This window comes from Panthera leo, chromosome C1, assembly GCF_018350215.1.
Source record: "Panthera leo isolate Ple1 chromosome C1, P.leo_Ple1_pat1.1, whole genome shotgun sequence".
In the NCBI taxonomy this organism is placed as follows: domain Eukaryota; kingdom Metazoa; phylum Chordata; class Mammalia; order Carnivora; family Felidae; genus Panthera; species Panthera leo.
In genome coordinates, this window is record NC_056686.1 from 183,869,663 (window position 1) to 184,013,841 (window position 144,179).

The following is a 144,179-nucleotide window of genomic DNA, read 5'->3' on the forward strand; positions in this document are numbered from 1 at the left end:
GGTGGAGTGGCCTCGTTTCTTATCGAGTTGTCTTACTAGTAGTTTAGTCATACTATTGGAAATGGGTTTATTTGAGATGGTTGTCTTTGAAATGGATGCACCGGCAATCAAAAGCTTAATGTCAGGCATTTACACTACATGTTTTTTTGTCTTCTATGGAGAAATGTCTGTTTGAGAACTTTGTTTCTTAAATTGGGTAGTTTGTGGGGTTTTTTTGTTGTTGAGTTGATGGTTTCTTAGATATGATACTAAAAGCATAAATAACAAAATAAAAATAGATAAATTGTACTACGAGAAAATTTAAAACTTGTGTTTCAAAACACAGCCCTGAGGAAGTGAAAATTCAACCCACAGAATAACTGAAAAAATATTTTTAAAATGTAATTTATAATTATAATAATAATATATATACACACAATGTATTTGATAAGGGATTTGTATCTAGAATAAAGAACTCTTACAACTCAATAATAAAAGGACAAATTTTTCAATTACAAAATGGGAAAACTATCTAAATAGGGTTTTCTCCAAATGATATACAAATGGTCAGCAAGCACACGACAAGATGTCCACCATCATCAGCCATCAGGGAATGAAAATCAAAACGACAATGAGATACCACATCTACTGTATGGTAGATACCATATCTAAAAGAGTATAGTCACTTTGGAAAGCAGTCTAGTAGTTCTTCAGATGGTAAGACACAGAGTGATCTTAGACTTAGAAATTCCATTCCTAGGTAAATTCTCCATACAAAAACTTGTACACCAATGTTTATAGGAGCACTAGTCATAACAGACAAAAGATGGAAACTCAAGTGCCAACTAATGAATGGATAAGTAAAATGCACTTTATCCTTACAATGGAATATAAATCAGTCACAAAAAGGAATGAAATAGTGATATATGCTATAACACATAAACCTTAAAAACATTATTCTACATGAAATAAGCCGATTACAAAGGACTACATATTGTATGGTTCCATTTATATGAAATTCCAGAAGAGGCATCTATGGAAAGAGTACATCAATGGTCGCTTAGGCCCGGAGGGAGTGGGAGGAAAGTCAGTGACTGCTAAAGGGTATGAACTTGCTTTCTGGTGTCATGTTCTAAAATTGATTGTGGTAGATGCACAACTCTATGAAATACATACGAAAACCATTGAATTGTACACTTTAAATATAGGTACAGTTGACTCCCGAACAATGTGGAGAGGGATGCTGACCCTGTGCACAGTCAGAAGTCTGCGTATAGCTTTTGACTCCCCAAAACTTTACTGACCACAAACATTACCATTAACATGGAACAGTCAATGCAGATTTTGCATGTTTTATGTATTCTATATTGTATTCTTACAATAAATTAAGCTAGAGAAAAGAAAATGTTATTTAAAAAACCAAAAGGAAGAAAAACCACATCTACAGTCTTCCAGGACAGCACTGTAAAAACTCCACTTGGAAATGGACCTGCATATAGTTCCAACCCATGTTGTTCCGGGGTGAACTGCAACGTATAGTACATTAAATATAGCTCAATAAGGCTTTGAAAAGATGTTACAGTAGAAAAAATAAAATATGACTATGATGTATGTGTCAGTAATAAGATGACCATTAATCTTACAAGCATTTCCACTAATGTCAAAAAAAAAAACAGATTTTTTAAAAAATTTCTATACCATTATTACTTAACCATATTCTGGAGGCACAAGCCAAAAATTAGGTAAGTTAAATAAAATAAAACCAGTAGATAATATTGTTTACCAAATAAATACAAAAAAAATTACAAACGAGAACTCACTAAGTTGTTGGGCCTGTAATTAATACATGAGAATGAATAACTTTAATTTATACAAACACCAATCAGAAAATACAGTGGAAGTAAAAAAACACTTATAACTGCAACAAAAACAATGACATATGTAGGAATAAGCAAGTTTTACAAGAAAAAGAAGATACAGACTTAAATGGAGAGCACGTATAATTTTTACTTAGAACAATGTAACATCATACATGTATCAATTATCCTTAAATTAATACATAACTTAATGGATTCTAATAAAATGGAAACAGGATTGTTTTGAAACCAAGGAAGCTGATTCTGAAGTTCATGCAAATTCAAAGTGCATATGAATATTTCACATTTAGGAATTTATCCTACAGATATATTTCATATGTGTGAAATGGCATGATGCTGGGTTATTTATTGTCACATCATAATTGCAAAGGAGTGTATATAGTCTAAATAACTATCAAAAGAACTGGTTAGCTGTTTTCTGGTATATTTATATAATTAAATGCTATGCAACCATAAAAAAGGAAGCATACTGATATAGAACACTCTCCCAAATATACTGTTGAATCTAAAACTCAAAGTGCAAGCAGAATGAGTAAAGTATGTTACCTATGTGTTGAAAATAAAGAAATATGTATATTCTGTTAGAGGCACAGAATATCTCTGGAAGAATTTGTAAAACCCTAGCAATAAAAGTTGCTTCTGGTGGTAGGGAACAAGGGTTTGTGGGAGTCATAATTTTACTTATCTACCCACTTACTCTATATTCACTTGTGCCTTTGTAGTTTTCACCATGTATGTGTTTTCACAAAATAAAATAGTTTTAAGAGGAGATTATATATAAAAGGTAAGGAACCGTTTCAACTTCCATCCCAACAGGTTAAGGGGAGACACATTTTCTACTTTGGGGTAAAAAGGGAGGAAATAATGTAGCTAAACTTCAACAAATGGTATTAAAAATGTACAAATACATTTCTATGGGAAAAGAGCAAAGGATAAAATTAATTCTGCCCTGGATTTGAGCAAAGCTTCTTGACCTGGGCCTCAAAATTTGGAAAGATGTTGGTAGGGGACTCTGGGTAACAGGAAGAATGAAATCAAGGTGACAAAGGTACCTTGTGTTTGGAAGAGGAAAATAGTTTATTCAAGCTGTAGCACATGGAAAGCGAGGAGAAATGGTTTGAAGAAAAAAGCAAAGGTGATTTTCAACCAGGTCATGTAGAACCTTGCATGCTATTCTTGGAAGAGTCTAGACTCATTTTCTTGGTTTCAAGTGAGTCTTTGAAAGTCTATGAGCAAATTTTCTGGATGAAAGTCATGCTTTAGGAGGATTATCAGGGTTACTTTAGGACACAGAATTAACTAGCTCTCATTCATTCATTTATCCACTCATTGTACAAATATTTGTTCAGTGTCTACTATGAGTCAGGTAGGCCTTGTATAAAATCGGCTATATTTTGAAACTTTTATGCATTAATTTGGTTTTTTGATGCTAAAAGTAATATACATTTCTTATCGACAATTTTAGAAATATGCAGAATTACAAAGAAGAATGACTCATAATTCTACTGCCTAAAATAAACACTGTTAAGATTCTGATGTGTGCATATGCGCATGCATGTGTGAGGTTATTTTATACACACACCGACACATCAGTGTACTCTATTTTCTTTGATTTTATATCATGAATATTTCTTATTTTCTCAAATATAATAACTACTTTTAAAATTTATAGAGGCCTTAATCTGTGTCAGATGCTGAGAGAAGCACTTTTTACACATATCACTTTGTTCTTAAAAAAAAAAAACAAACCCTGAGGGTTGATGGGGGGTGGGAGGGAGGGAAGGGTGGGTGATGGGTATTGAGGAGGGCACCTGTTGGGATGAGCACTGGGTGTTGTATGGAAACCAATTTGACAATAAATTTCATATTAAAAAAAAGCTATGACATCATTTGCTTTTAATCTCTATTTGACAGATGAGGACAGTGTACCAAGGATGCCTGGTTCGGTGAGTAATGGGCAGAGGAGTCAATCCCAGGGATTACTGCAGAGAGTAGGCTCTTAATAATCAAACGCAACTATCTCACCAGCAACATGACATCGGTCACCATAATGCTGCATCGTGTGGATGCACCATAGGTTCCTTCATTGGTTTCAGATTTTGGGCCAATTATACTGTTTCTAATTATATACCAATATATCCCATGACTCATCCAGCAGGCAGAGAGCATAAGAAGGAAAAAATGTTTTCCTTCCATTTTTCAAGCTAGATGGGGCTGCTCCATAATAAAAAGCTCTTGTAAATCCCTGGTTTATCCCTAGTCCAGCATCATTGGCTTTAGGTTGATGAAAATCTCTTCAAAATTATTTCCCTAGCTTAGCTGTAAGTCTTCATTTTTGGTGCTGATGTCACTATTTCTGTGTCTTCAGAGGCATTTAAATAGGATTTAGAGAGAAACTGATTAAGGGGCTGCTTGCTACCAGATGAGTGGACACTGATATTATGCTACAATTTGGATAATCATTCCAAATTCTTTATCCTTTAATTGAAATGTGCTTGTGTTTATTTTGTCACTCTTAATATAATTTTCTATTAAATTACCATATTCTACCGGTTTCCATTACTTAAATTATTTCAATTAATGAGAAGAAAATTAATTTTTCATGGGGATTATAATGCTCAAACATTTTATTTAATTATAAAAAAACTGAGAGGAGAAGGTAAATGAAACATTTACTTAGTATCTGCTACGGGCTGTCTACTGTTATTTAATTCACACTATTAGCCTCATTTTACAGTATATAAATCAAAGAATATGTAATTTTTTAAGGTAAGTAATGATAAAAAATGTAGCCAGAGCTTGAATCCAGGTTTTACTGATTTTAAAATCCCGATTTTTTCATCACATCATGTAGCTGTCTCAAAAATGTAAGAAAAGAAAAAAGAGTGTCTTGCCTAATCACATAATAAATAAAAGCTTTAAAAGAAGAACTTTACAGAACGACTCTGGGTGTTCAATGAAGTGATTGCTAAAGGCTTTGTGTGTGTTGTTTTGTTTTTTAGTTTTATAAAGTAAATTCTGACTTATAGAAGGTTCTGGGTTTTATCATTTGATAATGTCACTGTAGGCAGTTGAGACAGCTTACAGAATTCACTAAAAGTGGGATTTTGTTTGTTTTATTAAAAAAAAAAATACTGAAAGTTCTCCTTACCAAATCAATGGCAATGTCAAGGATAAAACAACAACTGTGAGTTTAATGCATAAAATAAAGACTTGAAAGCCATACATTCAAAGACAGGATCATTATTTAAGTGCCAATGAGGTTACACATCAGGACTGAAATAAATAAGCCATCAGCAGTGACTTGAGCAGCAAAGTTTGTTTTCTCTGGGGAGAAAGACTGCTTGCTGCTACAGTCCTCCAAACACAGTTTAAAAGAGAATTTGAAGAGAAAAAAAGTAACATGTTAAGCTTCCCATCATAAAAACATAAAGACTTTAGGGAAATAAAATAACTTTGGGCTTCACTTAGAAATCAGTCTATGTATTATCTTAAGCCAGTATATGTGAAAACATGCTTTCGGTTTAGATTACTTTTGAGCATGCACAAGAATTGTATAGACATATAACTCATAGCATTGACTGTAAATTAGCACAAGGAAGTAGACTTACCCTCTGACATTCGATAACAATTGAACTTGCCACGTTTTAGAATAATCTGCAAGCCAAAACAAATCGAATCTCTTGGTGAATTTCTTTTCTAACACTGAGGTCCTGTTTGTGTATTTTTTACTAAATTATGATTTTTATCTAAATGCTCTGGTATGGTCTCAGTAAAAGTATATATATGCTCTCAGTGGAAACACTCAGCATATATGTTGTGAAAAGTTAAATCTCCCTTTGGGGAATATCTAGATCATGGAGTAATTTTGAAATGTGAGGAACTATGGACTCCTGCTTTGCACTGTTAGCCCGAAGGAATGATAAGATAATGTACTAAAATATTAATTTATTAATTTCTCTTTTTTCAGTGCTCTAGAATAGGCTTAGAGAAGAAAAGAATGTGTTTTTTTTCTTCCTTCATCAGATCAGAGAACTCTCACCCAAGATGTCAGAAGTATAGACTAAAACCTCCCCTTTGGGAACACTGCTAACACTGCTCCCCCTACCCCTTTCGGCCTCTGCTCAAAACCTTTTGCTTCTAGGAATTAGACCATTCTACTATCATGTGCGATTTCTTTGTAGCTACTGACACCAGTTCAGTAACTTTTGATGCTGGTGCTTTTGCTATTCATGCATCAGCAGGCAATGGCATCCATTTCACTGTTGTCCCTGGCCAGTAGTGACTGTCAGACATCAATTATAAGATGAATCCTAATTTCAGATACATTCAGATGGGAACACATGTACATTCTGGAATCGATGAAATCCAATACATTGCTGCTCCCTAGAAGTGTCTGGTTTTGGAGGGTAAGAACTTTTGCTTTCCATAAGTAGGGCAGTATATATGACACATAGGGGAATTCTAATAAATAGTTCTTAAAGCAATTAATGAAATTTGTCCCAAAGAATTAATGAAAATTGTCCCAGTGCATACAAGCCTTAAGGCTAAAAAATGACAACAGAAATGTAGTCACTTAGAACACAAAATATTTTGCAACTTACAATACAAGAAAATAAAACTAAAAGTCAGTCAAATTATCTATTAATGTGATCCTCTTACTACTGGTTCATAGTGACAGAATAAAGAATCAGAATTCACATTGAAAAGAAATGCAGAATACTTTCATAATACTGGGAAATATCTTGTTCAAATGAACACATATATTTCAGAGTATAGACATATTTGCCACTTCAAGATAATAGTATATAGCTCTTATTCTTTAAATGCTCTATTCTTTGTTCTTTTGACATTATGAATGAAAAAGGCCTTTAAATTCTTAACACACGTGATTAGGGAGAATTGGTAATATATCCTACAGACTAATTTAAATACGGGAATGGGGCTACTAATTGAGAGATCTAAGTGGTTATACTTGATTTATAAATAGGCTGTCCTAGATAAAAAGGAGCCAGGAACCAATGTGCCAGATAAAAGAGACCAGATGCTAAGAAAAGTAGACCTATTTTCTAGAAAGGTCCTTCAATGGAGAGATACTGTGGAGGAAATGTAATTGTGCCTTATGAGCCATATTTTTAATCACTTCCTCGGAAACTGTTACAAGTCAAATGCACGACACACTCATTTTGGTATTGGCGAATATTTAAATCTATCCATGAATAAATGAGAAAGCCCCTATATTTCCTTCATATATCTGTAACTCTTTTTTTAGAAGAAGAAAAAGTACTTCACTAGAGGTGTAGGATCACATACTAGCTGGAAGAAAACATTTGCAAAAATAAATCTCTGCGAATAGACAGAAAATTGCTTTTAAAATCTAGTTCAAGTTACATGTTACAAATTACATTAGAAAACTTATTCTTTTCCTTATGGTAGTCAGTCTCTTGATTATTAGGGACCATGAGCCCGAGCTTGGAAATAGAAACTTAAATCAGTGACTTTATTTTTATTGCCAAACACAGATCTGAATTCATATAATAAGAGAGCAGTAGAGATGAGATATGACAGAATTCATTAATGTGCCAAGGACGTGGCCAACTTGTCTACAACTAGTTAAAAGGCAAATACACAGATTGATCATTTTTCTTTCCAGGACTGTACGTCACAATACACATGGCCTGTTTCCTAAAACCTTCTGTCTAATGTTTAATAGATTGATGGAGCTTCAAAATCAACACTCTCTCCAATCCTGCTAGACAGAGGGGACATGAAGATACTGTAGGTTAGGAGAGAGACTATTTGCAGTCTGAGCTGGGAAGAATTGGACACTTTTTGCTTCCTATTTTGCCCCTTTATTATTTTTTTTAGAAATTTTATTTTTAAGTAATCTCTACACCCAACATGGGGCTTGAACTCACAACCCTGAGACCAAGAACCGCATGCTCCACCTAACAAGCCAGTCAGGGACCCTTTACCTGCCCCCTTTAAACTAAAACTTTCCTTTGTCTTCAAAGGGGTTGTAGCTTGAATCTGAGATAAAAAATAACTGAAAAACCATTCTGACTTGGTTTTTGCTCTAAAATATTTTACCTTCAGCTTGCAACCCACAAAGTAGTTACTAGATTTGTCAATATGACCTCCGTGTCAAAGATGCAAAGGGCAGTTTTAAACTTCATTTCTTAAAAAGCAGCATGGAATAGTTGTTAGGAGTCAAAATTATCAAGCTCTGATACCTTCCACCTGTACACTATTAGGCAGAACACACGGCCTCTCTGAATCCCAACATCTTGGTGTTATAATGGTGCCACCTGCCTGGCCTGCTTACCAAGGGAAAAAAGAGATTAATGTTTGGTAAACCTTTGAAATAAGAGTTATTCTAAGTCAGGATGTTATCCACAAAGCTCAAGATTAGTGTCTGGGCACTTCATAGTACATCATCTTCCTAGACCTATATGTTCTTTTAAAGAAACAATGCATGATTCATTAAACTGAAAGTTTATAAACTATGCTTTAGTCCTTAATTGTCCAATCTTCTCTAGATGTTCGTCTTTAATTGCCCCATGTTCCATCCTTGGTCAAATCACTTAACCTTACCTCCTCTATATTTGTTTCTCCATTGTCTCCTGTTTTCAGAATTGTTAAGATTCTGACAAAAATAAATTAGCTAAATTAACTACTCTTTGAAGATCCACATTAATAACAATTAGATGCACTGATGAGAAGACTTTTTACTCTTTATTTGCACAAATGCACCAAAACTGTTATAGGCCTGGAAAACCCAGATTGCTCCCCTCAAACTAGAATTTCAGCCTAATACATTCTTTGTATTAGACAAAGAATGGGGGTTGTCTAATGGAAGCTAGGTATCTTAACTTCTGGGGATGTCCTAAGCCACCAGAGAGAGTACCTTCATCACCTGTTGTCTGGTAACCAAACTGGGCTTGACCTGGGCAGCAGCCAGCCACAGGCTTTTGGCCCAGCGAAGACTAATTGGTTTGGCACACATCATTTCCCTGAATGGCTTACATTGTAAAGTTTACTGCATTTTATGTGTGCTTGGACTATGTACTCTTAAATGCACACTACTAGGCCATCTTAAACAGTTTACATTTTAAAATGTTCCATGATTTGCAAAGTAATTTTTAAATATATTACCTCAAGTTTTGTAGCAGCTCTCTAAGGCAGGAAGCTTACCATGACTAGCATTACAGAAATGGGAGAATCGGAGTCACAAAGAAGTTACATGACATGCTTAAGGTCACATAGATGATAAAAGAACAGCGTGAAAGCCGAATTTCCTGGCTCCTGGTTTAGTGCTTTATTTACTATATGCCTCCCATCATCATACTCTGTCTACCCATTCATTCGGTCACTCAGTCCCTGTAGTGTGCTTCTAGTTATCCAGTGGCAGCAAAGTAGAAAATGCTCTCAGAGCCCCAGCTTCTGGTTATGTCATGATAGCAATCTGTACCTCAGTTTCTTCATATGTAAACATGAAAGGTTTGAACTAGATGATTTCCAAATCAAATCCATAGGTACCTTGATACGATGAAAAGAGCAGAGCATGGGCCATGTATCAAAACAATTCAAGAATTGTTTGAATTTGAATCTTGGTCCTCCTTCCTACTTCCTGGCTATATGACGTGGAAAAAATTACATAACCTTTCTGGTTATTAGTTTCCTCATATATAAAGCCACAAATGCTAACATTAACTTTGAAACAATCTTATGAAAAGTAAGTATAGTAATATGTAAGAGAATTTGCCAAATGGCAAGCACTCAATAAATATCAATTATTCCATTTAGTGTTAACACTTGTCATATTCTCAAGGCATTCATATTATTAATAGCAGTTTTATCATTACTTATAAAGGCATTGCCAGCTTTACTAGCTTCAAAGAGAAACCATTAAATATACTAAACATTTATATGATCAAAAGTAGCTCTATGAAACAATGCTTTTATTAAGCAGTTAATCTGTAGGACCGTAGCATTGATTATTTTCCTGAGGATCAACTCAGAAAAAGACCTGAGTTTCAATGCTAAGAAATTTGAGCCAATTTTAGTGTGACTCTCATCTTTTGTTTCTAACAGGAATATGAAAATTAAGCAAATGAATTTCTGCATAAGGGAGGAGATAAAATCTTATTGCATAGGCTTATCCTTTAAAACAGTCAATAAAAAGCAGATCCATAGGAAAAAAATAATTATGGTCTTCAAAAAATGGAACATGAGTAGTGGGTTTGAATAATTCTGCTTGCTCAGATGTTTCATTAAAACTGGGAAATAAAAATATGTAATTTATTTAAAAAATTATTTAGGCTTACCATTAAATACTAACATCTTTAGGAAAATTAAATCACAGTTGTTGTCAGAGAAAGTGTAAGAAACCACATAGCTACATCACCAAAAAAGAACAACTCACCAGTTACAATGAATGTGAAGGTTTTAATGTAGTTCTGGCAGGGCTGAGTCAGATTAGAGATGAAAATCACACAGACATATAAGGATCTTTCTCTTTTTGTCTCGCTTATTATGAAGTAAGAACCATTTGGGTAACTTTTTTAAATTTACAATTTTTATTTTTAACATGTATTAATTTGAAGCACCATTTCAGGTCCAGGTGCCGTGTGGAAAGTGATTGATGTTCCTGGGATGGAAAAAGGGTGACTACTGGGAGACATCCAAGTTATAAACATTTAAAAATCCTGGAAAAATACACATTTCCTCTAAGAATAGATCCGCACAAAGAATCTAATTTTATTTTTGTTTGTTTGTTGCTTCATACATCCAAAGTAATATTATAAGCAGTTTTCAAATAAACATAATTAATCTTTGGCCCTATCAAAATAACTACCCATTTAGCTTATCTATATTTTTGTTTACTAAAAATATCAACACCATATTTTAATGTATGTGGTTCAATACCATTTATACTTTAAATATGTCTCACTTTCAATATAAAAGAAATTTTTTTAATTTTAATTTTTGTTTCATTTTATAAAAATAAAAACATATTATTTTAGAAAATATTAGAAAGTGAGCTTAGAAGGCAATGAAACTCAGTGTTTACAAAATTCACCTTTAATTTCAAAATTTAGTGTATATATATCTTGGTATACAGACTTGAAAATAGTATCTGAGCTCTGTAGTGTAACCTAATAAAATACAACATAACTGATAACACATGACTGAAGATATCAAGTTAATCATTGGGTTTCATATTCAGAAAAACATTTTTTAAAGCTTTAATTGTAACACCAATTTTTAGATGTTCAGATACAGTACAGGTTCACTGAGGAAAGCCATTATCAAGATACTGCATTTCTGCTCTCCACCCTGCATATATATTTTTTCACATAAGGTTTGTACTATAAAAAAGTGGTCAACCTTGCCAAGATCTATTACAAATCTCCAATTGTAAGATGCTGCAATTTTCAAAGGTAATATATGCCTACTTTCTGGTAAAAGATACGCTTCTGTGAGACTCCATTTTAGATCAAGCTTGAGATGGATTCTACTTTTGGACCTAAAGTTGCTAACCTTTATGACAATAGCAATAATAAAACCCCATAGAGCTTCAAAAAACAGGAGAAAAAAGCTAATAAAAAAGCACTAGAAATGCCCAACTCCTAAGAGTCATCGTGTTTAGTTTGGTTTTTCTTCTTAATATAATTTCTCAAGAGATAAACCCAGGAACTCATCAGGCTTTATAGTCAGGGTCCCGATATCAGGGAAGAATAATAAAAGCCCAGCTATTTGAAACAAGAACTTAAAGAATCTAATTAAGTCTAATGAACTTCACTTACAAGCCTAAAGTCAGAAATAAGAATAAAGGTATGAGTAAACTGAATTTCATAATAAAAAAAAATTAAGTGATGACTTAATTCCTTAAAACTTCTAGTAACTATCTTGATGGTCAATTACTTCTATGAAGATAAGCAATATTATGGTCATGTCAGTATTTAAAGGAGGAAAAAGTTACACAAGTCATAAACTTATAGATTCCATGATTCTTTCATTATTCATTTATTTTTGGTTCAGGTTTATACAACCTAAAGAAGATTAGCTTGATTGATTAGGGAATGATGCCAATGAGGCCAGAGGATCATTTTGATCTTTGGAGACAGCAATTAGCTGTATTCTGTGCTTTGGCATAGCACAGAATAAAGTTAATTCTCTTAAGGCATCTACAAAAGATATGCCTTTGGTCCCAAAGGGAAGAAGGTCAAAGCAACATATATGGATTATCACTATCTATAACCACTTACAGAAAAATAATTCCCATGCCTTCATGGTAGTGGGTCAATGGTATTATCTTTGGCCCCATTCAGTACATATTTAGGTAATCTATAGTTGAGCAACTACAAATGTGAATTTAAAATGTAGCATTATATTGTTTATTTTATCTAGCTCTATTATATCAATTTGCTATAATTTATTGTTTTTAAAACAAGCTAGTTTATACACCTTGTTTTAGTAAACTATATTTCAAAAATATATCTCTATATGCAAATTACTTTGTCTTACATAGTACCTTGTAGAGACATTTTCCATTTCAAGTACTGAATTCAGCACTCTTATGATTCAATGATAACCAAAGCCCATGGTATTAAATGATTCAAAAGAGCTTTAGAATTTTTTCATGGAATTCTGTTAAATAAAATTATTTTTATTTTTCATCCATCCATCCATTCATCCATCCACCCATTCACTATTTACTGAATGCCTACTATGTGCCAGGCTTTGTCTTACACAGTGGTAAAAAGAGGAAGTTCTGACACTCATACCAGACTCATAAACACATCTACTTCCTATTCACCTTAAACAAACACAATGCTATTATATTACAAATCACAAATAAAAGAAAACTTTCCTTGAGCCTAATCATGCCTTTCTCAAGTTATGTTATTTTAGGAAAAGGTTTGAACCTTACGTGTTATACCCAGAGCTAACAATAGCTGTTAAAAAGAAAAAGCCTCTAGTTGCACAGCTCTGGCTTCTGTTCATTTTGTGATTATTATTATAAGTCAAAAGTCTATAGCAATAAAAATGACATCAACAGGAACAACAATAACCATAATATGCACCAAATATTGTCTATGGCTATATTAACAGTGCATATTCATTGCATGAGGGTAGGTAAAAAGTCCTAGGGACTAGCTGACTCAATAAAAGGCCAATAAGGAACAAATCATGGTAGCCTTTCAACTTCCATCAGGTCACAAGGCACTCAGAGTGGAAATTAAAATCTGGTTTACAACTTGAAAAAATGAACTTCAAGTCATGGTAAGAAGATCAGTCAACATCATGTTGAAAAAAGACTTAAAAAACTGCTTAGGCATCAAGAGTTCATGACACTTTATCACTGCAAACAAAGAGAAAAAATTCAACTTTCATTAAAGTAGGCAGTGTATTAAGCAGTAAAGAAGACAAAAGACAAGTCTGAATGCCTGATCAGGAAGTATTTTATTATCTTTTAGGAAATAACATTTAAAAATACATGTAACAAGTGAAAAACTGTGGAAATTTGACTACAACATCTGAAAACCCTTGTATCAATTATCCTTAAACCACTTTACATAAAATGAATATTTAAGCTGGTACCCTCAGTGGACTTCAATTTACATATTTACAAATGATAAACATATATAGTACTATACAAATGTTATATATATTAAATCTATACACAAAATAGAAAAGTTTAAAGGACTAGATAAAACTATATAAGTAGCATATCTTTTTTTTTTTTTTTTTTGTATTGCTCACAACCTGAGTTCTGGCCATTCTAGTTTGGTGATGACTTTGTAGAAAGAAAAACTGGCTGAAGACAAAGTCAGAAGAATTAGCAATTTAGCATATATTACACATGAAAACATACTTTAAGAGGGTGTGTTTTAAGCTAATAAATACAGAATAGCATTATAAATCTATGAGTGGGAAGATTCTGGTGTATTACTAGAACTGTATTAGTTGAATTCCTAAGAATCACTGGCTATCGAATAGGCCTAGCCTCAAACAAGTTCAAGAATATGATATGTCTGCTCTCAAGCAACAATAATGCTAATAATGCAGAAAATTTGAAGTTAGAATTTTCAACACTCTAAATACCTCATGTGTCACTTGATTATTGATCAGGATAGTAAAACATCATTAATGTTAATTCTTAAAACTCTAAATTCTGAACTAGGGATCATTCAGCATTGAGGCTAACATTTGCCTCCCTTAATCTTTTTTCTTGGTTAGTATAAATTGAGATTATATAGATTATGTAGATGATGTGAAGGATTAAATGAACAGATTACCTCTCAGCACTCCAGAAACCCTCATTTACATAATGAAACATTTACTAATTAAACAGACTTGTCCATTGATGAAAGCAACAATCAAGTAATTCTTTCCAGTCTAATTCCAACTATTGCATACATGTGAAATAAAATCTCATTTGTTAAAAATATTCTTTATTTTCGCCCAGCAATTTTGCCCAGCATTTTCCATTTTTTTCAAAATTAGTGAGGTTTCTCTTAAAGTGTCATGAATGCATGCATTGTGATATTACTCTGCATATTTCAGCCACTAATAATTTATTTATTTCTAAACTATTTGGCTATAGGAGAAATAGTAAAGGCTCTAAAAGACACATTTTACCTATTGACTCACTTATTAGCAATCAAGCATTACCTAGAGCCATTGTTTAAATAAATGCCTTTGTTTTATCAGGATTCTACAAGTGCGTGAAATAGAAATGATATTGTTGTATTTCTCATATTTCCCCTTGAGGTTTTTATGAAACCTTAAGGAGAAAGTATATAGGAAAGAGATTGTACATTTTACAATTATAAGTACTTGATCTAAAAAAAAAATTCGTATGGCCTAAGATTAATGCAAAAATATTATGGACTGAGATTTAAACCAAATTGGTTGTGTATGCATTTACTTATCACCCAGTAGGCATGGCAGAACTCCATCTTATTATGTTTAAAAGTATAAATCTCAAATTTGTACGTCATATGGATGGAATGTATCCAGCAATAAATATGCAGTTTAGAGGAACCTTTGCAATGCTGTAGAATAATTTGGACAGCTGGTGTTATTGGTTGATCTACAAGGTTTTTGGTGTTCTTATCAATCTGCTCTTTTACACTTAATTTAAATTTAGTATAAATATTCACTGTCAAAAAAATTAAATTGGGGGAGAATGATCTCACATTTTAACTCAGGATATAAAACCAAAATATTAGCAGATGAAGTACATGGGTAGGTGAGTTTTTGTGGTTCAAATGATGTGGAGACAAAGAAAGTGGTAATTTGTTTTTGTTTATGCAGATTTTAGATGCACTTCTAAAATGAAAAAGAAAAATCTTTCTACTTGCCAGTTCTGTAGTATACATGCTCTTTTTATTAGAAAAACTTGTTAAATTACTAATAACACATAACATTTGTTGGGGACTCTCTCAAAGCCTTTCCACACATATTACCTCGGAACAGTTTTAGGACATCAGAAGTAATTAGAGGTATATATAGCAATAGGCAGTTATGGTAGCTAATTTGGAGTGTTATAAACCAATCTTGGATTTATACAGGTAGTGGAAGAAAGACTTTATTCTTTTACCTTTCATGTTGTAGAACATGGACTCTTTGAAGCATATTAGTGTCTGTATTTAAGAATTCCTTATGCAGTGAGTGCTAAGTGGTCCGTTCTTTTTGTACTTTGGATACGTACTACTATTATTTGGGCTAGAGGTATGCTGGTCTGATTTCTGTATCCCTGATGGTCTTCATAAAACCTGAATCATACCATTTGCTCTTTTCACCCATCACAATAATGTCCACCTCTGTGGCTAAGGTCATATTAGACTTAGCCCTACACGAAACTCTAACTTAATTGTACTTATTTCTATGTAATTGTATTTAATTCCTTCTTCAAATAAGGCAGTATTTCTCAAGTGCTTTTAAAGTGGCTGCAAAATCTATGCAGGAAAACAACAAAAGAACAAGGCCTGAGCATCTTTTGGGCGCATTCTGTCAAGCTCAAAGAAAGAATCATATTTGGCCACTTGGAACATAGAGAACCCTAATACATGATTGTATCTAATGTGTAAAAGGGAAATCCAGGAGAAAATGTCTAGATATTATCTATCAAGTAACAAATGAAAAGTTTGTACAAATGAAAAGCTATGTACACAAATGCGGGCAGGTGGAAATATGGGAGACCATCTTGGGAACTCAGGAAAGCAAGGTAGCACACAAAGCCAGAAAGTATGCATAGCTTTAATTTGTTAAAAGGTAAGAGAAGTTTCAGATGATCAAATTACCAATTATTAAAACCAAGCAAGGTAAAAATTCTTTAAGCAGAGAGAGAAGAGACTAGAATAGAATGCCAGTTCTACTCATACTCATACTCTAACACAAAAATATCTGTAGTTTTTTCCTACACTTTACTAAATATATCACTGACACATCACTCAGTTCTAAATTGAGTTGATATGTCATAATAGTATAAATACTGAATATTTATCTAATGGAAATGATAATATAACTCTACTGGGAGAATGGGTGGGGAGATGTCAGGGGTACATGTGTAGTAGGCAGAGGACAGAAGGGATGCTAAATCCTTAACTGTATACTTTTCCCATAGTGAGAGATCAATAGATAATGTCTACAACAGAAAAATCAAGAATTTGAATGATATGGAGGAAAGAATCAGCACAATAATTTAGTATAACTCTTGGATTGTTCACACATATAGAATATTTATGTTTTTAATCTACTGTTTTTAAGGATTCAGAATTTTAAGAGTAGTTATAAGCAAAAATGAGTTATCCTTCTTTTTAATTCTGACAGAAATAAAGTGATATTGATCCATACACTCAATAATGAAAATTTGAAAAATAATTGAGAATAGCCAATATCTACAAGGTAGCACCTTGGTCAAGCTAACCATAAAGTCCACATGATCATTACAGAAGGATAGAGGCTTCTGGGAAAGAAAAATGATTTAACAAGTTATTGAAGAACTTGGCTTTTTTTGGAAAATATCTGCCACATTATGAACAAATAAAACAAAGGACTTTTTAGTATAGTCCCCCCCCCCCCCCCCCCCCCCCCCCCGCCAAATGAGTGTCACTTTTCGGAACCTATTTCTAATTCATATATCTTATTTTACATGATATTTTTATTCCATTCAGTTTTTTCCTATTTTGCTTTGTATAATGTATCTCTTGCTTGACCAGATGGCAGTGAATCAGCCAATAATCACGGAAGGCACATCGTAATATATTAACATCCTAATGAATTATTGCAGATCTGTTTCCAAAAGTCACAACCAATAAAAATACAGAGTTGACCTGGAAACAAGATTGCAAGATCTGAAAACATCCTGGTATGGCATTCTTATTTTTCCATCTGTAATAGATGCTTCCCTTGCTTACCCAGTTTCCATTACCAAAGTCTCCCTAAGTAGAACTTAAAATTTGTTCAGTAATCCCCTCTTCCACACATAGCCCAAGTGCCTCACGGGAAGCTGCCTGACCCTCCACTCCAGAGGTAGGACCAGTTGTTTCAACGGCAATCATTTTGCTAGTAATTAGTTTCTAAATGGGCACATGACTCATTTTTGATCAATAAAACACAAGGAGAGATTTGCTGCAAACATCAGAGAAAGTTCTTCATTGCTCTTCTGGCAGAGTAATGGGATCTCTGTTTCTTCTCTCGTGTCAAAGGTAAACAACACATCAAGTGGCCCTGACTGCTCTTGGCAGCCATCTAATCTCCAGGAAGTTAACCAGCCTTAGGACGAAGCCAAAGCAGAATAAACACATGGAAATGTGCCTTGATGGTAATGTTGGGCCACTGAATGAATCAACCTATAGCCTGCCCACATTCTGCACTTCCTTTAACATGTGCTAATACTTTCTTACAAGCCACTCTTAATTGGATTTTCTATTTTATATATATAACAGAATTCATACCGATAATTCTTAGAATCATTAAAAGTTGTAAACTCAAAAGTAACTTGAGTTTAATCTTTTTTCTCTTGTTTTATATGATTCCAGAATTTCAGGCTCAAATAAACCATGAAAAATATCATTCCTTGTGTGTGTGTATGCACAGACACATACACACACAGTGTTACAAATGTGCACGTGTGTGTGTTGTGTATGTGTGGCCGTGCAATGTACGACAGAAAAGCATCCAGAATTCAGTGGGAGTGTTGTGGTGCTTATATGGCAAACCAAGGAAGGCACAGAAAATAACAGAAGATTGTCAGGCAGGCAACAGGGATAGTGAGGAAAGAAGAGTTGGTATGAATCACAAAAGAACCTGTAAACAGAACCTCAGACACGCTATACGGCACACTATTACTATTTGGACACATAGGTATGTTTGCTCAGTGTGACGTTTCAAGCAATTTATAAACAAAAATCGTGAAAATTCACAATCTATTTACTTTTCCATTGTCAGGTTTTAAATTTATTTTCTTAGAAACTCCAACAGTTTAAAGAATCAGATAATTTTCTAAGATTTGTTGTAAAAGTTTGATATGAAAAATGAGAGTTGTCCAACCTTCCTTCCCATAGGTTATTCTTTTCTCTGAATAATTCAAATTCTGTAGTTTTCTATATTAGACATTAGCTATTGAATCCCTGGATGTGAGGGTTAAAGGTTTAGTTTCCTTTACTCCTTTGCTCCCACCACACATGTACTCCTTATCACGCCTCCACCCCATCCTCCCAATAAAGTTATATTATGATTTTAATCAGACTAACATTCAGCATTCACAACATTGAAGTGACTGTACAAGCTCAACTCAGATTTGAATCAAATACTACTGGTGTTCTGGTAAACTGATTCTCTGAAAAGAAAAAAAGTCCTGATTTGTTCAATTTGCTGATTTCAATGGTACAAATACTCCTGCCTTGGCTAATTTCAAATTACTGACCTAAGGTCTTAGAATTTGAAACAGATGAGGATATTCAGTTCTTAAGAGCTCTTTTCCTTTGGGTTAATGACTGTCATGGTTGTATTTGTTTGCTACATTTTCTATGTATTTATAAATTATGAAACAGCAAACTCCTCATGTAACTCTCTTCTCAAAATGTATAGATATATCAGATATTATATTAATTTTATGTTTTTGAAAAAGTCTCCTGGCATCTTCTGGTTGCCTTGAATGTCTGGTACACCATCACTATGGGATCTCCCTTCACTAACATCCTGAGAATTCTCTTTCTTATCTTGGATCCCTTGTTTCCTGGATCCCACGTGAGGTGGACTGAATGTTTCTATCTCCCTTAAAATCCATATGTTGAAATTCCAACCTTCAGTGTTATGGTATAAGGAGGTAGGCCTTTGGGTGGAGCCTTTATACGTGACATTAGTGACCTTGTAAAGGAGACCACAGAGAGCTCCCTCACCCCCTTCCACTATGTGAGGGGTTACAGTGAAAAGATGGCCATCTGCAAACAAGAAAGTGGGCCCTCAACTAGAACCGAATCTGTTAGCACTTTGAACTTGGACTTCCCAGCCCCTAGAACTGTGAGAAAGAAGTCTACTATTTAAGTCACCTAGTGTGGCCTGAGTTAACAAATCATGTCTTCTTGGCTTACCACCTTCTTTTGGTGGAGCACTTCCTCCAGTAGCTTCTTAAGAAGATTTTTGAGACTTTGCATATCTAAAAATGTCTTTACTCTACCTTCACACTTGATTGATAACAGGAGTGACTATATGACTCCAATTTGGAAGTAATTTTTTTTTTTTCAGAATGTTTAAGGTTCTAATTCATTTTGTTTTAGCTTTTAGTGTGGGCATTGAGAAGCCCAATGGCATTCTAATTCCTGATCCTCTGTGTTTTTCCCATGTTGAAAACTCTAAAGACTTTGTTCAAAGTACAAAGTTCTTAGGATGAGAATGCACTCAGGTATCTCTCTAGTAGCTTTAGTTTCACTTGTACAGCAATATGGTCTTATGAGTAGGAGGCAAATGCATGGAATACTCAATACCCTGGAGGCAATATGACAGACTATCATCTGAATGTGCCCACAAGGATATAACATAAATAAATATGTATGCTAATCTGGAAAAAAAATCTCCATAAGGAGTTGATAAGCAGCTTTTGTTAATTCTATATTGTGCGCATGGTGGGGGTGGGGGTGGGGGAAAGGACTAAAGGAAGGAAAGAAAAACCGCTTGGGCTGAAAAAGGGAAAAGATGACTGCTCTGCTTGTCTTGAAGAATAGGCAATTTAAAATGGATTTGTGTTACAGAAAAAAGGTAAAGAGAAAATCAAACAAATGATCCATAACTCTAGCTCACAGAGAAGTTCTCTTGATGCTTTAAATACTGCTAATAATAAAAATAATACATGACCAAGGACAGAAAATCCAAGTGGTCATAAAGGAATACTATGAAAGCAAAATTCTTCCTCCCCAATCTGCTATCTCAAACATTTCATAGGTTTTTAGTTATTTTCCTGGAATAAAGTTAATAGCATATGAAAAATATAAAAAGAAAAGTTACCAAAGTTATCATGCCAGGATAGTGTTCAGCTTTTGCTTTAATAAATAACAATGCATTCCATATCACTTTATATAGACCTACTCCATTCTCTTTAATGACTACATAGTATCCCACTGTATTGACAAAGGTTCAGGAAACTATGGCCTGCAAGCCAACTCTGACCCATGCTTGGTTTTGTATAGTCCATGAGCGAAAAATGTATTCTTATGTTTTTTAATAATTAAAGAAAGTGAAAAGAAGAATACTATTTCTGTGACATGGAAAAATTACGTGAAATTCAAATTCCAGTGTCTGTAAACAAGTTTCATTGGAACACTGCCAGACTCATTCATTTCACGTACTGTCTATGGCTGCTTTTGCACTATAGCAGAGTTAAACAGTTGTGACACAGAATGTATAGCCTACTAAGCTCCAAATATGTATTATCTGGCCCTTTACAGGAAAGTTTGCTGACCCCTGGTATAGACCATTTAATTTATTTAATTCAACATCATGAATTCAGAGAATTTCTAATTCTGTGAGGGGAAGGGTTAAAAGTGGCAGCATGAGAGAGAGGTAAAAAAAGATGCAAATATGGCAAATAATCAACTAGATGTTCAGTGTGGATGTGGGTAGGAAAGTGACGAGAGACAGAGCAAGAAAGAACTAGATTGTGGGCAGACCATGCCATCATTAGAATGCCAGGTAGAGGAAATCTGCCATTCATCTGGCAGGAAGTCAGGAACTACTGAGGATTTTGAGCAGGGGTGGGGAGTAGCATAAACAGAATCTATTTTAGGAGATTAATCTGGCTGTGCAATATGGAATTAATGTAGAGAGTACTGCTAACAGGTAAGGAAACCATTTTTAGGATTATTTTAGAAACCCGTAAAAGAGACCATGAATTCACGTGAAGATATAAATTCTAAAATGTAAATGTACCCTTGAAATACTTACTACAGTTCTGAAAATCAAAGAAAGGTGTCTGTGTGTTTCTGTAAGTAAAGTTGTTTAAAAATTACTTAGAATTATTTCTTTTTATAAAAAACCAGTAAAGTACGTCTCACCACTCAAGTTTTGGCCCACTCTGTTTCAGTACGCCCAGCTATAATTTTTAAATGTGTTTTCTGTGTAACAAACAACCCAAGAAACTAATTGAGTCATACATTAGTTGCTGAATTAAGCTGGAGTATGGTAACTGATTATTTGATCATTTCTTAATGTATCACTTACAATCTTAAGGCTCAAAATATGGCCACATAAGACATACAGTATTATCTGTTATTTCAAAGGCAAATGTGAAGTATTCATCATAATCTGGTTAAAACTCCTAAATAGCAAGAATGCTGGTCTTCTAGACGGAGTAATTCTAATTAACCTTATAAAAATAAGATTTGTACAGTATGTGGAAAATTAAGGATATAAACAACCATTAAAAGAAAAGTCTAATTACATTATAATAATTATGTTCAATGAGCACAATAGGCAATAGTCACTAGCAGTACCATATTTTAAATGCCATCATAAATAATATAAAATTGTAATGTTATATTGTGTTATTACTCAAAATAATATTTTAAATTACTCTCTTAACATCCAAATAAGTTGTTCTATTAACAAAAGGATTTGAATGTGTACTCTGTAGTTACTTTTTAAAAGAGAATAGACTGGACATCAAGCTAAATTATATTAGGAAATGAACGAATAAAGTAAAAAGTTAATATTTATAGTAAGATTTTATATGTATCAGTATGTTTGGGTTTGGAGCAGTAACAAGAAGAGAAAATAAAAAGAAAATTTGCTTCAAATCTGCTTAGAAGGTTTTTATTTTTCTTCTTTATGGTTAATAATTGACTATTCTAGCGAAAAAAGTAAGCACAGTGGTTTAGAACTTGAAATCCTGAGACAAGAAGAAATCAAATTCCAAATCGAGTGATTTGGACAAGTTCTTTAACCATGTGAAGCCTCAGATCCCTCATCTACTATAATGATAATATCTACCCTGAATTCAAAGGGTTGTTGGTAGGTTTATATGTGCTATATGTACTTGCCTTCTAAGAACACAAAGTGTTACATAAGTGACAACTACTGTTTCTAGCGAATTATTACTTCCCATGTTAAGTTTTATCCTTTGCTGACTGCATCTTAGGGTATAAGTATGATGGAAGACAGAGAGAGAATTGAAAATCGAGTAACAAAATAATTGTTACTTCCCATCCCCTCCCCACTGACCTACTCAAGTAATGGCTTAGAAGAAATGTTAACATTAAGTCCATTATTAATGTGGTTCATGGTCTTTATGGAAGTTGTTATTAGGCTCTAAAACTAAAAGATTCTTAGTGGGTCCCTAGCTAAGGGGTGTGCCTTTGAACTCACCTGAACCACTGGACTTTGAATCTCCCATCTTTGTCCTGACTAAAAATACTTGCAAGTACGACATCATTATATTTCTTACATATTTCTCTGAGACATCCTTCCCAAAGTGCTGCCATATTTAGTGGTCTATTTACAAGCTTAAGGAATTATGATGTTTCGTAAAACACAATGTCTCCATAAATATGTAATAGAGGGAGAAATAATTGTGCATACCTGAAAGGAAATTCAGATAACACTAGCCCTACCTTGCTTTTTCTGGATAATTGCTTTACATAAATGATGTTTCCCTAAAAAACTTCATTGATTAGCATGTACTATTCCTTATCTGAAATATAGTATTTTTATTTTATATTATCATATTGTAGTAGTTGTCCTCATATATATTTTTCAAATTTTAGATGATTTGGGTGGTTGGTACAAAAATTTCGCAGTCATATAAAAAATGTGCAGAGAAATGAGTACATGACCAGTTAAAATAAACACCTCAGTTAAAAATATTTGTTTAGCAGTCATATAATGACCCTGAGTGATGATTTGCTTTGCCTTAAATAATATATGCTTCACTGATTCATATGAAAGATTGAGTCATTTAACTAGTGAGCAAACCTAGCCAGTTACCTCTGCTCCGTATCGTAATGTGGCCTTGTTTCTCTGTTCTGGCATCAAGTATGGCAGAAACTGTCACGAACTGATAAAAATACGTTGTTGTTGTGGTGGTTTTTTTTTAAGCTAATTGATTGCCCAAGCCAGGTTTTAGTGCTATGATAGAAGTACGGAGAAAGCAAAATTGGAGGGGGGCAAAAGAGGGGGTTGCTTGTTTTTTTAAGGAAATGATCACTCAACTCATAAACTAATCAAAGATTAGGATCCCGAACCCCATGGCAACTCTCCAAGTTGTTACGTTCAAAATACATATACAAAAAGAAAGATTGAGTCAGGAATCTGCTTTAATGGGTACAAATGCCTTATCAAATAAGGAATAACAATTTAGGCAATGAGCAACTTCAGTTGATTGTGGCTTGAGTATATAGCACAGCATGACGGGTTCTATATGGATATGAGTCAGAAAAAAAGTCAAGCACCTGTAAATTGAAGCAATAAGAGAAGAAGTCAATGGTCTACAGAATTAGTCTTTACCACAAGTTGGTTGATAAATTTTGAGTTCATTTATTTGTTTTTTCATAAATGTGAAGTTAATAGAAGTAGCACCAGCTCACCACTTTGCTGCAGAGGGATTTTCTTGAAAACTGAAAAGTCATAGAAAAGAAAGATTAGAGAAAGCAAAATGTCTTGAAAGCAGATAAAACTGACCTATAATGCAAGAAAACGCCTTCAAGGGGATTCATATCCAAGAATGAGAAGTAGGGGTGAGAAAACAGCCGTGGGCAGACCGATGTGGATTTGATGGCAACCCAGCTAGCTTTAAGATTAAGTTATATTTATTCTACCATAAAATCTCCAGGACATTGAGGTGCAAGGAAGCGTTGTGTTGTGCAATATATATTCAATCAAATAAAAATCTAGGAGCAGAGAAAGACCAGCTGCACTGTTTCTAATAATGTTGGTGCTCTAGTGGTATTCATAAATTTGCAATGTTTCAAAGTCTCAGCCAATAGCCTTTGCAAATGTAAAGGGTCTACTATATTTACCTTTTAATATATTTGTCATATAGTGAAAAAAATCTAGGGTTTCTTTCAGATGGTACATAGCTTACATTTAATTGATTTCATTCTTGAGCTATAATATACTTAGGTAAGGCTATTTGTTACTCCCATTTGAACCAGATATATTAAGCATAGTTCTCTGAAGTAGGTACTCATTAACTTTAGCTTGAATTGAAATCTCATTTATAAATGTACAATGCTCCCAGATTCTATGATCTAAGTCAGCGGCAACGGATAAACATCTTCAGGAACATGTTTTAAAAGTTACCTAATCTTTATTTCCTAAGGGGTGCACAGAGTTATTTAAGGTGGCCACACTTTCTCCCTGATCTCTACCCAAATTGTTGTTAATTATTAGAACCTAAGGGCATAAGACAGAGAGTCCGATGTCAGGTTGAAATGAAGTCTTAGGATATGAGATCTATGGATTTAATTGTGTAATGAACATTTACTCAAAGTGTGTTGCTAGTGTTTTATATTAATAAAAAAGAATCATATGGAGTGGGATATATATCTTGAGAAACCTGATTAAATGTTTTTCATACATATTTTCAAAAAGTTGCAACTGCGTAGAGTTTTTTAGTTAAAAATAATCTGATTTATTTCATTGCTTCAGTGTGATTTTCCATAAAGTGTCTATGTAGTAGTAAATACATTGACTTAATTTTTTAAGTTCGTATTTATTTATTTTTGAGAGAGAGAGACAGAAAAAGAGAGAGAGAGAGCATGCATAAGTTGGGGAGGGGGTAGCAAAGAGAGAGGGGGAGACATAGAACCTGAAGCAGGCTCCAGGCTCTGAGCTGTCAGTGCAGAGCCTGATGTGGGGCTCAAACCCACAAACCGTGAGATCATGACCTGAGACAAAGGCAGACGCTTAATCAAATGAGCTGCCCAGGTGCCCCTACATCGACTTAACTTTTAAAAAAAATTCTTCCCCAAATGGCATAAGTGACCTAGCAATAAATACATTTTTGATGGAAAATTTGTTTCCATGGTGACATGTTAAGATGTCATTCTTTGTGATGATGTAGAATACACAAGAGAATAATTGAAAGCTACTGGAACAATTGTAAATGAATAGGGGATCATTGAAACATGGTAAGGATAGATAAAATGACTTATATTGTCAAAAGTTGATCTCTGGAAGAATGACTTCTTTGACATGTTCCCAATAGCTCTATTACTTGATGAGAGATTGCTTCAGAAACTTAATGGGTATTACATTAGTTGTGCTACCTTGCAATGGCAACATAGTTGTACTACCTTAGCAATTATCACTGAATTTTATTTCTGTTGCTTTTTTTGTCTATAGTTTTGTCTGTTGGCATAGATAGTGAGAAGGGCTTCTCACAGATTTGTTTTGCGCAGGAGTCTAAAATCATTAGAAAATTACTGATTTCACTTAACGACTAAATAGGATATTCAAAGTATACTTCATCTTCCAAAAATAATTATGGAAAATCAAATGACTGTTTTAGTGTATGTATGAATGTGCTTCGACAGCTTTTAAAATACTGCTTCTTTATATTCTATGCTTTTAGGAATAATGTTTCCCTTTTCAGTATTGCAAAATGACATCTTTTAGGTTAATCCTCATCTTTCAGTCTATGACTAGGATGGGAGCTCCATGAGCAGAGACTTTAAATACTGCAACTCCAGGGCCTAAAACAGTGCCTCGAACATAGAAGGTATTCAGTCGAATCCTAGTTGCTTCAGGGCTACATGATCATGTAGGACAGCCTTGAATATGCTACTTCCTCGTCAACTGCAAGACCCTTTAAAAATGCCTATGAAAACTGTGGAATCGACTTTGCACATGCTTTTAACGTAGTGTCAGGAGGTTATACTCTAGCTTCTACTTTCATCATTCTTTGGAAATAGCTCTTACCATTGATAGCTTTGGTCTTCATTCTAATCAAACTCATTCTCCCCATTGATAGTCTACATCATCCCTTCCATCTTAAGACTCTCCCCACCATTTTGTTTTTTAATTCTCTCTGGTCCTCCTGCTTTTGCAGATTCTTGGCCGACTCCCTCTCCTGGTGGGGCTAATTTCTAGGTATTTATTCTTTTCTTTATTCTCCCCTATTATTATAAGCTTTATCTAAAGCATTTTATTAAGTCTTATATTTTCAAGTGCCATCTCTCTGTACCTGATTCTTCACTCAATACTTCAGGTCATTTTCTCTTTCTTAAATTACAAACTGATACTTTATGCTGATTTTCTGCATTCAGCTCAAAGTTTAAGTTCAAAATAAACTCATTCTCTTCCTCTATAAACATGTTCTCACTCTTTATTTTTTATTTTAGTTGTTTGATAGATGAGTTGAGTGTTGAGTGAAAACTTTTTTGGTATATTGGGATGGATGACAGAAAAGGGATGCATCTGATGTCCATCGTGGTGTCAAGGAAAAAAATCCTTTCTAGGGTAAAAAGTTAAATTTTTCTTCCATTTTTAAAATTGAAAATGTTGGATTATTCCATACGCTAATATTGGGATATCTGGGTTAAGTGGTAGAGTGACTCACAGGATCTCACTTCCAAAGACAAACATAGTGAAAGGAAGTCAATGTAATAGCAAATAATCTATTAGCAGCAAACAACAGAAATGGCAGATGTGAGCAACATATATTTAAAAAGTGGCACCTCAGTATTAAAGAGGAGGAATACGTCATTCCAGATAAAACAGGTTTTGTCAGAGTAGCCCCTAAATTAAAAAAAAAATGCTCATCATTCACTCCTATAGTGTGTTGCAAATTAGCTGATTCCCCAGGGCAGCTCTTCTCTACAGGTTGGGTTAGCATTCCAAACTGCTTCAATCCTGTAAATCTATATATCAACATGTGTTCTCTCAATTGTTGCAGCAAGGGAGGCACAGGATAATTAACAACTAGCAATTAAGCACTTCCATCCAGAAGTGGCACACATTATTTATGCTAATATTTTATCAGTCAAATTAAGGCATTTGGCTCTAACTACAAAGAAATGAGAAATACAATCTATCAGAAGTAGAGAAGAATTGGATATAGTAAATAGTAGTAATATGTGCCACAATAACTTTCTAAGGAAGAAAGTACAATTCTACTTCTGCTTCTCCAAAAGCATTCAGGAAAGGGAAGGAAGCATTTAGAGGGAAGAAAGGAGAGGGGAAAATGCAGAGCTCAGCAAATGCTCAAAAACATTCCCACAATATTAGTTCTGGAATGCATGTCTCACCTTCTACCATGCTGAGGTAATAAATGAGGAAAAATAATATCTTACCCTGTATTTTCCCCAGCTAAAAGACAGATGAGGAAATGAAAAATAATCCTTATCCAGAACTATCAGAGAGACAAATAAGAAAATAAATATTATAAAAACTGCTAAAGATGGTGGCCTAGAGAGAAAAAGCAGAGAGGGCACCATAAATGACATAGTACCCATACAGCAGGAAGTTCCCTTGTCAAAATCTGTAAGATGTGCCTACCATTTCCACCCTTTATCTGGAAGAGGAGTGATAGAGTGTTCTGGGCAGAAACTGGAATTACTGGATGGGGAAAAATGGCCTGTAAGAATTTGTTCCAGTAAAATATCAAGTAGCAATAATGTCAGTTCAGGCACATGGAACTGGACTCAAGGGGGGCTGGAAGAGAGCCATGTTGCCTATTTTTTACCACTACCTCTTCCCAAACCCTCCAGATTTGATTGTTGTTAGAAGGCAATAGATACACCCAGAATTAGAACAATTTTATGGCAATACATTTTATAACTTACACAAAGGGGGAAAATTCCTTGAAAAACACCAATTAACCCAAAGACAAGAAGAAATTAGCCCCATACCTTTTGAAGAAACTGAATGCACTATATATATTTTTGAATCTTACAAAGAAAATTCTAAAATTAGCTGACGTCAACAGTGAATTCTATCAGGTATTTAAGGAAGAAACAATACCACTCCTACAGAAATTTGTTTCAGGAAACAGAAGTGAAGAAAATGTTTTTCTTCAAAAACAAGTGTTTTATGAGGCCAGCATAATATAAAAACTTGATGAAGGCATTGCAAAAAAAAAACGAACTTATAGGTCAATCTCCCTCATAAACATAGATCCAAAAAGTACTTTTAAAAATATTAGAAAATTAAATCCAGCAATATACAAAAAGGTTGATATAGCATGATTGAGTAGGGTTTATCCTATAAATGTCAGGTTGATTTGACACATGAAAATCATATTAAGGGAATTAAGGAGAAAAGCACTATAATCATGTCAATAGAAAGAGAAGAGCAGTTGACAAAATTCAACACCTGTTCATTAAAAACAAACAAAACTGGGGCATCTGGGTGGCTCCGTTGGTTGAGCCCCTGACTTTGGCTCAGGTAATGATCTCATGGTCCATGAGTTTGATCCCCCTGCATGGGGCTCTGTGCTGACAGCTCAGAGCTAGGAGCCTGCTTCAGATTCCGTGTCTCCTTCTCTCTCTGCCCCTCCCCAGCTCGTACTCTGTCTCTCTCTCTCTCAAACATAAATACCAAAAAAATAAAATAAAAATAAATAAATAAAACAAAACTAAGTAATAACTAGGAATAAAAAAGAATGTTCTTTTTAAAAAAAATGTTTATTTGTTTTTTAGAGAGAACAAGAGAGGTAGGGGCAGGTGGGGGTGGAGGGTGGAGGACAGAGAATCCCAAGCAGGCTCCACACTGCCAGTGCAGAGCCTAATGCTCTGAACTATGAGATCATCACCTGAGCCTAAAGCTAGAGTTGGATGCTTAACTGACTGAGCCACCCAAGTGCCCCTAAAAAAAGAATTTTCTGGGGCACCTGGCTGGCTCAGTTGGTAAAATATCTACTCTTGATCTCTGGGTTGTAAGCTCAAGCTCCACATTGAATGTAGAGATTACTTAAAAATAAAATCTTAAAAAAAAAAAAGAATTTCCTCAACCTCATAAAGGTCACCTTCAAGGAAATCTATAGGCTAGCATCATACTTAATGGTGAAATATTTTATACTTCCTCCTAAAATTTGAAATAAGTCAAGAATAGGAAAGAAATGAGTAGAACTCCTTCTGTTTTAAAAAGAGTGGTATTGTTTAAGTAGAAAATCAATTGTATTTCTATAAGCCAGCAGCAAACAATTGGAATAAGAGATAAAAATCCATTTATAATAATATCAAAAATACAAAATAGAAAAACTTTTAAAAGATGCTCAAGACCTTCTACACTAAAAACTATAAAATATTACTGATGAAATTTAAAGACAATTCAAATAAATGGAGATGTTTACCACGTTCTGGATTGGCAGATCAATATTATTCAGATGTAGATAATTAAATAGCTACCAATGTTAATTTCCTGGTTTTGATTATTGTACTATGGTGATATAAGAGGTTACCACTAGAAGAAACTGGGTTGAAAGATGTATGAGATCTCTCCCATATTTCTGTGAACTGCCTGTAATGCTAAAAGCATTTAAAAGGAAAAAAAAATAAATTTTATTATCTCAAAATTGATCTATAGATTCAACATTTTCTAATTATAATCCCAGTAGAAATATTTGTAGTAATTAATGAGCTGATTTTAAAATTTACATGAATCACAAAGGGCATATAATGTCCAAGTAATCCTGAAAAAAGGAACAGAGTTGATAATTTATACCATTTGATTTCAAACCTTGCTGCAAAACTACAGTAATCAATACAGAGTGGCAGTGCCATAAGGAGAGACAAATAGATGAATGGAGAAGAGCGAGCCAAGAAATAACTCCACATTGCTACAGTTATTTGTTTTTTGATAAAGGCAACAAAGCATTCCAAAAGAGAATAACATATTTTTAGCAAAGAGTGCTGAAATAACTGGTTACTGACACAGAAAAGAACAACCGCAAACCCCTACCTTATATCATACACAAAAATAAATTTGAGATGGACAAAGATTGAAACGTAAAAGCTAAAACCATAAAGCTTTTCAATGAAAATGTAAGAAGAGAGCTTTGTGACTTGGAGGTAGAACAATATTTCTTAGATAGCAAAAAGCAATAACCATAAAAAGAAATAATTTCTAATTCAGACTTCATCAAACTTAAAAAACCTTCTCATTATATGAAATAACCAATGCACAGACTGTAAGGAAAAATTCACAAAATATGTATCTGACAAAAAATAGTATCTAGGAAATAGAACTTCTACAAAACAAGGGACAACCCAAGGATAAATGGGCAAAACATTTGAACAGTTATACAAATTAGCCAATCAACACTTGAAAACATGCTGTACTTTGTTACCAAGGAGTTTCTAAACTACAATAAAATACCAATCAATACACACACCCAGTGATGGCTACAAAACTGAAAAGGGTGAAAACTCCAAATATAGTAAGGATGTAGAGAAATTAAAACTCATATATTACAGGTAACAATGCCAACAACCATTCTGGAGAAAAAAATCAGGCAGTTTCTTATTAAAATTAAACCTACCGATACCTGATACCGATACTGATAACTCCCAGGCACTTACCCTAGGGAAATGAAAACATTAACAAAAAACTTGTATAAGAATATTTAGGGGCACGTGGGTGGCAGTGGCTCAGTCAGTTAAGCGGCCAACTTTGGCTCAGGTCGTGATCTCGTGATTCATGGGTTCCAGCCCCACAACAGACTCTGTGCAGACAGCTCAGAGCCTGGAGCCTGCTTCGGATTCTGTGTCTCCCTCCCTCTCTGCCCCTCCTTTGCTTGTGCTTATGCTCTCTCCCTCAAAAATAAATAAATATTTTTTAAAAATTAAAAAAGGAAAAAGAGTATTTTTAGCAGCTTTATTTGTAATTGGCAAAAATTGGAGAGCACCCAGGTAACCACCAATAGGAGAATGAGTAAACTGTAACTATAACCACCAATAGGAGAATGTGGTATATTCATACAATGGAATATTACTCAGCAGAAAAAAAAAAAAAAAAGCAAAGCAGTGCCATATACAAAACATGGATAAATCTCAAAAATATTATGCTGAGTTAAGGAAAACAGACATAAATGAACATATGTCATATAAGTCCAACTATATGAAATTCTAGAACTGAAAAAGCTACTCTATGGAGGGAAAATTCAAACAGTGGTTCTCACTAGGAGTTTAACAACAGAAATTGGGAGAGACATGAGGGACCTTTCTAGGGAAATGGCAATATTATACCTTTGTTTGTTTGTTTGTTTGTTAGTAATGTCTACACCCAACATGGGTCTTGAACTCAATCCTGAGATCAAGACTCATATGCTCTTCTGACTAAGACAGGCATACCCAATATTATGTTTTGATAGTGGTTTAGGTTATACAGATGTAACATCCATTTACCAAAGTTTATAGCATATTTACATAAGATTGATGTATTTTACTGTATCTAAATTTTATATCATGAGAAAAACTGTAAATAATTAGTAAACCCTAGTTAATGATATGTACAGTGAAATATTTAGGAAAGACTAATCTGAGGTCTGTAATTTAACTGATATGCATAATTTGAAATAAGATAGGTTACCAAATGGGTAATGAATAGAAAGATGAGTATGTGATAAAGCAAATATAATAATCTGTCATTAATTGCATCTAGGAGATGAATATATGGGTGTTTACTGTAAAGTTCTTTTCAATACTGCTGCATGTTTAAAATTATCCTTTAAAAATTTGTGAACTTAGGAGCATCTTGGTGGTTCAGTTGGTTGAGCATCTGACTCTTGATTTTGGCTCAGGTCATGATCTCAAGGCTGTAGGATTGAGCCCTGGGTCAGGCTCCACACTGAGCATGGAGCCTGCTTAGGATTCTCTCTCTCCCTCTCTCTCTCTTCTTATGCCCCTCTCCTGCTTGCGAGCATGTCCAAGCATGCTCTCTCTCTCTAAAAAAAAAAAAAAAAAAAAAATTTGAAAAGAATTAACTGTCTATATTTGGCCAGTTTCAGTAACTGGTAACTCAAAATTATACTCTAATATTGTAAATCAGTGTAATTTATAAAAACACTGACCAAGAGGGAGCACATGAAGCAAGACCGGGACGCTACTGAAAGATCCCATCAATGAACACCAAGGATCATGTAGATATAGAATACCAAGATACAGTTCAAAGTGAGGTGCTGGCAAATGCCTCTCCCTTCTCCCTCTTCCTGCTCTTCCTTCACTTTCTATTTACACTGGCAAGTAGACTCCCTGTTCAGGCCAAAAGACAAATCAGGATGAGAATGCTAATTTATTTGCTAGGACAACAGTATTTGGGGGAAAAATGGATCCTGATGCCAGCAACTTTTGTCGGCATGTGTGATCGTTAAAAATACCACGTTAAAAAAGTAGGTTATGATGGTTCCCCAGAGTTAAATGATCCAGAGTGATAGGGAAAGGAAAACTCTTTGACAGCCAGTTTACCCCTCCCTCCTGACATTTACTCACTGTCTACCCTACTAACAAAACCTACTTTCCTAATTAAGCTAAAAATTTATTCCTAGGATTTTGTAAATTACTGTTGATAGTTTTAATGTATCTACCTTGCCTCAAGTATTTAACACAATTCAAAGGCTGTAGGTACAAAAAAAAGAAACACTTAGGTCTGAGTAGACAAGGTTTTTGTCTCTTTGTGGTTTTACAATTAAATTATATATATCTGGTGAACTACTCTGTGGATCAGGCTAGGGTTCAGAGAGATGTGAGGAAATTTCAAATTTGCCTTTGTTGCACATATTCCAAATTAAAAAATATATATATATGGCAAGATTTCCCCATGATTGATTGAGCAATAAACACAGGAGAGATCGTAACGGAAGCTCATAAAAAGTTGCCCTGGGAAAGAAGAGAACCAAGTTCTAGAACCAACCAGCCATTGATCTTCAGCAAATCACTGAATTCCTTGGAGTCTCTGATTTTCTGAGACCTTGAACACTTTCGGCACACATGGAATCCAGGGCTTATGCCCGGGAGGGTGGGAGCCAAAGGTGAGAGTTTATTGTAGAGAAGATGCTCCTGATAGAAACTTGAATCATTGAATGGAAGAAGTAAATAACTAAACCAATGGTCTCTTTAGAATAATACATGCTATGAAGTACTATGATATATTAACAATATGACCAATCAAGCAATGAAACAAATAGGAGCTGTATGAAAGCAGGGAACATGAGGACATTTTTTTCACTGCCCAAATTACGACCCCCCCCCCCAAAAAAAATAAAGTGGATCTGTTTAATCCACTGGATACTAGACACCTAACTTAATAACTTACTGTTGCACACTCAGGCTTGATTTTTAGCTTAGAGACCCTCTTAACCTCTTACTTTAAAAAACCCACCTCAAATTCATCTGAACCGCATAAACATTTTAGTCGGAATCACTGCCTTACCCCTTGGGGACAGATTTGATAAGTGTTCCACAAAGGCAACCATCTCAAGTCCAAGTCTGTAAAGAGTGATCATTTATTTGAGTCATGTCTGCTGGAATTTGTGATTCAGCTATGGTTAAGGGAAGCTGAGTGGTCAACCAATGTGCTTACCCTCATTAAGTCTTTGAACCAGCATCTTGATTTACTATATAAATTTACTTGAGAAGTTAGACAAATCATAAATAACTTGAATGCTTTCATTTAAAATACTTAGCAACCTAATTCAGCAATAATTTATGATACATTTTTAACTAACCATAACATAAACATGAAGGAAAGTAATTCTCTCATACCTTTGGCTTGTTAGAAAGTCATTCTATTTTCTACTCTGTCCCAAACTTGCTGTATTCGATTGATTTATGGAAACTAATCTTTAGGGTGAAAAAAAAAAGAGAAACGTAACACCAGAGGAGGATATACTAGTGGGATTATGGAACTTCCTTTTGCTTCAAAAAAGAATTCTTGCTGAAGCCTGGTCTAATGTGATGATTAATTTTACAGAGCTGTCCCTGACCGATGTCACTATAGCAATGAAAATAAACTATGAGACTAGGATGCAGCCAGAGGGGAAAAGTTCATTAAGAAATAAAAGTAGGGACAAAATTGCTCATTAAAGTGGCTAACCAGGGTTGTTTTATGAGACGATGGGTTAAAAAAAATAATAGAGGGTTGCAATGTATTTTAAAGAGATGAATTCAAATGTGACTCATAAATTCCGGTTTCAATAAAATTCTCTGGAACATAACAGTTTAGCTCCATGGAAAAAAAGGATAGTTAGTGGACCCTATTATAATATTTGAAGTATTCTAACATGAAACCTGACTTGCCCACAACTGCAAGAAATATACCATTAAATTCAGAATTGTCAGAGAGAAAGAAATGAAATAGAAAGAAAGAAAGAAAGAAAGAAAGAAAGAAAGAAAGAAAGAAAAGGAAGGAAGAAAGGAAGGAAGGAAGGAAGGAAGGAAGGAAAAGAAAAAGAGAAGAGAAAGAGACAAGGAGTATAATCATTTTCTTAGCCTTGGATCTGGTCCAAGGAGAAGAAATTCCCACTCAAAATGCTTCCATCTAAATCTGAATGCAAAGAATTTTTTTTAATTGGAAATCATTTTTAGCAGCTTCTAGCACTTCAATGAACTTTGAAGGAGCTGCTTTAAGAACTATTTGGTCCATTAGAAATTAGTCAACACACGAGAGTTGGATGTTTTTCTTAGCTACAGAGACAAAGTAATTCTAAAGTTTATCTTTAAAAATAGTGCCACATCTTCCTATGGTTTTCCCTCGTGCAAAGTTACATATGTAGGTAGATTGATATAGATATCCTAGACATGGAAGGCTAACTAGATACAAAAGCATGTATGATATGTTTGATGCTGTTTTTCAATACTTCCATTATTTTTTCTTAGAGAAAACTGTTTAGCACATTTAAAACTGGGAGTTAAAGCTCTGTATCTCGTAGTGTCTTTTAACAAGAGCAATAATACATCTAAGTACAGCAACTTTCTTCAAAAATGCAATTTGATATTTGGAGGAGTTTTAGGTAGAGAAGCCAGGAGTCTAAGAAATCAGGTATGTACAATAATGGTCCAGATTAGCCAGTCTAGCCCATTTGGAAGTAAACTGGTTATTCACACAAGTATTGCTGTTTTCCCATCTTGAGCTCAGCATTGTGCTAGGTGATAGGAAAGCTTCTGTCCCAGAGGAGGGAAAAAAATTGCCATTAAAAAATTGGCAAATATAAAAAGAAAGAACTGGCACATAAAGCAATAAAGTTTTACTTTTGCAACAGAGACACTGAGTTTGAAAAGAAATTTCAGTGTTCCTTAACACATTTGGGGAAAGTTCATGGATAAAGTAAAACTGAAATGGGACTTTTATTGTTACCTGGGCTACAGTAGGGAAGAGAACAATTCAGAAAGCTTCTGGTTTGAGGCCAGTTCTGGTCTATAGCAAGAGTTATGTTTGTTGAACAAATGTTCAATGGTAGTGAACAACCCGGACAAGGACAAACGCAGATTAGAGAGAACAGTCTAAATAAAGTGAGTTCAATATATGCAATTAATGAGATAAAAGTTAAGCAGCTAATGACAAATTCACAGTAGCAGCCATGTATTAAATATTTATTATATGCGAGAGTAGTATATTACAAATATCACAAGCACTGTATCATTTACTTTTTTAAAAAACTCTATGAAGTGGATATTATGACCCATTTTGGAGATGAGAATGTACAAGCTTAAAAAGACTAAGCAACCTTCCCAAGAACACAACTTAAAAGTGACTAAGCCACAGGGGCGCCTGGGTGGCGCAGTCGGTTAAGCGTCCGACTTCAGCCAGGTCACGATCTCGCGGTCCGTGAGTTCGAGCCCCGCGTCAGGCTCTGGGCTGATGGCTCGGAGCCTGGAGCCTGTTTCCGATTCTGTGTCTCCCTCTCTCTCTGCCCCTCCCCCGTTCATGCTCTGTCTCTCTCTGTCCCAAAAATAAATAAAAAAAGTGACTAAGCCACAGTTTAAGAGCAGGATGACCTTGGTCCTCTAGTAACAGCAGGGCTCTAATATGGAATAGAAGATAAAAGTCAGGATAGAAGAGAGACTGCCAGAAGAAAGACTAAAACTGTTCTGGGGCAAAAGAAAGGAGTTCAACACGATTTGTTTTTTTGAGAAGATCTGGGGAGAGGGAGTTAAGGACCAGGTCTAATCCCATTAGTAATACAGCTGAGCCTAGGAAAAATTTTATTTGTCAATCAGTCCATTTTATCACACTGACTTCTCCTTTTGAGTGATTTCCTTTGTTTATGTTAAGTTTTATTGTTTTCTTTGAGTTATCTTGCAAATTAATTATACTTATTTTTTCTCAGTGGAGCAGCATGGTGAAAATGACACTGGGTTTAAATCAGAAACCCTGGTTGGAAGCTTTGTTGGTCACTGGTTGCTTGTCTGGGTTTATCTTGGGCACGACTCCCTTCCTAAGTCTCCTTCCAGCTCACTACATTATTATTACATTCCATGCCAACCACAGTTGCCTAATATTAACTGATTGTGCCACTTTTGAATCACTGCCTGGGAAACAGGACCTACTGATTTTATTTCTTTTATTACCCGTGACCCCACAGAAAGGCAGATTGGCTAGGAAAAATAAATAAATAATGTGGGCTAGTAAATGCTTTTGGTGCTCATTTGCCCTCACTTTTTTTGCTCACCCCTCTTTATCCTCACAGTCTCAGTCCCAATTCCCATCTATTTTGGTTTCAGCTGATTATATTGTTCTTTTATTTAATTTTTCCCTTGCATTTTCCATTCACTGAGAATAGGATCCCACATTAAATGAGGCTCCAGGCTCACTTAAGGATGCATTTTGCAAACTAAATAAAGTAAAATCATCAGTAAATTCCAAATGCTTTATTATGCCCCTCTACATACGTACAAATTCCAGTAAGGCTTCAGTTATGAAAACAATTCTAACACAAGCATTCCAGATGCAATTAATAATTTTTTTATAACCATGCCATTTATTTTAAGTGTATTAGAAGGCTCTAATATATTCAACTTTGGGGAAAAAATATTTAGAGAGAACTTGGGCAGATGGAAGCCAAACCAGAACTTGTTATAAATTGCTCAGCATATAATAAAATGCTGAAATAAGGATAAACCAGGATCTACCAGAGAAAATAAAGGACAATAGCAAGATAAATGGTTTTGTGACTTTCAAGTCACCTGATCTGATGTTCCATCATCAAAAAGTATGCTATAGGAAAGACATTTCAACACTCATACTGTCAAATATTTTTATTTTGGATGAAAATTCAGGCTAAGCAACATTAACTAGCTGGTTAACAGCAGAACAGAGACTGTAACTCAGACTTTGAGATTTTTGTGCATGGTCATTTCTAACATTTCACAGATTTGCCTTTTCAATTCAAGAATGAGATAGTCCAGTCAATATTTCTCACTTTTTCTTGACTGTGTTAAATATTGGGCTTCTATTTGCCCTTGTTGCCTTCTAGGTTTTTTAAACTAATATTAGTTCTTAATTAAAGTACTACCTGTATTTTCAACACACAGAAAAAAGCTGAGAGAGCTGAGTAGGACAGTGTTTTTAAAAGTCAGGGAGGGGTCCACTGTAAATATCTACTTTGGAGCAGCTTCCCTGGCATTCTCAGAAAGAGGTTCCTTGTCCTGACATAGTCAGGACAGCCAGAACATGAGGGACTAGAACACTCAGCATTTGCTACTCCTTGCTAAGGAGATTGCTTCTAGACTACCATCTACCGAGATATAATTCTTTCTCTAGACTGCCAGGATCTTCTTTGGGCCAAGGGAGTATTTCTGGATTCTCACAGGAATATATAACGTGCATATTTGTATATGCATATACCTTTCTGTATATATGTGTATCTGTGTGAAATAAATTTTTTAAGGATTGGATAATTTTTTCTTCCCTATATTCTTTCTCATGCCTCAAAGTATGAAAATAAAAACAGACCTAAAAAAAGATTTTAACTCTTACAAGAAGCAATTTAACCAGACACATTCTAGATTTCACAAAAGCAGTGTTCACTATCTATTATTAGATTTCAAGACTATTGTATCCATTTATATATAAACCACTCCTCCCCAAATCTCACTCTCAAATACACACACACACACACACACACACACACACACACACACACACGTCTAGTTCATTCCTTAAAAGCTTAATTCTACTTCCACCTGTTTATAGTGGACAAAGAACCAATGTCTTATAATATTCAGTTCTGGTACCTTGGTGCCTCAAATTTCTACCATAACTGTTTTGAGTGTTTTTTAAGAACAGAGGGAATGGGATAAAAGTTTTAAAATGTATTATCCATTCATTTTACACACAGCAGGGCCTAGAAGAGCAGGACGCAGGATAGGAAAGTTATAATAAGTCTCAGATGGAGAACTGGTAGAAAGGGCAGAGTCAACTGAGAAACTATGTTGTAAGTTAGCACAATGCTGGTTGGGGATGAATCTGGAGGAAGGAGAGATTTCTAAAAGTGGGAAAGTGGCAGAATTTGTCCAATCAGATTCATTCACTATATAATTTTTTCTCAAGAAGGTGGCAGATGTACGTCCAATCAAAACTCATTCATTTCATCATCTTTCTTGATTTGGACTTAAATATCATTTCTAAAAGATGCTTCCTCAATAGGTTTAGGGGATGGGTTAAGTGACTCACTGTATAAAATTTACACTAACAACAGCATTCATAAAAATGAATCTAGATACTTAATAGCACTAACCTTGTCAAGTTAAACAAAGTTAGAGAAGATTTAAGCCATCTACACTGAATCTGAAGACCTTTGTATTGCTACTCCAGCTTTCTTTTGACATCTATTTGCATGATAAATGTTTCTCTTCCCCCTCACTTTCAATCCGCAGGGGTCTCTAGATCTAAAATGAATCTGTTGTAGGCAGCATAGAGACGGGTCTTATTTTTTTATCCACTCCATCACTGTATGTCTTTTGATTGGAGCATTTAGTCCCTTTACTTTCACACTAATTATTGATAGATATGTATTTGCTGCCATTTTATCACTTGTTTTGTCATCATTTCTGGAGATTTTCACTGATCCTTTCTTTTCTTTGTCACTTTTGGTCTCCCCTTTGTTCTCAGAGAGTCCTCTTTAATATTTCTTATAGGACTGGTTTAGTGGTCACCAACTCCTTTAGTTTAATTTTTCCTTGGAAAAGGTCTAAAACTTCAAGTTATATTATAAAGCTGTAGTGATAAAAACAGTATGATACTGGCACAAAAAACAGACACATAGATCAATGGAACAGAACAGAGTCCCAAAAACGCACCCCAAAATATATGGCCAATTTATTTTTAACAAAGAAAAGAATGTTGAATGCAAAAAAGATGGAATCTTCAACAAATAGTGCTGGGGAAATTGGACAGCAATACACAAAAGAATGAAACTGGACCATTTTCTTACACAAAACACAAAACAAATTCAAAATGGATTAAAGACCTAAATGTGAGACAAGAAACTGTCAAAATCCTAGAGAAGAACATAGGAAGTAACCTCTTTGACCTCAGCTATAGTAACTTCTTTCTAGATATGTCTCCTGAGGCAAGGGAAACAAAAGCAAAATAAACTATTGAGACTTCATCAAAATAAAGTTTCTGCACAATGAAGGAATCAATCAACAAAACTTTCCAAATAACTTATCTGATAAAGGGAGAGTATTCAAAATATATAAAGAACTTATAAAATTCAATACCAACAAATAATCCAATTACACAATGATCAGAAGACACACATTGGCATTTTTCCAAAGAAGACATACAGATAGTCAATAGACATATGCAAAGATGCTCAACATTATTCATCATCAGAGAAATACAAATCAAAATGACAATGAGGTATCACCTCATACCTGTAAGAATATCTAAAATCAACAACACAAGAAACAACAGGTGTTGGTGAGGATGTGGAGAAAGGGGAACCCTCTTGCACTGTTGTTAGGAATGGAAACTGGTGAAGCCACTGTGCAAAACAGTATGGGGGTGCCTCAGAAAGTTACAAATAGAAGCACCCTATGATCCAGCAATTGAACTACTAGGTATTTACCTAAAAAATATAAAAACACTAATTCAAAGGGATACATGCATCCTGATGTTTATAGCAGACTATCTAAAGGAGTGAAATTATGAAAACAGCCCAAGTGTTCATCAACTGATGAATGGATAAAGAAGTGGTATACACACACACACACACACACACACACACACACACACACACACTGGAATATTACTCAGCCGTAAAAAATAATGAAATCTTATCATTTGCAATGATGTGGATGGGGCTAGAGAGTATTATGCTAAGCAAAATAAGCCAGAGAAAGACAAATGCCATATGATTTCATTCATATGTGGAATTTAAGAAACAAAACAGGGCCACCTGGGTGGCTCAGTCAGTTGAGCGTCCAACTGTTGATTTGGGCTCAGGTCATGATCTCACTGTTGTGAGATCAAGCCTTGCATCAGGTGGAGAGCCTGCTTAGGATTCTCTCTCTCCTTCTCTCTCTATCCCTCCCCCTGCCTCTCTCTCTCAAGAAAAAAAAAAAAAGATGAGTGAAGAGAAAAAAGAGAGAGGCAAACCAAGTAACAGAGTGTTAACTATAGAGAACAAATTGAAGGTTACCAAAGCGGAGGTAGGTGGGGGATGAGTAAAATAGGTGATGGGGATTAAACAGTACCCTTGCTGTGATGAACTAGGTGTTGTATGGAAGTGATGAATCACTGTATTGTACACTTGAAACTATATTACACTGTGTTAACTAACTGGAATTTAAATAAAAATTTTAAAAAATAAAGATCTTTGCAAATTAGTTACGGCTTTCCCCAGGTATGTACTCCACCATGGTGATAAGTATGACAAGCAGCCAAAATGGTTTTTATGAGCTTACCTCAGTAGCAGCTTTAAGAATGACAAGATGATTTCAAAACATATTAAATAATATGGGTGTTATTATATGCATTTTCTATTTCAGCAAATGTGTAGCTATATTTTATTGTCTTAGTTGAGCTATATTACTATAAATTTAAAATACTCTTGAGGCGCCTGGGTGGCTCAGTCAGTTGAGCGTCTGACTTTGGCTCAGGTCATGATCTTGCAGTCTGTGAGTTCGAGCCCCGCATCGGGCTCTGTGCTGACAGCTCAGAGGCTGGAGCCTGCTTCACAGTCTGTGTCCCTTCTCTCTCTGCCCCTCCCCTGCTCATGCTTTGTCTCTCTCTCTCTCTCTCTCTCTCTCTCTGTCTCTGTCTCTCTCTCTCTCTCTGTCAAAAATAAATAAACATTAAAAAAATTTTTTAATTAAAAAAATAAAATAAAATATTCTCAAGCATCAACTAGATGTCATTGACCAAATGATGTTAGGTACTAAGTAATATGCCTTCAAATTTATAAGTTGCTCACATTAATTTCTCTCAGATCTCAAATTACTTTGATCTGTTCTGAGTGATTTGTCAATTCTACTGCATGATAGAGGTCAGAGAATCTTCTGTTATGCTATTCATTTAGATGCCACAAAAAAAGTATAATCTTTTAAAAGACCTTTTAAGTCATTTCTGGGAAATCAAATTTAATTGAATTTCATGAGAGCTACCAATGCAAATAATAGGATAATTGAAGAGACAGATAATTTCTACACATAGCTAAATTTCCATATAACAGAAAAACAGGAACAGTGTCAAAGTTAACTTTTCCTCCTAGGGATTAGCAAATTTCTTTTAACATTGACTACAAGCTATATTTCAATTTCAGAAACATTAAGATGTGAAAACTGTACATGTTAGTTTCAGTAAAATATAAAATAGGTAACCTCCTTTCCTTCACTTTTACATAGTTAAATTACTCCTGTGGTTTTGACACTTTTATCATCCTTCAGTCTTGCATGTCCTCAGTCTCAACTGCTCCCAATTGCTCCCACACTCCAATGCACCCAATATATCTTTACAGGTTTGCTCACCTGCCCTTCAGGAGCCCTCCATGTCCAATCACTTTTGTTTTACTACTTTTTTCCCCTTAAAAGTGTTCAGATATTTAAGCTATTCACCATTCATAGCTCTCCATCTTTTAAGCTATTCAATATCCTTTAAATTATTCACAACAGTTTTCTGCCATTTTATTGATAAACTTTTCGAAAGGATATTCCTTACCTCTGCTGCCTCACTATCCATGAGCTAGTCAAACTGCCTTTAGGCTCCATCATGCTAATGAAATCACTCTTGTTTAGGCCTTGTTCAATTCCTAATTGCCAAAACCTAATGATGGCTTCTTCATCCTTGTTCTATTATACCTCAAGCATTTGGTCTCTTTGTTCATTATTGATAACCTAATTCCCTTTCCTTCTTGGCTTTCAAGACCATATTCTCCTGGTTTTCCTTTTTCTCTTCTAACACTTTCTTCCCTTAATCTTTTACTTATTTTCCTTCTGCACACCCATCAACCCCCCATAAAAAGTAGCCATTTCTATGTATATTCTTTATCCAAATCTCATGCTTAACAACATTAGCCATTCTCATAGCTTCACAATCACCTCAGGTCAATGATTCTCAAATTGTGATGGTCACATCATAGTTCTACATTTCAAGTACTTCTGGGGTTTTTTTCCCTTTGAATGTCATGGTTCCACCTCAAATCAGAAATGTTCAACATCCAAACCCAAACCCATCACACCTCTCCCCAACTTCACTGTGTTTACTGATTGTTTTGAATGCCAGCGCCATTCCCCCAATCATCTAGACATGAAACCTTGAATTCACCATCAATCTTTTTTTTTTCTCTTACATTAAGTCACTGATTGAGGCTTCATTGTTTAAAACTGGACTGTCTCTGTGCTTGCTGTTTTATCATCCTCACTGTTCTCATACTGGTGAAATTATTTCTTGCTCAATTATATAAATAGTCCCTTACAATTGGTTCCTTCTTTGCCCTAATCAGCTTCCCAAATATAGCTCCCTGAAGCTGCATGACTCTGATCACACCCCTCTAATTAAAATTTTTATCAAACTCATTAATAACTATCTAATAATTTAGCCCTAGGCTAGCATTCAGAATATCCTATGAGTGAGCCTAACCCACCTACTTTTCCGAGTTAATCCCACATTAGTGTTTTTCTATTTAAAGCCCAGCCAAAACAGTCTTAAACATCTGGACTTTCAATTCTGCCCACAAGTCCCATGTTCTCCCAGTCTCTACTAACCTTTATTCTCTACTGCTATTATTTTAACTCATTCTCCATTCTTCTTACCCACCCCCTATAATTCCTGCCTTGCTCATAGCAGAAGACTCTCCTGCTTCATAAAGAAAATGGAGGCATCTAGCAGGAACTCAAATAGTCCCTACTCCCAACATAAATTTATCCTCTTGTTATCTACTTGTTATGTTTCTTTCCTTTTGGCTTGAATAAGAGGAGTAACTTTTTCCTGTCTGGCATCTAACTGTCCATCTTCTTCTGCATCCCATATCTTCCAATTTCTCAACTGCCTTTTCTATTTCCTATCCTATATCTTCAACTTCTCACTGTCTATTCTTCATTTGATCTTCTAATCAAATGCACCTCTTTTCTCAAAAGTGAATTCTCTCCTGCCCTTAAGCTCTTTATAGCAGTTATTTTAGCTTCTCTTTCTTAACCACACTGATTTTCTGGGGAAAGTAGTTTGTATTCATTACCTCTACCTTGTCTTGTATTCACTTTCAACTCATTGCAATATGGTTTCTGCTCCCATTACTACATTAAAATGTCATTGCCATGGTTTTTGACAATCTTGTGGCTGCTAAATCCAATGGGAGATTTCAGTCCTTATTTCAATGGACATTTTTGTGGCATTTGAAACTGCTCTTACTAAAGCTCTCGTTAAAACTTATTAAAACTCTCCCCTTCCTTGTTTTAGGTGACATTGCTCCATTAGGGCTTTTCTCCTACCCCTCAGATCATTTCTACTTAGTCTCCCTTGAAGGTTCCAATTTTTCCATCTCTCTTCTGAATGGTTATGTTCTCTGTACTCTTCTCTTCATGCTCTCTCCAGGCGATTTTATCCACTTCCACAGCTTCAACTTCCAATTTTTGGAATGACTCCCAAATTTATACTTAAGCCTATAATTCTGCTTACACACCAGAACTAAAAATCTACCTTCCCCTTGGTAATTATCATTTGGCATCTTCAATTCAATCTCATAAAAAAAAAACCTAATTTTATTTGTTCATTCCCTTGATCTCCAACCACCACCAAACCAAACATGTCCATCCTCCTTTTTCCCTACCTGGCTGTAGGGCACAACCATCTACAAAGCCATCCAAGCCAGAAGCATTATTCTTCTCATTGTGTTCATTCCATAAATTTAATAACTTGTCAACTCAAACCTCCCTGGATTGCTACTTCAATTTCCTAACTAGTCTTTGCCTCCAGTCTCACACATTTATAATGCAATACACATGATGTTTCCAGAAAAGTGTTTCTAAAATACAGATCTGGCTATGTTTCTTAAAATTATTACATGAGTCCTCATTGCCGTCAAGATACAACCCAAGATGTTTGACTCCATATCCCATATTCATGGAAATTCTTAGTGAGGTAACTGAGTATCCAGGATCAGAGACCATAAAACAGAATAAGGAAAATCTTGAGAAGACACAAACACAAGTGTTTTACAAGCTATATCTACCTTCCCTTTGCTTACCCTTCTCTTTCAATTACAGAATTTTTTTAAATGTTATTGCAATGATAGTATACAGAGAGTTCAAGTAGGTTTTTAAAAGCATTTTCACACTCACTGCTTAATTTAACCTTTATTACATTCTGGGAAGTATACTTACAAACAGATTTTGTAGATGAGAAAATTGCAGATATGTGGTTTCAAGTAAACCATCCAGGATCACTAAGCTAGTGAGGGCTAGAAGTGGATCTTGGATCTTGTTTTTGGATTCCATGTTCTTTCTCCTCTTTTCACAAGGCACTTCTTAATCTTCCTCCATGTGTCACAACCAGGGTAAGATATTAGAATCATCTGGGAAGCTTTTAAGAAATAATGATGCTTAAACTCCACCCACCAAAATTCACATTTAATTGGTCTGAGAGAGAATCTGGATCCTGTGTTTTGTAAAAATTTCTCAGGCGATTATAGTGTCCAACCACAGGTTCATCTTTAAATCTATGACTATATATACTCTGGACACAGCATGCAAAGAAACTTGTGAATTAAAAGGTATAAAATGTTTTCATTCCATGGTATATGCCAAATCCAAACCATGTTCATGAGAAACAAGGTTAAAATCAAAATTCAGATGACTGAGCTTTAAAAAACAACAACAACTAAGAAAAATGTTTGTTCACAGTCTGAGGTTTGAAATGTGACCCTAGAAAAATAAACAGCTTTTAAGTTCTGGTAGAAAGAGTTTGTGGGATGCTGTCTGTTCAATTCTCCAGTGAACTAGTCTCACTAACCTTCTAATCTTGGCACTGCCTAAATTGTGTGTTTGTAACAACTTGCATAATCTCCCCTTTTTTGTATCTTTCTTTCTCTGATGTAACTGATCTTAGAGGGTACTGACAGTGCTGAACTAAATGATGAAACAATCTCTTTTCCCTTTCTGCCAGCTGGGAAAGATGCTCTTACACACAGTCATTTTTAAAGTCCATGAACGTCTATGTTTTTAAAAAGAACAAGAGAGGGGAAATTGGTTAATAAAATAGAACTTTAATAAGTTCTGCCCCATTGTACTTGAGAAATACTAGAATAATGACAGTTATGAGCCATACTCTAAAGGGGGGGGGGGTGGAATTTGCCATGCAAATCAATTAAAGAATTCATCCCCTGCCCCTCCTCACCCTTGAGTATTTTTCCAGAAATATCTGTTGATGTTCTGAATGTCTCTGGGCAAGACAGACCTTTCCATCAATAATACGTGCAGAAATCCTGCAATTTTTGCAAAAGGAAGATCTGCCTCCGAGCTATGGCTGGTCTTGGGACCTGACTGAGATGGTGTATAGTACAGGGCACCAGATGTTTCCAAGCCACAACCAGGAAAGAGAATTCAGCATTGATTTAGAACAGCTCCTTTCAAACTCTGTTGGCCTGGGATGCTAAAACATATATTTTACATACTGACCCAGTAAATGCAGAAATGTGTGGGTATGGGTGTGGGTATATATTTGAAAATAAATTCACAAGGAAAAATTTTGCAATCCATTAGTGACACACAAAATCAATTTTGAATGTGTCAACCAGCATTCAAAAAAACAGAAAGAAAGCATCAGTTTTCATTTTACACATTAAAAGTAAGTAATGGCTTTATGACTTCAGGTACATACACTAATTTCTGAAAGGTGCAACCTCACAAGAGTTTTACTAAAGAAAACTAAATCTAAATGAACCAAATTGATGATCAATGCCCATGAAGAAGATGGGGTAAGGCTTTGCCAACCAGTTAATCTCAGGAAGTTTCAAAAACTTGATCAACAAATGTACAGTGAACACACTATATTCTAGGCACCATGCTAACCAAAAGGAAAGAAGATAGCCCCCTATTCTTGAACAGCTCTAAATACAATCTTCAGATTTCTCCTCTTACTGATTATGCCAACCTTAGCCTTACCTACACTAAGAACCATACCCAGTGCCACAGTTGAGGGAGAAGAATAAGCACATTTTTGGCGAAGGTAGACATAGCTGGAAAAATACATGTGTTGCTGTCTTATCTCTACTTTTCTTATTCTGTTTTGGGGGTCTCTGGCCCTGTATTCCCAGTACTTTCACTATGAATCTTTAATGTTTGGGGGTCCCCAGATCTGGTAACCAAATAATGGCAGTGCTGTTGAGTAGTTACTTCCTCTTCTCCCTCATCAAAATTTACCTGCCCTATAATACCATTGTTCTTGGTCTCAAAGATGAAATAAAATGCCGATGAAGCATTAATGGTCATAGTATCTGAATATGATATCTTCTCATAGAGCATCATCCTTTTGACAGGAGTGTCCTAAGAGCATGAGCACCGTAAATAATTTAGGCTAACTAAGTTCATCCTTTCAGTCAAAGGAATACTGAAGTGGGCAAGAAAGGTACCACCCCTACCCTTAATGGAACTTTGAGTCTGGCAGTAAAGACACACATTAAACAGTAAGTACAATGTAAGAATAGCATTAAAAAGGGTAAATAAGGGAGATACAGGAATTTATAACAAGATCATTTAAACACATCTAGTGAGTCAGGAAAGTCTTCTGAGACCATGACATTTAAATTGAGGCTTGTGGGTAATTATGCATTAGCTAGGTAAGGGAGGAGGGCCAGAACATGAGTCTTAGCTGTGTACCTTTGGGAGAAATTTTTAACTGTTTAAAGCCTCAGTTTTCGTGTGTAAAAAAGGAAATAAACCAACCTCAGTGGATTGCAGATAAAGCATTTAGCACAGGTTCAGTACTTAGCACTCAATATGTAGCCACCAGCAAGGGTAGTGGTGGCAATAATACTCAGCCAGTGGAATGCTGATTTCCAGGAGAAAGATGAGATTTACATGAATCTTTACAGGCTGGAATTTATGGGAGGGCTGTATACCCATAAGTTTTTCTCATCTGAAGTGGAAGCCATTTGAGGGGCATCCAGTCGCTCTATGAGGTCCCCAGAGGCAGGCAAACAACCTCAGAATAATAGTCTGGTGACTACTCCTGCCAACAACCATTGGTAGGAACAACTACAACTGAGACTAGGCACCTTCATCTGACAGTAGAAGCCAAGGAAGTCCTATAGCTATAGACAGTCCCCCTTCACAGCAGGAATGTGGGACTTCTGCTTTCATTCACTCATTATCTTCTATGTTATGGTTTACACTGAGGCTTCCTTTATTCTTTCCAAGAGAATCTAAGCATGTTTAAATAGTTCACATTGGAATTCAAGCAGACTGAAGAGAACCCTTGACTGATGCTCCTTTTTTAGTTGTCAGGTCGCAGCCTTCATATTGACCAAACAGTATGAATAGAAATTATTTTGAGAAATACTAGTAATTGTTCCATTGCATTGATCCAATGGTAAGCAGGAAATGTCTATGCAAACAAATATTTCTCAAGCATCAATGGAAACTCACACTCTAAAGACTTTTCATTCATCTTTTTTTACAAGAGAAAGGAAATTATTCTTTTGATCATTACTTCTAACAATGATAATAAACAGTCCTTCATAAACTCTTAAAGTGTTCTGGCATTAAATAAACACTGCTCAGTAAATAACAGTGTTCCAAGAATGCACCAAAGCAAAGGAGCTCAATTATATACAAATCCTACTCAAAAATCTTTCAATAGCTCTATGAAACCCTGAGTCTTCTATAATTGTTCACCTTGGCATATGGCCCTCTGATTCCAAAACAGTGTACTAAGTTCATTTGTATAGGATTCCCAGACACTCTAGCTGACCTAGATTACTCATGGTTTCCCACATACAACCCTCAATTTCTTGGCTCCCTGCTTTGTTTCCATCTGTAACAATACCATCCCCCTTTCAATATCACCAAGTTTTTCTTGGTCCTGAAAATTGACGGGACTTCCCCACTAACTATCATTATTATGTTATTTGTGTTTTAAATTTATATCTCATATTACTTTATGGATTGCAAAATTCTTGGGAATACCTGTAACATCTTACCATTCTTGTATTCCTGTACCATTTTTCATAATGCCCTATGCTAAGGCTTAGCACAGAGGTTGAGAATATGGACCTCAGGGTCAGGAAGAAATGAGATGGTGTCCTGAATCTGCCATGTACAAGCTGTGTGATTTTAATCAAATATATTAACTTTTTAAAGTTATATTTCTTTATTTCTAGAGTTCCTAGATGACTGCTTGGGTACACTTCAACATACTGAGTAGCCCCAGACACACAATATTTCTTAACCTGTTTGGGGTCATATGACATCCTCTAACAATCTAATGAAGGCTCTGGACATCTCCCTAAGAGAAATATAAAAACCTACATACACCTTCAGTGTTACAAACCTTGCCTCTATCTGTTGGTGTTCTAGAGCAAAGGATATCAAATTGTGGTCTGTGTATGCTTGGAGGTCCCCAGGACTTTCTATGATATATAATAGGTCAATCTATTTTCATAATTATACTCACACATTATTTACTATTTTCTCCATGCTGACATTTGCACTGATGGTACAAATGTAATGATGAATAAAACCACGGACCCTCAGCATGAATCAAGGCCATGGCACCAACCTGTTATGGTACTCATTGTATTCTTCATTAGGATTCTTCACTGCTACGTACTTGCAGTTTAGGACAAAAAGTCAGTTTCACTTAAGAAAGTACTCGACGAAGCAATAAAAATTATTAATTTTATTCAATTTCAAACCTGAGTCACATTCTGTGTATGAAACAGCAAGTACTGCACACTGAAGTACAATGGTTACCTTGAGGAAAGGGAGGTGTGTTTGAGCTGAACTAATAGCTTTTCTTTTTTTTTTTTTTAATTTTTTTTTTTAACGTTTATTTATTTTTGAGACAGAGAGAGACAGAGCATGAACGCGGGAGGGTCAGAGAGAGGGAGACACAGAATCTGAAACAGACTCCAGGCTCTGAGCTGTCAGCACAGAGCCCGACGCGGGGCTTGAACTCACGGACCGCGAGATCATGACTTGAGCCGAAGTCGGCCGCCTAACCGACTGAGCCACCCAGGCGCCCCTGAACTAATCACTTTTCTAAGAAGCCCGTTTTTACTTGAAAAAATGACTAACCAACAAACTAATGTTCTTCAGACCATAGTTGGGGTATGTGGCAGACATTTTCTCACAAATGAACAAAGTGAGCCTGTTGCCTCCAGGAATACAAATTGAAAGTGTTTGTTGCCAAAGGTAAAATTTGAACTTCTGAGCAAAAATAAAAATTTTAGAAAACTTATGCATGCCACTGCGAGCTCAATTAAATTCTCAGTACCTGAAGACTTTGCTGATGAAATCAAAGATGATACTAACAAATATATTTTTTCACAAAGATGACATAATGAAATATGTCAACATTTAGAAGATCTGAATAACTTAGTCAACCAATATCTTTCAAATGACCAATATATAATGACATAAAATTATGCGTGGATAAAAGATGCATTTGAAGTAAGGTAAACTAATCTATTCTAATGTAACAGAATCCTAAAAGTTGATCGGCAGTGGTTTGAATCACATACTGCCGCTACCTTTACTAAACTACCAGTTGTTCAGTTATTCTGCTATTGTAGCAAAGCAGAAGCAGAATATTCACAATTATCAGAAAAAGCTGTACAACGATATGTCTGTATAAGTCCAGCTTTTCTTCAACCCAAACCATGTACTACAACAGTCTGAACACAGAAGCAGATATAAAAATCCAGTTCACTTCTATTAAGCTGGACAATAAAGAGGCAAAAAAGTCAAACAATGCCATTCTTCTATATTCATTCTTCTACATACATGTTTGAAAAGTGGAGGATAAGTTTTTCCACAAAGCTTATTTATATGAATATCTAATGGATTTATTACTTTATTTTTAATGAATTAATACATATTCTTTAAATTTTCTGAGTAATTATCCATGGCTCTAACCCAGATAAACCAAAGCTCCTTGAGCCCTCAAGCATTTTTGAGCATGTTTAGGGCTCAGGTCCTTAACCTGAGGACAGGGAAGCTCCTAAAGGAATGGTTCTCAGCTTAAGAATCCTTGTTCTCTTAAGAAAGCCCCCAACTGCATGAAGTGAAATACAGACTTCTTCTATGCAAGTCCCAAGTTCCTAGAATCAGGTCTCTATGTGGGAGGAAACCTCTCTTTAAATGAGGTGACCAAAAAAAAAAAGTATAAAATTACAAGTATGAATACCTCCTTATCTCATGTCCTCAGAGCAAATTCCTGAAAATATAGATGAAAATTAGACTTTTAATGAATTTAATTGTATTTTTGATGCTCTGATATGAAATATTTTTAATGCTTTTTTTTAAAATAGATCTCACACCCAGTACAGAGCCCAACATGGGGCCTGAACTCAGGACCCCAAGATCAAGACCTGAGCTGAGATCAAGAGTCCCACACTTAATTGACTGAGCCATCCAGGTTTCCCTGAAATCCTTTGTATATAGAAAACATGCACCCATTTTTTCAGTGAACATTTTCATATATGAGTCAATTTCACACCTCCTCCCTTACACACATCTTTTTGCAATTGATCCATTGATTCATAAAAGTTTTGATTATTTAGTAATTAGAATAAGAAGTGGCATATAGGCAAATAACCATTTTATTATTTTTTAAGCCTTATTTATTTTTGAGAGAAAGAGAGAGAGAGAGAGAGAGAGAGAGAGTGTGTGTGTGTGTGTGTGTGTGTGTGTGTGTGTGTGTGTGAGAGAGAGAGAGCAGGGAAGCAGCAGAGAGGGAGACACAGAATCTGAAGCAGGCTCCAGGCCCCGAGCTGTCAGCACAGAGCCCGACGCAGGGCTCTAAGTCACAAACCGTGAGATCATAACCTGAGCCGAAGTTGGATGCTCAACCGACTGAGCCACCCAGGCGCCCCTAGGCAGATAACCATTTTAAAGAGACTTTCATAAGTTACAGACATGGCAGAAATATTCAGCTGGGTGAACACTTTCTAGAACCATATTAAACTTTTCTCCTGTTTTCCTGTTTAGACAGACTTCCTTTTGAAAGCAAGTAAAAACAAAATGGAAGTAGGATTTAAAAAAAAAGTTGCCTATTAGGAAGAGGAGTTTTTTAGCTATCACATGAGCAGTGAGGATTTACTGATGCACTGAGAACCCATCAGAAGTCCTTTCTGACCCTCCCATCTTGCTCTCACCTCCTAACCTCGGCCTACTGCCGCTCAGGACACGATTCTCACAAAGTAAAAACAGAGAGGGAGGGAGCCTCTTCCCTACCACTTGGCTGGACCTACAGTTAGTTTTTCTGACTATAACCCTAACACCAGGTGAATGGAAAAGGGCCTGGAGTGTTAAGAACTTTTGATTCATTGCTTCATCAGCTGGTTTCCATGAGACTTTAAGAACAAGAAGGTGTTAGAGTCCCAGAAAAGTACAATTGTCTAAGTAGAAAATTTTAGCAGAAGCTAAAGTATCTGAAAACAAGACAGGGAGAACTGAGATTCTTAATAAAATGCCAGGACATCCACAAGGCACAAAGGATATTCATTTTTCTAGAAAGAAATTTTAGAGGAGAAAAAATTCTTCAACTTTTAAGACTTTCATAATCTGTTCTCTGCCAAATAACCCTAACCAAAACGTCATGTTGTGTAAAGATGAAGGGAAAATTCTTGCTCTCCCATACCCCAACCTTAGAGATCTTCAAGGAAATTCCTTTTTAGTCTACAAACATCTAAATGAACTATGAGTGCTCACCTGCTTCTCTCCTGGTGCAGTATAACTAAGTAACAAAAATAAGGCTATAGCTTTGTGGGGGGTTCCCTTCAATACAGTCTTGATGGTGTTCTCAGATAATGCTTCGCACTTCTGGGTAATTCTAAATGATCATTTCTGATTCTTAAAATTATGCCCCATCACTTTTTCCACTCCCTCATTTCTACCTCACTGTTATTTTTACCCACATCCATTCAAATTTGATTTCAACTTCCCTCCTAACCTCTCTCATCCTTCCAAGGAATCTTTTATGAATAGCTCACCTGAACTTGTCCAGCATCTTACATATTTGACTTACTTAGTTTTCTGACTATATCATAATAATTTCACTTATTCATTAAGTATATATTGAGCAATTGCTATATATCAGGCACCAACAACACAGTAGGGATCCAGAGAGTAACAGAAGACATATGCCCATTTGTACAATACTTACAGTTATTCCAATCAAAATCCCAGTGAGTTATTTTGTGGATATGGACAAATTGATTCTTAAGTTTATAGGGAGAAGCCAAAGACTCAGAATATCCAACACAATATTGAAGGAGAAGAACAAAGTTGGAAGACTGCCACTACTCAACATCATGTCTTATCGTAAAGCTACAGTAACAAGGGAGTGCCTGGTGGCTCAGGCAGTTAAGTGTCTGATTCTTGGTTTCAGCTCAGGTCATGATCTCATGGTTCCTGAGTTTGACCCCACATCAAGCTCTGCGCTGATAGCGTGGAACCTGCTTGGGATTCTTTGTCTCTGTCTCTCTCGCTTCCCTTCCTCTACTTGCTCTCTCTCTCTCTCAAAAATAAATAATTTTTTAAAAGCTACAGTAACAAGAAAGTACAATATTTAGTGAAAGAATAAACAAGTAGAACAGAATAGAGAGCCCAAAACTAAACTCACATAAATATAATCAACTGATCTTTGACAAAGGAACAAAGGCAATACAATGGAGCAAAGACAGTCTTTTCAACAAATAGTGCTGGAATAACTGGACATCCACATGTAAAAATGAATCTAGACACAGACCTTACATTCACAAAAATCAATTCAAAATGAATCACAGACCTAAATATAAGACACAAAATTGTAAAACTCCTAAAAAATAACTTAGGGAAAACCCTAGATGACTCGACATGATGATGGCTTTTAAGATACTATACCAAAGGGTGCCTGGGTGACTCAGTCGGTTAAACATCCGACTTCGGCTCAGGTCATGATCTCATGGTCTGTGGGTTTGAGGCTCACATCAGACTCTGTGCTGACAGCTCAGAGCCTGAAGCCTGCTTCAAATTCTGTGTCTCCCTCTCTCTCTGCCCCTCTCCCATTCGTGCTCTGTCTCTGTTTCTCAAAAATAAATAAATGTTTAAAAAAAATTTTTTTAAGATACTATACCAAAGACACATTCCATTAAAGAAATAATTGGTAGGGTGAACTTCATGAAAATAAAAAACTTCTGCCCTGTGAGAAACAATGTCAAGAGAATGAGAAGATAAGTCATAGACAAGGTGAAAATATTTTCATAAGACACATCTGATAAAGGATTGTTACCAAAGTATGTTAAAAAAACCTCTTAAGATTCAACAATAAGAAAACAAACAACTAGATTGAAAAACTGGCCAAACATCTTAACAGATACTTCAAATGGCAAATAAGCATATGAAAGGATGCTCTGTACCATATGCTGTCAGTAAAATGTAAATTAAAACAGTGAGATACCAGTGCACACCTATTAGAATGACCCAAATCTGGGAGACTGACAACATCAAATGCTGGTGAGGATATGGAACAATGGGAACTCTCATTCCCATTTTGGGAATGCAAAATGGTACAGCTACTATGGGAGACACTTTGGCAGTTTCTTATAAAACCAAGCGTACTCTTACTATACAATCCAGCAACTGTACTCCTTGGTATTTACTCAAAGAAGCTGAAACTCATGTCTACACAGAAACATGCACATAGATATTTATAGCAGCTTTACTCATAATTGCCAAAACTTGGAAGCAATCGAGATGTCCTTCAGTAGGTAAATGGATAAATAAACTGTGGTCCATCCAGACAGTGGAATATTTTCAGAGCTAAAAAAAATTGCATTATCAAGCCATGAGAAGACATAGCAGAAACCTAAATATATATTACTAAGTGGAAGAAGTCTATCTGAGAAGGCTATATATTATATAATTCTAACTATATGACATTCTGGAAAAAGGAAAATTACGGAGACAATAAAAAAATCAGTTGTTCCAGGACTTGGGGTGGAGGAGATGAAGAGTCAGAAAACAGGATTTTTAGGTCAGGGAAAATACTATGATACTGTATGATACTATAATAATAAGTATATTATTATACATGCCACTATAGATTTATCCAAATCATAGAATATACAACATCAAGAGTGAATTCTAATGTAAACTATGGACTTTGGGTGATAATGATGTGTCAATGTAGGTTCATGGGATTATAACAAATGTACCACACTGATGGGAGTTGTTGATAATGGGGAAGGCTATGCATGTGTCAGGGCAGAAGGTATATGGGAATCTCTGTACTCTCCTCCTAATTTTGCTATGAACCTCAACAGCTCTAAAAAAGCCTTTAAAAACTAAACAAACACGTTTGCTGATACTTAGGGGAGACAAGGACACAATTATAACATAGTGTAGTAAGCGCTATAAACATAATTTTGTACCTATAGATTTTGTCTCATCTCAATTTTGAACTCCTTAAATGTGTGGTTATATGTCTATGTTATTATAAATCTATCAAAAACTCAGGCCAGTGACAACACTCAATAAAAATTGTAAACTAAAGAGAAGAGATAATAAGTCCTCACGTAAATGTAGTATGCCCACAACCACATCAGAGGTTTAAGCCAATCATAGTCTGTGTGTGACAGCATCTGGACCAGACGAGGTACAAGAAACTTATTTACTAATGCGATGGTAAGAATTCCAAACTGAGTGTTCCTAGAATTTGTGGAGTTGGTGTGACCCCATTCAAAATGATGGCCTATGCCAATAAACTTCACTGAAGAGTTGGCAAAGTAGATAAAACCACAGGAACCCGGGATTTACAAAACCTTAACTTCAGTTTCTACAGGGTCAACTCAATCCCTAGAAGACATTAGTAAATTGAACAATATAATGTTTTAGAAGTGTCTCCTGACAGGGTCAGACTATCCTGAAAGATAGCTGGGCCACTAATTGGATGTTTTTCCTCTTGGGCCTATTGTGATTGACTAGGCAGGGCAAAGTAGTAAGTGGAATCAGTGGGCTTTCTGCTCCTTCAACAAAAAGTCCCCATGGTGACCAGTACTAGGGCCTAGGATTCACAGCAAGGTTCCTCATCCATCTTTGCACTTTATTTCAGCATCTAATGCTAAGAGTGTGAAATAGACTATAAAGTGCTGTTATTCCCAAAGAAGTTTCATGTAATTCATCATAAACTGAATCCTTCCCATGAAGTAGAATTCAATTAGGTGGCCCGGCAATTTTATCTCAATTTCATCCATGTAAAAATTGGGGTACAGAGAAGTTAAGTAACAATGATTATGGTCACAGAGCTGGTAAACTATCACCAGTATCTCTCCAAGACTGAGAGAGACCTATACCATTCCATATTTTTATTCTTTTTTTTTTTTTGTGTGATCATATGTTTTTATTTTGCTTTCTTTTTTTTTTAATATAATGTATAGTCAAATTGGCTAACATACAATGTATACAGTGTGCTCTTGGTTTTGGGTGTAGATTCCCCCATTCCATATTTTTATTTTTTTTATTTTATTTTTTATTTATTTATTTTTAATTTTTTTTTTAACGTTTATTTATTTTTGAGACAGAGAGAGACAGAGCATGAATGGGGGAGTGTCAGAGAGAGGGAGACACAGAATCTGAAACAGGCTCCAGGCTCTGAGCTGTCAGCACAGAGCCCGACGCGGGGCTTGAACTCACTGACCGTGAGATCACGACCTGAGCTGAAGTCAGCCGCTTAACCGACTGAGCCACCCAGGTGCCCCCCCCCATTCCATATTTTTAAAAGAAGTATAAGAATAAATGTCAAAACATGTTAACAAATATGTAATATTTTTAAATGGTTTTAACAAATAAACATTATTAATATAAGACATACAATGCAAAATAATTTTGGTGTTATAAGTGAAGGAGTGTGTGTGCATAGGAGATAGAGAATGTGTGTGTGCACATATATATAACACACTCCAAATAGTATGCTTACATGTGTAAAGTTGTAGGACAGATTTTGGTGGCAAGCAAACACTTTTTTACTATGCAATAGCAATTTCCCCATTGACAGCAATGTTCCCAGTCTGAGAAAATAATGGGAATGAATTGTTATTAGACTGTAGCATCATAGTATTATTCTCCTTTATTATTGGTTTAGAGGTGATCATGGGACACAATTCTGGCCAAAGAGACCTTAAGGGAAATTAACTGAGGGCTCCTGAGAAATATTTCTCCTAAAAAAAGGAAAGCCTCACAGGAGGTGAAGGTTTTTCTACCCTTTGGTTTCTTTCCACTTTGGTTCATGTTATATAGGGATATGATGTCTGGATCTGTGACAGCCATTTTGGAATAATGAGGTGGTAATACTAAGAACAAAACCAAGTGTTAATGATGGAAGTTTTAAAAATCAGGAAAGTGTGTATCTGTCCTCAGTGACTTTATTGACCCACTAGAACTGCCATCTTGTGACTATGTTACTAATCTAATAACCGTATTTCCTAAAACCTTACTAAACACAACTTAGTTGGGTTTTCTCTTATTCATATTTGAAAGCATCTTACTTACCACTTCCTTCTTTCAATCTTGTTCATTAACATATGTAAAACTTCTTTTGGAAGAAACTCAACACAGAAATCACAGGCCCTTTGTGAATGTGAAGCTGGAGCCAGCTCCCCTCTCTAAACTCCTGCTGATAAACTTTCTCTGCATCAAGAATGTGAGAGATCAGACCAGGAGTCCTCAGCATCTAGACCCGTCACACAATCATCTGTGGAACCATCACAAGGGTTATCTGGTCTTCCTATCACTCAAAGAACCAATAATCTTGTGCCATATCTGCCTCTCCCCAATAACAACACAAATTCAATGATAAAAGTCAACCTCATCATGACAAGAATTTCTAGATGCACACAGGTGGTGTTGAGAATAATTTGAAGATCACCAGAGGAAGTTCAACAAAACGAATGACTTTTCCTTGGTGGCTGAATATGCAATAAACATAAACAACGATAAAGCACTTCAGAGGTACATAGAAATTATGCTCATTTTATGATAAGGAAGAAAAGGGATAAAATAGGCAGAGAGGGAAAGGATTAGGACGTGAGGTCCCTGGGTGGGTAAAGACATATTTTGGGACAATGCTGGGAGTGTCTGATCACAGCAAACCCCCTCAGGTTTCCTTCAGGAATTTGATAAAAGACCTGACTAAAAATAAATAGACCATAAAACTTAGGACCCACAAGGAACTGGTATGGCCATAGACCACCCCTCATACAACGGAACCGAGCCAATCAGGAATGGACAACCCAGCACCTAGAATCATTGGCTTGATAGGAACAAGGGGGAAGTGTAGGGGGAGGGCTGACCACGACCAGAACCTTATAAAACAAGGACCCTCCCCTGGAGTCCTGGGGCATTCACTTTGGAATGTCCCCTCTCTATAAAGAGAGCTTTCCTACTACTCATACTTTCTAATCTTATACTCTCATCAACTTTTGCCTGCTGCTCATTTGTGTCCACCTCTTCATTCTGCAAAGCAGCAAGACAAGGAATCATGGGTATTGTGGTAAAGAATCCTGTAACGATTTTGTGACTCCTTTCTTCTCAGGATCTCAGAATGATTATGCAAAGAACGTTGATCTTTACATCAGAGTCAGGTATTACACATGTGAACTGAAGAAAGAGAAGCTCATTCGCTGTCCTGCTCTCCATTCACTTTGTGTGTGGTGTGTGGGTGTACTTAAACGGCATGCCTATTTATATTCAGTCACATATGGACGCTATATATGAATTAGGTATCTATAATGCAGATATTTTAAATATTTGTTTACCACCAACTGCTTAACTGGGATTTCCATGAATAGAATAAAAGATGTATGCACTAAATATATGTGTAGATGTATGAGTATCTGGTACAATTTACTAGTATTTCTTTTTATGGACCAAACAGAAAAAAAGGAAAACAAGTATCTTAAATAAATTTTGCCCATTTCTATTTCCCCCACCATGAAACAACATGATTAATGCACAATAAACCTCATTTTTGAAGAAGAAGGGCAGGAAATTATCCAAGGCAAGAAGAAGCCCCAAGTTTTTAAAAAATTGTCACAGTGAGAAATTGTTGTTCATTCTTTTTGTAGAAAATATTTGCATGTTTATTTTAAGTCCAAAATAAATGTAAATATTTTAAACAAACAAAAACATGTCAGGGATAACAATAGACTATTTCTGAGCTGGGGAGAAACAAAGCTTGCCAGCAGTAGGACGTATATTTTTAAGCACACTGCTTCAAAAACCAGGATGTCGGGATGTTGCATCTTTAATTTTTCTGTTAATTATGGATTGAGCATTGTTGTGAATCTTGTCCTCAAAACCGAGCTCAGAAAATAAGAGCAGATGCTCATCCCCAGGTCTGGCTCATATGGGAATTGAACGGAACATATTGGTTTATAATTAATGTAATTTGTTGGATTATCTTTTGTGAAGGAGCGAAGGTAAACAACCTTGCAGCATTGTGGTAATATCTTTGGAGCTTGGAGCTTCAATAGTTATGGAGGGAAAAAAAGAATGAAAAAGAAAAAAGCTCTTCCTGTTAGATTACAGGGAATTTTGAAATGTCTGTCACATTCAAACATACTTTAATTAATTCAAAGGAAAGAATTAGGTGAGAGACCCTAAAGCTAATTACAAATAGTGTGTAAAATGGGAGCCATTGGTTTCCCAATGGGGAATTTTGATAAGCTGAATTCTCTTTTCTATTTGCTTTAATTTTATTGTGCAGTAGGGAAATGGAAGGGAAACATTTTCCCTTCTCTCTAAACAGGAAATTGGGCACAACACAAAATTCATTGATTTGAATATTTACCCTTTTGGGGAACTGCGTTATTCATAAGAAATATACAATGACTTTTTTCCAAGAAGGTCAGGGCACTTTGCATATCTCATCTTTGTTTTTTTTCTCCATCCCCCTCAGAGGTATAGATGTTATCTTCACTTTGAATAAACTCATTCAGGAAGAAAAGAAAGTAACCATAAGCCTTTTCCACACACAATCAAGCCAGGCAGGATAAATGCCCTTTGGTGACGTTTTTTGCTGTCGTAAAACATTTCCTTTGCTTCACACTGGTCATGGGAGCATATGTGCAACTTTCAGTCTTTGACAATCTTTGACGACCCAGTTTCGATACTGCACCATCTGAATTTTCATTTTGGTATTTTCCTCTTCATTGTATGCTATTTTAAAAATTGGGTTCCTTAGCTTCTAATACAGAGTAGTTAAGGTTGAACCTTTCTATAATTAAAAGGGTAAAACTCCATTTTAATTGACCATTCACTTTTTTTCATATTTGCTTATGATTGCTAAAATTCAATTATTCTTTTTAACATCTCTTAACTAGAAACCCAATTTAGGGTATCTCAGTTCCATAATCTGGGGGCACAGGAGGGTGGGGGGAAGAAGAGGAAAGGAGTGAAGACATTTAAAATTTTATTTCAAAGCAAATGATGTGAATTCTTTTTAAAAAGCAATTACTAAAATAATGTTAATGCTATTTTTATTGTCTGAAATGAATGCTTAGATTTCAACTTAGAAATTATTTTCTTTGGAAGCCTTTTCAGCCTACCCTCCTCACAAAGAATGATTTAACTGCATGTTCACAGTTTTCTGGACTATTTGCTAAAATTCCAGAGCAGGGCAAGGTCAAAGTCTCAGGTTAATTAACAAATATCTATTATCCATTGAAAACTGATCCATATACGAGTGCTGAGACACATATCATGGGATTGTTGGGGAGCCGGTCGACTTGTAATTAGTAAGAAACTAACACAAAACAACAGTTACTGGTAAAAGATAATGTATAATTAAATAAATTAAATAAATCGTGTAGTTTATGCTTTTCTAAACTACAGGTGGCCAGAAAAGTCACAGGGCTGGAATTGTCAAAGATCGAACATGAATGATTCACCTGGGCTAGTATTAACCCTGGCCAAATACTCTGCTAGATGCCTTCATAGAGATTCTCATTTAATCCTGTCTCTTTTCAAGTAGGGCATTTTGCCTTCATGCTATCTAGAAGAAAATAACAGACAAATTCAGCAACCTTTCCAAAGTAATATCACCCATCGATGGTGTATCTGGTTTTGAGCCCTGATTCTTTCACAGTACTACCATGGTGACTGACAGAATATATAGAAAGGAAAAGAGAAATGAATTAAAAATCATTCAATAAAAGGGCAGAAGTAAGTAAATGAAAAAGGACTAGTAGAGTGTCATTTCACTAAAGACAAAGAAGTACTGCGTTTTGAGAAGGAACATAGTGAATAGGGTCAAAAACTGCAAACAGGTCAAGGAGACTACATTTGTCATTGTGTTTGACAACAAAGATGGTGCTTTTCGAAAAAGCTTCTTCAGTGAGTGAGTGGAATATAAACCATGTTTCAGAGGTGAAGACCGAAGTGACGATGGGAAGCAGCATAGGGAGATTTCTGTGACAAAAATAAAGCAGACACTGACTGGAAGAAAGAGTGGCAGTAAGGTGAAGTGAAGACTTTCCTTAGGATGGAGGGATATGAATTAGTGAAACCAGAGGAAGGAGAAGTGGAACTGAGAAGGAAGAGACCAGCTTGGGGCAAGATACCTCATTGGAGTTCGTATCAGGGGAGGGGCTAGCACTTTGAAGAGGCTTCTTCTGAGACAGGAGAAACTCGAACAGGCTTCTATAAGTGGTAGAAGAAGACAGAACGACCTGAGGATGAGAAGCAGTGAAGGACAGCCTTGGTCTTTTTATTTGAAGAAAAAGGTGAGCTTCCTGGCTGAGGAAAGGAGCAGTGAATAAAGCGTTGAAGGCTAGAGGAGAAACAATCTGCTGCAGCAGAAATGGGAAGGATGAAATCCTCCTTCCCCAGGATCATCTACATACACCTAACTGTTTATAAAGTGTCTTCCTTTCTGATCAAATAAAAATGATGATTTGGCTCTTATAAATCCCCAAAGGACTTCACGACAATCTGGATGGCATGAAATGGCATGGTCTTCAGTGGAAAAAAAAAAAGAAGAAGAAGAAAGAAAGAAAAGTGGACAGATTGACCAATATAGAAATTCTGGCTTTTCTCCAAAATTACAGCATGTCATTGGCAAAAATTGGAAGTATGAGCCAGATCTCAATTCAATGCTATTTCTGCTACACTCCAATGTTTCTCATATAACATAGGTATTTATATATATGATTTAAAAAACAGCACTGGTTTGAAAAACTATATTATAAAAAAATGTACAGTGAGAAGCATACTTGGTTTACACAAGTTTGACTAGATGCTTTTATTCTGTTTTAGGGAGTAAATATTTTGTTTCTCCTTATCAAAAATTCTACCAGGTTATTTGCAAATAGAAATGAAGAGACAGCTACTGACCTCTTATTCCTTCAGACCCGGATACATAGTTTTAAATCACTGAATGCTATTCAGTATGAAATTCTTGGCTGAGAACCATTCATAGATGATAAAAACCAAAGAGTACACAGCAGCCAGGCAAACATATAAAATGACTCCAGTTGATTTTTGGAGATTCCCTTCTCATGATTTTGCGTATCTCAAATGGCCAGGAACTCAATTCAGTTCTCAAATTCTTAAATCATTGTCCATCTACATATCGCCCCCATGTTCCCAAGGAGTATGAGATTGCAAGCAGAATGCTCCAAGGAAATCACACTTCATTATCATTTTGGTTTGGAGCACAAATCTTATTCACAATCAATTATTTGCATGGAATGTCATAGACTGGTCTTTATTCAAACCAAAAAAAATTTTTTTAATTAAAAAAATAATAAGCAACAAAAACTCACACCATAAACAATGTTGAAAGACAAATCAAAGTCTTAGAAGAAATCTCTGCAAAATATTTATCAACAACCAATAACTACAGTGACTCTTTAAAAGTTAGTGGTCACTTGCACTAATAATAAATAAAATGCAAGTAAAAAAGCAATGAGTTATCACTTTGGGAGACCCTCAATTCTCAATACAATACTAATAATTTATACAATGATGGTAAAGATGAGGAAAATCACATTTTCATACATTGCTAGTAGGAATGTTAATTTATTAAGCCCTATAGTAGGCAATTTGGTAACATATACTAAAAATGTACATGTGTTTTACCCAGTGATTTCTCTAAGTATTCTACAGGAACAAAATCAGTCATGCACAAACATGTGGGAAAGCATAGGCTCAAGAAAATTTATCACAGTGAGGCTTATGATATGAAAATCTCAGAAGAACCTAATTATCAATCAAGAGAAATTCAGTAATTTTAGGGCATCCATTCAATGGAACTATTTTTCTCCTTTAAAAAGGATTATGTAGATGTATACACATCAATATGGAAAGTTCTTTTGATTTATTTTCAAGTGCAAAAATGTATGAGAGCAACATATTAGTATCCTCTTATGTGTATGAAGTTACATGTTTGCTTTTAAAGAAAAATCTGGAAGGCCATTTACAAAATGTTGACTGTGCTTTTGTTATTTAATTAATTTATTTATTTTGAGAGAAAAAGAGAGAGTATGAGCAGGAAAGGAGCGGAGATAAAGGAAGAGAGAGAATCCCAAGCAGGCTTCATGTTGTTAGCACAGAGCCCAACATGGGGCTCAGTCCCACTAACCGTGTAGTCACGACCTGAGCCGAAATCAAGAGTCAGATGCTTAAATTGACTGCACCACCCAGGTGCCCCTTGACTGTGCTTTCTTAAAGACAGTGGAATTTAAAGTGGATCTTTCAATATCTTGTATATACTTTCCCTACTGTTTAAATTTCTGAGTATTTGTTATCTTTATAATAAAAAAGTTAAATAACAAACACTTCAGATAGAATCTTAATATTTAGAAATAGGAGGGAATAGATATATTCTCAATTCTATCATTTTCAATTATAGCTGATAAAACAGGTCCAGAGACATGACATGTCTTAGCCAGTATTTATGTTAGTTTCCAGACTTTCTAGTATTCTTTGACCTCTCTACCATACCAACTGAACATGAGTAAAATATGCACAGCAAAATAACCTATTGAGCCATTTGGAGGTTGGTGAAGTAGAGTCTTCATTTATATTGTACTTCTAATGCAGTGTAATATATTCTCTCTATTTGAAAAAGAAAGAGTAGGCCAAAGTTATCTCAAGGAAGATGTGTTGGAATACTGAAACCACAAAAGCTATCAAAGATTCTGAAAACTCTTCAAAATTTATATTTGTTATTTTTAGGAAAGCTTCTTTTTAGGCCGTGTAGACCATATATATATTTCACAGAATCTTGAATTATGCTACAGCAACAGCACTGGGTTTTGTGACCTGAATGCTAGTCTTAAGGTCATAAATAGACTAAATTTTCAGCTCAGAGATGTGTTTTTCTAATGAATCAGCCACAAATGCAACTGCTATAATAATAGTTTCATACCATAGTCACAAGAAAACTGTTCAGTCAAAGAGAATGAGAAGCTTATCACAGATTGACGACTTTCTGATATGAGATGTTAAAATTTTCATATCCTTATAAATTAAGAAATACTAGACTGAAGTGACCAGATGTTCAGCTTCCTTTCTGGAATTTTAAATGTATATGTGTGTTCATGCACACAACAGAAACTGTTCCTCTGAAGAGTAGAGATCTCTCATCAGAAAATGCCGGTCTTCTTACGCTGTCATCGGCCTTCATTTATTATCCATAGTGCTTACATTTCAACACCTTGCATTTTATGTCTTGTTTTTCATACAAGCTACCCAAATTTCAGAAGGCATTCTGAAAGAAAAAGAACTATCTTTCTCCCACTAGAGCTTAAAATGAGTGCCTAGGAAACGCTAACTAAAATATCAAGGAAACCATCCGTGAAAACACCAAGGAGTTTGAAGATAGCTAATTTGTTGACATTTGTAGCCTAGATGTCAAAGGATTCTGCCAGGTGATGAAAGTATGACATTGGTGGCAAGGTCAATCCCTGTATTTTCTTTTTTTTTTTTTAATTTTTTTAAACTTTTTAATTTATTTTTGAGAGACAGAGAGAGACAGAGCATGAATGGGGGAGGAGCAAAGAAGGAGACACAGAATCTGCAGCAGGCTCCAGGCTCTGAGCAAGCTGTCAGCACAGAGGCTGATGCGGGGCTTGAACTCACAAACTGTGAGATAATGACCTGAGCCAAAGTCGGACGCTCGACCAACTGAGCCACCCAGGCGCCTCATCCCTGTATTTTCCTTTCATGATCTTCAGATCATGTCCTAATACCACAGTATCAGGAGAAAGAAAACATTTGCCAGAAATAAAACCATGGCAGGATTCAAATAAGAATTCTAAGAGTCAGTAGTGTAACACTTTGTGAGGCCCTTGTAAGTCTACATGAGTGTCTGAGGAAGTGTATGCGAGGAATGTTTTAATAATACTCTTATAACCTTTTTTAAGTTTAGAAATATGCTTTTCTTCAAAATTAAAAATAGCTCATATTAGTAAGTAATACTCATGGCAAACACCCCCCCAAAAGCATAATACTCATTTCTATTTTATTTCTAGTCCTCTTCTGATCCACCACCAAACTTTTATTTTTCAAATTTTGTCAGAGAGTAAATGAAAACCAAACTGTTCTTGGCTGAGGCCACGAATGCTTGGTGATTAGCATAACAAAAATAAATTCACCTTACACTGATTTACACTCTACCATAATAAGGGTACAGACTATTTTTCTTATATTGTTATTCTCTTTTGAAATGTATCTCTGGTAAGATGCAAAAGCACGTTATTTTATCTTTATTTATATAGCTATAGGATGTTTAAACTTTCTGACCCATAAAGCTGCATTCCAGGAGTAGAAGTCTGGTCTAGCTTGGTTTCCCTCTTAGGTTGATTGATTTGAGGATGAAGAAATATCTTCTCTGAAAACTATACCAAATCAGTCCCTGTTTTATGGTCCCAATTCACCTCTTACAATTTCTTAACATTCACATTAAACAGGAGGCTTCTAGGTGTACTCTTTTCAAATACAAATATCCTTAGAAAAGTTAATATATAAAACTGTTGACACCTTCGAACAGATTAGAAAAGCAAGTTATTCCTATGTGAAAGCTAGCTGAGAATAAAACCCTTAGGAGTTGTTATAGAAAAGAAAAAATTCTCCTTTCGAGGTGATGAAAAGGAATGGGCACCTAGACACTCATTAAGCAGTAAGAAAGCTCTATGGGAACCAAGTGACTAAGATCAGAGTGTGATTCTGGCAGTGTGGCTGAGCAAATATGGATCCATCTGTGAGATTTATATATACTAGGGGCTCATCCAGCCACAGCTTCTTCCAGTTCTTTGGTAGGGTATAATACTGCCCTCTTCTATCTGCTACCAAAGGTAGGAGAAAATAGAAAGGGGGTTGTCATTAGGTGCTAACTAACCAGATGGTCACAAGAGTGTTATTGATATATAACGTATGTCAAAGCACCCTAACAAAAATAATACCTTCTCCAGTGTTGGAAACAGATGTTCGATTTCTCATTTTCTCTTGTCACAACATGTAAAGACTATGTTCTCTCTCTGTTTTCCACGGGGTAAAGGGTCTAACTTGTGTCTGATTTGTTTAGGAGGAAGAATTGAGCTGTCTCTTCAATAGTAGAAGAGAAGATGAGGAAGGTACTGGGTTATTGATAAGAAGGTAAGAGAATTTTCGAGATGAGAAGATAAAGGACTGAGGGAAACAACACCCAGAGGGAAGGGAATAAAAGCAGGAGGAGAAAGGAAGAAAGAGATAAGATGAAGCCAGAACCAAGGGCCAGGGAAGATGGTGGAAGATGGTTTTAGAATTTTGCTTACATCAAGTCTCTTGACACTTTTTACATTGACTCTTTGTTTGCATTTAATCAAGTAGCATATACAAAATAAAGAAACCAGAGAGAGAGGCTTGGTAAAACAACCTGTCACAGTTATTTGGACAGAGAGAATTTAATAAAAAGAAGTGTTAACTAGTTACAAAGCTGTCAACTGAAAAAGTAAAGGAGTAAAAAGGGACCAGTAAGGTGTTATGGAGGGGACAAGTGTTGGAGGGAGCTCCCCTGCCTTAGGCTGAAGGAATACTAAAGGCAAGAGGTTAGAATGATTAAAATTTAGAAGACTGGAAGAGAGGCCCTCAGAGCTGAAATTCAGACTAAGGAAGGGGACTGCAGGGGTGATGTGATGCTGGTGCCTCTAAACGTCTAAAGGCTGGTGCTATAGGTGTAGGATAAGTTGCAAATCGTATTCACGTGCTGCTACCAGAAGGCACAGCGACTGCTGAGATGCAGAAGTGTTACCGGAGGGATGCTCACAACAACAGAGCAGAAAATTGCATAAGTGGATGTGCACTGGTAGTAATAGGATGTAAGGAGGAAGCAGCTTCCCTTCTCTGTCTAGCACCCCCTACTGACTGAGCCTAGAAGAGACCCAGCCAGGGAAGCAGAAATGTGCTTTGCAGAGTCCCTGTCCTAGTATTACAATATGGAGTACACAGGGTGGACTTAAAGAGAAGGGGCACTAACTTAAGAATTGGTACACAACCTTTAAGAAAACTTATCTTCCCATGGGTGCCTGGATGGCTCAGGTGGTTGAGTGTCCAACTCTTGATTTCAACTCAGGTCATATGATCCCAGGGTTATGGGATTGAGCCCCACGTTGGGACCCATACTGAGCTCGAAGCCTGCTTAAGATTCTCTCTCTCTCCCCCCGCCCCTCCTTCTCTCTCCCCCTCTGCCCCTCTTCCCGACATTCTGTCTCAAAATTAAAAATAAATTTAAAAAATTACCTTCCCAAATGCTTTTCATTCCTTAATTTTGAAGAGATTTGATCAAAATCAGATAATAAGAAAGGCCAATACTTAGAAGATCTTTCACTCCAGTTATAACCTCTTTTAATTAAGCCAGATTATGGAAAGCCTGGATGTACTTTGTAAATAATAACAACTATTTAATTTATAGAAAATTATTAAGGGACTCTGCTCATTCTAAATGCCTCATTCAGTAAATAGTTATTGAATATCGAAAGTGTGTCAGAAATTATTCTAGGTACTTGGAATACACCAGAAAATAAGAAAGACAACATTCTTGGCCTCAGAGAATAGAATTCTTTTTATAGAAGATTTTTATCAATAGTCAGAAAAACAAGCAATTGCAAATGTTTTATAAAGAATAGATCTGGTGTACAATGTGAGATATTTATATTGACAATTATGGCAGCAAATGGATTTAAAGATGTGCTGAGATTCTGGAAACATATCTATAGGTCTACCCATTTTTCCTACCCACTCTCAGATATATTTCCCTCAACTTCTTTCTGAATCTCTAAGTAGAAGTGGAGAAGTATTATATGTGATCCAAAGGCCTATGAATCCTTCAATTGAAATATTTCACACCCAATAGCCACATCATAAAACCCATAGAACTTTCCTCTTTTAACATCTACTGCCCCATAAAACGTAAGGATAATTTAGTGTAAATAAAGGAAGGAGGAAAAATACAGGCTTGATTTTTGAATAATATTTGACTAATATTCTTCCTTGAAATAAATAGTAATGTATGTATCTGTCTACTACTAAATAATAGTTTATAAACTCAACTTTAACTTAAGGCATTTAAAAAAATCTCTGTAACTTTATGCCAATTAAAAGAATTGCTCTGATTTATGCTGAGATCATATAATATTTCTTGGAATCACCTCTCAGAGAAATCTCTAAAGCCTCAATATAGCAAACTTGAATTGTGACACCTCTCTCCTAAAAAAAAAAGTCCAAAACTCCTTTCTCATTGACCATACAAAATCTAAGATTCAGAATCTAAAACTGTTGCCAGTTTTAATATTTTAAGAAAAGGTATGATCTTCAAGATCTTAGAAATAGTAGATTCACTGCCATGAGAAACATTCAAACTTCAACCCAAACCTTTAACAGCAACTAGCCCAGAGTTTTATTTACATAGTAGGTGCTCCATTAAGGTTTGCCAATCGTATATTTTATTTTTAATAATAAATGAACAAGGAAGTTCAGTATACCTCAGCAATTCTTCTGTTTAACTGCCCTTATCCTCAAGATGTTCTTATAGATATGCAAAATTAATCTCTCACTTTTCTAGGTCTGTCTCAACATAGGTCGGAATTATTCATTCTTTTCCTGTTCTTAAGTTACTAAGACCTGTCACCCTGTAGGAGATAAGGAGATCACCCATCCTCTTACATCCTCATTCTTTAACCATGTTTTCCAAGAAGACTGATCTCAAGTCTTCATGCTAAGACATACAGCTTAACATATCATCCAGTTTTCTATACGATGAGATAAATACTAGTCTGTATATAAAGACTTCAAAACCTAGCTCGAGCCTACTGCTCAGATCACATCTCAACACCTTCTCCCTATAACTTCTGAATGCCCATCCAGAGCTACCAAATTCTAACCTTCATCCATTTCCCTTTGGCAATGACATCTCAATACTAGCTACTGATTAGCTGTGGATCAGAACAGAGAATTTTAAAATTGGGTACATTTCCACCTGATGTGTAGTGTCGTTGGAGTGATGAAGGTCACAGCTTTTCTCGTTGTAGAAAATTCTATTTCAAGACCATCAGTGCTGACTGAGAATTTCACAAGTCCTGCCAAATCCTTTTCCTTTTTGGCTATCACTGACTTTGCTTCCTCCAGCTGCCAGGCATAGGCTATTAAATGCAAACAACTTTAAAGTAACATTTTTCCCCTGACACAGAACAACACAGGCTGGGTTTTTGAGAGAAGCATACAGCTGTAGTTTGGACTCTGCCTTTGAACCATTTTGGACTTTCATAAAGTGAAAGAGCATTAATTAGCCATTGTCTTTTTAAAGCATTTGATCTGATGTTGGTTTATCTTTCATCCTAAGATTGGATGGGAAAGACTTTACATTATAATACTAATAAGAAAAAGGATGCTTCCTGAAAATGAAGTCCTGTCAAATTTTATGTTTTGTTTTCTAGTCACAAGGGTGCACTGCCTATTCTAGGAGTAGCTGGAAAGTGGGAAGCAGAGGAACTTGAAAGAAAAACAGATTTAAAGTCCTGTTCAGTAGGCAATATTATTAAAAATAAAATCCTTTTGTAGCCTGTCATCTTGATGTTATGAAACCCAGTAGCATGTTTTTTCTCCCTTTCAAATGAATTTTGTTTTTAATAAGCTTGGCTAAAAGTATAAATGCTTTTGGCGAGGTCAACTTGAACTTGTGGCTTTTCTTAGCCATTGGGGTCTACACCTCAGAGAGTTTTCTGTTTTTATTGGAAGTTTAAATTTTGTTGACTGAACTGGCAGTTTCTTTGTGAGAGCACTTGAGTCCTTTAATGTTTTCTTTTTTGGTCTCTATTGCTGTTTAAAAGAATGACTTGAGGATAAATTTGGTGCCCTGGATAGATAAATAAATCTGACAAAATTATAAATGACTCCGTTAACTAGAGCAGGAAGAGGAAAATAAGTGAATTAATTTTAAAAAGAAAACATACCCCTCAGTAAAATGCATGAAACCCTAACAAAGACAAATGCCACTCAAAAAAGTTCAATATTTTAAGGAAAGGAAATAGTCAATTCTTCCTAGTGTAGAAAAACAACCAGAAAAAAAAAAACTAAAAAATTAATATATCTTCACAGGTAATATAGAATTGTTCACTGTGTACCTTAGGTTATGTATTTGTTAATTTTGTACCTTATTTCAAGTCTTATTTATGTAATGAGTTTATTTTAGTATGTTAATATAATAATCAAATTGTATAATTTTTATATTTTATTAGAAATTCATTATGAACAAATGAGCAAACTTATTTCTAATTTTAAAAATGATAAGTCACACTGTCAGACCAAACTTGACTGTGAACAAGAGTTGACTTTACAGGTTCAGACTGGCTGAGAAAATCAGGCACTGACTGAGTGAAAATAAGAATGATGAGAGTTCAGATGTGTATTCTTAGGGATGGTTACTTCCACAGGTTGAGAAAAAGTCATGTAGGACGCATAAAGGTTGGCTTCCTTTTGTGCCTTCCATCATGAGTAGAGGAGAATCTTTTGAAAAAGAGACAAAAGTCCCTTACTTTTGTTTAACTCACAATTTTGCCTCAAGATGATTCATTTTTTGCAAATATTATGAGGCTTGGGTATTCAGGTTATTCAGCATTTCCTGCAGGCCAGTCATAGTAACCACACTAGCTTGCTCCATTTCTACCCTCTGCATTAACAAGGAGTCACTATATACAGTATTCATGTATTATCCCTTTGTAAAGAATATCTGAATACTGTTTATAGAAAAAGCATTTTCTTGGGGCATCTGGGTGGCTTGGTCGGTTAAGCCTCCAGCTTCAGCTCAGGCCATGATCTCACACTTAGTTTGAGCCCTGCATCAGGCTCTCTGTTGATTCTATGTCTTCCTCTCTCTCTGCCCCTCCCCCCGCTAGCTCACTCGTGTGCTCTCTCTCTCTCTCTCTCTCTCTGTCTCTCTCAAAAATAAAAATAACATTAAAAAAAGAAAAAGAAAAGCATTTTCTTAATGGCTCAAAAGACATTTAAGTACTTTGGGGTGCAGGGTTATGTTGATAGTTTTTAACACATGTATTATATATATGGGAATGATTATAAAAGGGGGCCAGATATTATTAAGCTTTTGAGTTAATTATAAACTTTTAGATATACATAAGCAAGATCTAAATTGATATAGGTTTCTGATCATTAAAGTGAGAATAATAATATTTACCTCATGAGGACTTTCAGAGATATGTTAACATAAATAAAGAGCTTAGAATATCTGGTAGGTGTTCAGAAAGTATTGATTCTTTGTCCCTCCCATTCCTTTCTTCTTTCTGAGGAGACAATATATTATACAGGAACTAGCATAAGCTTTGTGGGTGTAGAGGTTGGGAGATTGGGAGGATTAATGATATTCTGTTTGGATTACATGCCCAACACCTAAAAACTCAGAAATTTGGCCCAGTTCTTAACTTCTTAAAGGTTTAGTTGCCTCATGTGTAAATTATGTTTTCTCATTCTTATAGGATATGTTTCTTTGTCCTTATAGGATATATGTGCATATAATATAAGATGGCAGTGCCTAACACAGTACCTGAGCTCAGTAATGAGCAGTTATCATTAATCTCTCATAGTTTAGTCCTGAAACAAGAATTATAAGATCAATTAAAATATTATATACATATTATATACAACAAAAAGTTGTCTGAGGTCATTGTACTCTTAATTTAGCTACTAGTCTATTGACTGTCCTGAGGGAACTTTAACATAATTACTATATCGGTTTGGGGCTTTCTGTCCATAGCTCTAAGACAAAGAGTAAGCTCTGGCATCAAGTAGCCCTGAGTTCGAATCCCCATACTGCCACCCAGTATCTCTCTTCCAGTTTTGAAGTTTTATATTTCGAGTCTTTTATAGGTTACCCTTGAAATTTTAACAAGCCTGCTAAAGTGAAAATGTAAATCTAAAATATCAACACAGCAAAAGACTCAGTGCTGGACTCCAGAGCACCGAGAGAGCTTCCTTCAGAAAGGTGGATGAAATCAGGCTTAGAGTAACATCAAGAATTTATCACCTGCTGTGATCAATTGTTAGGATTGTGAGCCTTCTAAGATGGTACCCAAAAATTCCTGCCTCCAAGTACTTATCCCTGCCTTATTTGATCTCCCCCATGAGTATGTTGATTGAACTAGTAACTTACTTCTAACAAAATATGGCAAAAGTGATAGATATCACTTCTGAGAGTAGGTTATAAAAGATGGTGACTTTCACCCCCCACCATTCCTCCCACTCCCATGTCATTCTCCACAGCCTGGTGAGCCAGAAGGTCCAGCCTAAGATGCCCGGATTCCTAACTCACAGGAACTGTGAAATAATAAATGAGCTTACTTTAAACCACTAAATTTGGGGATAATTTGCTATGTAGCAATCTGTAACGAATGCAGATGAGTAGGGCAAGATGACTTAAAATTATGATGAAATTCATAGATTAAAACTAAAAAAAAATAACTATTTGTTTTGTTTTCAAGTGTCAACCAAACATAAATCATTTTCACTGCCATTAAATTATTTAGACCATCACAACTATTTTAGTGCCCTTGCCCAATTTTTTTTCTTGAGCCTTTACTTTGACAATGTTTGTTCCCAAAAGCCTTGCTTGCTTTGCTAATTCCTAAATATCTCTGTAAGTTGAAAATGGGGGGAGGGGGACAACAAAGACAAGTCATCCACTGAAGAGCATTCAAGCCCCATCTAGTACCCGCACCATCAGCAAGAGTTATGTTACGATCAAGTCCAACAGCATTAGCCACCATGGAGACAAGCAGATCAACTTTAATTAAGGAAAAGTTCACCTTCTTTATATAGTTCATCGATTGTATAAAATACAAACAGAAGTAAACCTAATGCTGAAATTACTATCCTAAAAATTGTCAAAAACTGTTTTTAAGATGTTTGCCACAATCCACTTTCCCCAGTATGAGAGTTTTACTAATTTATACTGTAAAAAACTAAACCAATCAGATTGCTAAACGCTGTATATTAGGACAAAATCGCTAGGCCTTTCTCTCTGACTGGATTGGCACTGGCAGTACTCTCTGCTCCCAATGATCCAAAAAGCTTCCTGCCTTGCAAACCACAAAGTCTGAGTAGATGCCACCTTGCCTAGAAGAGCTTCAGAGTCAACATCCCAGAGAGGAGATTCATCACCCTGTGGGGTGCCCAGTCTGCCTTGGCACAGCCATAGCACAGCAGCCCTCACTGAGATCATCAGGCTGCAGAAGACCTTTGAAACTTAGTCTGTGATACTCTTGCTATAGACAGTTGAATAAATACTCATTCTTAATTATATACCTAAATGTACAACCTTCTATATAAATACCTACTTTTTTTTCACTATGGTATCTTTTCAGAGAACTAACTGCCACTTAACAAGAGCGAGAATACTCCAGAGTGAGAATCAAGTCGTGAGGAATGGTTTTCCTTTAGCAAATATCAACAGAGAAACTTCAGAGGAATACATCTACCAAGACTTATGGCTCTACTGTTACACCAGAGCTTCTGTCTGAAAAATGTAAAAGTCTATCATCCATTTTTTTAATATATTCTAACTCAGAGTGTTGCACTAATTAACAGCAAAATGCTGGATTTGATACCTGTGAAGGCTCATGGATTCCCTCTGTTCTATGGCCATAGACAGAATCCCTAACTCTAGCCAGATGTTTCATGAATAAGCATGACCACAAATCTTCACTAATACTATAAAATAAAGTGTCTGATATACTAATGTTAGTTCATAAATATCATCTTCAAGTGTAAAAAGACAATTTCTCTACAAATCTATTGACAGGCTTGGTATTATTTTTCATGGTACTGACTGGTTTACAAATTGAAATTATTACTTATTTTGGCTTCAGGTTGACAAACCTCTAACAGCTCAGAGACTGTAGCTCACATAAATGAAAAATAATACACTAGTTTTAAATAAATTATATAGTTACACATGGACCAGCATATAGCAAAAATATAATCTCAAGCTGGAAAGCAACCATTTATTTTCATTTATATCTATAACATTTTACAGATATTTCCATTTCTCCCATGTATTATATTAAAAATATTGAAAATGATATTAACCACATTCCCAGTTAGCCTTTATCACAACTCTATGTCTCACTCAGAATATGTCAAGAAAGCAAATATCTCTCGGGAATTAATGTAATAATGTTTGAAAATGATCTTCTTTTAGCCAAGAATAAAATATCATTTATCTAATTTCAACTAGTAGAATCAAATTTTGGTTACTATAATGGAAAATTAAAAGAAGTTTATATAAATTAGAAAAGTCTGAAAACATAGATTTATTATTTATCTTAATATCCGCAATAACCAGAAGTATCTGATAATATGGTAATCCACAGTATTTACCAAAAAAAATCACAATGACTGATCATGAAGGAAAAAGTGAGGAAAATAAAACTTTACTGGTGCTGAATTAAATGTTTTCAATGTATTCTTAGCTCAAGATGCTTTGCACCATTCCATAAACAGTTACACTGCTGGGTATTTATACCAAGAAATATAATCAAAATTCAGAAGGAAACTCTTTTACTCAGATAAATTCAATGTAGAGTTATTAGTAGAAAAAATGAAATGAACAAAATGTTCAACAACTGGTAAATGGCTAAATAAAGGAACAATGTGCAATTAATTTTTCCCAACAAATACTTCTTTATTCCCTCTTATATGTCAGATATCAGGTAAGTTTCCTAATCTATACAGCTTACTTTATTCAAAATGATGTTTATAAATCATCTGTACCAAAATTAAACATGTACAGAACAATCAGTAAAAAAATTATATAAGAAACTGTTTCTATATGATCATAGATAGCTATGAACAAATTAGGTATAGAAAAAACATTAAAAAATATAAATAAAATGTTCATTATACTTTTCTTTGTGGGGCTCAATTTTAAGTGTCTTCTTTCTTGTTAATATTAAGTAATTAAAACTAATATTCTAACAGCCTTGCAATAAATTATCATGGTTATGGGGGAAAAAGGGCTATGTAAAACAGGACAAACTTTCTTGAAAAGCTTCAAAACTGAAGTCAAAACTGAATTAAATACATCTCCAAAATATACAAGATAGAAAATGGCATTTCTTTTAGTTTTTAATTTTGTTTTGTGTTTGTTTGTTCAAATTTATTGAGTATATTTAATATTTAAAAATTGCGCATATTCAATGTATACATTTTGCTGAGTTTGCACATATGCATGTACCCACAATACCATCAGCACACTCAAGGCAATAAACATATCTAACACCTCCAAAACATTCCATGTGTCTCCTTGCTTTTGTATGTGTCTGTGAGTGGTAACAACAATTAACATGAGATCTGCCTTCACTAAACAAATTTTTTTAAGTGTACAATACCATATTAACTATAGGCACTTTTCATCACTCTACTTTTCTATATTATCCAAATACTATATAATGAACATATGTTATTTTTATATTTGGAAAATAACCCTATGTTAAAACAAAAAGTAATAACCAAACTTGAGGAATAGCTGTTCTAATTGAAATACTGATGAAAGCCTGAGAAGGCAGAAGAGATTCATAGCACAGTGAGCTCAGGGTAGTGACCAGTTACCCACATTGTACCCCCACCACAGCCCAACTTCCATGAACTGAAAGGCTGTGATGCAGAACCAAGGGTTTCTACCTACCATGAGCTGCCTCCATCCACCTCAGAAGCACAGGACAAAAAGAGAGACAGCATCCTCGCTATAATTTTTCTGAGGTTCCAGAGCCGTCTAAGCTTCTATACTTTTTTTTTTTTTTTTGTATATCCACTTTTGAAAACAAAAGTTGATGGGTGAGGGAGGACTGCATCCTGGGAGAGACATTCAATCCTTTGAGGGGCACACTGAAGATTGTAAGAGTGGCCACTGTGGACTTCCAGTGCCATGGTCCCACATGGAACACACATGGAACAGAGAGGAGTGCGGGTGTATTAAAGGGCTCAGGAATAGATCATCCTGAAAACCTGCTCTGTCCAGGAGAGCCGTGCCACATAAATAAGGCCTAAGCATTGGAAACTAGCCTCAGATATGCACAGTAAGCACCTCTTCTAAGTTCAAATTAGAGAGAAAGAGACTATTACCAACCAGGAAGATTGCAAAGTACACCAAAGAGAACCATTTTCTTCTCATTTAAGTATGAAGAACCAAGAATAACTACCACCAAGCAGCAGAAGCAGAAGAAGAAGAAGAAGAAGAAGAAGAAGAAGAAGAAGAAGAAGAAGAAGAAGAAAATTCTAAAACATAGAGTAAGACAGAAATTTGTGACTATTCAGAAGAGAAGCATGTCTGGCAAAGTTTAGCTACAGAAACAAAGCTAAATTTTAGAAGTCATGTTTTTTTGTGTTTCTAATAACATTCAAGAAAACAGGATCTCTATACAGGAAGAGATGAAAAATCTGATCAAATGATAATAAGTTGCCTGAGAAGGCACTTGAATTTAGCAGAGCTCAAGACAATTAAAATCTGCATTTTAAGAAATAAAGAGTAAATTGACATTGCACAAAACTGAATCAAGATTTGGAAGTTAAAAATAAGCAGCTCCCCCAAAATGAAAGAGACAATAGCAAAGAGATATTAACAGAGATGGGAACAGAAAGATAGACAATAGATAGTTAACCTGGGCAAATTAGGATCATAATGAAATAAAATAGACTCAAAATCTTATTCTTTGAATAAGTAGAAAAGCTTTTCTGAGTCTACAGCTGATAATATGGATAATAATAGATAATACATATTAATAGATAATATTACTGATTACAATTATGTTATATATTACACAATTATATATATTATATATTATATTATACAATTATATATATATTACATATAAATATATTTATAAGTAATATGTAATAATAGGGACCTTTTTACCCCCAAATAAGTAATCGATACCTGTTCTACTATTGCTTGAATAGTGCTTTCTTTCTCCAAGACTTACCCATAGTAGGTAATAAATATTTGTTAAATGAATGAATAATAATAGCTAAAACTTACCACACCTCTTTTTCATGCAGGTTTGTGCTACACAGTATTTTTACAAAATTAACTTCTACAGATTTGTTTCAAGATGGCAATGTAGGAAGACTATGAACTCGCATCCCCAGGGAACACACCAAATTATACCTAGTAACAGAACAATACTTCCTGAAGAACTGAGGACTGACTGAATAGCTATTGAACAACCAAAGACAGAGAATAGCCAGAGAATAGCAAAGCAAATGGAGACCTTCCATAGCTTAAAACAATAAATGGCATATACAGCCATAGCTAGTTACAGCCAGCCAGAAAAAGTCACCAAGCACACACAGTCTACATAGAAGACATCATACACAAGACCAATACAAGATAGGAAAAGTAGCAATTTTATCTAATCCATAGAAAAAAAACACAAAAAGTCAAGTGAAATGAAGAGACAGAGGAATATATACTCTAAAATAAAGAAGAAGAAAAAACTTCAGTAAAAGAATCAAATGAAACAGAGATAAGCAACATGCCTGATAAAGAATTTATTTATTTATTTATTTTTTTGCCTGATAAAGAATTTAAAGTAATAATCATGAAGATATTCACTGGGCTGGAGAAAGTCATGGAAGAACTTAGTGACATGTTCAAAGAGTTAGAAAATATTGGGGGACCTGGATGGCTCAGTTGGTTAAGCATCCAACTCCGGCTCAGATTGTTATCTCATGCCTCGTGAGTTTGAGCCCTGTGTCCACCTCTGTGCTGACAACTCAGAGCCTGGAGCCTGCTTCAGATTCTATGTCTCAGTCTTTCTCTGGTCCTCCCCCTTTTGCACTCCATCTCTCTCTCTCAAAAATAAATAAGCATTAAAAATAATATATATTAAAACAAACAGTTGAAGAATATACAATGACTGAAATAAAAACACACTAGAGAATTGAACAGTGGATAAGAGGATGCAGAAGAATGCATCAGTGATCTGGAAGACAGGCTAATGGAAAGCACACAAGCTGAAAAGCAAAAAGAGAAAAGAATTAGACAGATTAAGAGATCTCTTGGACAACAATGAGTCAACAAACATTCACATTCTAGGGGTCCCAGAAAAAGGAAAGAGAGAGAAAGGTATAGAAAACTGATTTGAAGACATAACTGCAAACTTCCCTAACTTAAGGAGGGAAATAGACATCCAAGTCCAAGAAGCACAGACAGTTCATAACAAGATGAACCCAAGGAGGTCCACACAATGGCACATAATAATTAAAATGTCAGAGGTTAAAGATAAAGAGAGAATCTCGGGGCACCTCGGTGGCTCATTCTTTAACTTTGGCTCAGGTCATGACCACACAGTTCATGGGCTCAAGCCCTGAATAGGGCTCTGTGTTGACAGCTCAGCCTGGAGCCTCCTTCAGATTCTGTGTCTTCTTCTCTCTCTGCTCTTCCCCCACTTGCTCTCTCTCAAAAATAAATAAAAGTTTAAAAAATTAAAAAAATAAAATCTTTAAAAAAAAAGATAAAGGAAGAATCTAAAAGCAGCAAGAGAGATACAAAAAGTTACCTACCTACAATGCCCTCAGCTGATTTTTCAGCAGAAACTTAGCAGGCCAGAAAGGAGTGGCATGATATACTCAAAGTGCTGAAAGGAAAAAACCTACAACCAAGAATACTTTACCTGGCAGTTATAATTCAGATTTAAAGGTGAGATAAAGAGTTTCCCAGACAAAAGATAAAGGAGTTCATCACCACTATACCACCTTATGAGAAATATTAAAGGGACTTTTATAAGAGGAAAAGAAATGGCCATAATGAGATATTAAAAAATATGAAAAGATATAAAATATGACAAAATATACATAAAATGTGGGAAAGGGAGTAAAACACAAAGAGAAGAAAAAGAGAAAAAAGATTTTATTTGTTTTTTTCTTCTTTTTCTTTTTTTCAGAACGTGTTTGAACTTAACTGAGCAACAAATTAATATGGACTGCTATTTACCTCAAGGATGCTATATATTAACCTCCTAGTAACCACAAACCCCAAAACTATGATACACAAAAAATTAAAGAGAAAGAAGGCAATAAAAAACACTATATTCATCAATCACAAAGAGTGCAAGAAAAAAATAAAAACAAACTACAAAACAACCAGAAACAGTTTTTTAAATGGCAATAAGCACATTAATTAATAATTAATAAACTAATAATTATTAATTAATAAGGTATTAATAATTACCTTAAATGTAAATGGCCTAAATGTTCCAATCAAAAGACATAAAGTGGCAGAATGGATTTAAAAAAAAACCCAGACCCATCTATGTGCAGTCTACAAGAGACTCACCTTGGTCTGAAAGATGCATATGGACTGAAAGTAAAGGGATGGAAAAACACCATGCAAATGGAAGGAGAAAAAAGCCAGGGCAGCAATACTTGTATCAGACAAAATAGCTTCTAAAACAAAGACTGTAACCAGAGACAAAGAAAGACATTACTGATAAAGGGATCAATCCAACAAGAGGATATAACAATTGTAAATAGCTACACAGCCAACACTGGAGCACCTAAATACAGAAGGCAAATATTAAGGGAAAAATTGATAGTAATACAATAATAAGTGTTACATAGTTGAGAGGATAAGGAAAGGCTTTGCAAGTCTTTCTCGTACACCATGGCTGTGCTTATTCAGGAGTAGATCTCTAAATAGCTTTTTAATTTCTCTTGAATATTGATCTAATCAGGATGTCTGTGTTTTGGAGTTTCTCGGTAATCCATATTTTTCTGGATATTAGATTTTCTTTAAAGAAATCTATATCTCTATTTCTTCATTGTAATGTTGTTTTTAAAGTTAATTTTTCTTAAGCTTACTGAAGACTCATCTATTTTATTATTCTTTTCAAAGAACCACCTTCTAGTCCTATTGATCGAGTCTACTGTCCTAACATCTGGTGTTCTGTGTTCTATTTTATTAATTTCTGCTTTTATCTTTATTAACTTCCCCCTCTTATATTTTGTTTACTTTTTTATTTTCCAGCTCATTGAGTTGAATACTTGATTAATTCAGTTTTCATCTCTTTTGTTCCCTAATAAATGAATTTAAGGTCATTATTTTCTTCTCTTAGCAACCATTTGGCCAAATCACAGAATTTTTAAATTTATAATGCTCTCATCATGTTTTATTTCGACATAGTTTATTTGAATTTTTATTTTTTCTTTAACCCATGAATTATTTATTGGGTGTTTTAAATATTAGTGGGTTGGTATTTTTTATTTTTCTTTGTTCCTAATTCCTAATTTTATTGCATTGTGGCCAGACTTCATGCTTAGTATGATTTCTGTTGTGAAGAATTTATTTAACCTTGTTTTGTGGTGTAGCATAATGATTAAGAGTGTAGGCTTGGGCTTAGGATGGTGCCTGGTACATACTAAATGCCATGAAGTCAAGGTTAATTTTTATGTATTTTGCATACACACTTGAATAAAGTGTGTACATGATTTATGTATGTATATTTATTTGTAATGATTGTGTTAAATTCTAAATCCTTACTTATATTTGTGAACTTGATCTTTTGAATATTTAGAGGACCATGTTATTTTCTCCCATTCTTTGAAATCCTACATTTCTCCTTGCATTTCTAAGAATTTTTCTGTATGTATTGAATGCTATATTATTTGCTGCTGTATTAAGTCATCCAATTTCTACTTAGTAGACTGTATCATTGAACAGTCTATTGTTACATAATTATATCTACTTTCTTTTTATTTCTTTTATTCTATTTATTTTCAAATTTTCTATTTCAATTTTTTCTATTGTGTTTAAGCAAACTTTTTATTGAAATATTGTAATTTTCTTGTTTTATCTCTTCCAAATTGTATACATACATGTGTATGTATGCATGTATATGTGTATTCTTTTATTACCCAAACTAAATATGCATTAAAAGTTGAATTGTATCCATTTATAATTACTGTGATCATTGAAATGTTAAATTTTTCATGCCTTTTTTCTAGTTCTCCTTTATTGTTTTAATACCAGATTTTTATTTAACTTGAGAAAATTTGCAGAATTCATATTTATCCCTTTAGTGGCTTGGATATTTTATACACTTGTCAACATTCATTATGTTTCTCTGCCCATTCTTTCTAACAAAACCTTGCTTTCATTTAAGTATTCACTTTCCTGGGGCACCTGGCTGGCTTAATCCATTAAGCATCCAGCTTCGGTTCAGGTCATGATCTCACAGTTTGTGAGTTCAAGCCCCACATCGGGCTCTCTGCTGAGAGCTTGGAGCCTGCTTCAGATTCTGTGTCTCCCTCTCTCTCTCTCTCTCTGCCCCTCCCCTGCTTGTGCTCTGTCTCTCTCTCAAAAATAAATTAACATTAAAACAATTTAAGTATTCATTCTCTTTTGGACACCCATGTGTACAAGGGTAGGCAGGTACCAAGGGCAACGCCTTATTATATGTCAAAGTCAGTTGTGGAAGTCTTTTAACTATCATTGGTTTAATCACAGTCATGGGATATAATTTCTATCTGTAATTTCTATCTGGTGAGACGAAAAATTTTAAGACACACATAAGGAGAAAGATTCTCTTCTTCTGCTGCATGTTGTCCAAAATAGATAACAATAATTTAGAAAAGTTGAGGCTGTCTTCTAGCTGTCTTCCAACCCAAAGATATGTCCCCCTGTGAGGATGGCAGAATACAAAACAGAAAGAAGCTTAGTCCTTTGGATTATGTTTAAATTACCAAATGAACACACCAAAAACTGCCCTACCTGGAACCTCTTTCTAGAAGAAGCGGAAGATAGATTGCCCCTATTTTTTAGGTTATTCTGAATTATACTTCCTGTTATTGCAGCTGAATCAACCTAGCTGTTGGAATATTTAAAGTTGCCTTTTTTTTTTTTTTTTTAGCAATATCTAGATTGATAATCTAATCAGTATCTATATCCTTTCACTGGATGAAACAAAACAATAAAATTTCAATTCCCCTAAACTTTGTCTCACATCCCAACTTTATCCACTCATACATAAATTTAGTTACATATTATTTAAAATTATCATTCCACTACTTTCAATTCTTAGTAATTATTTTAAGTCTTTTAGTCTTATTTTCTTCTGTTATTTATACTTAGAAATTTATTTTATCTGTTCCTCTGTTTAGCTCTTTTCCTTAATTCTGCATATTTTTCTTTCATGGTTTCATTTTCACTTAACGTGAGAACATCATTGAGTAATAATTCTTTCAGATAGGTGTTGAGGTCTACCTTGGTCAGGCATCCAACTCTAGTTTTAGAAACATCTTCCCTCATAGTTCTAAAAAATTCTCTACTGTTTCTAGCATCTTATGTGAAGAAAAATATGTTAATAGTTTTTCTCTTGGTCTTATAAATTGCCTTTTTCCCTCAAAAAAAAAAATTGTATGCTTTTTCTCTTTATCCTTAAGTAAATTTGCTTAGGATACTGATTGATGTGGTTTTTCTTTTGTTTGTTTATTTTTTAGCTTTTGTTATTGAATTAGTTTTTATTTTAATCCTGCTGTGCACTTTAATAACAAAGATGTCTTTCTTCAGCTCAGAAGTTTTCTTTCATTATTTCCTTGATCATTTCTTTCTTTCCATTCCCTTGGGTTTCTACTGTTACAAAGCTGTTGGAATCACCAACCCTACTCCAGCTTTCCCTCGTTTTCCACATATTTGTCATTCTGACTCTGTCCTATCTCACTCTGTCCATATCTTAGCTCAGTCTTGCACTTTGCTCAGTGTTTAACCATAAACATTTTGATTTTTAGCCCCAAAATAGGATATCCTGACAAACATATTTCAATATTTGTAAGAATTCTGTTTCTTTTTCATGGCAGTCTTCTTTTCGTAATAGGCAGCAGCCTATTAAATTTCTAGCTAGTATTAATCACAATTATTTCTAAGTTTATTCTCTCCATCAAATCTGATCATTCAGAGTTCATTCTATTTTTTAAGTTAGGTATGCTTCTCATATGTACTTTTCTTCATCATTTAGCTTCTTTGTTGTCTATTCATTATTTGTACGTGTAAATTCAAGCTCACATCAACTGTTGCAGTTTGTTTACTCAGCCCAAATGGGAATTCCTCTTTGCCTGTAAATAAATGCAGGACCTGATTACCACTGCCCACATTCAGAAAAAGTGCAAGGGAGGCGGCAGTGTGTTGTAGATAAATTTATTTTTTGGTTTGTGGAAATAGAGCCTTGAGAAATTTTTTCACAGATTTAGCTCCTGGCACTTCCGAGTCAGTCAGACTGTGGATCAGATTAAGAGTATCTCTTATCAGAAATCCCATTCCTGAAACACCTATCTTAAGACACTGCAATTTTGGAAAACCTGAATATTCAACCCACAGATCCGCAAGTATGGAACTTATAGACAATAAAACATATATGGAACAAGTCTAATAGGTCAACAAAACTGAACTATTTTTCTTGAGGATGTTGAGGTGATTCATGGGTTCCTCTGAGACTATAGTACTTCTGTCCTAAATAGGGTGGTGAGTTCTGAAGCTCTGTGGATACCTTCATGGGCTTCCAATGCTGCAATGAATTTTCATTTTTAGATTGTTGATGGGATTTAGGAAGGAAGGAGAGACACACCAGCATATTAAATCATATTAAATTTTGAACAGGACCACATTAAATCAGCAATAATCTGAAGAGTTAGAAGAATCAGTCAATAGTAGAAAATGTTAATAACAAAATATAGGCCTATCTTGCTGTAATTTGAAACGTCAAGCATAAATTAAAAAGAAAATACAGACAGGATAAAAATGTCACCTACAAAGTTACCAAAATCAGACTGACCTCAGACTTCCCTACACATAAAGTTCTAGAAAAATAAAAAAAGTACACTTCAAAACAAACAAAAAAGAGCATGTTGGTTACAGATCCTAGAATACAATTTTGTGATGAATGTCCAGTTTTGGACAGACATTATTATATCTCCAAGGTCTAAGATAAGTAAACCATCTCCTACCATTTATGAATAAGTTATTTGGAAGAATGTCTTCTAAAAGTGATGTATTAAAATGACTAACTCACAAACTAGGAAACTGTATTATAAACTGCTTGTCAATGATCATTAAATCCATTATATAGAAAGTTTAAGAGGAAAGTGACAAAAATTATTGATGAAAGATAAAATCTGTAATAATAATTTGGCCCTAAAATTTCTAGATCATCAAAATAAAACTGAGGAAGGGTTTCAGTGAATTAGGTGGAAGAATAGGTAAGCCATTCTAATATCGCATTAGGGTAGGAGGGGTCTTAAATATTGGTTAATATTTTACACTGGTAATCATAGGTTTGGGTGTGTGTGCTTCAAAGGAAAAACTAATAGAAGTAAAAATGGAAATTCCAAATGACAGCCAAAAAGGAAAACAATTTAGTTTTAATACAGATGTTATGGATTGAGTAAACCATCAAAGATTTCATATTCGAACATATATCTGGGTATCTCATAATTCTAATTGAGCTGCTATTATCGGGCTGAACCCTTTTTACAAGTCTATGGATTTTCATGCAACCAAAGACATAAAGCATAAGTATAATCATTTTACTTTCACTCTTCTTTTACAACTTTTATTATAACCTATTTCGTGTTTAAGGCCCTAATTGGATTTGATAGGATTCAGCGCCTCCGTATGGACTTCAACTAAACTTAAAAAAACAATTTTTTTGGGGGGCGCCTGGGTGGCTCAGTTGGTTGAGTGTCCGACTTCAGCTCAGGTCACGATCTCACGGTCCGTGAGTTCGAGCCCCGCGTCGGGGTCTGGGCTGATGGCCCAGAGCCTGGAGCCTGCTTCCGATTCTGTGTCTCCCTCTCTCTCTGCTCCTCCCCCGTTCATGCTCTGTCTCTTTCTGTCTCAAAAATAAATAAACGTTAAAAAAAAAAAAATTAAAAAAAAAAAACAATTTTTTTTAACTTTATTGCAATATAACTGATAAAAATCATATATATTTTAGATGTACAATATTATGGTTTGATATGCATATACATTGAGAAATTATTACTACAATCAAGCTAACTAACATTTTCTACCTCACAAATTATGTTGTCTGTGTGTATGTCTGTGGTGGGAACACTTAAAATCTACTCTTAGAAAATTTAAAGTACACAATTTGGTATTATTAACTACAGTCGTATTATATATATTAGATTCCCCAGAACTTATTCATCTTCTGTCTGAAAGTTTGTGCTAATGGCTAATTTCTCACCATTTCTATTAGTCTACAAGTCCTGGTAACTTCCATTCTCCTTCTCAACTTTTCAGAGTTCTAATTTTATGGTTGAATAATATTCCGTTACAAAATAAATATATGCTAGATCACATATTCTTTATCCATTCATCTGTTGGTGAGCATGTAGCTTATTACTGTATCTTGGCTACTGTAAATAATTTTGCACTGAACTCAGGAGTGCAGATATCTCTCAGGTACTGATTCCACATCCTTTGAATATATACCCAGAATTAGGATCGTTGGAGCATATGGCAGATAGATTTTAAATTTTCAACTAAACTTATTTTTGTCTGGTTTTCATTAACCAGAATGAGGTATAGTGTTCACATAGTTTGTTATCAATAAAAATAAAACATAATCTCTATATGCATAATTCACATTATCTGCATCACTTGAGTAACACTAGATCCGTGGATTTTCACAGAATTTTTAAAGCTCAAGTTATCCCAACTTGGCTGGGAGAAAAGAAGTTAAGCTGGCTCATTTGTATTTCTATATATTTTTGAAAGCACTTCTGCTTTCTGGTAATATTAAATACCAGATTAAGTTATTTAATCTTTAAAATCTTTTAAATCTTTAAAATTTTATTAAAAATTTAATATTAAATTAATTATTAAATATAAAATATAAACCTGTTTGTACTCCCCTACTGCAAAACACAGGGTCAACTATTTCTCCAGAAATGCAAAGTGGAATCAGAAATCAAACTATGGACACTAGATGTGCATGTCAGATTTTATATATAAGGGCTGGGAGTAGATAAATACTGCTTATCAAACACCTAAATAACATTGTGAAGTAAAATAGGAACAGAAAGGGTTAGACCACACACCAATGTTTCCAATTCCAAATGTAGGAGTATTTAAAACTTTGTATTGTGATACAAAATATGCTAATTGCCTCTCAGCTCCAGATTAACCCTTCATTGTCCGTTCTGAGAAAATGGGAATATGCTTTAGCTATTTTTCCCTTGCCAGCTAACATGGTGCTAGGCTTTGTCAGTAGAGAGCAGTGGAGAAATATTGCAGGAGGGAAGAGTTTTCTTTCCTGATTCTGGTGTTCCTGCCCAGCCCACCTTCTGCAGCACCTAATTCCTGTAGTGCACAGTGGCCAGTAGTCCAATGGCAAGCTACTTCTGGGGTCCTACTTGGGTGGTTTTGTAGTGATATGCTCCAGGAACAGCTATCCCTCCTAAGGGGACAGATTTCCAGCAATTCCCACCAGGGTGGCACCACAGCTGCTTCTCTGCTATTTAGTGAGCCACAAAAGCAGGGGGATTGTGCCCATGGGACTCTCACTGGGTGCTCTATCACTGAGATAGTGACTGCTCCTTATATCTGCTATTTCTAGATTCTTTAAAGTTCTCTTTAAATCTTACCAACCAATCTCTTCTTATGCTAATCTCCTATAATAATTAGTACTTTTTTTGCTTTGTATAACTTTTATTTATCTTTGGTTTTACATTCCTAGTCAAAACACTATCTTCCTAAGTTACTTAGGTCAGTTCCTTTCCTCCTCAACCTCTTCAGTGTGGTCAAGTGACATACTTGTATTATAGATACAATCATTTGTTGCAGTCTGAAATTCATTCTGGTCCCCTCCCCCACCCCCACCCCAATATCTTAACATTATTTTTAGTTTGCATAAGGTAAAATTTACTCTCTGTAGTATATAGTTCCATGGGTTTTGATGAATACATCTACAACCTCTGTACCATACAGAATAATTCCATCATCCTAAAAATACCTTTATATTTTCCCTTTATAAACTATATTTTCCTTCACCCTAAGCACTGGAAAACACTCATCTGTTTTTCATCTCCAATAGTTTTGCTTTTTTTCCAGAATATCATCTAAATAGTATTACACAATTACATAAACTACATAAAATAAATTCTAATTTACTACAAGTCATTTTATTTCAAGATCACTCCTTTTCATTGTTTAGATCCAAGAAACTGGCTCTTTTTATACTCCTTCTACCTGAAGAACTTAACATTTCTTTTTTTCCACACTTCTTAAGCTTTTATTTAAAATCTAGTTAGTTAACATGCAGTGCAATATCAGTCAACACTTACATACAACATTCAGTGCTCATCACAAGTGACCTCCTTAATCCCCATAACCTCCCCTTTGGTAAACACTGGTTTGTTCTCTATAGTTAAGACTCTGTTTCTTTATTTGCCTCTTTTTTTCCCTGTGATCATTTGTTTCTTAGATTCCACATATGAGAGAAATCATATGGTATTTGTCTTTCTCGGAGTTATTTCGCTTAGCATAATACTCTCTAGCTCCATCCACATCGTTGCAAATAGCAAGATTTCATTATTTTTTATGGCTGAGTAATAGTCCATTACCACTTCTTTATTCATTCATCAGTTAATGGACACTTGGGCTGTTTCCATAATTTAGCTATTATACATAGTGCTGCTATAAACACTGGGATGCATGTATGCCTTTGAATTAGTATTTTTTTTTTATTTTTAGGTAAATACCTAGCAGTGCAATTGCTGGATCATAGGGTAGTTCTATTTTTTAACTTTTTGAGGAATCTCCCTACTATTTTGCACAGTGGCTTCACCAGTTTCCATTCCCACCAACAGTGCAAGAGGGTTCCCCTTTCTCTGCATCCTCACTAACATCTGTTTCTTGTGTTAATTTTAGCCACTCTGACAGATGTGAGGTGATATCTCTTTGTAGTTTTGATTTGTATTTCTCTGATCATGAGTGATGTTGAGCATGTTTTCATATGTCTGTTGGCCATCTGTATATCTTCTTTGGAAAAATGCCTATTCATGTTTTCTTCCCATTTCTAATTAGATTATGTTTTTGGGTATTGCATTTTATAAGTTCTTTATAGATTTTGGATACTAATCCTTTATCACTATTTCATTTGTAAATATCTTCTCCCATTTAGGTTTTGTTGATTTTTTGTTGATAGTTTTCTTCACTGTGCAGAAGGTTTTTATTTTGATGAAGTCTCAATAGTTTATTTTTGCTTTTGTTTCCATTGATCCAGAGATATATCTAGAAGGAAGTTGCTACAGCAAATGCCAAAGACATTAATACCTGTGTTCTCCTCTAGCTCTTTCATTCATTTTGAATTTATTTTTGTGTAGGATGTAAGAAAGTGGTCCAATTTAATTCTTTTACATGTTGCTGTCCAGTTTTTCCAACACCACTCATTGAAGAGACTGTCTTTTTTTACACTGGATATTCTTTCCTGCTTTGTTGAAGATTACGTGACCATATAGTTACGGGTTCACTTTTGAGTTTTCTGTGCTGTTCCACTGATCTATGTGTCTATTTTTGTGCTGATACCATACTGTGTTTATCAATATAGTTTTGTAATATAACTTGAAGTCAAGAATTGTGATACCTCCAGCTTTGCTTTCCTTTTCAAGGTTGCTTTGACTAATTGGGGTCTTCTGTGGCCCCATACAAATTTTAGTACTTTGTTCTAGCTCTGTGAAAAATGTTGTTGGTATTTTGATAGAGTTTGCATTAAATCTTTAGATTACTTTGCATAGTATAAACATTTTAATAATATTTGTTCTTCCAATCCATGAGCATGGAATGTTTTTTCATTTCTTTGTGTCATCTTTAATTTCTCTTATGAGTGTTTTGTAGTTTTCAGAGTAGAGACCTTTTACCTCTTTAGCTAAGTTCATTCTTATGTATCTTATGGTTTGGGGTATTAATTCCTTATTTTAAACTCCCACATAGCTGGGAATGCAAACAGTCTCTTTTTGGAACATAAAAGAATAACAACTATTTGCAATCTTTCAAAGGTGATATATATTTGACTTGGGAATCCTACAACTAGAAATCTAGCATAAGGAAATTAGACAGATGTCAATTAATCATATAAAGATATTTATGGCAGCATCATATAAAACCTTGTGCTATATAAAAATACTCAACAATAAGGAAATGCTTGATTATACTATTTCCATACTATAGAAATATGTGATAGTGTTCAAAATCATTCATCAAAAAATAATTAATGACATGGACACTTATGATTTTAAGTGATAAAGAAGATATCAAATTGTATCTGCAATATGATTTTTTTTATAGATAAAATGAGAGAAAGAAGGAAGAAGGAAAAGAGAGAGGAAAGGCACAAGGCAGAAGTCAGGGAGAAAGGGGAAAACTCTGGAAAAATATATTGAAGTGTTTTTTAAATTATATAAACTCTAGGTGACTGGAAATGATTATGAATCATGCCTATATATTTTTCTCTTATTTCTATAATCATCAGCTACCTGTATGATATGCAGGAAAAACAATGTTATTTTTATGTTAAATCTATACTTTAGATTCTAAAGCATTTATAAGATTTTATAGAAACTCAAAAGTTAATAAGACAATGACTATCATTGTGTTTCCATGAAAGCTGACTTAACTATTCTTCTAGAATGGTTCCTTTGTTTTTCTAGAAGTCTAAGGGCAAATGAAAGAAACCAAAGAAGAAAGAAGATGCTTAGAAGACTAACCAGGACTTTCCTCCTTATAAGCTATTAACAACTCCCAAAGATGTATTTTTCCTGAGAAACTGAGATTTCTTCAAGGGCTTTTGAAATGAAAATCTTCTGCAGTCCTAATGGCTGGACATATGAAATAAAGCTACCCTAAAACTACAAAAGATTAAGGCTAAAATTATTTCTCTACTTTGGAGGGACACTTATTACTTCATCTTATACTCTAAGTATTCATTCTTCTATTTATTCATTTACTGGCTATTTAGCCTCTTCTACCTACTAGTAGGCTAAAACCTATTATAGAGTAGTTTGCCCAGGATACAAAGGCAGGTATGAAATGGTTCTTGGGTTACAGTATAGCAAGTTAAGTTTGTGATTTACTCAAGCCTCGCTACAAGTTGGATATAGATTAAATATATAAAGAGGAGTTACATTTTACTAAGAGAAGTGCTAATTATTCCTAGACATTTCATTTCTTTAAATAGTCATTATCATGTATATTTTTTAAAGTAAAATGCTATCATCATTAAAACTTAGTTTTGATAACATCTTATTATTAATAAAACAAATAATTTGTAGAACATTTTATATACTCCTTTAAATGAATTATGTCTATAGTTGAAAACCCAAATGTTCCAACTATGAAGGTAAAACCCCTTCTTAATAAAAATAGTTTCTTAATCAAATTGAAAGCATAGGAATAAGTAGAAAAGAAACAACTTCATTCAAACCAGTTTGGCAAGCACACACATACACACAAAAACCAGATAAACAGTGTGGCAGAGACTTTTGGTTGTCCCCCAATATCTGTCCTCCAAGGAAACTCAGTCACAGAACTCCCAGATAAGCTCATGGCTTCTTGCAGCTTGTGTGGTCATGTGACTACAACCTGGGCAATGGAATATAAGTAGAAGTGGTGAACACAACTTTTTGGAAGGGTTCCAAGAGGGTGAGAGCATGCCTTCTCCTTCTTCCCTCCTTCCTGCTGTATAAAATGGAGATAGACTGGCAAGACACCAAGTAGCCACTTGCGACCACAAGATGGAAGCTCCTGTTTGCAGAACACAAGACAAAGTGAGACTAAATGAACCCTTCTGGTATCAACACATCAACTCTAGACTGCCTACATTTACATGAAGGAGAAGCATACTTCCATATTCTTAAATCCATTGCTGTTTTGGGTTCCCTTTCACTCATGAGCAAATCTCATCTTAACTAATACAAATGGCAAACACCCCAGCCTATCTTCTCCATTGTACTGCTACTCAGATATGATCACTGCTCCTTGCTCATTGTTGAGAACACCTCTCAGCACAATTATATCCAAAGCCCAAGTTAACCATATTCTTTCTAATGCTGTTCAGCTCTTAAGTTTTCATAGGACTTGGAAGAGAAAATCTGCCAGGCATTTGCAATGTGACCTTGGGTAGATCATGTAATACTACTATCCTCAGTTTCCTCATTTATCAAATGAGCACAGTAATTCCTCCTTTGATAACAATAACATCCATTTACAATTCTTATAATTATTCTGTGAGATAGGTATTATAATTAGTAAACAGGGTTTCAGAGAAGTTAAGTAAAATTCTCAGGATTACACAGTTTAGTAGCAGAATAGGAATTAAAAGGAATTCAATAGGAATTCAAAGTCTACTCTAAATACTATGATTGTTCATAATCCTTTATAATCCTCTCCCTCTTACCTTGTGAATAGTCATTGAGGTAACCTGTGTAAAAGAGATTACCTGTCATACAGTAGACGCACATTAGGTGTGAGTTATCCCCCCTCTGTTCTTACATGTTGGTAAAACGAAAGCATTTTGCTTTCATTCTCCTTCATATATAATCTTACATTGGGACAGCTCTGTGAAAGAATCAATCTGGATGGATTCCATGTTTAAGTAAAAATATTATAGAATACAATTTTACCCTTGAAGAATCCCAGACCCAGTAATTTTTCAACAGATTGAATGCATTAAGCTTTTGTATATACATAGACCCATGCTGGAAGATATACAAAGTTAATCTGAGAGTAACAATTCCTGTCCTCTAAGAATTTATAACCTAAAATAAACCACAGAGATGCCAGCTCTAATACACAAATTCAAACAAACATCAACACATGAATAAAGAAGAACAGTACAACCTTTCAGTTCTGTGTTGAACAGAACTGTTTTTAACATACACACACAAATTAGAATAATACTTAACCACAAATCAGAACCTTTCTGAGTGGGAAGGGTGAAGAGTTTGTCTGAAGAAGGAAGGCATCCTCTAAATTCACTTCATACACTGGGGTTTCTCTAACAATGCTTAAAAAGTAAAAGCTCTCACTCAGGGGTGCAAAGGTATGTTTGCACAAACTAATTATTCAGCAGAATGGCCCTGTTGAAGATCTTTCTTTCAGACAGGAAAAAAAAGTTTCAAATGATTTTTTTGGCAAACAAGTATAATACAGAAGTATAGGGGCAATGATTTTCTCTCAGGTTTTGACATTTAGAAGGCCTCTACCCATAGGTACTTACAGATTAGAAAATACATTTAGGAAACAAAATCAACAATAAGGTTCACAGCATAAGAGAATCAACTAGCTAAAAATTTAAGTAACCTTTACTGTGTGATGGTAAATGGTGCAGCTAGTCAGTGCTTCTTCATGGTATTTTTTCCTTTTGAATGAAGCACTTTCTTGCCTCATTTCTGGAAGGTTAAGGTATACTTCCCTTAAGCATTGAAACTCTGCACTGGTTAAATCAAACATCCTCCACCCCTCTCCTACTTCTCTATCACTCAAATTCCCTTTCCCAAAGCCAGAATTTCATTTAAGAAAAACTTCTCACAATAAATTTAAGTAAGCCAGGTCAACTCTGCTCCTCTTCAAAACTTAAAAGAAAAAGTTTCAATTGCAGCCCGTGGCCAAATCTACCACTTGTGTACTGACACGATTAAAAGAAAAAAAAAAACCTCACCATTAAAAATAAACAAAACTCTACCTCCCGTCCCACTTATGGACTGTGTTTGTAAGATTAACGTGAAAAGTAGAGTAGGAAAGTTTTTGCAGTGATTCTATGGCTGAATATAAAGACAGCCCCAAGCTGAGGGTTTTCATCTTCACCTGATTTATTCTTTCCTTTCCTCCATTTATTTCATTCCCAAGGCAGTGACACAATCTTTTCTCCTATTCAAGTCACTGAAATAGTGAAATCTATCTTATCCAAGCAAAACAATTTCATTCATCATACTGCAGTCACATCAATTAGGAGTTAACCGATAAAATAAAACATCAAGAACCTCCCTTTTGACCCACAAGATCTTTCCTGACTATTGCTGGTGCCCTGGGACAGCTCAATCCAACCTCTTCACTATGTATTTGTTTGTCCATGTGCTTAAAAAACATTTACTCAATGCCCATTGAATGTACTATGCCCATCCAATGCCCATGGACTGTATTAGATATTTGTTCTTATATGATATTCAGCTGATAATCAAACATATATTGATTGAGCCTCCAGACTTCTTACCTCCTTGATTGGGGTGGGAGTGGGGGATCTTAGTCTTCTCTTCATTGTCTGGCAGAAAGTCCCAACAGTATTTTCTCAATACATATTTTTTATATAGGAGACCAGGTTTAAGCTAATGTTAATCTGGTTTGAAGCACTATATGCCTCAAACCATTATGTTTCTTTCCCAATTAAAAATTTTTCAGTTTCTTTCTGGTCTATGGACTGTAGTGAGTAGAGTTTACGTCTCTATGAGCTACAAGAAATTGAATTTCCATCTTTGGGAATTCACCTACATTTCAGACAATGCCAGATGTGCTGGTTACACATGCCTGCTCTGTGAATACAATGAGCTCAACTTATTTTATTGACTGCATTGAAACAATGACTAATTTTATTCCAGACTCCACACAGTGCCACAAAACTGTACCCACCATAATGATATAAGAACTCGAACACTGCAGTGCAAGACCTGCCAGTTAGAAATATACCTTCAGTGATGTGAGTTGGCTTGTGGGTGTTCCTGGAAAGGGGAATTTCTTTAGTCCTTTAGTTATTCATTTGACTAGGTATATAATTGTTCTGTATACCAACAAAATATGTGATCTTAAGGTCAAAGAATTTATATGTAATTAAAATGCCTATGTTATAGGATGTGAAAGTGGGACACTGTTATCTCAGTTGTTACCAAGTATCCAACACTGAGAACAAAAACCTTAAGTTACTAAATGTTTACATATCCTATGTAGTACCAGAATATATACACAGGATTTATTAATATGGTAGACAAAACCTGGCTCTGCCACTTGAAGCCGATCACCTACATCTCAAGACTATATAAAAGAGAGATAACGAAGACAGATAAAAAATGGTTCTATCTTAGAGAGAAACTCTAAGGAGTAAGCTGTTGGGGTATTTTGTGTTTCCCATTCTCCTCCTGAAGAAGACAGGAACTTCTGGCCACCAACTTCAGACCCATTTTGGGGAAAGGATGAACCTTATGAACCTCCTAAAAAGTTTGAGATAAGTCTCTTGTGATTTGGGTAATAGTGGTTGAGTCCTTATAAAAGGTTACATGAACGGAAGCTGTCGCTGATAATGGTTTTTTTTAAAAAAAAAAAAAAAGGCAGCTACAATGTGAGAAAATTTCATTTCTATCTGTGATGGACAGAAGGACGCCCTTTGAAAGGAGCTGGGCTTGGATAAGATTAAGTCGTTAATTCTGAATACCAGAACTAGGTCACCCCCACCCCCCACCAACAAAGTCTGTGTGGTTTGTACACCAGAAAATGATCCAAAGGAAGAACTTATAAGGCTCCAGTTGAAGGAGCATCACTTGCTTTAGAGAACAGTGCAAGGAGTCCCTGGTGAGGGTGGGTACTCTAAAAGGCCACAAAATCTCCCAAGAAGAGAAAGATCAAGCTTTTGGCTATCTCTAAAACCCGGAGAACACTAATGCCAGATTACTACCTGACCAATCAAATGATACCTTCTCATTTCCTGCCCCCTCCACTCCCTTTCACTCCCCTTTCACCCCCTTTCACTCCCTCCTCCACTCAGATCCCAAAGGACCGGAAGCAGCATAATGTACTCTCATCTTTGTTCTCTTGGTATATTGCTTTTGGAACTGATTCACCATATTGTGAGAAAGTCTAAGCAGATGGAGAAGAATTCTATGTAAAGAGAAACTAAGTCCTGGCTGCTTCCCAGACAACATTCTGAACCTACCTGCCAGCCTTGTGAACGGGATCTTCTAGCCACCAACAGACTCAACTCAGCTGATATATGTGGGATAGAAATTAGCTATTCCCACCTAGCTGTGTCCAAATTATAGGTTGATGAGAAAAACAAATGAGTGTTGTGGTGTAAAGCCACTAAACTTTGGGATGGTTTGATACTTAGCAATGGTAACCAGAACAGATTACCAAGAACAGATTCCAAGGGTATGGAAAAAGCTTTAAATGGGAATAAATAGTAATGCTTTGATAATAGAATATTATTTTATCACACCAGAAACTATTACTTAAGAAAAGTACTAAGGAAACTATGGAATCTGCCTAAGGTGTCCAGAGATGAAGAGGGAACATCTGCTCCCACCACCCCACTAGTTTGAAAGTCAGTGGTGAGAAACAATAAAGCAGAAAATGTGGGAAGGGAATAGTGGGAAGGAGCTTATCCCTTAAGTTTTCTTCTAGGAGTTTTATCACTTACATTCAAGTGTTTAATAAATTTTGAGTTGATTTTTGTGGCTGTTGTAAGATGGGAGTCCAGTTTCATTCTTTGGCATGTGGCTATCCAGTTTTCAAAAAAAACACACCATTTATTGAAGAGACTGTTTTTTCCATCTATTATGTTGTTGACTTTTTGTCACAAATTGATCAACCATATATGCATGGGTTTATTTCTGAGCTATTATGTTCCATTTCTGCATGTACCATGCATCTTAATTCTTAAGTAAATCAGTCATTAATTAAACAAAAGTGATGATACTCATAAACAAAATGTTTGCAGGGGGTTGGAAGGCAAATTGAGGTGACAATCTAGACTCAAAAGTACCACTCTATATGAATGCTAGCTGAATATGATTTGTAAATTCGAATGGCCTTTTGTGGAAAAAAAAAACCCAGAAGCCACTACTTTAGCTTAAATCAAATTTAAAAACTGTCAAGAAGAATATTCAAAGTGAGCATGAGATTGAACATCTTGAGGGTATTCATCTCTATCTCCTGCATTAGCACAATGACAAGTCCCAATAAATACAGGTGAATGAATGAATGAATCAATGGATCTTTGTCAAAAAATTAAACTGTGCCCATGATTGGAAATTGCAATGCCAAAATTAAAGAATTATTTCCATTATTGAATTCATCTTGGCTTTCAACCTCTTGGCTCACAATACAATGGGCTTACCTCTGCCTGATAGGCTTCTCCTAGTATCATCACTAGTTAGGTTCATAGAACATCCTCGCAGCAGACAGAAGAGACAGAATTTTACCAGAATTTTACCATCTATTTACCAGGCAGGAAAGAATTAGAATGAAACAACTAGTAAGCTTTTTAATAATAGGTCTAGTAATAATAATATGATATTGAATTAAAAATAGGAGAGTAGTACTAATTAGAAATGTTATTATTGAGTGTTTTTTACTATTAAAAAATAAAATGCTTAAGAAATACAATTGGTTGGCTCTTTAATACAATTATTTAAGAATTACTTATAAAGAAATGCATTATCCAGTCATTTCTGCCATTTTAATAGTTCAGTGTATTATAATTTATGATCATGGAATCATGAAATACATGAGTCAAAATTATCTTAAAGTCATCTAATCTACCCCACAAACTAAATGGTTCAGAAAACTGAACCCTAGGGGCGCCTGGGTGGCTCAGTCGGTTGAGCGTCCGACTTCAGCTCAGGTCACGATCTCACGGTTCGTGAGTTCGAGCCCCGCGTCAGGCTCTGGGCTGATGGCTCAGAGCCTGGAGCCTGCTTCCGATTCTGTGTCTCCCTCTCTGCCCCTCCCCCATTCATGCTCTGTCTCTCTCTGTCTCAAAAATAAATAAGCATTAAAAAAAAAAAAAAAAAGAAAAAAAAGAAAAAAGAAAACTGAATCCTAGAAATGTTAAGTCATTTACCCAGGATCACATACCTTAAGAGAGTTGAAAAGGCAAAAAACAGATTTCTTCATTCCTACTCTAGGATTCTTTCCTTTATACTGCCTTGTATCTGATATTCATAAACTATAGAACTTCAATAAATATAAAATTTTCTAGATACATTACATAGCCTAATATATATTTATAAACAATATTAAAATATAAACATTTTTAACTATTTTACAAACCTACAGTAATCAACACAGTATGGTATTGACATAAAAATAGACACATACATCAATGGAACATAATAGCCAGAAATAAACCCATGCATATATGGTTGATTAATTTGTGACAAAAAGTCAACAACATAATAGATGGAAAAAACAGTCTCTTCAATAAATGGTGGGTTTTTTTTTTTTGAAAACTGGATAGCCACATGCCAAAGAATGAAACTGGACTCCCATCTTACAATAGCCACAAAAATCAACTCAAAATTTATTAAACACTTGAATGTAAATGATAAAACTCCTAGAAGAAAACTTAAGGGGTAAGCTCCTTCCCACTGGTCTTGGCAATGATTTTTTTTTATTTGAAACCAAAAGCAAAGAGAACAATAGTAAAAATAAACAAGTGGGCTACATCAAACTGAAAAAGTAAAAAGCAAAATCTTTTTGTACAGCAAAGTAAACAGTCAACAAAATGAAAAGGCAGTCTACTACATGGGAGAAAATATTTGCAAATCATATATCTGATAAAGAGTTAATACCCAAAATATATGAAGAATTCGTACAACTCAATAGCAAAAAACCAAACAATCTAATTTAAAATGAGCAGAGGATCTGAATAGACTTTTTTTCCAAAGAAGAAATACAGATGGCTAACAGGTACATGAAAAAGTGCTCAATATCATTATTCATCAAGGAAATACAAATCAAACGCAATGAGATATCATCTCACAACTGTTTTAATGGCTACTATCAAAAAGGCAAGAAATAACAAGTAGCAGCAAGGATGTGAAGAAAAGGGAACCCTTGTACACTGTTGGTGGCAATGTAAACTGGTACAGCCACTATGGAAAACAGTATGGAGGTTCCTCAAATAGTAAAAATGGAGTTACCATATGATCCAGAAATTCCACTCTGGATATTTAATTAAAGGGAACAAAAACACTAACTCGACAAGATATCTGCACTCTCATGCTCATTGCATCCTTATTTATAATAACCAAGACATGGAGGCAACCTAAGTATCTATCCATGGATGAATGGATGAAGAAAGTGTGATGTGTGTGTGTGTGTGTGTGTGTGTGTGTGTGTGTGTGTCTATATACATATATATGGAAAACTTGCCATTTGCGACAACACTGATGGACATTGAGAGCATTATGTGAACCAAGCGAGGCAGAGAAAGACAAATACTGTATGGTCTCACTTATATGTGGAAACTAAAAGGAAAAAAAATAACCCAACTCATAGATACAGAGAACAGACTGGTAGTTGCCAGAGGTGGTGGTTTGGGGATGGACAAAATGGGTGAAGGGAGTCAAAAGGTACAACCTTCTGGTTATAAAATAAACAAGTCAGGGGGATGGAATTTATAGCATGGTGATTATAGTTGAAATACTATATCATATATTCAAATGTGTCTAAGAGAGTAGATCTTAAAAGTTCTCATCCCAAGAAAAAAATTTGTAACTGTGTGGTGATGGAAGCTAACTAGACATTGTGGTGATCATTGTGCAATATATACAAATATCAAGTCACTATGTATATATCTGAGACTAGTACTGGTACATGCCAATTATATAGCAATAAAAAAGAAAAACAATAGAAATATTTCCTTAACAAATCACCTATTTTTATAAAGCAAGTTAAACTATTTTCTACCCAAATACCTTCCTTAAATGGATTAATTGTTGTCTCCACAGCGCACTTTTATTGTATGTTTCCATCCCAAAGAAGCTGAAGTAGTGAGGATTACATTAAAGTTTAATGCAATACAATCCTGTGACTTTCCCGAAATAATAATAGCTAATCAAAGTTCAAACTACAATCCAAATCCCCTGCCTTTTTTCCAAAAGAGTCTATGACTAAATATAACCACATTATTTACTTTTGCTTATCTGCAAAACATTTTTGTAGACGATACTGGTTGGTATTGGGGCACCCGAGTGGCTCAGTTGGTTAAGCATCTGACTTTTGGTTTCAGCTCAAGTCCTGATCTCACAGTTTCATGAATTTGAGCCCCATATGGGGCTCTGAACTGGCAGCACCAAAGCCTGCTTGGGATCTTCTCTCTCTCTCTCTCTGCCCCTCACCCATTCACGCTGTCTCTGTCTCTCTCAAAATAAATAAACTTTTTTAAAAAAAGATACTGATATTGCTGTATACAGATTTCATTTAAAAAGATAAGTCCTGATGCCATCAAAACAATGAAAACACATTTTTGAAAGGAAAGGATTTTCTTTCAAATTAACATCTACAAATAGCCTATCATTTCACCTCTGTATTTTCCTATCAAAGGAAAGTAAGAGACACTTCTACATGAAAAATCAAGCAACGTTCAGAAGGGTAAATTGTTGGTAAAGTTGTTAAGAGCGGCACTGAGCACTGTGTGGAAGACACATACAAAACTCACCTAACACTCACATTGTCCTTGTATGATGGCATCGCCATAGCTTTTAAAATTATGAGGTAGTCTTTTATTAATGAACTTTGCAATATTAAAAGAAATTACTCCTATTCTGTCGGCAATGTGCATTCTTTGCATTATTAATCTCTCTAACCCCTTCATGTCCTTACTATCTAGCTATAAAAACACTTGAACAAATAATAGAGCCCAATAAAATCCTTCATTGCAAAGTCTAAGAAAAATGCTACATGAGGTCCAAGACAAGAATAAAAACATTCCCTATATTCCAAGGAAAACAGCATTCAGATTAAAGCCAATTTATAGTGAGGTGGTTTTACAGGGCTTTGTTTTTTCACTTCAACTTGGCCTTCTCGAAAGCTTGTGAAGGTTACAACGCTTATTCACAAGAGTCTCTTCATTATAAATGGCGAGATATGTCAGGACCAACAAAGCAATCTGCAAATTATTAGGCATTATATTCAGCCACATAGTTATAATGTACAGTCCTCAGAAATGCTAAGGATGGATGGTGTATTCAAATGAATTGATGAAATAAATCATTTACTAGCTGAACTTTGATTTTACAATATACTTTTTTTCAATTTAAAGTTTCTTAACTCTCTGAAAACCTCCAAAGTGTAATGCCAACCCATTAGCAATCACCAAACTCATTTAATTAAAATCAAACATATTTGAATTTATTTATTCAACTTTTACCAGATCTATTATTTCTCCATCCAGTATATTTTTTGTTCTACACCATTGGTCTCAAATATCCATTCCAAGAATTCTAAATGAGACTGATTAATTAAAAGGAGGCCAAGAAACAAATTCAGTCAAAACTTTTGCATTGTACTTTTCAGCAAATTCACATTATCAATTGTCTACAAAATGAGTCCTTAACAATTAATGCACCCATGAAAACGGCATAGAACAATGCATCAATGAAAAAAGAAAGCAGAAAGAACCTTCCAGCAGCTATCAATGGATAAACCAAGTCACCAATAATGGCTGAGTAATTCCACACTTCAAAAACCTGAATATTTACCCTTGAAATTTGCTTGCCTTAAATTTTCAATTAAAAGAGGGAATAGTTTGGAAAATTCACATTAAAATTTTTTGTCTATACTAAATATATCATACAGATTCATAAAGTAAAAGCAGGGAATCCAGATTTCACAAACTAATGAACAAAGCATGTACATCATTATTATCAAAAGGGTGCTGATGATTGAGTAGCAACTGCGTGTCCGTGACCATCTTAGCACAAATCTAACCTCCACATACTTTTACTATCATAGTGCAAATCCAAGGTTTGTTTGTGAAAGTCACAAAGATTCCATGGAGTTGTCCCAGAAAAAAAAAAAAAGGTTTTAATTCATTCATTTAAAAATGTTATGCTTTGGGTATCATGCCATGTCATGGACTGTCTGGGCTTCAGGGAGAAGAAAGACAAGACTCTGCTCTCATTAGCCTAGGGTGAGTAACAAAAAGAAATATGGCTTCAAAAGGACTTTGTATTTGATCTTCCACCCTGTGAAATAAGCAGGGCAGTTATTTCTAATCCTGGCTTACCCACTAAGAATCCAAAACCCTAGGAAGAAGAACCACTTTTTCTTTAACTCCATTATTATGTGAAACAACTTTTACTTGAACAAAATTCATCCATCTCTGAGTTCAAGATTATTGTATACGCCCCTGTAGTTTACCAAGATTAAAACTAGAATGATTTGTAAATGTGCTTACTGATCAAAGAACCCATAAAATTTAAGAGCTAGATAGCAGCTTGCTTACTTAGAGAATAACCTTGTTATTTTAGACAGGGAAACTGAGAACCAGGAATCTGATCAAACCATACAGCTATTTGGAAGTAAAATTAGTATGGGAAGCAAGGCCTCCAAAAAAGATGAGTGACATTTCCAGAATACTACATTGTACCCCAAAGTTTCATGCTTTCATAGATACCAGAATGTTTCCTAAGAGCACAGGATATTATTCATGTCCTCTCTGGAGAAGAATATTGCTTTTCATAAAGCCTAAAATAGCCTAGAACCTCCTTTGAAAAGCAGGTGAAGATAAAATAAAACCTGCATTAAATGGAGGTAATGTGTTTCCTTAGCTAATAAAAAAAAAAATAACCAATGGCAAAATCATTTCACATGAATTGAAAGGAATAAAATATTACTCAAGTTGCAATTATCTGTAAAGAACAGTCATTCCCTAAAACAGCACCTTTGAGGAAATTGATTGTTTCTTTATGCCCTTTGTTTATACATTTTTCTTAGACGTAATGTCTGACAAGTGACCATTTCATTATCATAAGATGCCTCTTCTCTTTTCCAGAGTTGATTCCTTTCTTCTATGTGCTTAACAATAGCAATAGGGTTCATATCTTTCAAGTACTTAAAGGAACCTTTGTTTCCAAGCCCAAAGTGGCTCTGTGGTTGGGTTTCCTGACCCAACATTTTGCCAGTTTCCCAAACATTTTGCTGTTGATAAGAGACCATGTATATTTGCTGAAATGCTCATCACATCTGTCTTGTTTTCTCCCAATGGTAAATAAAGAATTTGTATATCTTCCCAAACCAAGAGAGGAGAATCGTGGTTATGTACACACAAGTTTATGGTCCAAGGAATTTTACCTAAGTAGTAATATTTTGGTTTGGGGAAGATCCCTGTTCATACCCCTTCCTTCTGCCTGGACCTATGCCAATCTATACAGATATCAATCTACTTACCTCAGAATGGAAGCTACTCAGGATTTTTTGTTTTAAAAATGACACAGTGGTTAAGAGCATAGATGTGAAAACAAGACAATCTGAGTTTGAATCCCAGTCTATATAACTTTGTATGAAATACTTTTTACTTTTTGTATCTCAGTTACCTTACCTTCAAAAATCTCGATATTGTTCCTGCTTGATGTGATAATGCAATGAGATAATTCAAATAAATATTAAATTATACTTATTTGGGGGCTTAGAAGCAGTGCATAACAGAGTAAGAGAGCAAAGCAAGTTAGCCATTAGAATTTCTTCTTATCTTTTCATCTGAAAAGCATTCAGGCTTTCTTTCACATGCCCGTGATTATATGCCTTGTCCTCCACTTTGCTTAATAGTTTTACAACCTCCAGGGTCATCTACCCTCTCTAAACTATATCTAAAAGGAATGATATCTGGGAAATAAGAGAGCTATCTGTTATTACTTGGTGGAAAGAACAGGATTTCTCTGTACTGCTGCCTCACCTCAGTTAGGAACAAGCATGGAATTCTCTATCAAAGAGGCATGGTAAAACTTAGGAGAGCTAAATAGCAATAGTAAACGGTGTGCCTAATCTTTTCTGCATGGTAGGTGCTAGTCTAAGCACTTAACTCACTCTCATACTATGGGGCTAGTAGTAGAAATAGCATCCCCATTTTATAGAAAAAGAGTCAGAGGCAAAGCATCTTACCCAGAGTCACAAAGGTATCTCGTATTCATAGTCTTGCTTTTCACTGCTCTATTACACAACCTCTCATTGTAAAAGGTCTCAGAGCAAATCTAGGATAATATAAATTTTTAGGAGAGCTGCCTGAGGATCCCTATCAATTCCATATTCTAACTGTTTGAGTCCTTTCAGCATCCACCTCTAGATATGAGAGTGCCTAGTCTTTAGATGACCCCAGACTCCAACCTTCAAGCCACCCAGAGTGACCCAAGATGAGCAGAGAGGAGCTATCCCCATCAATCCTTGGCCAACTTGAAGATTCATGAACAAAATAAATGCTGCCATTGTTTAAAGATACTAAGGTCTGGAGTTGTTATATAGCCATAGTAACCATTACAAACCCTCATGTGGGAGCAGTAGACTTATCTTAGGATAAGTGCAGTATATAGTAATTGCAACAGATAGTGAACAGGTATTCATTTTTTCCATGATCATCCTTACTGAGGACTACTGGACGGGAAAGAACTTTAGCCCAGAGACAACTACACACATGAAAAAACAATAAAGTCTATTCCCACCTTGCCCATCTCCAGAATATTAACGGAAACATACCATGCAAAACAAATAATAAGCACATGAAACTGGGTTATAGAATAATAAAGATTATTTGGTGGAAGAAAAGGAAAATGGAAACAGAAAGAATAATTATTTTTAAAGACTCACTTTAATGAGCTTTACATCAGTTGTATATAATACTTTACATAATGTATTAATTATATTATTATGTATATTATGTATTTTGTATATAGTATTAAAGTTAACCCTATTAAGGAGGTATTATTATTATTTTACAGATAAAAGAACAGACAATGTTCAGGACTGTTAAGCAATTTGCTTAAAGTCATATAGCTACCGATCAAAGTCAGGTCCATCAGATTCTGAGATTAATAGAAAGCTGTTTTCTTCCAACTGAAATTCTGGATTTTTCTGCCACATTATGATAAATTCATCTTTCACCCCACCCCAATATAATAAAGCTGCTAGAGTTCTTCATTATCTAACCTGAGATACAGGGATAAAATATATATTTCAAACTTTAAAAGTAATACTTCCATTTTTCTAGAGAGAGAGAGAACAGTCTTTACCACACCATGTGAAGCATTGGCTAATGGCAGGTGGCATTAGGGACAAAGTTGAATGACAACATTAACAATTTACTGTAAATGGTTTTTCAATTGAGGAAAAAAGGAAATGCCAAAGGCTGTGGGTCAGAGGTCAACACCTGCCCCTCCCTCCACGTGTCCACAGACTATAACATCTCATCTGCTGGGAAATCACGCACTCGGATGTCAGTCAAGCCAGGGAGCACCAGGCCTTCCTGCCAGCGACTGCCAGGTCTTAGCTTCCTGGATGCCACTCAGCATCATTGTGTTCCTCAAAAGGACTCTTAACAATCCCTTACATGGTGGCAAAATAAAGGCTGAGTATGACTTTACTTGGGGAGCAAATGTTTTGATGCCTCATTGGTGCAAAGTGACATGTATTGCTTACCAACGTGTGTTCACAGAAGTCCTAGGGAACATAGAAGAGAATGTCCCTTTGTAAAATGTAAATATTTAGCAAATATTGAGTACTCACCATGTCTAAGAGCTGTTGTTTATTGACGAAAACAAGCTTGGGCTTCCAGCTTCTAGGGGATGATTTCCTTTTATCCAAAATCCTAGATGAACAACAACAAACTTTTTTATTGTCTCCATAGGACTGCAATAGAGAATTTTCCAGTCCCCAGTTCATTTATAGGAGGTCCGTTTAATTCCAGCCTTGTATTGGTAGCTGAAGGGCTTATGGCCTTTACTGCTCTTTCTTAATAGAAATTAAAACTAAAGGTCATCAACTTTAAGACTTATATCTGGTTCCTATATTCCTGTAAATTGTTCAGCATCACACCCTCTCTTACTTTGGGTTAACTCTTATTTCTCACTACTGTGAATTTCCCCATCTTGAATTTGAGCTCAATTAATTTATTTTAAATATTTAATTATTTAAGAATTTAATTATTATTAAAGTAATTTTAGTAAGCATTGGAAAGAACTTTTATACATTAGCTTAGGCTGCCTCAAGAGGGAGGGTATATGGGAACTCTCTGTACTTATCTTTTTTTGCAACTTTTCTGTAAATCTAACATTATTTCAAACTTAAAAATTAAAAATGTTTATATTTACATTCCTCTGGATTTTATGTTATAAATAAAAATCATGGGGTTTGGGATCAAGCAGCCTGAAGCCTGGTTTCATCCTTTATTAGTTATGTGACTGGGCAAGTCACTTAATCTCAATTTTCTCTGTTGAATAGACAACCTACTTAATGGACCTATTACAATTTTACAATTAGACAAAATGTGTAACAATTCACATATATCACTTCTTCTATCTCCACCTCTTATTCAAGAATATTGATAAACTGAAAATCACTACTTTCATGTGATACTTAACCAACTTACTCTCTTATTCTCAATAGTTGTTTGCTGAGTTTAGACATACTGAAAAGCTGAAGCTAATTTTCACAACTTAAGATGTATCTGGTCAGTTTTAGAAAAACAATTAAATAAACAATTTAAAATATGTAATAAAAAATATATTTAAAAAATCAAAATGCCATATTAGAAAATACTCACTTCATAAAAGAAAGCAGCAAAGAAGGAAAAAAGAAACAAAAAAATAGGAGACATACAGAAAACCAAAAGTAAAATGGTAGACATAAATCCCTCTCTATCAACACTAACATAAACTTAAATACATTAAACAATCCAATCAAAAGTCAGAGTCTGTCAGACTGGATTTGAAATATGATTAAACTATATGGTGTCTATAGGAAATACAGCTTAGATTCAAAGACACAAAAAGAATGAAAGTACAGTGATGGAAAAGACATATCATGCAATCATAAGAAAGATGGAGTGTACTGATATCAGAAACAATAGATTTAAAAAATGCTATGAGAGATAAAAAGAAGCATTTTTGTAATAATAAAGAGTTGATCCAATTATAAACATATAGTTATCTAACAACAGAGCACCTAAATACATGTTGCAAAAACTAACCAAAATTAAGTAAGAAATGGACAATTCAAAACTAACAGGTGAAGACTTCAAAGCCCTTCTTTCAATCATGACTAGAATAACTAGGCAGAAGATCAACAAGAAAATATAAGGTGCGGTCAACCCTGTAAGAAGACGAGGCCTAACGGATATCTATAAAACACTTGACCCAACAGCCATAGTATATACATTCTTCGCAAGTGACACAGCACATTCTCCAGGATAGACAATTTAGTAGGGCAGAGAATAAAAATTTAATACATTTTAAACTTTTAAACTGATACAAAGTATTTCTCCAATCATAATGGAATGGAATTAAAAATCACTAACAAAAAGAAACTTGGGAAACTCACCAATATGTAGAAAGTAAACAACATGTTCTTACATAACAGATCAAAGAAGAAATAAAAGGGGAAATCATAAAATACTTTTAATACTTTTAAATGAATGGGGATGAAGACTCTACATACAAAAATTATATTATGCTGCTAAAGCCATGCTTAGAGGAAAATTTGTAGTTTTAAATGCCTATATTATCAAAGAAGAAATATATCAAATCAATAATCTAACCTTCAATCTAAGACAATGGAAAAGAAGAGCAAACCAAACCTAAAGCAGATAGAAGAAAGGAAGTAATAAAAATCACAATGACCATTCATGAGATAGAAAATAGAAAAATAGAGAAAATCATTGAAACCACAACTTGACTTTCCGAAACATCAATGAAATTGACTAATAATTAGCTACATTTACTGAAGGGATATGATTCATTTTACTGATATCAAAAATAAAAGACTTTGTTACTGACCTTACAAAAATAAAAAAAAATTGTTATGAGCAACCATATGCCAATAAATTAGATAATAGATTTAATGAACAAATTTATAGACAGAAATAAACCACCAAAACTGACTCAAGAAATGAATACAAAATATGAATTATCTACAACAGGTAATCAGATTAGTAATAGAAAAAAAGTCCAACAAAGAACAACTCAAGGCCATATGGCTTCACTGCTGAACTCTACCATTTAAAGAAAAATTAATACCAATTGTTCACAAACTCTTCCAAAAAGAGAAGGGAAGGACACTTTTTATAAATCATTCTATATAACCAGCATTACAATGTTTTTAAAATCATACAAAGACAACACAAGGAAGAAAACTACAGACCAATATTTCTTATGAATATGGAAACAAAAATTATCAACCAAATATTAACAAACTGAATCTGGCAAAACACAAAAAGAATTATACATTGTGGATAAGTGAGATCTATCCGACCTATGCAAGGTTGGTTCAATATTCATAATGTAAGAGCCCACATCAATAGAATAAAAAGCAAACAAACACATAATCATCTTAATAAATGCAGGAAAAGCATTTGATAATATCCAATACCTTTTCCTGGTAACACTCAATGAAATAAGAATAGAAGGGAACCTCCTCATCCTGATAAAAGGATTCTATGAAAAACCTACAGTAAACATTATATTTAATGATGAAAAGACTGGCTGCTCTCTCCCTTATATCAAAAACAAGAGAAGGATATCCATTCCCAGTACTTCTACTCAAAATTATAATAGGCCTAGCCACAGCAATTAAGCAAGAAAAAACTAAAATATAAAGCATCCAGATTGCAATAGAAGAAATATAACTATCTCTATTTGGAGATGATATAGTCTTTTACATACAAAATCCTGAGAAATCCACTTTTAAAAAACCTATTAGAACTAATAAACAAGTTCAGCAATGTTGTCATTTCAATGTACAAAAATAAATTGTATTTCAATACACTCTCAATAAATAATCCAAAATTTAAATTAAGCAAACAATTCCATTTATAAGAGCATCAAAAAGAATAAAATACTTAGGAATAAACTAAAAAAAGAAATACAGAACTCAGACTTTGAAAACTAGAAAATATTGTTGAAATAAATTAAAGAACAACCTAAATGAATGGAAAAACATCCCACGTTCATGGATCAGAAGAATTAATATTGTTAAGATAGCAATACTCCCCAGATTTATTGATTCAGTGTAATCCCTATCAGAATCCAGCAGATATCTATGCAGAAACTAACAAGCTTATTTTAAAATTTACATGAAATTATAAAGGACCAAGCATAGCCAAAAGATTCTTTAAAAACAACAAAATATGAAAGACACACAGCTCAATCTCAAAACTTATTACTAAGCAATGATAGGGGTGCCTGGGTGACTCAGTCAGTTAAGCAGCTGATTCTTGGGTTCCTGATTTCAAACCCTGCATGGGTCTCTGCACTCACTGCACAGAGCCTGCTTCAGATCCTCTGTCTCCCTCTTTCTGCCCCTCTTCCCTCCCTCCCTCTTTCCCTCTCTCTTTTTCTCTCAATAATAAACAAATGTTAAAAAAAAATAAGCATTAATAACCATATAACCATGACAGTGTAGTATTGGAATAAGGATATATAGATCAATAGAAAAGAATAGAGAGTCCAGAAATAAACTCCATTTGTATATGGTCAACTGGTTTTTGACAAGGGTACCAAGTCCACTGTTGAAATGTCTTTTCAATAAATAGTGCTGGGATAATTATAGCAAAAGAATGAAGTTGGACCCTTACTTCACATGACTTTAAAAAGTAACTCAAAATGTTCAAAGACTAAATATAAGAGCTAAAACTAGGGGCTCCTGAGTGACTTAGTCGGTTGAGACTCTTGATTTAGATTCAGGTTATGATCCCAGAGTCTGGGGATCAAGCCCTGCATGGGCTCCACACTGAGCATGAAGCCTATTTAAGATTCTCTCTCTCTCTTTCCCTGTGGCCCTCTCCTCTGCTCTTGCTCTCTCTCCCTCTCTCTCAAAAAAATAAAAATAATTTTTAAAAGAGCTAAAACTATAAAACTCTTATAAAAAAAAAAACCACTAAGACAAATCTTCATGAACTTATATTTGGCAATGATTTCTTATATGACACCAAAAGCACAAGAAACCAAAGAAAACACACAAAAAAGTCTGACTTCATCAAAATTGAAAATTTTTGTGCATAAAAGAATATTATCCAAAAAATGTAAAGACAATCCACACAATAAGAGAAAATATTTGTAAATCAGATGTTAATTAAAGGTCCATTTTGAAGAATAAGTAAAGAACTTACAACACAAAAACAACTCAATTTTTAAAAGGGCGAAAACCTTGAATAGACATTTTACCAAAGAAGATATACAAATGGCCAAAAAGCACACAAAATGATGCTCGATATCATTTGTCCTTATAGAAATTCAAAACCACAATGATATGTCACTTCATGCCCTTTAAGATGGCTATAATAAAAAAAAAAGGAAAGAAAAGATAAAAAACAAAAATAAGCATTGACAAGAATGTGAAGAAGCCGGAACCCTCACACGTTTCTGATGAGAATGTAAGATAGTGGAGTCACTGTAAACAATTTTATGGTTCTTCAAAAAGTTAAACATAGAATTACTATGTGATCCAGTGATTTTACTTCTAGGTGTATACACAAAAGAATTAAAAACAGGTGTTCAAACAAAAACTTGTGCACAAATAGTCATAGCACTATTTCAATAGCCAAAAGAAAATACCCAAATGTCCATCAACAGAAGATTAAGCAAAAGGTGGTATATATACATACACTGAAATATTTGGTCATAAAAAGGAATGAAGTATGGATACAACAACATAGATAAACCTTAAAAATAACATGCTAAGTGAAAGAAACCAAACATAGACACAATGACCACATATTATATGTTTCCATTTATGAAACATCCAGAACAGAGAAATCTATAGAGACAGAAAGTATAATAGTAGTTGTTTAGGGTTTGGGAGATTGGGGTTATGAAGATGATAGATAAAGGGTAGAAGATTTCTGTGTTGATGAAATATTCTATAACTGACTATACTAATGGTTGTATATATCTGTGAATGTACTGAGAAAACACTGAATTGTCGACTTTACATAAATAAATTATATGGTATGTGAATTATGTCTCCGTTAAGCTGGCTTTTTAAGGGGGTAAAACTTCTAACGCCATCAATTATCACCTGAGCTATCTTTTCAGAGAAGCTGGTACCTTCCCAAAGACTTTGTCTGTCTCTCTCTCTGTCTCTCTCTCTCTCTCTCTCTCACACACACACACACACACACACACACACACACACGCATGCCCTCGTGTCAAAGTGACTTAAATGAAGCTCTGAGGGACCTAAGTAGAACAACAGTGGATATGTATGCAGGGAGAAGCTTCAGATTAAATCATGCACATACTATGTGATTCGCCTGGGTCTGATACAGTCAGTTGAGTTTAAGAGCTGAGGCCAGGCTTTGTCCAAATTAGAAAGCCATCTTTCCCTGAGAATCTGGTCTACTCCCCCAGAACCTAGCCTTTGTGGAACTTGTCCCCTTAACTGGTTAACAGGAAATCCCTGAAAAAGGGTTAAAGGACAATTTAGGTCCGAGCCTTAATGGAAAGTGTGGCAGGTGAGTGTGTGTGGGAAGGAGCAGGAGGTTGTTCTTTGCCTTTTATAACAAGCCTCTGAAGAAACTTTGCTTAGTAATTAAGAAAGTGATGTTTTGAGAAGGGGGCTATTCCATCAAGTAGGATGAAATATTTCCAGAGGCCTTTGGTTCCTGTATGCTCATGTAACACAGTTGTCACCAAGAGTCCTGACATGTCCTTCTTCTTTCCATGGGCTCTGCTGAGCTACAGCCACCTTGATGTATCCATGCAGTGGAACAGCCTTCTCCCCATCCCAACACATTTACCCAAAAGTATTCACCACACTCATCCATTTAAAGAAAAATAAAAGAGGAAATCTTAAACACACTGTTTCTGAAGGGTGGTTAACTCTTGATGTTCACTTGACATTATAACAAAATACTAAAGAAATATCCATAGGCAAGATTCTTCTAGAACTAGGTTAATATCTAAATAGTTGGAAAAACATGCATTTTTGGTCCTCTTGTTGAGAACTATACAAGACCACACAAAGTTAAAGTATAGGATGTCCATAAGTATACACGTATGGGCAAATATACATAATGCCATCAAAGATATGTTTAATCTATTAAATTAAAATGTGATCTATGCTTACAGACTTTATGAGCACCCTGAAAATACTCAGATAAGAAACATGATGAAGATTGCCTTATACCCATCCTAAAGATGGTTTCATTTCTTTTTTTTAACAGAATTTATTTTATTTAAATCCAAGTTAGTTAGCATATAGTGTAATAATGGTTTCAGGAGTAGAACTCAGTGATTCATCACTTACATATAACACCCAGTGCTCATCCCAACAAATGCCCTCCTTAGTATCCATCACCCATTTAGCCCATCCCTCCATCCACCTCCCCTCCAGCAACCCTTAGTTTGTTCTCTGTATTTAAGAGTGTCATGGTTTGCCTCCCTTTCTGTTTTTATCTTATTTTCCTCCCCTTCCCCCATGCTCATCTGTTTTGTTTTTTAAATTCCACATGAGTGAAATCACATGGTATTTGTCTTTCTCTGACTTATTTCACTTAGCATAACACACTCTAGTTCCATCCACATTGTTGCAAATGGCAAGATTTCATTCTTTTTGATCACTGGGTAATATTTCAGTGTGTGTGTGTGTGTGTGTGTGTGTGTGTGTGTGTGTATGTGTACAACACATCTTCTTTATCCATTCGTCAGTCAATGGACACTTGGGCTCTTTCCATACTTTGGCTACTGTTCATAGTGCTGCTAAAAACATTAGGGTGCACGTGCCCTTCGAATCAGCAGTTTTGTATCCTTTGGATAAATACCTAGTAGTGTAATTGTTGGGTCATAGCGTAGCTCTATTTTTAATTTTTTGAGGAACCTACACACTGTTCACCACAGTGGATGCACCAGTCGGCATTCCCACCAAAAGTGCAAAAGTGTTACATTAAAGGTAATTGCAGAATCACAAAGCCTTAGGAGATGCTCAGGTTTTACTGATATTCTGATAAGGAATTAAAGCAGAAGGTTTTATCTCATAGAACACAGAAAAACTTTATACAAAAACATATAAAATATAAAAATAACAATCTCCACTATACCTGCCTAGCACAGCTTGAAGCCCACCATCTATCCCTTGAGTATCCTCAACTCCTTGGACAATGTGAGTTCACTTGAGCAAACCTCAAACCTAGAACTAATTTCTTCCTAGTGTCTATACCCACACCTAAATGACTAATTCCACAAGAGAAAACATAGTAACTACTTTTGCAGTTTGTTGCCACCACAAATTCATTCAGTCACTCCTTTATTTGTTCCGCAAGTATATATTAGAAAGTGTATTATGTTCAAGATACTAGAGATAGAGCAGTGAACAGCAGCTAGTACTTGTGTGGCACACATGTTTTACATACATGAGTTTACATAATTCTCATAATTCTACCAAAAAATATTTTTAATACTTATATTTTATAGATGAAGAAAGATAAGCAAAGAAATATTACATAATTATCCAAGTCTCAGAGCTAGTGTAGCCCAAGAAGGGATTTGAACCTAGAAAGGATGGCCCAAGAGTCCGGAGCCTCACCCTCTCTGCTATATTCCCTCTGATTTCTGGGGTCCCAGAACATAAAGCCTATCAAGGAATAAAGATATTAGGCAAGTAATTCATGAAAAGAATGCTACTAAAGAGAATGTAGTGGGTGCTTGGGAATGCACAGGCAATGGGAATTAACGTATTCCAGGTATTCAGCAAAACTATACTCTACCACTGCCTGAAAATTCTGAAAGATTTCCTTTATCTCTCTCTTTGGACCCCCACAGTGGCTATTTTAAACATTTCCCAGCCTACCCAAACTACCTTTCTTCTCTTGTATATCAAGTTTATCACTTCTCACTTAAAAGATCCTTCAACTTACTAACTTTAAACCTATATATTTTTCTATATCTAGAACTAATGTTCAGTCAGGAGACTCTTGGTTCAGCCATTCAATACTAGAACATAGGCATCCACCCATGGGATCTCCATCCCTGGTCCATACTCTCTCTACCAGGACTCCCAGTGCTATCTATCTTCCAACAAAAGATCTCTCTCTTTTTTTAATGTTTATTCATTTTTTCTGAGAGAGAGAGAGACAGAGCACAAACAGCAGAGGGGCAGAGAGAGGGAAGCTGCTCCAGACTCTGAGTTGTCAACACAGAGCCTGATGCAGGGCTCGAACCCATGAACCATGAGACCATGACCTGAGCCGAAGTCCAATGCTTAACCAACTGAGCCACCCAGGTGCCCCCAAAGTTCTTCCTCTTGAAGGAGATGTTTCCTTCCTCAGAGGACACCCTGTGGCTTTCTGCTATTTGCACTATATGCCATATCCCTAAACAATATCACCCACATTTACAATTTCAACTACAATCCTCAAACTAATGGCTACCAAATCTATGTCTCTGACCCAGGCCATCCTTCCAAATACCAGCCCTTCAGGTCCAACACCTACTGAATAAACTTTTATAAATCATAGGCAACTCAAACTTTCTATGTGATCATCACTGTGCACTCACCTCCTAAACCTATCTTATGTTGTTTATGTCAGTGAATAGTTCTAACCCTATCCAGTTGTCCAAACCAAATATCATTCTTAAAAATTATCTTTTATGTATCTTTTATGTATTTGTGTTATGTATTTGTGTTAATTCTCCTTCCTAAAGCTCTCGAGTTTGATGGTTTCCATTACACCACAATTACCATAGTCCAAGCCATTATGTAATGGAATACTACTCAGCAATGAAAGAGAATGAAATCTTGCCATTTGCAGTTATGTGGATGGACCTAAAGGGTATTAATGTAAGCAAAATAAATCAGTCAGAGAAAGACAGATATCATAGGATTTTGTTCATGTGTGGAATGTGAGAAACTCAACAGATGAACATAGGAGAAGGAAGGAAAAATAAGAAAAAAAAAAACAGAGAGGGAAGCAAACCATAAGAGACTTTTAAATACAGAGTGAGGATTGCTGGAGGGGAGGTGGATGGGGGGACAGGTTAAATGGGTGATTGGCATTAAGGAGGTACTTTTTGGGATGAGCACTGGGTGTCATATTAAAGAAATGAATCACCGGGTTATGCTCCTGAAGCCAGGACTACGCTGTATATTAACTAACTTGAATTTGAATTTTAGAAATAATTAATAAATAATTTTAAAAAGCTTCTTAACTATAATATCTATCATCTTTCCCTTCACAATACATTATCCTCTCTGCATCAAGAGCAATCATCTTATAATGCAAATGGACTTGCTTCTTTTGGTTTAATATACTTCATTGGCAACTATCTCTTTTAGGATAATAGACAACATCTTTTCCTTAGCTTAGAAGCATTTTTATAATCTAGCTCCATTTTATGTTCTGGTCACTTTGAACTTTGTTTTATTCTTTGCCTGAACAAGAAGAGAAGCTTGGCTTATTTATTATACATCTCTTTCATTGCCTTAACTTTTCTACCTCTTTTTTTGCCAAGCTAACTCAATTTCACCCTTCAGGGCCCAAGTATCACGTAGTCCAGCCATATAATGAAATAGGTATCCTTCACATGCTCTTTAAATTCCTGCACCTCTGCTATCTAGTAGTCCACATGATTATAATTTCTGTTTACATTGCCTGTGTTTCTTCCTCAGTCTTAAGCACCAGGAGAAAAGATACCACATCTGTTTTTTTCTCTGTATTCGCAGTGACAGTGCTTGGCATAGAGTGAGCACTCAATAACTAATTACTGAAACAAGAAATAAATGATAAATTAAGAAAGTGTCTGTTATGAACTAAAATTTATCCCCCCAAAATTCATAGACTGAAAACCCTAGCCACAATGTAACTATTTAGAGATAGAGTATTTAGGAAGGTAATTAAGGCTAAATGAGGTCATAAGTGTGCACCCCTAATCTGATAGGATTGGTATCTTATAAGAAGACGAAGAGATCCTACTAAGCTCTCCTTATTCCACTCACAGAGTAAAAGATATGTGAAAACAAAGCAAGAAAGAAGCATTGGGGCAAGCCCTCATCAGAAACCACCCCTGATGATACCTTGACTTTGGACTTCTAGCCCCCAAGATTATGAAAAAATTAATTTTTGTTAAGCCATACAATGTACGACATTTTGTTATACATCCTTTCAACTGTCCCAGCTCCTAAGTATCTCATAGTGTAGAGGAAGATATTTAAATCAACAAACTCAATACTACGCAATACGTTTTTTAATAGAGGTATGTACACATGCTTTGAGGATACAGGAGACAGAAAGATAAATTACAAAAGGATTACAAGAAAAAAAAAGAAAGAAGCTGCTAAAAGAATTTCTTTAGGAAGAAGGAAAAATGGTAACAGATGGAAACTTGGATTTACACAAAGAATTAAGAGTGACAGAAGTGGTAAATATGTGAGTACATTTTTTTATTCTCATTTTTAAAAACCTATTTAAAAGATAATTGACTGTTCAAAGAAAAATAATAATGTATTTCCAGCACAGAGAACTAAAATGTGTGATAGCAATGAATGGAAGGGAAAAATGGAATTGCAGTTGAGCCTGTAATAACATGGGTTTGAACTGGTCCGCATATATGTGAATTTTCTTTTTTTTTTTTTATAAATACAGTACAGCACTGCAAGTATATCTACTCAGGTTTTGAATCACACAGATTTGAACTGTGCAGGTCCACAGAGAGGTGGATTTTCTTTTTATATATTTTTATGTATTTATAAATACAGTACAGTACTGCAAATGTACTTTCTCTTCTTCATGATTCTCTTACTAACATTTTCTTTTCTCTACCTCAACTTATTATTAGAATATACCATATAGCACATATAACATACAAAACAGATGTGAATCAGCTATTTATGTTATTAGTAAGGTCTGGTCAACAGCAGACTAATGGTCTAGACATTAGACTAGACCATTAGACAGACTAGAATGGATAGACATTCTATCAAGGAAAAATAATCAATTCATCATGAATACATAGCAATCCCAAATTTGCATAAATTCAATAAGAGAAATTCAAAATTTATAAATAAAAAAACTATGAGACAAAATAGGCAAGTGTACAATTATAGTTGGAAAGTTCAACACCACTCTCTTTGTAATTAACACAACAAAAATATGATAACTCAGGAAGGATAAATAAGAAAATTAATAATTAACTTGGATAACAGAAAACTCCTCAAAAATCTACATATATATACACTGCTTTTCAGGATGCATTGATATTTACCAAAAAAGTCCATTTTCTGGTAAATAGAATAAATCCAGTGATTTACTCCAACCAGCTTTTATGACCTGATTTATATCTCCCCCAACTCCATATTCCTAACTCCATATTCCATACTAATAGTATCTTTTTAATGTTTATTAATTTTGAGAGAGAGAGAATGTGTGCACATGTGAGCAAGGGAAGAAAAGAGAGAGAGGGAGAAAGCATCCCAAGTGGGCTCCATGATGCAAGGCTTGATCTCTTGACCACGACCTGAGCCAAAGTCAAGAGTTATATATGCTTAACCACCTGAGCCACTCAGGAGCCCTTCCACCACAATAGTATCTTAAAATGGGTCTCTGAGTGTCTGTATAATAAGAGATGTTATCTACATGGTCTCAATTAAAAATAAATAAATAAATATATATATATATATATATATATATATATATATATATATACACACACACACACACACACACACACAGATACATATATAAATAATCATAGAGGCTTATATATGTGGCTTATTATGCATATATATGAAATATATATATTCCTTAAATCTAATCATGGAGAACCAAGATCAAAGGTATCACAATAGCAGCAAGTATAAAAAGCATGTAGATCTTGCTTCCTACATAAAATGAACCAGAGATCCTCGAATAATTGGTTTATTCCAAGGCCTGAGAAGGCAAATTTGAAAATAAGCCCGTAATATCTAGTAGTAACAAAAGTAAAGAAGTACTTACAAAAATGATGGAGCATATTGAAGTACACAGCAGCCAACCTGAGTTTTCCTAGCTACACTGAAACAACTTGAGCAAAGAGCATAAATACTCTAATGATTTAAATGATTTAGTAAATAAATGAGGGAGAGGGGACCGCTTTTTCTCATAGAAATATTCCAATTAGTAAAAGTATAAGACTGATCAAATGGAAAATCACCATTAGTATACCATATTTATGTCTGATGCAGGAAATATATGTAGGCAAGATCCATCAATTTTTTTAAGATTTAATTTTGTAGACAAGTTTTAGGTTCATAGCAAAATTGAGAGCAAGTACAAAGACTTTCCTTATACTCACTACCCTTATATATGCATATCTGTCCTCATTATCAACCCCACCAGAGTGGTACGTTTGTTACAAGTGGTGAACCTACATGCCACATCATAATCACTGAAAGCCTGGTTTTCATTCTTAGTGTTGTACATCATATGGGTTTGGACAAATGTATAATGACATGTGTCCATCATTACACTATGACATAGAATATTTTAGTGCCCTAACATTTGTATAGTCTCAAAAAATCTCTCCACAATATTTAGTAATTACAAAGGGAAGAATGGTAAATTTAGAGTGGAGAATTTTGGAAGATGATGCCTTAACCAACTAACTGAAGTTAACATCACACTGGAATGTTACCATAGTAATAAGTATGCTCTGATATCATGCACTTAGAAGGACATAGCACCTCTGTAATATCTTTTTCAGTAACCATACCTCAATCTTATTTTAAGAAAACAACAGACAAATCCAAATAGACAATCAACAAAATAACTGACTGATATACTGCAAAAGCATCAAAGTTGTGAAAGACAGGAAAGATTGAGAATTGTCACAGATCTAAAAAACTAGAGACTTAACTAAATACAACATGGGATCCAGGATTGTATACTGGAATAAAAAACGTACATTAGTAGAAACACTGGAGAAATCTAAATGTGTTCCATAACTTAGTTGACAGTATTGTATCAAGGTTAGAATTCTTAGTTTTGATCATTGTTCTATGGTTATATAAGATGCTATGTAATGGGAATCTGAATGTACATGGGAACACTCTATACTATTTTTACAATATTTCTGTAACTCTAAAATTATCTCAAAATTAAAACTGAAATAAAATATCACCACGTGCTTTTTTTGGTAGAAATTGGCAAACTGATTTAAAATTTACAGGAGAATGCAAACACAGAATACACAAAATAATTTTGTAAAGCATCAAAGTTGGAGGACTTGCACTAACTGATCTGAAAACATTACAAATCTACATAATCAACTTAGGGCAGTGTTTGCATAAAGACAGACATATAGATTAATAGAACAGAACAATCCTGAAATAGACCCACAGATATACTGGCAATGGATTTTTAAGAAAAGTGTTTAGGTAATTCATGAAAGAAATAGTATGTTTTCTAAAACTGTTTCTGGAACAACTTGATATTCATATGGGGAAAAACAACATTCTTGCCTCACACCATTTGGAAAAAAATATCAAAATATATCACAGACCTATTTTTAATTTTTAAGGAATCTCCATACTGTTTTCCAACCTATACCAATTTACATTTCCACCACCAGCGTACAAGGGTTCCCTTTTCTTAACGTCTTTGTCAACACATGTTATCTCTTATCTTTTTGGTAAAAGACCTCCTAGTAAGAATGAGGGGATAGCTCATTGTGGTTTTGATTTGATTTTCCCTGGTGGTTAGTGAAGTTGAGCACCTTTTCATGTATGTGTTGGTCATTTATATAGCACCTTTGGAGAAATGTCTATTCAGGTCTTTTGCCAATTTTTTAGAGTCAGATTATTTCTGCCTTCTGCTATTAGAGCTGTAGAGTTCCTTGTGTAGTTTAGATATTAGCCTCTTATCATACATGGTTTGCAAATATTTTCTCCCATTCCATTGTTTGTCTTTTCATGTTTTTATTATTTACTGTGTATAAGCTTTTTAGTTTGATGAAGTCCTCCTTGTTTATATTTGCTTTTGTTGCCTCTGTGTTTGGTGCCATATCTAAAAAAAATCATTGCCAAGATCAACGTCAAGGAGCTTATCCCCTATGTTTTTTTCTGAGATTTTTAAGGTTCTAGGTCTTACATTCAAGTCTTTAATCCATTTTGACTTGATTTTTGTGCACAGTGTAAGGTAAGGGTCTGGTCACTTTTTGCATATGGATACACGGTTTCCTAAATATCATTTTTTGAAGAGACTGGCCTTTCCCCATTGTATGTTCCTGATGTCCTTGTCAAAGATTAGTGGATCATATATGCATGGGTTTATTTCTGGGCTCTCTATTCTATTCTGTAGGACTATGTATCTATTTATTATGCCTGTACCATACTGTTTTGATTACTATAGGTTTTTGTAATATAGCATGAAATAAGAGGTGCAATGTCTCCAGCTTTTTTCTTCTCTCTCAAGATTGCTTTGGCTATTTGAGGTCCTTTATGGTTCCATACATTTTTAAGATTTTTTTTTCTATTTCTGTGAAAAATGCCACTGAAATATTAATAGGGACAGCATTAAATCTGTAGATTGCTTAGACAGTGTGGAGAGTTTAACAATACTAATTCCTCTAGTCCAAGAGCACTGGATATCTTTCCACTTATTTGTGTCCAATTTCTGTCATCCTTTTCAGTATGCAGGGCTTTCACTTCCTTCATTAAAGTTTTTTTTTCCTGTTTTATTCTTTCTGATGTTATTGCAAATGGGACTGCTTTCTTAATTTCTCTTTCAGATATTTCATTGTTAATGTATGAGAATGCAACTGATTTTTATATGTTGGTTTTATATCCTACAGCTTTACTATATTTATTAATTTATTAATTCATTTTTATTTCTTTTAACTTTTTAAAATTCCAGTAGCATTAGCATAATATTAGTTTCAGGTGTACATTACAGTGATTCAACAACACTATATTCTTATACTTATACATCATGATAAGTGTACTCTTTAATCCCCATCACCTATTTCACCCATCCCTCCACCCACCTCCCTTCTGGTAACCATCAGTTTGTTCTCTATAGTGAAGAGTCTGTTTCTTGGTTTGTTTCTCCCCTTTTTTATATTTTCTCTTTGCTCATTGGTGTTGTTTCTTAAATTATACATATGAATGAAATCATATGGTATCTGTCTTAATCTGACTGGCTTATTTCGCTTAGCATTGTACTCTCTAGCTTCATCCATGTTGTTACAAAGGGCAAAATTTCATTCTATTTTATGGCTGAATACGAGTCCATTGTTAGAATACCACATCGTCATTTATCTATCGATGGATACTTGGACTGCTTCCATAGTTCAGCTATTATAAATAATGCTCCTATAAATATAGAGATGCATGTGTCTCTTTGAATTAGTGTTTTTGTATTTTTTTTTTCAATGCTTATTTATTGAGAAAGAGAGAGAGCATGCAGGTATATGTGTGCAAGTGGGGAAGGGGCAGAGGGAGAGGGACACAGAGAATCCCAAGCACAGAGCTGACAGCACAGAGCCCAACATTGGGGCTCAATCTCACAAACCATGAGATCATGACCTGAGCTGAAATCACAACTTGGATGGTTAACCAAGTGAGCCACCAGGTGTCCCAGTGTTTTTGTATTTTTGAGATAAACAGTAGTGCAATTAGTACATCATAGGGTAGTTCTATGTTTAACTTTTTTAGGAAACTTCACACTCTTTTCCAAAGTGTCTGCACCAGTTTGAACTTCCACCAACAGTGCAAAAGGGTTCCTTTTTCTCCACATCCTTGCCAAAACTTATTGTTTCTTGTGTTGTTGATTTTATCCATTCTGACAGGTGTGAGGTGATACTGCAGTTTTGGTTTATATTGATAATGAGTGATGCTGCGCATTTTTTCATGTGTCTGTTGACCATCTATATTTCTTCTTTGGAGAAATGCCTGTTCATGTCATATGCCCATTTTTTAATTGGATTATGTTTTTCAGATGTGTGTTTTATGAGTTCTTTATATCTTTTGTATGCTAACCCTTTATTAGATATGCCATCTGAAATGTCTTCTGCCATTCCATAAGTTGCCTTTTAGTTTTGCTTATTGCTTCCTTCACTGTGAAGAAGTGTTTTGATGTAGTACCATCAGTTTTTTTTTTTCCCCCTTGCCTCAGGAGACATGTCTACCAAAAAAAAATTGCTACATGTGATGTCAATAAATACTGCCTGTGCTCTCTTTGAGGATTTTATAGTTTCAGGTCTCACATATAGATCCTTAATTCATTTTGAATTTATTATTGTGTACAGTGTAAGAAAGTGGTCCAATTTCATTCTTTTGCATGTAGCCATCCAGTTCTCCCAACACCATTTGTTGAAAATGCTTTTTCCCATCGCATATTCTTTTGTCCTTTGTCAAAGCTTAATTGACCACATAAATGCAGGTTTGTTTCTGGGTTTTCTATTCTCTTCCATTGACCTACATTTCTATTTTTGTGCCAGTACCATACTGCTTTGATTATCACAGCTTTGTAGTATAACTTGAAATCTGGACCTCTGATACCTCCAGCTTTACTTTTCTTTTCAAGATTGTTTTGGCTATTAAAGGTCTTAAGTGGATCCACACAAATTCTAGAATTGTTTGGTCTAGTTCTGTAAAAAATGTTGTTGGTATTTTGATAAGGATTGCATTAAATCTATAAATTGCTTTGGGTTGGACATTTTAACAATATAGTTCTTCCAATTCATGACCATGGTATATCTTTCCACTTGTTTATGTCATCCTCAATATATGTCATCAGTGTATCATAGTTTTCAGAGTACAGGTCTTTCCCCCTCCTTGGTAAGATTTATTTGTAGATATTTTATTATCTTTCATATGATTGCAAATGGCATTGCTTTCTTAACTTTTTTTTCTGTTACTTCAGTATTAGTTTATAAAAATGCCATGGATTTCTATACATTGATTTTGTATCATGCAATCTTACTAATTCATTTACCTGTTCTAGTAGTCTTTTAGTGGAATCTTTAGGGTTTTCTATATACAGTATCATGTCTTCTGCAAGTAATGAAAGTTTTTCCTTACCAATTTTGATGCCTTTTTTTTTTCCTTCCTTTTGTCTGACTGTAGTGGCTAGAAATTCTAGTACTGTGTTAAATAATAGTGGTAAGAGTGGACATCCCTATCTTGTTTCTGACCTTAGGGGACATGCTCTCAGTTTCTCACCATTGAGTTTGATGTTAGCTGTGGGTTTTTCATATATGGCCTTCATCATGTTGAGGTATGTTCCCTCTAATCATACCTTGTTGAGGATGGATGTTGTACTTTCTCAAATGCTTTTTCTGCATCTATTGAAATTATCTTATGGTTTTTATCCCTTCTTTTACTGATGTGATGTAGCACATTGATTGACTTGTGAATACTGAACCACCCTTGCATTCCAGGGATAAACCCCACTTGATCATGGTGAGTGATTTTTTTAATGTATTATTGAATTTGATTTGCTAATATTTTGTTGAAGGACTTTTGCATCTATGTTCATCAGAGATATTGGCCTGGAGTTATCTTTTTTGTAGTCTCTTTATCTAGTTTTCTTATCAGGGTAATGCTCGTTGCATAAAATGAATTAGGATGTCTTCCTTCCTTTTCTAGTTTTTGGAATAGTTTGAGAAGAATAGGTATTAATTCTTCTTTAAATATTTGGTAGAATTTACCTGTGAAGCCATCTGTCCTGGAGTTTTGTTTGCTGGGACTTTTTTGATTACTGATTCATCAATTTCATTGCTGGTAATTGGTGTGTTAAATTTTCTATTTCTTCTTGATTCAATTTTAGGAGATTATGTTTCTAGGAATTTATCCATTTCTTCCAGGTTGTCCAATTTGTGACATATAACTTTTCACAATATTCTCTTATAAGCTTTTGTCTTTCTGTGGTGTCAGTTGGTATTTCTCCCTTTTCATTTCTGATTTTACTTAAGTCCTGTCTCTATCTGTGTTTCTGTATTTGATGAATCTTGCTAAAGGTTAATCAATTTTGTTGATCTTCTCAAAGAACCAGCTCCTTGTTCATATCTGCTTTAATCTTTATTATTTTCTTCCTTCTAGTTTTGTATTTTGTTTGCTGTTCTTTTTCTAGTTCCTTTAAATGTAAGTTTGGCAGTTGGAGGGAAGATGGCGGCGTAGGAGGACGCTGGGCTCACCGCGCGTCCTGCTGATCACTTAGATTCCACCTACACCTGCCTAAAGAACCCAGAAAACCGCCAGAGGATTAGCAGAACGGAGTCTCCAGAGCCAAACGCAGACGAGAGGCCCACGGAAGAGGGTAGGAAGGGCGGCGAGGCGGTGCGCGCTCCACGGACTGGCGGGAGGGAGCCGGGGCGGAGGGGCGGCTCGCCGGCCAAGCAGAGCCCCCGAGTAGGGCTGGCAAAAGCGGAGGGGCCTGATGGACTGTGTTCCCACAGCAAGCGTGACTTAGCCTCTGGGAGGTAATAAGTTAATAGCTCTGCTCAGAAAGCGGGAAGGCTGGAGGACAAAGGGAGGGAGAGCTGCTGAGCCCCCAGACGGCAGAGCTCAGCTTGGCGGGGAACAAAGGCGCTCGCCAGCGCCATCTCCCCCGCCCATCCCCCCAGCCAAAATCCCAAAGAGAACCAGTTCCTGCCAGGGAACTTGCTCGCTCTGCGCAAACACCCAACTCTGTGCTTCTGCGGACCCAAACCTCCGGCAGCGGATCTGACTCCCTCCCACTGCCACAGGGCCCCTCCTGAAGTGGATCACCTAAGGAGAAGTGAGCTAAGCCTGCCCCTCCTGCCCCCGTGCACCTTGCCTACCCACCCCAGCTAATACGCCAGATCCCCAGCACCACAAGCCTGGCAGTGTGCAAGTAGCCCAGGCGGGCCACGCCACCCCACAGTGAATCCCGCCCCTAGGAGAGGGGAAGAGAAGGCACACACCAGTCTGACTGTGGCCCCAGCGGTCGGCTGGGGGCAGACATCAGGTCGGACTGCGGCCCCGCCCACCAACTCCAGTTATACACCACAGCACAGGGGAAGTGCCCTGCAGGTCCTCACCACTCCAGGGACTATCCAAAATGACCAAACGGAAGAATTCCCCTCAGAAGAATCTCCAGGAAATAACAACAGCTAATGAACTGATCAAAAAGGATTTAAATAATATAACAGAAAGTGAATTTAGAATAATAGTCATAAAATTAATCACTGGGCTCGAAAACAGTGTACAGGACAGCAGAGAATCTCTTGCCACAGAGATCAAGGGACTAAGGAACAGTCACGAGGAGCTGAAAAGCGCTTTAAACAAAATGCAAAACAAAATGGAAACGACGACAGCTTGGATTGAAGAGGCAGAGGAGAGAATAGGTGAACTAGAAGATAAAGTTATGGAAAAAGAGGAAGCTGAGAGAAAGAGAGATAAAAAAATCCAGGAGTATGAGAGAAAAATTAGAGAACTAAGTGATACACTAAAAAGAAATAATATACGCATAATTGGTATCCCAGAGGAGGAAGAGAGAGGGAAAGGTGCTGAAGGGGTACTTGAAGAAATTATAGCTGAGAACTTCCCTGAACTGGGGAAGGAAAAAGGCATTGAAATCCAAGAGGCACAGAGAACTCCCTTCAGACGTAACTTGAATCGATCTTCTGCACGACATATCATAGTGAAACTGGCAAAATACAAGGATAAAGAGAAAATTCTGAAAGCAGCAAGGGATAAACGTGCCCTCACATATAAAGGGAGACCTATAAGACTCGTGACTGATCTCTCTTTTGAAACTTGGCAGGCCAGAAAGGATTGGCACGGTATCTTCAGTATGCTAAACAGAAAAAATATGCAGCCGAGAATCCTTTATCCAGCAAGTCTGTCATTTAGAATAGAAGGAGAGATAAAGGTCTTCCCAAACAAACAAAAACAAACAAAAACTGAAGGAATTTGTCACCACTAAACCAGCCCTACAAGAGATCCTAAGGGGGATCCTGTGAGACAAAGTACCAGAGACATCACTACAAGCATAAAACACACAGACATCACAATGACTCTAAACCCGTATCTTTCTATAATAACACTGAATGTAAATGGATTAAATGCACCAACCAAAAGACATAGGGTATCAGAATGGATAAAAAAACAAGACCCATCTATTTGCTGTCTACAAGAGACTCATTTTAGATCTGAGGACACCTTTAGATTGAGAGTGAGGGGATGGAGAACTATTTATCATGCTACTGGAAGCCAAAAGAAAGCTGGAGTAGTCATACTTATATCAGACAAACTAGACTTTAAATTAAAGGCTGTAACAAGAGATGAAGAAGGGCATTATATAATAATTACAGGGTCTATCAATCAGGAAGAGCTAACAATTATAAATGTCTATGCGCCGAATACCGGAGCCCCCAGATATATAAAACAATTACTCATAAACATAAGCAACCTTATTGATAAGAATGTGGTCATTGCAGGGGACTTTAACACCCCACTTACAGAAATGGATAGATCATCTAGACACACAGTCAATAAAGAAACAAGGGCCCTGAATGATACATTGGATCAGATGGACTTGGCAGATATATTTAGAACTCTGCATCCCAAAGCAACAGAATATACTTTCTTCTCGAGGCACATGGAACATTCTCCAAGATAGATCATATACTGGGTCACAAAACAGCCCTTCATAAGTTTACAAGAATTGAAATTATACCATGCATACTTTTCAGACCACAATGCTATGAAGCTTGAAATCAACCACAGGAAAAAGTCTGGAAAACCTCCAAAAGCATGGAGGTTAAAGAACACCCTACTAACGAATGAGTGGGTCAACCAGGCAATTAGAGAAGAAATTAAAACATATATGGAAACAAACGAAAATGAAAATACAACAATCCAAACGCTTTGGGACGCAGTGAAGGCAGTCCTGAGAGGAAAATACATTGCAATCCAGGCCTATCTCAAGAAGCAAGAAAAATCCCAAATACAAAATCTAACAGCACACCTAAAGGAAATAGAAGCAGAACAGCAAAGGCAGCCTAAACCCAGCAGAAGAAGAGAAATAATAAAGATCAGAGCAGAAATAAACAATATAGAATCTAAAAAAACTGTAGAGCAGATCAACGAAACCAAGAGTTGGTTTTTTGAAAAAATAAACAAAATTGACAAACCTCTAGCCAGGCTTCTCAAAAAGAAAAGGGAGATGACCCAAATAGATAAAATCATGAATGAAAATGGAATGATTACAACCAATCCCTCAGAGATACAAACAATTATCAGGGAATACTATGAAAAATTATATGCCAACAAATTGGACAACCTGGAAGAAATGGACAAATTTCTAAACACCCACACTCTTCCAAAACTCACTCAGGAGGAAATAGAAAGCTTGAACAGACCCATAACCAGCGAAGAAATTGAATCGGTTATCAAAAATCTCCCAACAAATAAGAGTCCAGGACCAGATGGCTTCCCAGGGGAGTTCTACCAGACGTTTAAAGCAGAGATAATACCTATCCTTCTCAAGCTATTCCAAGAAATAGAAAGGGAAGGAAAACTTCCAGACTCATTCTATGAAGCCAGTATTACTTTGATTCCTAAACCAGACAGAGACCCAGTAAAAAAAGAGAACTACAGGCCAATATCCCTGATGAATATGGATGCAAAAATTCTCAATAAGATACTAGCAAATCGAATTCAACGGCATATAAAAAGAATTATTCACCATGATCAAGTGGGATTCATTCCTGGGATGCAGGGCTGGTTCAACATTCGCAAATCAATCAACGTGATACATCACATTAACAAAAAAAAAGAGAAGTACCATATGATCCTGTCAATCGATGCAGAAAAGGCCTTTGACAAAATCCAGCACCCTTTCTTAATAAAAACCCTTGAGAAAGTCGGGATAGAAGGAACATACTTAAAGATCATAAAAGCCATTTATGAAAAGCCCACAGCTAACATCATCCTCAACGGGGAAAAACTGAGAGCTTTTTCCCTGAGATCAGGAACACGACAGGGATGCCCACTCTCACCACTGTTGTTTAATATAGTGCTGGAAGTTCTAGCATCAGCAATCAGACAATAAATGTAAGTTTAGGTTGTTTATTTGGGATATTGGGGGTTTCTTGACATAGGCCTGTATTGCCATCAACTTCCCTCTTTAATCATCTTTTGCTGTATCCCAAAGATTTTTGCAAAAATATTTGTGTTTTCATTTTAATTTCATTGTGTTTTCATTTCAATTTGTCTCCATGTTTTTTGGATTTCATCTTCAATTTCTTGGATGATTTATCCATTATTTAGTAGCATGTTATTTAACCTCCATATATTTATGTACTTTCCAGGCTTTTTCTTGTGGTTGATTTCTAGTTTCATACTGTCATATTAAGAAAAGGTGCATGGTATGAGTTCAATCTTTTTGAATTTGTTGAGAGTTATTTTGTGGCCTAATATGTGATCTATTCTGGAGAATGTTCCATGTGCACTTGCAAAGAATTTGTATTCTGTTGTTTTAGGATAGAATATTCTGAATATATGTGTTATAACCATCTGGTCCAATGTGTCATTCAAAGACAGTTTCCTTTTTGATCTTCTGTTTGAATGATCTATCCATTGATGTAAGTGGGGTGTTAAAGTCCCCTATTACTGGGTCAACTGGGTGGCTCAGTTGGTTAAATGACTGACTCTTGATTTCAGCACAGGTCATAATCTTATGGTCATGAGATAGAGCCCCACATCTATCCTGGGATTCTCTCTCTCTCCCTATCTCTCTCTCTCTCTCTGCCCTTCCCCTGCTTGTTCTCTCTCAAAATAAGTAAACAAAAAAATTAAAAAATAAAGTCCCCTATTATTTTAGTGCTACCAATTATTTCCTTTATGCTTGTTATTAACTGCTTTATGTATTTGGATCCTCCAATGTTGAGTGCAAAAAATATTTACAATTGTTTTGCCCAATGTGAGTATTGCTACTCTGTCTTCTTTTCATTTCCATTTGCATGATAAATGTTTCTCTATCCCCCTCACTTTCAATCTTCATGTGTCTGTAGGTCTGAAATGAGTCTCCTGTAGGAAGCATATACATGGGTCTTGTTTTTGTTTTGTTTTAATTCATTCTGACACCCTATGTCTTTTGATTGGAGCATTTAGTCCATTTACATTCAAAGTAATTATTATTATGCATTTATTGCCATTTTCTTCCTTGTAATTCTTCTCTGATCCTTTCTTCTCTTGTGCCTTTTCTCATGATCCATTTGCTTTCTTTAGTGAAATACTTGGATTCCTTACTCTTTATTTTTTCCATATCCATTACTGTATTTTAATTTCCGGTTACCATTAGGTTTATATATAACATCTTCTGCATCTAACAATTTATATTAAGCTGATGGTCGCTTAATTTTGGACTCATTCCAAAAAGTTTTTACCCTTTGAATAATATCTCCCATTTTTCCTACTCCTCAGCTCCTGACAACCACCATTCTGCTGTTTCTATAAGTTTACTTTTTTAATGTATATTCAACATGTAAGTGACATTATGTAGTATTTGCCTTTGTCTGTCTGGCTTATTTCACTTAGCATAATGTCCTCCAAATTCACCTGTAAATTGTGAATGGGAAGATTTCCTTCTTTTTTATGGCTAAATGATATTCCATTGTATATATGCACCCTATTTTCTTTATCCATTAATCTGTTAATGGACACTTAGGTTGTTTCCATATATTGACTATTGTGAATAATGCTGCAATGAACATGAGAGTGCACATATTTCTTCAAGATAGTTCTGAGGATCTAATGTAAAACATGGTGACTATAGTTAATAATACTGTATCATATACTTGAAATTTGTTAAGTGAGTAGATCTTAAACATCCTCACCACACTTACAAAAAAGGATAACTATGCGAAGTGATGGTGGTAAATATTTTATAACATCCATATATCAAATCATGACATTGTATACTTTAAATGTGTTTTGTCAATTTTAACTCAATAAAGTTGGAAAATAATTTTAATTACATAATCTTAATATAAAAAATTACTGTAAAAAGTAATAACACACATACACACAAAACATCAAGATAGACCTAAATACAAAAGTTGAAATTTTAAGCTTCTGCACAGCAAAGGAAGCCATCAACAAAACAAAAACCAAATGAGAGAAGATATTTTCAAATGATATACAAAATAAAGGGTTAATAACCAAAATATATAAAGAACTGTACAACTCAACACCAAAAAAAAAAAAAATCTGATTAAAAAAACGGACAGAGAACCTCGACATTCTTTTTCCAAAGAAGAAATACAGATGGCCAACTGCACATGAAAAGATGATCAACATCATTCATCATCAGGAATATGCAAATCAAAACCACAATAAGATATCATCTCACACCTGCTAGAATGGCTACAATCAAGAAGACAAGAAACAGCAAGTGTTGGTGATGATATGGCAAAAGGGAACTCTCATGCACTGTTGGTGGGGATGTAAATTGGTACAACCACTGTGGAAAACAGTATGGAGGTTCCTCAAGAAATTAAAAATAAAAGTATTATATGATCCAGCAAATCCATTTCTGGTTATATATCAAAACAAATTCAAAGCAGGATTGTGAAGAGATATTTGAACATCCATGTTCCTTGCAATATTATTCTTAATAGCTAAGAGGTAGAAGCAACATGTATGTCCATGAAAGGATGAGTGGATAAGGAAAATGTGACATATACATATAATAGAATATCATTAAGGTTTAAAAAAGAAGGAAATCCTGTGACATGCCATAAAATAAATGAACTATAAAATAAATAAATATGTTAAATGAAATAAGGTAATCAGAAATAGACAAATACTGTATTATTCCACTCAGATGAAGTATTGAAAGCACTCAGAAACATAGAAATAGTAAAAAGACAGGTGATGGCTAAGGGAAGAGTTAAGTGTTTAATGTGCAGATTTTCAGTTTTGAAACTAGAATTGACAAATTCTAGAGCTCTATTGCACAACAATGAAAATATACTTAATACCACTGAACTGTACACTTAAAAATGGTTTAAATGGGGGGCGCCTGGGTGGCTCGGTCGGTTAAGCGTCCGACTTCGGCTCGGGTCATGATCTCGCGGTCCATGAGTTCCAGCCCCGCATCGGGCTCTGTGCTGACAGCTCAGAGCCTGGAGCCTGTTTCAGATTCTGTGTCTCCCTCTCTCTGACCCTCCCCCGTTCATGCTCTGTCTCTCTCTGTCTCAAAAATAAATAAACGTTAAAAAAAAATTTAAAAAAAAATGGTTTAAATGGTAAATATAACATTATTTGTGTTTTTTTAATCACAATAAAACAATATCAAGAAAAACAGTAATTTAAACAGGGTGAACATTTTTTCTTGTTATGTTTACCCTTGTTCATAGAGGATCTAAACGAGGTCCACATATCATATTTGGTTGCTATCTCTCTTAAGTCTCTCTGAATCCAGAGTAGTCTATTCTAAACTCTCTTCATGTCATTGATTTGACCTGTAATATATTACTTATTATGGATGTGTCTGGGTTTTTTCCCTGTGGCATCACTTCATTTGTTTCTTTCTCCCATATTTTCTGTAAGTAGAAGTAAGCCCCTGTAGATTCAGTAAGTAGATTCGGGTTTACCATTTTTGGCAGGAGCAGTGTGTGGTGTTCTTTGTGTAGCATCACATCAGGCACCACAATGTCTGTTTCTCTTTCTTTAAGCTAAGATTGATTAGTGGATTTGTGTAGTAATCTCCTAATTCCTCCATTATAAAGATCCCCATCAGCCTTTCACTTATTAGTTTCAGCCATTCATGATTGTTGCCTGAATTGTTGCATTAGTGGTACAAAATGTTGACTTTCTATCATTCTCTCCATTTTTACTACCTATACTTCTTTTGTAGAGGACTTTCCTACACTTACTGAGGCTATTGCTTAACTTGACACAATGGTGGTACAAGGAAAGCTTACTTTTTTTTTTTAATTTGTAAAAGAACAAAAAAACCCTGATGTTTTATCAACTGGCAATGCTGTTCACTGAATGGGAGGCAGTGAGGTTGGTGGGGATAGACAGGGAGCTTCTCTCTCTTGTTAGTTTATCTTTCTGTATTAATACATCATTCTGAATTAATAAATATACATCTACATTATCAAAAAAGAATAAAGCAGATGGATAACCACAGTGCCAATTTTATTACTAAAAAGGCAGATATTGAGAATGTGGTTGATATCATTGGTCTAGAGGATTCTAAATATGGGAGTCCAGTCTCAAGTAGTTCTGTCCCAGGATAGACTTCCTTATATAGGGACAGCCCTTACTGGTATCCTTATTGCATGGCCAAATTCAGCATGGCCTTTGAGGCAGCTGGCTCCCAGGCAACAGGGGCAATGAGCAGGGTGGCAAATATATTCCCAGTTCTTCTCCCAAATTTACCAATCAGGCAACTTACCCATTTCTCAGTGTAGTATAACTGAGGGGGCTAGAGAGATGCCACAGAGCACACACTGCATGAGAGAAAACACTGAGGTGAGAGAGAAGAATGTGCCCCATAACAATGTTTATAGGTCTTAGGCTGTTAGCAGTGTCTTGTATGTCTGTCAGTTTTACTGTATTTTTCCATTAGTTTGGCTCTTAGTTTAGAAATGGGATAGGGGCACCTGGGTGGCTCAGTCAGTTAAGCATCCAACTCTTGATTTCAGCTCAGGTCATGATCTCTCAATCCTGAGATCGAGCCCCATGTCAGGATCCGCACTGAGTGTGAAGCCTGCTTGGGATTCCCTCTCTCCCTCTCTTTCTCTACCTCCCTCCCTTTCTTTCTCTCTCTCTCAAAATAAACAAACATTTTTTAAAAATCTTTAAAAACAAGAAATGGGATTATTATGTCAGGGATAAGCAAACTTCTATAAAGGGACAGATGGCAAATAATTTATGTCTTGTGGGCTATGTGATCTTTGTTTTAACTATTCAATTCTGCCATTAATACCATGAAAGCAGTCATAGACAATACATACAAATAAATGAATATGGTCATATTCTAATTACTTACAAAAACAGATAGTGAACTGGATATGACCCATGGGCCATAGCTGGCCAACCACTGTATTATATTTTAAATTTAGATTATTATTAGCAACTCAACAAATATTTAATGACAGATTTAAAATGTGCTAATTTTAATAACATTTTTAAGCATTTTTCTAAGTAATTCTGTATAAAATTTCAGCAAATATTATTAGAGAAAAATCTTTCAAGATTGTTTGGACACCACTTATGAAAATCAACACTCTTCTAGATGTGAGGTTTAGGGATAAGAATAGGAACTGATTAATACTGAAAATAAAAAGTACCTACAGCATTTTTTGTATTCTAAATCTACATATAAAATGATAAGCTCTTTTCATAGTATAGAATTGTCTCCATATCAAAACATCTGTTAGAAATACAAGTAAATGGTTTAAAATCCTCGAGCCACATGACCTATAAAGGCATGTCACCACACTGATACTAAAAAAAAAGACACACAGATGCTGAATTTTCATTTCAATTTTGAAAATGGAGGTACACAGATGATACATCATGCCACAGATTTTTTATTAGACACAATTAATATTTAGACTATTAACAATATATGAGTAAAGTGTAATATGAGCCAATCGGCATTACTAGCAGAACTTTAATTTTCATTCTCCTGTCATTTAATTCCAGATCAAAATGTTACTTAAACATAGCTTTCTGTAACTAATGCACTAAAATATATATTGGAGATAAAATGCATGTCAACCTTGGTTTTTCTCACTTGATGACATGGTCTGAATCTTAAAACCTCACAAAGTGCAACTAAATATACTTGTATAAAGGCCCCACCCATGACGCCAATGTCACCATTTCCATGGTAACTTTAATGCTTGGAAAGGAAAAAACAGAAGGAGTCAAGAATCACACAAAGTGAACAAAATAAATTATTAGATTGAACATATGTGCCATAAACAAAATATGGGGTGCAGTTATTAAAAATGAATTGCCTCTTAAATGAAAACAAGCATAAATCAAGCATGGAACTTCAACTTATGGGAAATGTGGTCAGCCGAAATTCATTATACTAAAATTATCCTAGTACTTCTGATGTCACCTAATTGAGACTTCACATCAACATATTTAATCCTTCTTCCATTATGGAGACTTAAACTTCCACATGATTTTTACATTATTAATGAATTAAACGACTAAAAATAGATGTGCAATCATTAGATTTGTGTCAATAATAGTAAATATCTACTATTTGTATTATACCAGCATAAAATACATATTTCAATGTTATTGCATAAATCATTTTTTTGTCCTCAAAATAGAAACACCATTTTTTTGTCCTCAAAATAGAAACAATTTTATACCAAGAGGTACATTTTAAAAAATATTTTCATTGCACCAAATCCTAAGTGTCTCATTTAAATTTGTTACTTTTAAGATAAGTCGCTGACACTGGAACAAATCACAGTTAATGAAGCAAGCTACTGACAGCTATAGAACTAAGAACACAGTCCACTCTACTGTTAAGTGAATTATTTCATTCTTCTTCAATTGTGCTGAGTCATCTAAACTAAAATCAAGCTATGTTTACTTTTCAAAATCATTTATTTGCTTACAGAAGAGTATCTTAGATTTCATTAAATGTATTTTAATAGCTCAACTTTATTAAATCTTTATTATCCTGTTCTACCTTTTTCAATGTCTTTCTATGAATTCTGAACATTTTGGTGAATGAATTATATACTAACCACCAAACATCTTTGGACAGAGGAGTTAATGTAGAATCACTGAAGACTCACTTGGCCTACTTACCATTTTGCCTTAGGTTGACTCTAATAATATTAATGCCCTAAACTGAAAACTAAAATTTGATTTTCAATTGTTCAAGGCTTCTAATCCAATATAAACATGAATAATAAGATGTGATGTCTTCAGAATCATGAACTAAAATTTGATTTCCATTTGTTGCCTCATCCTGATGATTGTATTGAATGCCTACTATGTGAAAGGTGCCATCCTTGGCACTAAGAGCACAAATACAGATCTGGAATGGCACAGACCACAGGAGCTGATTTTCCAGGGAAAGTGAGAGAGAAATATACCAAGAATGACTTAAAGTATGATAAAAGTTGGCTTTCCCAAGATGCTATGTTGTCTAAATTTAAAAAATCTAAATGTAAGAAATAAAAGAGATGTTAGAAATCATCAAGTCCAACCCTTTTATAGCTAAAAAATCAAGTTATCACAGACTCTGTGTGTATATATTGTGTTTCCAGAGTCTTGTAAACACATAAAGAGAAATTGTACAAAGCAGGATCTCACTGATGTAATCTGTATGTACATATATAAATTTATATGGTATGGTATAGTATGGCATGGCATGAAGGAAGGTGCTCTTGACTGGAAATAAGGAAAAGGATTCTATTTGTACATTGCTAATTTTTAGGTTTAAGACATGGGCAAGATATTCAGCAATTTAGTTCAATCTCTATCACACCTAATTCTCTAGTTGTTGTGAGGACTGAAGGCAATGGGTACCAAAGTGCTTCATAAAATTTAAAACATAATAAAACATTTGATAGTATTTCATATAACAAATCTACATATAGAGAAGATAATTAATTTAATTGTGGGGAAATAATTGGATTAACAAAATTAAGTGCTTAACTAATTGTGAATTAAAGGAATGAAAATTATTTCTTATCCGTTCATTATTTGTTGTCATATTTGAGATACACAAATACTCAAATCAACAGAGGAAAAAGCAATTAGCAAATTTAGGAAACGTTTTTCTGTATCTCCTTCCATTCCAAAGACAGAGCATGGGGCTTCCATGCTGATTAGAACAGCTCGTTTATGAAAGTTTCCATGTTAATAGTCCAGCATTAGAACCTACTGCACTCAGAGTCTCTTCCAAGAAAAGATGCCTCATCCATCTCTCTCATTGAGGAGGAAGCTATACCTAGGCAGGTTTGGCCTACAGCTCCTCTTCTCCCACCCCGCAGCTTATTGAAAAATGGTTAAGTGCCAGAGCCAAATGCAGCCAAGTGATCTATGGCTATCCAGATAGGAATGACATGATCTAGAATAAAGTCTCTTTTAAAAACTCTGGACTGTGAGATATTGGGAGATTGAGACAGTTAACAGTCAGGGACTGAAGCTGAAAGATCCATAGAGAGAACCCATGACACAGAGTTGGGGCCATAAGAGGTAATAGCAAGCTGAAGTTATGAGGAAACAAAGTCCATGGGTAAGCAGATTTGTACGGCAGAAAACAGCACAGGTGTGTGTGGCAAAAGGGTTGGGAGGAACAATCAAAAACAGAGAGCAATCAGTCTCTAAATTTGACTTTGCTCATGGGCGATGGCCATATTTGTATATAAAAATTCCTTAGTTTGGGCTGAGTTCCTAAAATAGCCTGAATATCTAGGGGAAAATTAAGATTTATTAGAGGTGATGAAAGCAGCAGTAGTATCCAGTAGTGTCCAGTGAAACAAGTTAGACAATGAACTGACATCAAGGGATTTCACTGATTTTATTATCCAAAGCATCACCAGAAGGAAGGCCTTGTAGAATAGCCAAATGGTCTATAGGACACTCAGTTAAAGCATTTTTGGGAGACAGAACTTTATGAAATTAGGAGGCTTTTCCTACAATATGTAAGATATGTGATGTATTAGACATTTCTTACACATCCTTTTGGTCATGCTATTTACTTCAGCTGAGTTTTGCTGAACCAATAGAGTTCTCCATCAACTGGAGTCAGACTTTGGCTTACTTTTGTTAACTGCTTTGGAAGCCTTAAGAAAAGAAGATGTGAGAACCAGAGAACCTCCCTTACCTCCTGAAGTTGCAGGAAAAAAAAATGTGATGAAAATTAGGGCTAGAGGTACAAGGATGTCAGCAGTACAAGTGTAACTAAATGTGTAACATCAACAGGTCTGTTATGCCAAAGTAGTGCCCTACTAAGGAAAGACAAGGCTCTAGAACCTGGGATAGGGACAGCTAGGCATATAAGCATGTACCTTGAACTAAATTCCATTGAATTTTCAATGCTGACAAAAATAGTCTCTTTTCCTTTGCTTGAGGAGAGCAGGGTCCCACTGACTAAACACCCCATAATGAGCCAAACACCTCACAAGATAATGGTAGGTAATCATCCTCAAGATTTACTCCTCTCTCTCCTGATTACCACCAAGACAGTGACCAAGATTGGATATCAACACAGGTTCAGCAAGAAAATACATTATTCCCTCTTTGAAGAGTGAACAGTTTACAAACCAAAGGAAATGCATGTCTAAATGTCTTTGGGAGGAGTCATTGGAATATGTGTGAAAGTATACTTTAAAAGGATTGGACTGAGAGACTAAAATGTAAGACTGGATGAGAAAGGATTTATTAATAGAGGAGTCCTCATCCAGTGCAACAGCTTACCAAGATACCTTAGCCAGACCTGAAATGGAGTTTTGGCCCAAGTCCACCTCATGGTGGGAACACTGCATTTATGTAACTATGTTGTGGCTGTTTTATGGCACTAACTGTATAATTGTGAAGGATATATCTAGTAACTAAGAGAGTCTTTACATTGGTTCTCTGGTCAGTGGATCAAGTTATGTTATGAAAAGAGGCTAAATGAAGCCCCTAAAATTGAACTTATGTAACCAAGGTAATAAATCATGAGCAATATTGTATTCTGGGAGGATTTACAGAGACTAGCAACACAAGGACAAAGGGTATTCCTCATCATATCCCTATTCAGTTCGCCTGGTTGGTCACTACAAAAACCAGATGGATCATTAAAAACGACAGTGGGGCACAACAAAATTTAACCAAGTGGTAGTTCCAATAACGGCCACTGTAAAGAATATGATATTTTTACTGCTATAGATAAACACTACCTCCAGCAGTTGTTATGCGACTCCTGAAATGAAGAATACATCCTTCTCCATTCCTTTCAATAAGGAGGATCAAAAATATCCACCTGTACATGAGAAGGACCTAGTACACAATCACCAGAGCCCCAGAGCCATATTAACTCTATTGCTCTCTATTAGAATATAATCTGCAGGGGCTTTTGATCATCTGGACATTCTGAAAAACATCATGCTACAGAAAAACCCATAAAAATTCAGAATTCTACCATGCTAGCAAATATTTCAAGGATCCCAAGACTTGGGCAAAGCTGGGGCATTTTCTCTAAGGTAAAAATATAAGCTGTTGCAAACTATTATGTTTATTTCCTGAAACTAAATAATAAAATACTTCTCTTTTAAAGGACTTTTTGGATTTTGACAGTGACATACTCAGCATTTGGGAATATAGTATTTATCAAATAACTCTGAAATGACAGTTTTATGTGGACCCAGAGAAGGGTCTATAGCAATGTTCGACTACAGTATAAATTACCCTACCACTTACACTATATTACTTGGCAAAGCAAGCCAATGGTGACAGAGGTAACCGTGATAGATAAGGACACTATGTGGAGTCTCTGGCCAGTCACAGGAGACTCAGCACATAACCCTGCATTCTGGAGGAAAGCCATGCTTTCTGCTACAGAGAACCATTCAAAGTTCACAAAATTAATCCTGGATTGTACTAACCCTTAGCAGTTCTGAGCATCTGACCATAAGAAACCAGATGACTATGCAACCAAACCTGCCTATAATGAATTAGATGTTATCAATCCATAAAGTCATATGGTCAGGCAGACAAAGCAACCATATATCATTTAATGGTAATGGTATGTTTGAAGTCCCTAAGGCACAAACAAATCACATAAAGAGGTAGTGAAAACTTATTGAAACTCTCAAGGCATCTACTATTGTTGCATTGAGCATCTCTTCTTTATTTTTTTAAATACATTTTCTAAATGTTTGAGAGAGTGCATGTGTGAGCAGGGGAAGAGCAGAGAGAGATGGAGAGAGAATCCCAAGCAGGCTCCCCACTGTCAGTGCAGAGCCTGATGCAGGGCTCAGTCTCACAAACCATGAGATCATGACTTCAGCCAAAATCAAGTCAGACACTTAAATGACTGAGCTACCCAGGCACCCTAAGCATCTTTTCCTTAATTGTCAATCATGGGCTTATGGAGGATTTTCCCAACATTAGTTGATGGAGAAAGAAAAACATTAGGCATGGTTCACAATTGGGTTAGTACGATTTATTGGTTCTAGAAATAAATGGAAAAGGGTGAAGAAGAGTCTTGTGGACAGAGCTGAGAGTACAACACTTAGCTATTCAGTGACGTGGAGAGAGAAGTGGCATAAAGGACAACTATACATAGATTCCCAGAGTTGGATGGCTGGTTAGGAGTCTGGAAGAAGCATAACAGACAAATCAGAAACAATGCAGAAGGAAGGAGAAGCATGTGAATAACCTATGTGAGAAAATACAAAGTATATGAATCTTTGAGTCTCAGGTTAATGCCCAAAAGACAGCATCTACCACAGAGTCACTCAAGACCTAAGTGGATAGAATAAACCCAAGGATGTCACCCAGCCCCTGTTCTTGTTCTTGGCCACATCAATGCTGGAATTATGGGTCCATAGTGGAGTAACAATGGTGGCAGGGATGGAGACTATGCATAGAAACATGGTCTCCCTCTCACCAAAGCTGATCTAGCTACTGCCACTGAAGGAAGCCCAACCAGCCATCAGCAAAGATTAATGGTGAGTGATTTATGTCAATCCTCCCTCAAGGACATCAGCTAACCACTTGATGTCAGGTGGACTACATCAGATCCCTTAAACTTTGGAGGGAATAGCAGTTTGTGCTTACTGGAATTAAACTGTGTCTTCCTTGCTAACAGAGTCTCTTCCAGAACCATCTTTCAGACAATTACAGAATACTTGATCCACAGGCATGATATCATAAACAACACTGTCTTTGGTCAAGTCATATATTTTAAAACAATGTATGTTAGTGAACATATGGCCACAGTCAACTGGTCTTACACACCTCATTATTTATAAGCAGTTGATCTAAAAGAATGGTGTATTAAAGAAATAATGCAACCTCAGTTAAGTATCTACTCAGGACAAATACCCCTTTCCTGTTTGGCACACTATCTTCTAGGATATAATGTATGAACTAACTTAATGGTAATTATTTGGTGCTGTGTTTCCTAAACTAGCATTTTCAAGCCCCCAAACCAAGAGATGAAAATGAAATTATCACCTCTCACCACCACTTCTTGCAACCTACTTGCAGAATGTGTGCTCTTCTTCCCAGAAGCTCAGTTTCTACTTAATTGAAGGTTCCGATTCCAAAAGACAATGCTTCCACATGGAGACACTTGAAAGACTTCCATTGTGTTTTGATCAACTACTATCATCTATCTAGTCATTTGGGGCTTCTTATTACAATGTGCGAAAGTAAATAAAGGTGTTTACAGGAAGTAGCCAACTTTGATTACCATGAGCAACTAGAATGGGTGCTAAACATCATGGTCCAGAAAGAAAATGTCTTGAACCCATAGGATTTAGTAGAATGTCTGTTGGCACTTCAATGACCCATGGTAATGAAAAATATAAAGCTATTGCAACCAAAACCTAACAAGGTCTAAGTGTTCAGCCAGCAAACAATACAGACCTGGATCACTTTACCAGGCAAGTAACTTGATTAACCATTGTTCTAGCTAAAGGTGAGAAAAATCTAGAATTACTCATGGATGAGTGAGATAATAGGTATAAATTAGAGCCTCAGAACCAGCTTCAATAGTAGCAAATATAACCTGTTACTCTAACTCTATTTAAATATTTGCAGAAATGGTATCTAGTCTCCACTTTGAAGAGGAAGATATGACAGATTGGATTTAAGGAGAACACAAGTAGATCTGAGTGGTGCAAGGAGTAGACAGTATTGAACAATTTTGTTGCACCATTTCAAATGGTCTCGTACCATCTATTAGAACAGCTGCTAGAGCAACAAGTTCCACATGTGACTAATTTTTCACAGGTGCAAATTGACAGTACTTCATCTCAGACCTAAGCAGCCAACATATCACTTCCAGTCACAAATCTCACTGCCATGTGATATGCAACACCCACAGAGATCTGCTTAGAGCCAAGCGTGTGAAACAGAAATGTAGTAAAACTGATGTCCATGGAGTCATCTTGAGCTGAAGGATAAATGTTTCTCCTTTTGTTCCTTTGAAATGTATTTCTTAAAAGTTCATAAAAGATCTCTCAGAAGCATCCATTATATGTATCAGTGGCCAAAACATCTTCCTTTGAATTTTCTTTCCTTTCTTCTCTTACTCCTCCATCTATAATTCTCCCTCCCTGTGAATTCTTCCAAATAAACAAACTACCTGTGATCCTTTGTCTCCAGCCTCGCTTCTGGGAGAACCTAGGCTAAAATGTGGAAAACACTGAATTGACCAAGATTAAAACTTGGCAATGGAAATTTTTATCATTCTTTTTAATATCTAATAGACTAATACTTAAAATATCCCAAAACTATTCTTCTAGAGTCCCTAAGCTTCCAGTAACTGGTAAAAAATATGCTTTGGCAATAAAAAAAAAAGTTACCTGAGACCTCACAGAAATGTCATCATGTGAAAGAAAGCAATACTCTATTGGTTGGTAATGTGAATAATGAATTAACTGTTTTTAAGAAAGTTGAGGGTACAGAAAAAGTACAAGAGACAAAAAAAATCAGAAGAAAAGTAAGATTTCAACAGCATTAGCAATTAGAGCAACTAGAACAAACAAACCCAAGAGGAAGCAAATAATGTAGTGGGGAAGAGTCAAAGAAGAAAGATGAAAATTAGGGCATAACTTGTTGTAGGAACATTTATATAAAGCTAGTATTTATGCTGGGAACTATTTATATGTTTATATATGCTACTGATTTAATTAATATTTATAACAACCCTATAAGGTATCACCATATTATAGATAATAAAACTGAAGAGTGTAAAGTAGAAGTAACTTGCCTAAAATGACTCAGCTAGAGTGTAACTAACCTGAGATTTGAGTGCTAAAAGCCTGCCTCTGGAGTTCACATCCCTGAAACAGCTTTCAACATCTTTTTAACTTTTTTTTTTGAGTATAGCTGACACCAAATGTTACATTAGTTTCAGGTGTACAAATACATTCCACCAAGTCAACATTATCCTGATACCAAAACCAGGCAAAACCACCACAAAAAAAAGAAAAATTACAGACCAATATCCCTGAACATAGTTGCAAAAATCCTCAACAAAATACGAGCAAACTGCATACAGCAATACACTAAAAATACCATTCACCATGATCAGGTGGGATTTATTCCTGGAGTACAAAGATGGTTCAATAATAGCAAATCAATCAATGCCACACACCACATCAATAAAATTAAAAAATAATATGATCATCTCAATAGATGCAGAAAAAGCATTTGGCAAGACTTAACATTCATTCATGATAAAAACTCTCAACAAAGTGGGGTTAGAGGGAACATACCTCAACATAATAAAGGCCACCTATGAAAAACTCATAGCTAACATTATTCTCAATGGTAAAAAACTGAGAGCTTTCCCTCCAAGGTCAGGAACAAGGCAGGACGATCACTCTCACCACTTTTATTCAACATAGTACTAGAAGTCCTAGCCACAGAAATCAGACAAGAAAAAGAAATAAGAGGCACCCAAATTGGTAAAGAAGAAGTTAAACTGTCACTATTCACAGACAATATGACACTATACATAGAAAATCCTAAGGACTCTACCAAAAAACCAGTAGAAGTAATATACAAATTCAGTAAAGAGGCAGGATACAAAATTAATACCCAGAAATCTGTAGTATTTCTATACATTAGTAATGAAGTAGGAGAAAGATGAATTTAAAAACACCACTATTCACAATTGCACCAAAAAGAATAAAATACTTAGAAATAAACTTAGTCAAAGAGGTAAAATGCCTATATTCTTAAAACTATAAAGACTGATGAAAGAAACTGAAGATGACACAAATTTTTACCCAAAGCAATCCATAGATTCAATGCAATTGCTATCAAAATGCCAACAGCATTTTTCACAGGACTAGAATAAATGATCCTGATCTTTGTATGGAACCACAGAAGACCTTGAATAGCCAAAGGAATCTGGAGAAAGAACAAAGCTGGAGGTATCACAATACCAGATTTCAAAATATGCTACAAATCTGTAGTAATCAAAACAGTATGGTAATGGCAAAAAATAGACACATAGTTCATTATAACAGAGTAGAGACCCCAGGAATAAGTCCACACGTGTATAATCAGTTAATCCATGACAAAGGAGGAAAAATATACAGTGGGGAAAAGATAGTCTCTTCAATAAACAGTGCTGGGAAAACTGGACAACCTGCATGGGAAAGAATGAAACTGGACCATTTTCTAACACCATACACAAAAATAAACTCAAAATGGATTACAAACCTAAATGTGAGACCTGAAATCATAAAAATCCTAGAAGAGAGCAAAGGCAGCAATTTCTCTGACATCAACCACAACAACATTTTTCTGGATATGTATCTTCAGGCAAGAGAAACAAAAGCAAAAATAAACTACTGGGACTACATCAAAATAAAGAATAACTTTTGCACAGCAAACTATCAACAAAACAAAAAGAAAACCTACTTAATGGGAGAAGATATTTGCAAATGATGTGTCCAAAAAGGGGTTAACATCCAAAAGATATAAAGAACTTATACAAATCAACACCACACACACACACACTCCAATTAAAAAATGGGCAGAGGACCCGAATGGACATTTTCCAGGGAAGACATATAGATGGTCAACAGACACATGAAAAGATGCTCAACATCACTAATCAACAGGGAAATGCAAATTAAAATCACAATGAGATAACACCTTACATTAGTGAGAACAGCTAAAATCAAAATGTCAAGAAATAAATGGTAGCAAGGATGTAGAGAAAAATGAACCTCATGCACTGTTGGTGGGAATGTAAATTGACCCAACACCTTTTTTAAAATTGTGATAAAATAAACATAATGTAAAATTTACCATCTTTACCATTTTTAAGTCCACAGTTCACTGGCATTAAATACATTCACATTGTTGTGGTGCCATCACCACTCTCCATCCACAAAACTCTTCATCTCACAGAGCTGATTCTCTATATCCACAACTCCAATTTCCTACACACACACACACACACACACACACACACACACACACACAGACACACACACACCTCCAGCCCTTGGAAACCACCATTCTACTTTTGTCTCTAGGAATCTGACCCCTCTGTAACTTATGTAAATGGGATCATAGAGTATTAGTCCTCTCATGATTGGCTTAGTTCTTTCATTTTTTTTTTTTTTAACTTTTTTTTTTGACGTTTATTTATTTTTGGGACAGAGAGAGACAGAGCATGAACGGGGGAGGGGCAGAGAGAGAGGGAAACACAATCAGAAGCAGGCTCCAGGCTCTGAGCCATCAGCCCCAGAGCCCGACGCGGGGCTCGAACTCACGGACCGCGAGATCGTGACCTGAGCTGAAGTCGGACGCTTAACCGACTGAGCCACCCAGGCGCCCCGGCTTAGTTCTTTCATATTCACCCATGTTGTAACATGTAACACATGCTACAGAATTACCCTCCTTTTTCAGGCTGAACAATATTTCATTGTATGTGTACACATTTTGTTGATTCATTCAAGAATAAATGCATATTTGGGTTGCTTCATTCTTTTGGCTATTGCTATGAACATGAATGTACAACTATCTGTTTTAGCCCTGGGTTTCATTATGCTTGGTTAT

General features: G+C 35.3%; 1 long non-coding RNA gene across 1 annotated transcript; it reads right to left on the reverse strand.

Annotated features, from left to right (window-relative positions):
- Nucleotides 1-23,659: 23,659 nt before the first annotated feature.
- LOC122228398 lies at nt 23,660-105,079 on the reverse strand. Its single transcript, XR_006206553.1, has 2 exons — nt 105,015-105,079; nt 23,660-23,812 (listed from the first exon to the last, which is right to left on the reverse strand). It is a non-coding gene; the product is annotated as an uncharacterized LOC122228398 (long non-coding RNA).
- Between the last annotated feature and the right edge of the window lie 39,100 nt (nt 105,080-144,179).